The sequence below is a fragment of the Pantherophis guttatus genome, chromosome 2 (assembly GCF_059756535.1).
Source record: "Pantherophis guttatus breed Tessera chromosome 2, ASM5975653v1, whole genome shotgun sequence".
Taxonomy (NCBI): Eukaryota; Metazoa; Chordata; class Lepidosauria; order Squamata; family Colubridae; genus Pantherophis; species Pantherophis guttatus.
The window spans coordinates 147,636,053-147,754,031 of NC_142064.1; the positions used below are offsets into that span (position 1 = coordinate 147,636,053).

Consider the following 117,979-nt stretch of genomic DNA (forward strand, 5'->3'; position numbering starts at 1 on the left):
AAGAACACTGTTTAGATGTACCTTTTTAAATTAAGAATTTGACAGATCAATACATCCCATGTTCTTAAATAGCAAAGGTATTTCATACAGACTGTATTTTTATTACATTCCCCAAAAGTTGAAAAAATGTGTCCCTGAAACATTGATAGAAAATAAAGCCTTATAGGCTACTATGAATTTAATAATTTCTACCCAGAGGCAAATCATGTTTTTAAAGCCAAAGTTCATTGCAAGGTAAAGATGGCAGAGATATCAAAATATATTTTCATCGTTACCTTCTTTAAGATGCTAACAAGATATGGAACAAGCCCGTGATCCACAACCTTCTGGATCTGATCCTGGCGGCCAGCAGTTATGTTAGACATAGTCCATGCAGCTTCTTTCTGGATGTTGTTTTTGGGGTGAATAAGCAGACTTGGGAAGACAACTAGTGCTCCAGCATCTATTACACTTTGAGTTTGCTCATCAGTCCCCGTTACAATGTTTCCTATAGCTCTTAACGATGGAGTCTGGAAAAGAGGTTTAAGATACTGAACAAGAGGAAGCCTTGGGCTGCATATAAAATAAATCTGCGGATAAATCACGTGTTGAAAGTTGAGGATTTTGTGGGGTCACTTTACGAACTGTCCAGGACAGTATGTGGCTCATGGACATGCTTGGTCTACAGAATATGGAAGAAAACTTAGCAATACCTCAATATTTACATGCAGGCTTGCCTGCCCCTCCAGAAAAGTTCTTAATGTAATATACTATAACTGTTTAACCAACTGTTAAAAGCTGCCTAAATCTTTTACTTCATCACAACCATAAAATGCAACAGCAACATTAGAGGATGATTGTATACCCACTGTAAAAATGTAAAAAAAAATTGACTAAAAAAATCTTATTATACAGTAGAGGACACCTTTGTGGAATTCACATATCTATTCAATTCCATGGCTATTCAAATCAGTGTTGACTCCTGACAACTGCCTGAACACGTCCCTGCAGTTTTCTTGGCAAGCTATCAAAGTGACTGGTCCAAATTCAGCCAGTTAGCTTTGTGCCTAAGGCAGGAGTAGAACTTGGTAATATGAAAAATCAGTATGTCCAAATAGAAAATTAAAAGGACATTTCAATAATTTCTGTCAAAGAAAGAGGTATAGCCATTTCAAGATAACACTACATTCACCCAAAAGAACTTACAATTTAAGCAACATGAATATACTGAAACAATTTCTAAACCAAAGAATATTAAAAGTATGCTTCTCAAGAAGTTGAGATTACTACACTTGAGTTGGGAACTGCATCTTCCATATGAAGAATTTCAGTACTTCATAACCTTCCCTAATTTATCTTACCATTATTGGAACTTCTCCACAGGCTAGCAGTTTCACCAATTGTGGCACTAGGCCAGTTTTGACCACTACTTCAATTCTATCATTTGACCCATCAGTCAAATAAGAAATAGCCCAGCATGTGTCTGCCAAAACTTCATGGTCATGGTAATGCAGTAGGCGAACTAAAGTGGGCAGAATCTGTTCAACAGCTTCAATGGGTGGTGCAGGGTTCTTGTTACGGCAGAGGTTTGACAAAGTCCAAGTTATGTTACGCAAGTAGCCAATCTGGAAAAAAAAACATGGTTATGATTAAATAGTGCTGAAATTGTTTTTCACATTTAAGATTTTAGCTGAGAATTCACACTTACAGATATAGAAGAGAGATCAGGAACAGCAAGCAGAGCCAAAAGTGGGTCGAGTGCACCATATTTAATAACTAAGTCTCTATAAGCAGAACCATCACCTGAAGGCAGAAATAAAGAGTGTCAAATGCTAAGACCAAGAGGTCATATGGAATTACTGCTAATTCAGGGCAGGAATACCACCATGACAAACTGACTTGATTACAATCCAAGCATTATAAAAATAACTGCCATAGAAAACTATTCAAGAAGAGGAAACAAGGAAGCCTGTTGATAACAACATTAAAACCCTTGGTAAACTAGCCACTATGGACCAGAAGCCAAAGAACATTGCAGTCACATATGTTAGTCATTGAATACCATCATGTGGAAATGATTTCAACAGTAGCATTGCGGAGCTGTAAAAAAAAAAAATCTTGAAATGTGTAGCATTGAAATGTACATAATTTTACATAATTTCTACCTAAGCACCATAATGAAGATTTTAAGGTCAAGGGCATATTTAACAAACTCCCATATATTAAGTGATATCCCCTCAGCCCTCAACATTTAATGTTAGGAATTCTAGAAAAGGCTCTGAAATAGCTACAAGTTCCATATAATACGGCGCAATCAGCTCTTAATGTTGAAATGCTGGCATAGGATTGTACTTGGAAAAAGTTATGTACCTATGCACTATACAAATATGAAAAAAAATCTTGCATTTCAAATGAAACACATCAGCTTTTTTGCATACCGTTACTTACAAGAAACACATCAGCTTTACCAACTTACCTGCAATATTCCCCAAAGCCCATACAGCTTGCTCACTAATGTGAGTATGAGGAGAAGCCAGTAGAGATATAAAGGCAGGAATTGCTCCACCCTCTACTACAGCTTTTGTCTGGTCTGATGTGCCGGAAGCAATATTGGTCAGTGCCCAAGCAGCTTCAAACTGAATAGGGCTGCAGTTTGCTTTTCCCAAAAAGGACACAAATTTTGGTATCAAGCCAGCTCTAATAATCTGGTCTATAGGGGGCTGCTTTTCTCGGGATAGCAGTTTCCTATGTGTAAGAGAAATAAATTTAGCTTTCCTATCTATATTTTAGAGGGAACATTTACATTTCCATGACAACAGTTGTTAGTCATATTTTATTTTGGAAAGTTGGTCACTACAGTTTCAGTTAGACACAGAACAATGAAATATTCCTTTTGCTGCAAAGCATTGTATATAAAATGCAAAATCTCTGAGTTTAGTGGCAATAAACATGGATGAGGTTTAGTTTTTGGTACTCATATAGCAAGTCCAAAGTTTTCTAGCAATTACTAATAGACTAAATGAAATATACTATTACTTTTACAGTACCTTGCATATTCCTAACTAATGCTTTATTTTGTACCAACATCTTGTACCAAGAGAATTAGGTTGCCGATTTGTATTCTAAAGGTTTTAGATATTCCCATTACTCTCATCTAACCATCATATATCAATTGAGCTCATATCCTGCACAAAGCCACAATTTTCTGGATTGTACACTGCATTGCCAAAACTAAACAAAAATAGATTTTGGTTAACCCATTAAGTAAGAAAAATATGCTTTCTTACTGTGCTAAAAACTGTATCAAGTTCTTAGCTTCTTGTCCTAAATATTACTATGAAACCTCAGATTACAATTTTTCAGCTCTTATCTGCAGTTTGTTTCATGCAGAATATAATGCATATTGACACTTACCTGGCAGCCTGAGTAGCCTGCAGTTGAAATTCTAAATTAGTATTGTTAATGCCTTTAACAATTTCTTCAACAGACCAGTGAACAGCAACCTACAAGCAACATTTCAAACAACTACATTAAGTTTAACAATTACAGTATTCTTGGAAAATAACTTCACCAGCACTACACCATTACATACACAAACCTTAATTTTACAGTTTCCTTTACTAAGATAGAACAAAAGACGCTTCCTTTTGACATTCCAATGTTCAAACTTATTTTGTTCACAGAAGTCAAATTAAAGTAGATCAAAAATGTGTTGTTATATTTTACAATGTAGCTTGTAAGACCTACAACTCAATGATAGTGAACAGAAAGCCTCAGGTTGAATCTCTGCCCCCCCCCCCCCTTTACTGGGAAACTAGACTGGGAAAAATATCTGTCCAAAACCAGTACAGCTTAAAGTAGACAACTAAAGGCAAATCTTCAGAAGGCTTATAAAATAGGCACTTACCTGATTGCCCCGATTTTCTTGCAGAGGTGAAGTGGCATCATCTGGAAAAGTGCCTACATTTCGCCTTTTAAGCATTTGGTCATCTTTTTTAGCTTTTCTCAGTTCTACATTGACTTCCACCCGTCGTCGCCTCATTTCCTAGTGAACACATACATTGAAAAGCTGAGCTACGGCTTTAAAAATACAAGCAGTTGTATCCCTAGTTGACAGTTACTCACATTGGAATCTTTGCCCTTGTTCTTGAATCTGTTCAGGCGGGCAGCCATTGCCCCAGCATTCTCATTGGTAGACATGGTGACTGTTATACAGATATGTCTTTAAACCTACAAAAAGACCCAGTAGTTAAAATTAAGATATTACCCTTTAACGATATTGACTGCAGAACTGTAATTGGCATCCATTCGTAAATTACCTACAGCTGGCAAACGCCGGATAAGATGCAGTTTACGGCCTAAGAGGCAGCTCTGTTTCAAGCATATTTTATTCAAACATTGACTTAAATGGTATTTAAATTTAAACTTTCCCTAGGGCTTCAAGTTTGCGAACGTTTAAGATACACACAAGCTGACTTGGTTTCAAACTTTACGCCTCTGAATTAAGGGGATTAGAGTCTACAGTAGGGCTCTCAAAGCATTTTAATTTCTCTTCGGAAGGAAATGAGCTCAACCAACCTCTGAACTTACTGCTTTTACTCTGGACATCTACTTAAGGCCCGCGGTCAATCTTGCGGAAAGTCCATTGAAATTGCGAAGAGACAATTTTTAGGGCATTACACGCAACGCCGTTGTTATCCTCACATCCCCTCCCCAAACACACCACTCACTCACTGGCAGCGGTCACAAGACGCCCCCCCCCTCAATTTAACCGCAATTTATTTGTACACCCTTCGCGCGTTGGGCGAACTCGGTTCTCATCAATTTTAACAGTCCAGCGTGTCGCGCGAGCCCAGAAAAGTGAGCCAACTGAGTTAAAACCTCGGCTAAATGAACCAACTCAGGCGAACGAAAAAGCGCCCTGGCTGTTTCCCTAGCTAGGAAATGAAGCTTTCGTGAAACAACGTTACAAATACGAACGAGCGGCGGCAGAGAGAAGGAAGGAAGGTGACCGGAACCGGTCTGGAAAAGTATTTCATTAACATCCCCCCTCCCCCAGGCTTTTGAACCGACGTTTCCCCGCTTTCTGACCCTCTAAACCTGCCTCACCCCCCCACCGTCTTACGTCTCAGCGCACCCTTCGCTCCTGCAGACCCGGCGCGGCTCAGCCACTTACCCGACAGCGCCCCAACACGTTGCGCCGAACTGCTGGAGCTGCGGAGCTCCCACTCTCGTTTCCTCCCCCCCCGCCTCCTCGAGGTGTGATTTAAACTTCTTGGGGCCTCCCGCTCTCATTGGCCAATTCGAGTCCAAGCAAACTTCTCATTGGCCAGTTTGAAAAAATATAAAACGCTCAAGCTCTCGCGTTCCTGAGAGAAAGAGAGGGGGGGGTGAGGGAGTCTCTCGTAAGTCCGAGATCTCGCGATCGTTATGTGCAACGCCCACGCGCGAGGCCCGCGGAACTACATTTCCCAGCGTAAAAGGGGCGGCGGTTTGCGGAGCAAACGTTACGAAACGAACCCCGCGTGGGGTAGAATTGACCGTTATGTCGTCAGCTTGGTTACCGGGGATTCTTAATTGTTTATATGGTCACATACAGCATTTTTTTCAAGTGGTGACACTATGGATAGCCGGTTAGCGGTAAACGCTTTCCAGACGGCCAGTAAATCAGTTTCAGGCCGGCAAACCTTTGAGAAGGAGTTAGAACGCGGCCAGCCTTCGAATCCGCTGAAAGGGTAGCGAGATGAGGGGGCGTGAGCTGGTAGAACACGAGGCTAACCGAGGCGGGAAGGGGCGTGGCCAATTTTTTAGTGACGGGGAAACGAAAACAGGAGGAAAAGGACAGACGTGGGTGGGCGGAGTCATGCGTGGTCGGGAGGGGCCCTTAGAACGCGGCTCTCACAGCTCTTTTTCGAGTGACCCAGTGGCCTAATGGATAAGGCATCAGCCTCCGGAGCTGGGGATTGTGGGTTCGAGTCCCATCTGGGTCGTTCGTAGCTCTTGTTTTGCAGCGTGATTAAAATTTATGAAGACGTTTCCTGAGCTTGATGATGGGTGTTTCTTAGGCTTTGTTAGTCGCTTTGGTTCTTCATTCTCACCATCAATCTGGAACGGAATAAAACAAACCCTGGCCGTGCATCTCTTGACACGACGGATGGGAGATAGGGCGCGAGCAAGGCTAGTGAAGCATTCAAACTACCTCAGGAAACTCTCTGGGTTTCCTCTGCTTCAAAACGGTTGTTACGCGTCAGATGCACCCCGGGGATCTTTTCCAAGCTGTGCTTGGGTGACTGGAAGTAATCTTGGGCTCCCTTGAAAACGTTTTGTTTGTTTTGTATATGCTGATAACACAAAGTAAAGGGGGGGAAAATTTGCCAGCTTTTTGTAAACCTGTAGGATTTGATTGTAAAGCAAGTGACAGCACAGAAATGGCTTCAAAAATACCAATCATTAGAAGTTGAGAGATTCACATCTTAGCCATTCGGGGGGTAGGGGTGGGGGGGGTTTATTTTTTAAAGTGTGTATGTAGAACTGGATATGTTCTCCAGAGACAACATGCTGGCAGACTAGAATCTAACAGTTTTGATCTGTAAATCTCCAGTTTCCTCAATTCTGAGGCAACATTTCCTCAATTTAAAACAGAACATAAAATAATAGAGTTGGGAAGGAGTTTAGAGGTCTTTTAATCCAATCCCCTGCTTGAGCAGGAGACCCTATACCAGGTATGGCTAACCTTTTTGCCGTCACGTGCCAAAAGCGGGGGGAGTGCAGGGGGTCACGCATGCGCGTGCCCACACCCATAATACAATGCGCCTCGCCCCCCCCCACGCAAGTGAACACGACCCTCCTGCACTCTCCCCACTTTTGGCACGCAATGACACAGTGGGCCCGGTAGGCCCGTTTTTCACCCTCCCCAGGCTCCAGAGGCTTTCTTGGAGCCTGGGGAGGGCGAAAACAGCCTCCCCCCACCCAGGCCATCCAGAGGCTGGAAATGGCCTGTTTGCTGACTTCCAGTGGGACAGGAAGGCCTGAAAATCAGCTATGTGCGCTGGAGCTGAGCTAGGACAACGCTTGCGTGCCCACCGATATGTGCCATAGGTTCGTCATCGCAACCCTATACCATTTCAGACAAAAGCTTGTCCGGTGATGGAGCACCCACAACTTCTGAAGGCAAGCTATTCCATTGGTTGATTGCTTTCACCATTAGGAAATCTCTCCTTAGTTCTACGTTGCTTCTCTCCTTGGTTAGTTTCCATCCATTGTTTCTTGTCTTGCCTTTTGGTGCTTTGGAAAATATGTATCAAAGCACAACTCTTTTCTCCTGCCAATGCTCCTTATTTCATTCATAATTGTTTAAAAGGTGCTTTTGGTTCATTTGTTTCTGTGCTTATACTTGTGTCTTGAGGATCACTGATTGATAAAAAGATACAAAACCAATAAATAAATTCCCCTTGACTTATAAAGGTGCTAGAAAGAAATGTTACCAAGATATTTCTGAGCCAGGAATAAAATACACAGGCAGTTGCATTAAGACAATCTCTTCATTCTTAGGCATGTATTCACAGTTAATAATTGGTGCTGAGGGAGATATGTAACTATACTAGAAGTTGACTTTATGTATCACATCTGAGATCTTCCAAATGACGTTGGACACCAACTCTTGCCAATTTTAGTAAACAGGACCAATAGTGAGGGATGACTGAAGTCAGAGTCAAAAAGTATATTGAAGTTGTGTATAAGTTATCTTTGCCTTAAATGTAGCAGACAAAGAACTATCTACTTTCATAAGAATTGTCCTAATTGTTGTAAATACATGCTGATAATCAACCATCCAGATTTTGATAACATAACCATGGGTATGCTGCAATGGTCATAAGTGGGAGAACTGGTTGTAAGTCACTTTTTTCAGTGCAGTTGTAACTTTGAACGGTCACTAAACAGATGGCTGTAAATCAAGGACTTCCTGTATACAGTTCAACACATGCTATTTTCAAGGAAAATACATCTCAGAATGTATCCCAATGTTTCCAGTGAAGACACTATATTAAAAACCCTGTCATTGTTGAAGGCATTGAAAAATCTGGTAGGAGATATCTCTGAAAAGATAATCGAAGGTGTCACAGGTTGTCTATTAGTATTATAAAATTGAGAAGTGCAATTTAGGACATTAAATCCACCCTATACTTTCTGCAAGAGTCCAAATTAAACCATTACGATTGGCTTTTTAGAGTCTATTTCAGGGGTGGGCAATTATGGCCGCTTTACAACCTATGGACTTCAACTCTGACCAAGGTCCCCCCCAAATAACACAATCTATTCCTATGACACCGCTCTTTTTCATATGCTTCCCATAATTCTATGAAGTGAGAGTGATTTTTATTCTTGCATTATTTTCTTTTTTTGGTTTTATTTTCCCCCCACCTCTTTTCAAATATTTTTTATCTCCTATCATTTTTCATTCTTAGCTGGTGTTTTTTAATTCCCACCCTCCCCCCCAAAATCTTGGCTCTAATTTTCTTTTATTATTACTGGCATTTAATGTACTGTAAGATTTGTTTAAATATTCATTTTGATTTGATCCATTTTATAGTTGTTTAATAGCCTTTCTGATTGCTCCTATATTTCTGATACTATATGGATTTACTTTAAATTTATTTCCTGATGCTTTTTTTCTTTTCATTTTGATTTTTATTTAGTTAGAACTCATTCTGTTTCCATCATTTTTCCCCATTCAGTCTTGTTCTAGTAACTCAGCTATTTTTACTTTTACATTTTTTTTATCATTTGCTCATTATTCATGTTACGTTTGCTATTATTCCACAGCTCTAACACTTTCCTTTCTCAGATCCAAATTTAAAAAGATTGGTGGGTTGCAGAGCTGAACCAATGCCACAGTTTATCTTTTTGCTGTTGCATTAGCTTTTATTAATAATATATAATGGTACCTTGGTACTCATCATTAATTAGCTCCGTGAGGCACAATGAGTACTAAAAATGATAAGTCCCAAACAAATTTTCCCCATAAGGAATAATATAGGGAGTCACAAGGCAGCTGACACTGACAGCTAGCTTGTCCATTCAGTACCAAACAAACGATGAGTACTGAGACAAAATTTTCACATCAAAATGTGTTGAGTACCAAATTTGAGTTTCAAAGCAGTTGAATACCAACCTATCACTGTATCTCAAAGTCAAAAGAATTACACATTAAACGTGCCATTTTTAATCATGTATACTTACGAGCCTGCACTATGTGGAATATGTCAGTGATCCAATCAGTGTAGGATTCAATAATGTGACTTTCAGCCAGTGGTGGGATTCAACCCACTTAACCGGCTTGCTGAAAATGTGAGTGTGCGCGCATGCGTGCGTGCACAGCTTCCGCACATGCACAGCTTCCGCCATATGGCAAGGGTCAACCGAGCAGTCTTTTGGGGCCTGCTCCGCTTCATGTCTGCTCTCCGGGGCAGCGGCTGCTTCTCTCTGCTGTTGCTGTTGCTCTTGCTGGGAGAGAGAGCGTCTCATGCAATTTAGCAGCTGTGAACTGCCGCTTTCCTCTAAGTCCCATCTGGAAAGCGCGCAGCACAGAGAAGCAGCAGCCATCTTGAATGGATGGGACTTAGAGGAAAGTGGCAGATCGAACCGGCTGAATCCCATCTCTGCTTTCAGCAAAGTTGTGATTTATCAAGACACAGGTTTTCTCTCTCTCTCTCTCCTGCAAATCATGAACATGTTTTGGATTGCTAGAAACAAGAACTAATAAAACTGTTATTTATATTGTTTCTCCCCTTGGAATTTTAGGAAGATCATTTGCTACATAAACAAATATTTGCAGCCTTTTCCTTCTCCACATTCTTTTCTTCCCTATGGAACAGCTGCCTTCTGTCATATCACCCTCCATTTACCTCTCACTTATGAGGAGTGTGACTTCACCTAAGAAATTACATACATACACCCAGCCCAGATCGGAGTACTTTGGCTGGAGTTTTAGTTTGAATGGAAGATATACTGAGTGATTGTATCTCCAGGGAGTCTTTCATCATTACTGCAAGAGACATTGAAAACTCTGACTTGTTGGTAATATTACAGTCAATTAATCAACAACTCTTGGAATATGCTGCTAAAGGGGATCTTTTAGAAAGGAGATATACTGTAGTAAGAAACGTTTAAAAAGCAAGTACCTAGAGCCAGACATGACTGGACAAGGGAAACCTTTAGCCTTTTTAAAAGAGCAAATTATATGATGAGATTAAACCTAAGAAGAGTTAGAGAAGCAAAAATGAAACTAAACAAAAGTATTGGTGACCGATCAAGTATTGGACGAGATCCTAGATCAAACATCCTAGGGAAAAGAAATTGTCTGAATCAGAATCAGAATTAGAATCAAAATAGAGCTGGAAGGGATCTTGGAGATCTAGACCCAGCCCCCTGCTCAAGCAGAAGACCCTATACAATTTCAGACAAATGGCTGTCCGGTCTCTTCTTAAAAACCTCCAGTGATGAAGCACCCACAAAGTCTGAAGGCAAGCTGTTTCACTGGTTAATTGTTCTCACTATCAGGAAGTTTCTCCTTAATTCCAGGTTGCTTCTCTGCTTGATTAGTTTCCATCCATTGTTTCTTGTTTATTTAAGAATTTTTGTAATTGACCAAAACATTTTGAACTCTGAAGGTTATTATATAACTTCAGTTCTTAATCAGAAATTGTTGCAGAAGGCAAACCATCCTGTGTTATCTTGAGGTAAGATGAGCAGCTTATAAATTAAACAAACACAAACAAACAAACGCCTTTAGAGTGCTAATGACCGGATTCAAAGAATGTAAATCCTTGTATTCCCCATCATTCAATCAAACTGAAGAAGTTTCTTGGATGAGAAGCAAAGTATTTTCAAGGAAAAAAACCAAGAAAGTCCAGTTGCCTTTTGAAAAGCATTTTTGGGACTGCTTGTCTTCCATAATTACACTTGCAAATCATTTGCATTTTCAGTTATCTGAGTAGTAGTATCAGTATAGCACAGGTTATTAATCTTTCTCCAGTTTTAAAACCACACAGATCATTTCCAAGCACAATCTTCTTCAATAATATATTCAGCATTAAGGTTGAACAAATGAGGAGAACATGCAGCCTTGTCTCATTCATCTGCTGACCTAGATCTAGTCAGTTTCAGCCGATTTCATCTGGCCTAGGTTTCCTGTCCTATGTATACTTCTTTTATGAGGATGAGAGCAGTAAGATGTTCCGGAACTCCCATTTTCCTAAATTCCCCAGTTTGGCATCTCTAGCCAATGGAGTATGTACAAATTATTGTTTACAATTTCCTCATTGCATTACAATCACACCTGCATCTCTCTTTGCTTATTTACTTGGTGCCAGAATGGCGAGACTGATTGAGGATTTAAATTGAGGGTGGGGATGGAAGAGAGTGGATGACAGATTGATTATGCAGTTGTAATTTACATGTGAAGTCAAAGGATCAACCTCTTATCAATTAATAATTGTGTTTAAAACTGTAGTATTGTTAAGACCCTTTGTGATTTCCTGAAACCTTTTAATGTGAGTTCAGCAACCTCTTACTCAATTTTGGAATTAATGTGTCCCCCCCCCCCCAAACCACTAACTTTGAAGCCTGAGGGGTGTCCTAGAAGGATGAAATGCTTTAATATTACTCTGTCCTTGTTATGAGTCCTAATGCCAAATTTGTGTTCATTCTTTTGTGCAACATTTGTCCAACAGATTCCAAAGAGTCTTTTCTGGAAGATGACGGCATGAATCATATTAGAGGAAGAGCATATTAAAACAACTCTAAACTTCTGTGTTTGCTTGTTGGGGCCTGTGATGTTGATGTAGATAGAGAGGCAAAGTAATCATCCGGGTGATTACCATTCAGGGTGTGGTTTCCATTTTAACATTATTATCCAAGTTGTACCTCAAAGCCACTTGGTTATCACTAGATTGTACCTCAAAGCCACTCTCTTGCTGCCAAAATATGATCTGCCTTTAGCCTCAGTGATTGACTAATAGCAGGGGTGTCTAACCTTAGCCACTTTAAGACCTGTGGACTTCAACTCCCAGAATTCCCCAGCCAGCCATTCTGGGAGTTGAAGCCTACAAATCATAAAGTTGCCAAGGTTGGACACCTCTGGACTATAGAAAGCGCTGTCCAGTTTTTCCTTGGAAGATCAAAGCTGGAGGGGCTACTGGGTCAGACACTAAACACTAAATTAAACACAAATTAAAATTATCCCCTAGAGATGATAAATGTTTTTCCCAACCATAGCTTATGAGATGAGGATCAGATCATTGTATATAGCAACAGTTGACTGGGAAAATCACATTTTCAAACCTGTATTTAACACAAAGGCTTAATCTACTGTAAAGTAGCCATGCTTAAAGCCAGGTAGCTATTCCAGATGTTATTTTCTGAAGTCCAATCATCTACTTTGAGCAGAAGTTCAGTATATAATTTTGCTATAACATCTATTGCACAAATTTGTCTGCAATTAGAGGATTTATATTTGTCCCGTTTTGATATAGGGGCCCATTATCCATAAAAAAATGGTTAATTAAATTAAAGTTACCTATCAAGTTATCTGCTTCAGGGGTGTAACTGGAGGCTATGGGTTGGCATTTGTAAGTACACTATGTATAAACACAGGAGAAATCAATTCTTTTCAAATCATAGAACATATCCCCCCCCCCCCCCCAAAGTTTTACTTCTCACATAAATTACTTCAAGCTTGTTAGCAGCAAATAGAAAGACAAAAACCCAGGTACATAGTTAAAAAAAGCATCAGACACTAAGATCACCTGTATGTGAATAATATTTAGGATAACATGCATGATGATAAAAGAGAATCAGTGTAGTGATTAGGGCATAAGGCTGAAAACTGGGAGACTGTGAGTTCCAGGAAAAACTCTAAAAAGGCTCTGATACACAGGATTCTGATTGTTATGAAGGTCCCTTCCAACAGTCATTCTCAGACTTATTCTATGTTTTCGGAAACATATGAACCAAAACATAGATAGGGGATTTCAGGTAGAGGAAGAATGTATCTGATTGTAAAAAATTATCTTTTTGATTCCAAGGAAAAGACCAAAGATGAAGAAGAGCTGCAGCCTCTTTCCAGGTTGCTGCAGTTCATCTACTGCATTGGGGAAGGCCACTCAAAGACTTGGGAAATGTGGGCAGAGAGAATTCAGAAACCTAAAACGTAGCTTACTCAAGTGCTACCACCTATTTGTACAAATTTTAAAATCATTACTCATTAGTTGGGAACCAGTGTAGTAGTTAAGGTATTGACTGGAAACTGGGAGACCCTAAGGTCCATCTTTGGCATGAAGCTATCTTGGTGACTTTGGGCCAGTCAATCTCTCAGTCCGATTAAGGACATAAGGACAAACCACTTCTGAAATCTTGCCAAGAAAACTGAATAACAGAACTGGAAGGGACCTAGTCCAACTCCTGGTCAGGTAGGAAACTATATACCATTTCAGACAAATGTTGTCCAATTTCTTCTTTAAAACTTCCAGTGTTGGGGCATTCACAATTTCTGGAGGCAAATTGTTCCACTGATTGTTCTAGCAGTCAGAAAGTTCCTCCTTAGTTCTAGGTTGCTTCTCTCTTTTATTAGTTTCCACCCATTGCTTCTTGTGCTGCCCTCAGGTGCTTTGGAGAATAGCTTGACTCTCTCTTCTTTGTGGCAGCCCCTGAGATATTGGAACACTGCGATCTCTCACCTAGTCCTTCTTTTCATTAAACTAGACATACCCAATTCCAGCAACTGTTCTTTATATGTTTAAGCCTGCAGTCCCCTAATCAACTGCAGGGAGTTGTCCAGGCAGTCATAAAAAATCAAGACTACTTTGAAAGCTCCCTCTCCCCCTCTCTCTCCCTCCTCCCCCTCTCTCTTACACACACACACACACACACACACACACTGCACAATGACAATATATATATAAAACTAGAAACCTAACCTCATCACAACTCAAGTAGACCATAGAAGGCAGTTATGATTGGTTCCAATATGACTCTTTGCCACAGATTACAAGGGACTCTGTGCCTACATTGTTAGGCCTGAGAGTTGCCAACTGTGAGAACAATGCAAAACAGAACTCCTATAGCTCCTTAAATCTAAATTAAAGTAAGGTCAAACAAAGGAACAGAAAACATATAGACTAAACCTCACAGTTAAAAATTATGATCTTTTATAGTAGCAAGAAAGTAAAAATACTGAGAAGCAAAGGCAAAGGTGGCCAGTTGGCATCAAATTAAACCAAGAAGAAACAACTACTGAATCGATTACAGAGTTATATCCCCTATCATGGTTACCTGGAATTTGAACAAGTCTTATTTCATAAGGAGAGATTAGGTCTGAGACAAGCAGGAAATATTTTCTTGTTTGGCAACAAGTGTCAACTTAGCATCAAGTAGCTAAGATCAAGAATTTCCTCAGGATGAAGTAGCAGAGTTTGATGGTTGTTACTCTAGTTGAGTTGACTTCTCAGGTTTATTCAATAACTCTAGTTACAGGGATTTTTATAAACATTGTTGAATAGCGGGGAAAGGGTCAAAATCCTCCCCAGCTCAAGTTCTGTCTCTAGTCTGCCTCAAGACATCCTCTTTAAATTCCAAGTCTACATTCACTGTAGGTCCTTCAGTAAATAAACTGTTGTTTCTCATGATTACCTAGATTATCAAGGTAATTGATCTGTTATGCATCACTGTCAGCTACTGTAGTTTTTTTGTTTTGTTTCATTTTGTTTGCTTCCTGCAAAGTATTGGTTCCCAGTTATAGACTACCTCTAAACATGGAGACCCATTTTACTGTCACATCTTCTCGTAGTTTATAATATAACTTAACTTCCTCCATTAATTTGATCATCTTTTAAAGCCTGGAGTTCCTGGGGCTTTCCTTTCATCTCTCTCCTTCCCACACAAATTAAAACAAAGTATGTTCAGTCTGAACTCATCTTTATACACTTCCTTCTTTAGAGAAGTTTGTCTTTTTCTTCTTTATCTTCTTTGACCATCCCCCACCCCAAGTGTCCAACAATATTACATTAATCTTTATTAAGCAGAGTTCAGAGTTGTTGTTTCTCTTAACCTTTTATCAAATAAAGTCAACGTTATTTCCAAGGTCTAAAATCCATCAGCATGTCTTTTTAGACATGCTGATTAGAATTATTCTGGAAATTTTCCTTCTAAGCCTTTTCTCTTTAAAGTCCAATATCCCAGTCCTTTAATAAATTATTTTTTGCTTTTACATTATACAGTTCCTTGAGTATCTCATTCCCCGCATTTTATTAACTGCTCATCAGGAAGTAAACTGATTTCATATGTGGTTTGGAGGAAAGCCTTGGTTTGAAGTCATCCTTAATATAGCAGGCTTCTTACTAAGCAGCAAAATCCAAAGTTTGATAGTTTCATATTAATTGTCTATCATGTAATTGCAGGGATTAAGAACATATTTTTTAATAACCTAAAAGTATGAAGTTGGAGCAAAACAATCTGTACCAACCTCTCCTGCAAAAGCAGAAATTTATGTGTTTATTTATTTACTTTATTTACTGTCCTTTTTACTTAATTAATTAAATTTTATTTATTGTTGCTTTGCATGTATACTGAGAACTTCTGCACCAGAGACAAATTTGTTGTATGTCTAATCACATTTGGCAGAATAAATCTTGTTCTATTCTATTCTATTCTATTCTATTCTATTCTATTCTATTCTATTCTATTCTATTCTATTCTATTCTATTCTATTCTATTCCATTCCATTCCATTCCATTCCATTCCATTCCATTCCATTCCATTCCATTCCATTCCATTCTGCCTCCAGTTTGGCAGTTCGAGTCTCACTCAAGGTTGATTCAGCCTTCCATCCTTCTGAGGTTGGTAAAATATGGACCCATATTGTTGGGGGCAATATGCTGACTCTAAACCGCGTAGAGAGGGCTGTAAAGCACTGTGAAGTGGTATATAAGTCTAAGTGTTATTGCTATTCTCCACCATTCTGTCAGAACTGAAGAAGCTTCTTGGATGAGAATCAAAACATCTTCAAGGAAAAACAAAGTCCAGTTGCCTTTTGAAAAAGCACCTTTAGTACAAACTGAATCTAATAATCGCATATTGCATATCCCTAGTTGTTTGGGTAAAGCTTAAATAGGTTTAACACTTAACATTTTAGTTTTAAATGCTTTTTGCAGAACAGTAATAAACATTCACCACTTAATTTTCTCTCCATATTTCTCTAGAGTATAAAAAAATATTGGGGGGGGGGAGGAGAGAAGGATAGGAATATCTCATCCAAAAGAGGAACCTTGAAAAGGATATAGGGAAGCAGTTCAGCAAGTTCTTCTAGTTCTCAATCTTTTTCTAAATACTGTTTAGTGCTGAGATGTTTATTTTGATCATCTTGGTTTAGCAATAATGAGCAAAGTGTTGGAAAGACACCTTGTGGAGATGGTTGAATAATAATACGAATAGCTGCTGGGCTTATATTCTGAGCGTGCAAAAAATACACAATTGCTGACCGTCCACTAAAATACAGTTAGCCCTCGACTTACAACAATTCTTTTAGTGAACATTGAAAAAAAAGTGACTTATGACCATTTTTCACACTTACAACCATTGTAGCATTTCCATTGTCAGAAGACAAGAATGTGGGCACTAGGGCAATTGACTCATATTTATGACACTTACAGTGTCCCGGGTCATGTGATCAAAGTCAAGGTGGATGGCAGATTTGTGACTAAATTTGTGACTAACATAACAACTGCAGTGATTCACTTAACAACCATGGCAAAAAAGGTCATAAAATGGGGCTTAACAAATGTCTCACTTAGCAACAGAAATTTTGGGCTCAATTGTGGTGCTAAGTATTTGTTTTGGAAATATTTCCTGTTATTAGAAGATCATGGGCTAGAGATAATCGTAGTGAAAGTGGTATTTTCATACCATATAGCATTTTGACATAATGGCAGAGAACTGGAGTAAACTCATGGGTATGTTCCCAGTACCCATTTTTCCCCAAGGTAGACTGCCACAAAATAGGACGTTTTAATCAAAAAAGCACGTATCCTTTGTGCAATCAAACTCGGGAAGAAAGGCGGCGCTGAGGCTGAGCGGCTTTGCAGCCGAGCGGTCCGACGTCCACCCGGTCGGAACAACCTGCTTGATTTTTAGGCGGTGCGATTGCGGGTGGGTGGGGGGAGGGAGGCATTTAAACCGGAGCCACTGAAATCGGGGTAGCGTCCCTTTCCGGACTAGCCGAAAGTTAAGAAATAGCTTGGGGAAGAGTTGAAAGGTGACAGCGAGGGTGGCCGGGACTTGCAGCCCAATTTGGTCTCCTGGGCTCTCGTCAAGGACCGAGTCCCGTTTTCCCAAAGGACGCCTCTCATTAGCATGGGGGCGGGGGCGGCTGGCGGAGAGGGCCAAAACTGAGAGAGGGAGAGAGGGAGAAAAAGAGAGAAAGGGAGAAAGAAAAGAGGGAAAGGAGAGAGAGTGGAAGAAAGGGAAAGAGAGGGAGACAGAGAGGGAGGGCGGGACAGGGAGAGACACGCACACACAGAGGAGAAGGAGGGCAAGAGGGAGGTGGAGAGAGAAAAAAAAAAGAAACGGGGAGAAATTAAGGAGAGATAGAGGAAGGGAAAGAGAGAGACAGAGAGAGATTGGTTGACTGCCTCTCCTTTGCAATGACACCCGAAGCTGCCTGGCTCCTGTGCTTCGCCATGGCCTCCTCCTCTTCCTCCTCCTCGCTCCCCTCCTCCGGGGTAGCAGGTAAGTCTGCCCCAGGCTCAGGTGGGACGGAGAGGTCCAGCCGAGGCAGCCCCTCCCCTCCCGCCCCGCCGCCAAATTTGCCCTCAGAGGCGCCGCCGCCTTTTCTCCGGGCTGGGGCAGCGCTTCTCTTCAGAGCCCCCGAGAAGGGCTGCTGGGCTCCTCCGCCCTCTGGACGCTTTGCCCGAGGACGAAAGAGCGGCGGGTTGACGGGCGGGCGAACGCGGGTTTCTTTCTTTCTTTTTTTTCCCCCTCGTCGCTTCCACCCTCTCCCCAAAAGCTGCTTCCCGTCCTTGCCTCATGCAGCTTCGAAACCTCATATTTTCCTTGGAGGGTGAGGGTGGGGTGAGGGGTTCCCCGTCTTTCCCGGAGCTGTTCCCGCACACACACACACCCCACGAGCGCGTTTTCGGGGTGCGCTCGGCTAGCGGAGGGCTGACCCTCGGGAAACCCGGGTGGGTTGCAAGAAGTCGGGAGGCGGCAGGTGGGAACGAGAAAAAGACGGGCAGGATGAGGTTAGGCGCCCATTCTGCCGTTCCCTGGGACTGGAGTCCCTTCGGATGAGAAGGAGAACCTGGATTGGGAAGTGGGGGGGGGGGGGGACGACGACAGAACTTGATTTTCCCTGCAGTAAATGGGGGGAAAAGAAGGAAATTTAAAAAAAAATTTTTTTTTTTTCCTTTTGGAGTCTGCCTGGACAAGTCCCTGAAGTTTCCTTAGTGAGGTTTTTCGGTAGCAGTTTGCCATTGCCTCCTTCCTAGGGCTGAGAGAAAGTGGCTGGCCCAAAGTCACCCGCTGTTTTACTGCCTAAAGCAGAACTAGAACTCACGTGCCCCTGGTTTCTAGTCTGGTGTCTTAACTGCTGTCAAAAGGAACATTTTTTCCTTTTAGTTGCTCTGTAGAAGGGAAGTGAGTGGAAGAGGCAGGTCGCATCCCTCTGCGAGGGAGACCGGTGGTTCTTAAATATGATAATGAATAAAAAAACCCTGAATAAACAAGATTCTACATTACATTACTGCTGTGTAAATTGATGTGACTTTTGAAAAAAAAAATGGTGATGTTCTGTTGTGAAAGAGTGTGGAGGGTAATGTTAATCTCTCCTGCATTTGATGAAAGTTGCAATCCTAGGCAATGCCAGACTGAACTCTATTGAATTTGACTAGGCCTGTTTCTGAATAAACATGCCCTGAACTCAGATGCCAGTCACTTAAATTCATTTTGTGACATTATTCTTAACCACCCAGATTCCTGACCCCCTCCATTTAATAATAAACTAAGCAATCCTGCGCGAGCTGCACTGCGTCCCAGAGGTCTTCCGTGTGCGCTTCAAGGTTTTGGTTACCACCTTTAGAGTGCTCCATGGCTTAGGACCTGGTTATCTACGGGACCGCTTGCTGCCACCAGTAGCCTCCCACCAGCTGGTACGCTCTCAATAGAGAGGGGCTTCTCCAGGTGCCGTCGGCCAAACAATGTTGACTGGCGGCCCCCAGGGGAGAGCCTTCTGTGTGGGGGCACCTACTATCTGGAATGAGTTCCCCCCGGAGATACGGAGGATCCCGGATCTGCGCACCTTCTGCCGTGCTCTCAAGACCTTTTTATTTCATCAGGCTGGCCTGGCCTAACTTTCCCTTTTTCCCTTTTAAAATGTAAATTTTAATCTGTTCTTAATTATTGGGGTGTTTTAAATCTGTCTTGGGCCAAATTGTTTAATTTAGTTTTATTTTGCTTTTAAATTTTGTATTTATGTGTTTTATCTTGTGGCTGTTCACCGCCCTGAGTCCTTCGGGAGTAGGGTGGTATATAAATCAAATAAAACCAAAAACCAAAACCAATGATTTAAGCAGCCCTAATCTAAAACAGTGTAAATCAGGCTATATTTTTTTCTCTCTTGCCCAGAAGTAATTAACTAAAACAAATTAGGCAGTGAGTAGGTAATTAATTATCCATGAAATATCTGGGGGTATTTTTATTATTCTACTCCTTTATTCTGGCTTTTTCCCAACCATTTCATGACATGACTCATTTTTTTCTTTGTCAACCATCCAGCAATCTAAATTAAGTTGAAGGTTTGTGTCTGGTGGCTGAACTGTACCTTAAACCCAGAAATCTCCTAATTTCTATGTCCTAAATCTTACAGAACATTGCTTGATTTTTTTTCAGTCCAGCTGTGTATTTCATGAAAGTCAACCAACCCTGTGAGAGAAACTCATGCTGTTCTGATTGTTTCTGATTCATACACCACAACACGCTTTGCAGACATAAAATATAAACTAATACATCTTGTGCTATAAATGGGGCAACGGATAGTGCATACATAAGAACCTTCTCTTACACAATATTAACATAAATAAATCAGTATTTGATGAAAACCTAATCTTTCATCTCTCCCTTCAAATTTGGTGATCACGGCGATCATCTCAGGCACAGCAGAAATGAAGGGCTTAGTTGATCAAAGCAGAATAATGTTGATGGGGTGGAGAGATGAACAGAAAGGAACATGTTGAGGTGGAAAAGCTGCCTGCAGCACTGAACTTTCCACATCTTCACATTAATCTTCCTTCACTTCACGGCAATGTTCTGCTTTCACAGGCGAGACCGGGCAATCTTTGTTTGCACCAGCTGTTCTCATGGGAAAGAGACAAATACATGATGAAGTCAACAGACAGGAGACTTGGGAAGTGGACTTGAACCAACCATCAGAATCAGCCATAGGAACCCCGAACCAACCATGTAAGGTTTGTTTGCGTATATGTTTATATATATTTTTAGAATCAAAAATTCTATTTGCTTACAAACTGCATCCCAGGTGGGAAAGAAAAGTTGGAATGACTACAGTGAGGCAACCACCATTTGTTCTTCTGCCTGGGAAAATCTCAGCTTCAATGTACTGAACCACTTGGTTAAATAAATTGATGTGTACAAAATGAAACTGGTAGTCATAATAATAATTTTTTGCTTTGTCAACCATATTTTATGATTATCCTCTTTCCCATGCTTGTTGCAAATAAATAAGGTAGTCTGCTACAACAAGGATTTTTTTTAAAAAAAACAACCCAAGTTGAAGAAGTTTGTAATTCATCTAATTTGCTTAGGATAGCTATGTGAAAGTAGACAAATTTCAAGACATTAATTTAAATTTTATTTACAAATTAAATAGGAAAAAATAAACCTATGGATGGTAGTTTTAGAAACTGATAATCCTGCTGCATATTCCATAAGTTCAGGTTCATTAGCGGTACAATCTTAAACATTCTTGCTTTAGATGTCACACCCGTAAGTATGCCATCTGAATAAACATGATCCAAGGTAGATCCAAGGTCTTTTGGAGAGTATTTGAACAACTGTTTTTGCCTTTAAGTCTAAATAATTATCCATCACCCATGCAAAGCTGGTGACAGGCCTTAAATAACGCAAATGACATTGTCAACAAACCTCCACAAAGCTTCCCATGGATGGGAAAATTAAACATCATGTTTGTCAGATACATTTAAACAATGAGACCAGGATATGATGTGAACCTTGCTCCCCGGATGCTCCCTGGACATCCAGTTTTCTTTTTTTAGAAACAATTTTGTTTATAAATTGTGTTTTTAATTTGTAACACAAACAGGGAAAAAATGTTAGATCTTCATGCTCCTGTGTGACCACTGCAGGGCTGCCTCCCTCCCCCTTTTAAATAAACTTTGTGCAAATGAAGCCTTAGCTGAAAGATGCCAGAACATTCCTTGTGGTACACCTTTAACGTTTGGCATATCTAGGAGGGCAACTCCCAGATCTGTGCTTGCTCTACATCAGGGGTGTCAAACTCAAGGCCCGCAGGCCAGATCCAGCCAGCGGGCTGCTTAGATCTGGCCCACAGGGCCACCCTGGAAACAGCGAATGACCGGCCTGTGGTGCCTCTGCCAGCCAAAACGGAGCTCGGGAGGCTGCGATGGCCTCCTGCAGCCCCCTGCCAGTGAAAATGGAGCTCGGGTGGGCCCTGTTTTTGCTGGCAGAGGGTTGCAGGAGGCCATTGCAGCCTCCTGAGCTCCGTTTTCGCTGGCAGAGTGCTTGGGCCACCACAGGCACCCCCGACACAAGTGACGTCGAGCCCATCTGGCCCCCAAGGCCAAACACAACCCTGATGCGGCCCTCAATGTAATTGAGTTTGACACCCCTGCTCTACATCTACAGTCTTCCTCAAGGAAATCTGCCCTCCATATTTGTTGCACAACTCTCAATCCTCCCAGACAGGAATGATCAAGGTGGCCGATGAGACTGTATGTTGTTTACTGGAGTATTGTCTTTTGCAGTTCTTTGGTTCTGAGATTTCACTCTGACATTAATGGCTAAGACTAAGAATGGTTTTGGAAATGTAGCAATGTCACAAAGTCAAGCCAGCCCTAGCCCTTGTTGAGAGGTTGCTACAGTGCGTGACCGCTCAGAACGGCTATTTCAAGTATCTCAATGTGCTGTGCAAGGAAGACAAAGGAGAGGCAGGATAGGAAAGGGCCAATTCTGGCAAATACCGGACCATCCAGATAGTTCAGAAGCACAAAAGCCACACAATACTTACTTTGTGTAAATATATTGCCTGTCCCAATTCAAAGGCTTTGCAATTAGTAAATAAAAGGACAAGTGATTCTCACATTTAAAATCCTTCCCCCATTGCTCCCCTGTCCAACCCACTTCCCACAAACATAGCCTTTACTTCCAAAGTTTCTTACTAAGATTGTCTTTCCAAGGAAGAGTTCATTGGGGAAGGCCCATAATTTTGGTATGTTTTCAGAACTCACATGACAGACCATTGTTCTCATCACATCTCATCTCATCTCAGAGAGCACCAAGGACCCCTCAGTGGTCCCATCCTTTAAAAATCTCTCTTTTGCTCTTGTGTGTGTGTGTGTGTGTGTGTGTGTGTGTGTGTGTGTGTGTGTGTTGGAATACAGGGATACTACACCATGCTGGAAAATCAATGAAGACATTCAACAAGGATGTTTATGGGTCTGGGGGTGTCACTCCTTCCCAGAACAAGTCTCTCCGAGGTAGCAGCATTAGCTACATTGAGACAGCTGAGCACACGAAGGACCAGTTCTTACCTCGAGATGAGTGGAATCCTTTGGAAGTGAAAGCATTAAACACACTCCAGCTACTCTTGGATAGAAGGAAAAATGTGAAAAAATCAGTGGAGAATCAGACAGGCTTAAGGAAGCAGTCCTTTCAGGATGCCAAAGGCCTTCCTTCCCTTAGTCGTGAGGAGGCATCTCTCTCTACCACTTACTTGAGTCAAAGGAACCAAATCAGCAGAAACCGGCTCCTCTTGGACTCTGCCAACAGCATTTCTACTTACTTCCATCCACCTGGATATCCCCACTGCCAAGGCAGACTTCTAGCGGAAGCATCTATGTTGAAAAACACAGGGTCAAATGTTGGTCAACGCTCTGGTGACTTGAATCACTTCAACCGGCCTGGGAAGAAAAACCCTTACCACAAATTCCATGGTTTTTTCCGAAATATCACTAAACCCTATTGGTTCACAAACCGACAGACTCCGAGCTTACTGAAAGACTTCAGCACCTTTAAGATTGGTAAGCAATTTGATGGCACGTAATCAATCAAAAATGCATAGGTAGTCCTCAATTTACAACAGTTCCTTTAGTGACTGTTCAAAGGTATAATGTCACTGAATAAAATGAGTTATGACTATTTTTCTCAGTTACGACCTTTGCAGCATCCATGGTCATGTGCTCAACATTCGGATGCTTGGCAACTGATTCATATTTATGATGGGGGTCACGTGATCACCGTTTGTGACCTTCTGACAAGCAAAGTCAATGGGGAAGCCAGATTCACTTAACAAACAGGTTACTAACTTAATTACTTCAGTGATTCACTTAACAACTGTGGCAAGGAAGGTTGTAAAATGGGACAAAACTCACTTAACAAATGTCTCACTTGACAACAGAAATTTTGGGCTCAATTGTGGTTGTAGGATGAGGACCACCAGCATTCCAGATCCTTCAGCACTGCATATTTATATATTTATAATTTTAAACTTTTGCACTCAACAAATTACTTTTATATTTTTTCTATTCTTTAAAAATAATGTTTTTTCCCCCTCTTTATCACCTGTGAGATTGGGTTACCTCCTGGAGGGAAGGGGAGAGGCCGGGATAGTTCTGGTCACAAACTCAGATGATATACAGCCAAGAAGCAGTGCTGTAGCAAAACTATTTAATTTGTACCCTTTTAAATCATTAGAAAATCAGCACAGTTTGAGTACCCTCTACATACTGGATGTTAGGAGGGAACCGGCTGGGAAGCTGACACGTTAAGCATTCCCATGGAAGATAGGAGTAGTGCCAGGAATTACAGAACTGCTATCCCAGGACAGAAAGCAAGATTAAATTGTGAAGATCCTGAAGGTTTTGGGGAGAGGACTCTTGAGATCTTCACCTACCATCCAAGAACTCAGCTTTGCTCACTATGGTAATTGGGCAAGAGGAATACTTGTAGGCAATTATTTGATCATTAGCATTGAGACAGTACCAATCACAGTGGTTTTAGATCAAACTGACTAGGTGGCTCAGTGGCTAAGACACTGATCTTGTCAATCAGAAAGGTCAACAGTTCAAATCCCTAGTACAGGTCTCCTGCTTGAGCAGGGGGTTGGACTAGATGACCTCCAAAGGTCCCTTCCAACTCTGTTACTATTTGAATGTTTTCTGATCTGAAAACCAATTGCAAATTTTAATCATCTGTCAACCTCCTATCAGAGTTTCCCTAAAATACTTGATTTTAGGGACTTTTGACTCAGAAATAAGAGGCATACAATAGTCTTTGACTTGCAAACATAACCGATCTTGGAATTTCCATTGTAAGCCATGATGGTTTTAAGTTAAGGCACCCACATGATCAGACCCAATTTTATGACTTTTTTTGTAGCGGTCATTAATCAATATATTCTTATGGACATTTTTCTGGAGACAAGTGGTTAAAAAGGCCAGAAATCAACAGAAAAGGTAAATCATAGTCATGTGATCATGGAACATTGCAACAAACCATAAAGGTGACCCAGCTGCCAAGAGCATGAAATGTGGTCATGTGACCACGGGGGGGGGCATACAGCCATGGGAATTCCAGAACCAGATTGTAAATACTTTTAGGGGGGGTCTCCATTGTAAATTCGATTGCTAAGTGACTGGTCATTAACTAGGGACTACTTTTGTAAGTTGCAGCTCTCTGATAAGCTAACACAGTGATGGCGAATCTTTTAGACACTGAGTGCCCAAACTGTGTATGTCCAAACTGAAAGGTGCATGCGCAGCAGAGACCTAAAGATCAGCTGGCCGGCGGGAGTTAGGGCATCCCAACACTGGCAGCGCGGCAAGAGGTAAGATCTCTTTCTTTCATGAGCTTCTGTTTTGTAGTTTGCAGGGAAACAGAAACTTATGAAAGAAACGCCATGGAGATCTGACCTGCGGTGATGGAGTGCGTGCCAGCAGAGAGGGCTCTGCTTACCACCTCTGGCATACATGCCATAGATTTGCCATCACAGAGCTAAGGTATAGTTATTTTATACTAAAAGCTTGATGATCTCTGAAACATATTAGAAGTAATTAAAAGCCGTCAAAGATCAGTTTATCCATGTATTTCATTGCTTGATTATTGAAATTATTAAGTTGGATCCTTCTCTGTTCGCATTCCTCCCTACTCATTTCTGTTCATTTTGATTTTATTATAGATGTTGACAATCTAGAGGTATGTTTGACTGGTTGCAAGAGGGAACGTGAGGAACTAGAGGCTTACTGTAGCAGTGAATTTGGTAAGAACATCCTGTTAACTGGTGGGCATAGTTTATGCACTCACGTTACTTGTAAATATAATTTCTTTTCCAAGCTTTTTCCGCAATTGTTTCATAGAACTACCAAATAAAATTATCTCAGTAGGCCAGAGAGAAGCATTTCTTCCCTTCCCTTCAAAATCGGGATAGAGATAACATCCAATTTAACTGTACTAGTGTTTTAGACTGCTATTAAATTCAGTTGGATTAAATGCTTCAGGCTTCCTATTGCTAGCGTAGCTTTATTGTGAACCAGAATCAAAATATACATGAGAAAACTAGGAAGAAGCAACAATACATCTTACAGTGCTTAAAATATCTTGTCTGTTGGAGCATGCTCTTAACCAAATGCTGAGGACATTTCCTTTTCCACATTCTCACAGTACTTAATGCAGTGGTGGGGTGCAACTGCTTCTGTGACCATGCTTTTTGCGCCTGCACGCGCTTAATGCGCTTGTGCGCAGCATTCAAAATACAGCAATTTGAAGCTCAGCTGCTTACCTTCTAAGGCAGCCGTGGTAAGTAGAACAGCGGAGGTGTGGAAATCAGCTGTGCCATGTGAATCAGCTGAGCCAGAAAGAAGGAAATATAGGATAGGACAGGGGCCAGTGGGCGGGGCCAGTTGATGGTCGGAACTACCGGTTTGCTAGAACGGGTCCGAACTGGCAGCAGCCCACCACTGACTTAATGGCATTTTAACAATATTGCATGCACACTGAAAGCAGTTTATATACTGCAATGCTTTTTTAGAAACAGCCTTCCTTCATTGTAAAATTAAGGGCAGCATCCCACTTAATTTTCCACTCTTTTCTTTATAAAAAGTGGTGAATGGAATTGTTCATGATATTGCCATGATATACAAAGGAACGTATTTGGTGACCATGCTAGTGAACAACAATGGACTCTACAAGACAAATCGGCTGTTCCTGAACCCTGATGGCTACTTCTTTCGAGCTCAAATGCTTGTTTTGGATGCCCTGAATTGTAGCAAACACTGTCCAGACTTTCAACTCGGTAAATAAAGAAAGCCTTTTCTCCTAATCTCTATCGTTCCCCCCCCCCTCCCTCTCTCTTTCCTATCTCTACATCTATCATATATCCATCCATCTCCCCCCTCTCTCTTTTCTCTCTCTCTCTCTCTCTCAACAGATCTATCTATCTATCTATCTATCTATCTATCTATCTATCTATCTATCTATCTATCGTCTATCTATCTATCATCTGTCTGTCTACCTAGCTATCTTTCTAGCTATCATCTATCATCATCTATCTTTATCATCTATCATCTATATCTATCTATCATTTCCTATCATCCATTCAATCTAGCATCTCTCTGTCTGTCTCTCCCTATCTATCTTGTATGCCACCCAACTCTCAATGTCTCTTTAGAAGCTCTGTAAAGGTCAAGTACAAGAGGCCAAGCATATCACCAAGGGCAATGTATAGTATTCCACATAGTAAGTACCACAAATGGGAAGGCCTTTTCTGTAATTCTCATCCCCCTCAAATCACATTGAATTGGGAACTTAAGCACTTGTTCTCTAGATCAGTGTTTCTCAACCTTCACAACTTAAGGATATATGGACTTCAATTGCCCAAACTCCCCAGCCAAACAATCTTCCCAAGTTTGACACAACCTAGCTCAGGGCCCATCAGGAAGAATGGGAGGGCAGGAGGAAGGAAGGAAGGAAGGAAGGAAGGAAGGAAGGAAGGAAGGAAGGAAGGAAGGAAGGAAGGAAAGAAGGAAGGAAGGATCATTAGAATATGCAGTGTCTACATGCAACTGGTCAGTAAACAGACAAATCCTTTTCTTGTAGGCTTGTCATGTAAGAAACAATGCAAAAGGAAAAGAGGATGGAGGTTGAGGGGGAAAAACATCCTTGTTATTCATGAATCTGGGTCAAAGAAGAACAAATAAACTGCTCTTCTCTTCTCTTTCTGTTCTACTGGAAGCCTTAACATCTTTAATTGGTAGCAAGTAAGGGAAAGGGACTCTCAGAGATGCACCGAAACCAAACTAGACTCAGTGGCAGGGAGGTACAATAAATCTTTCTAGAAACTGTCCAAAAAAGGGCTACAATCAAGATAGCCAACTCTCCTTCATCCAATGGAATCTGCTGCATTTGGAGTATACTAACAAGCCGTGTAATTAATGGGAAATGACAGGCCTAGTATGGAGATGAAGTCCCTTATGGAAATGTCCCATTGTCCTCAGTGATTATGCAGATTATGCAGCCTGGTTTTATAATATGGCCCTGAGAAGTTCAGAATGAAGAGTTATGTTGTTTACCTTAGTTCCTACCATTAGGATTGAAGGGGGAAAATGTTGCAGAGAGAGAGATTGGAGGATACTACTTCCTACGGGCAAGAGTCTTAAATCGGAAATGGGTGACCTTATTCTCCTTGGAGATAATCATGTTCCAGAGACGCTTCTCAGATGTAGCTTTTCTTATTTTGCAGGTGGCAGGTACATTGTGATGGGTCACCTCTATCACCGAAGAAGGCAACTGCCTACGGTTCTGCAAGAGCATGTGAGAGGCCGTCTGCGGCCCGGAGATGGGCTGCTTTGCAGAGGCAACAGCTACATGAAGAGGTTCAACAGAAGGCGGGATCAAAAGGTTCAAGGGGCAGCTCGGTCCAAGTGTGGATGAGAAGGCAACTCAACCATCACTTTCTTTGGCTCTGAAAGCAGTTTTAGAGTAACAGGTGGATAAAAAATGTTCTCTGGTTTTGCTACAGGCCGATAACACGTTTGGTCTGAAAAATCGCTTGCTTTTGCTATTAAAAGAAGGAACTGGAGTCTGCTTCAGCCTCTTAATTTTGTCACCCAATTATCAAGGCATGATATTTACTCCCTGTAATTAATCTCTATTAACTGATCTGCTTGGTCAGATCAAAGTCAACCAGCCATCCATCAAATGCTTTTCCAGGTACCTTTAGGGATTCTCTTCTGTATACATCATGATTATTAGCTCCTAGCTAATAATTCTATTCCACATCATCAACACAGGTGGTTCTCGTCGTATGACTGTAATTGACTTTAGGAATTACAGTTATACGTCATGACAATCATGAGTCATCAGGTGACTCAGTTTTACCTTTTTTTGGAACGGTTATTAAGCAAATGCCACAGTCCTTAAGCGAACGGATTGTCTACTTTGGGACTTTTGTGTTGGAAACCAGAAGTAAATGCCGATTTCTGGCAAAACTATCATAAATCACGGTCACATGACCGCAGGGCACTACACATAGCTGTAAATGTGGGCCGGTTGCTGAGCACACAAAACACAGACATGTGATTGTGAGGGGGGAGCTGATGTTGGAACTTTGAAACCAGGTTGCAAGTCCCTGTTCACCGGTGTATCGTCACTTCAAACGGCCACTAAGCCAATATTATCTGTAGTTCTGCATTCATTTCTAAAGTTTAAATTGTGGCTCTTACAACTGAAAAAAAAAAAAGTGATATAAACTAAATATGTAAAGTGTTATCAAATGGTTGGTCAGTTTTATTAATGAGTTCATAAATGCTACTGCTAATATAGAAATAAAATATTCAAACATTTTGAGAGATATTTATATAAGTGATGTGAATTCAAATGTAAATGCTATATGACAGGAATATGTCAGTGATGTAATAAGTGTTAATACTTCTAGAAATAATTACAATATTGTATCAGAATTGTAAAATCTAGGAGGAGGAAAAGTGAATGGGTTGGAAAAATGCAGACACCAATGATAATGAGCAAGTGAATTTTGGGCTGGAATAATTTAGGATGAAAGTACTTGGTTTAATAATCTAAAGGTACAGTCATTAGCATTCTCTGTTATTATAACATTTTTTACCCAGCCAGCTGTGACTGGAATAATTTAGGAGCTTTTAACACAGTATAAGCAAAACTTTAATAAATGCTTCTTCACTTCAGATATCAGGATTTCAAACAGGTTCATATATTTCTAACAGAAGCAGGAAATATTAAATCCATGATGTATTATGTCAGTGCTGAAACTTTCCCAACATGTCTTCAATGAAAGCTCTTTATTATCACAAAATAAGATTTCCTGGCAGCAGCCTGTAAGTGGGAGGAAGAAGGGAAGTAGCTTGTGTTCAATTTATCTTCACATTCATTTCCTTATTTTGCTTTCTGTATTTAACAGATACATTTACCGTAGGCATGTGTCTGTGTGATGCCAGAGTCTTTCATTACAAGCTTTTCTTTGAAACAGGAAATGTACAGCACCAGTTTTGAAAATAGCGTAGTTGTAACAATATGGTACCTGTATTAAATTATGCTAACAACCAATGTATGAAGTTTTTAAAACTATTGGATGTCAATCACATGAAAGCTTTGATTCACAGGTTTCACTTGCATGTCACTTTGGTGTCCAGAATTAAAATCACCTCTGTTAAATGTGATGAAGCACAGTGTGTTTATTACATGACTGTAAAGCTTTCCCATGGATTCATAAATATGTTCCATAGATAACAAAGGTCCAGAGTCTAATTTTCTATTTCCCAAAATCTATGCCATGCCAGCCATGTGATGCTGAATTTCTAGCAAAAAGGAAGTCAGAATCCATAGAAATTAGGGATCTCAGCTCATGGGCTTTAAGACAATTAGTAACATTTATGTACTGTAGTGCTTAAGAATGTTCTAAAAGCACTTCACAATAATGATCTAATTCAAATGGAGCAATCAGTTTCCTGTTGCATACCTGAATCACCTACAAATACAGGCAACTACTTGTAAAAGCGTCTAATCTCTCACAACGGAAAGGAAAATTTGTTTAAGCTTTGCTGCAACCCGAGTCCTAAGCATATATCAACTCTAGTTTACAAAGTGAGAACTCTGCGCAATTTATCAATATTATTCTCCTACTGCAGATTGTGTATATGCTTGAGACTGACAGTGATTTCCTTACATCAATTTCCTCAGTGTCTCCACACAGTCCTCTCAATGAATTTTACAAAATTTATGTGTGAAAAAAATCTGTTTAATACTGGGCTGTAAGAGGTAGATAATTTCTCACTGTTCCAGAATCATAGATTGAGACTTAGTTTATTAATAAAAGACTGGCAAAAGCAACCTTTCTATCTGAGGAGAAGAAAAGTTAAGGCTTAGCAAGGAATTCTTTTAGGTCTTTTGGGATTCAACATTTTTTACTACCGGTTCTGAGGGCATGGCTTGGTGGGCGTGGCAGGGGAAGGATACTGTAAAATCTCCATTCCCACCCCACTCCAGGGAAAGGTTCCTGCAAAATCCCCATTTCCTCCCAATCAGCTGGGATTCAGGAGGCAGAGAATAGATGGGGCGGGGCCTGTCAGAGGTGGTATTTACCAGTTCTCCGAACTACTCAAAATTTTCGCTACCAGTTCTCCAGAACTAGTCAGAACCTGCTGAATATCACTTCTGGTCTAGGGAAATGCTGTTCTTTTTCTCAAGTTACAAGCAGTGGATTCCTTAATATAATACGGTACTGTTTTGCATACTTTTAAAGCATCAGAAATGTAAAAAGTTGCCTCAAGTCTTTTACACTGTGGTATAAACACATTTCGTTTTCTCTACCTTTTGAATCCTGTTAAATGTTTTTAAAAGGAAATGATGATTTTGTATATAACAAGAGCTACTGTTTTCTTTGGCGATGTAATTCCATGTTTCGTGGCATTGAAGTCTACAGCATTTGTGTATTCACAAATGCTGTATTGGAGTATACAAATTTGTATATTAACATGGGTTAGATCTCTTCTGAGTATTTAAAAATTTGGAAATAGTTTTCAATTCAGTTTTCAGTAGTTGAAACTAGTTCACTTTGGGTGCAGCTTTGCATTATGTTTTTTCACCAGCAGTCCCTACAAATGGCTGGGTGGATACTATATTGTAGGGATCCCCAACCCCTGGGCCGTGACCCCTTACTGGGCCATGGCCTGTTTGGAACTGGGCCGTCTGAGTAGCTGGCTGGCGTGTGTGTGCACGCAACTCAACTTGCATGAATGGCTGGCTGATGCGCATATGCGCAGCTTGACTTGGGCAAGTGGCAGGCCAGTTCCCTTCCCCCTCGGCCAGATGGCCAAGCCATAAAGGTTGGGGACTGCTGCCTTAAGTCATAAAAAACTTTATAAAAAACAGCAATGATTCTACCTCAAGGCAACTGCTGATTTATAATCTCCCCATACTAAGCTATTGTATAAAAATGCTCCTCATCTCTAGCCTAGACATTTCAGGATAACTGACTCAGTGGCATCAAAAGCCACATTCCAGCAAGTGTAACAAATTTGCATAAAAGCAGTGGAGGCCAATTCTGTTCCATGTTCAGACCTGAATCCAGAAAATGGATCACGTAGGTCATGGGTCCCCAACCCCCAGTCCGTGGACCAGCACCAGTCTGTGGCATGCCAGTTACAGGTCTGCACACACAAGCGAAGCCCCATTTGTGGGATGCAGGTAGCATGCAAAACCACCTCCCGGTCCATGGAAAAATCTTTCTCCGTGGAACTGGTCCCTGGTGCCCAAAAGGTTGGGGGCCACTGATCTAGGTCACTGATTTTCTCCAAGGTGGTTTGCTTCACCCACTTTTGCCAATAGAAGTACAATAATTTGTAAAATCTCCCAGTCCAAAGAGTTTGCTTCTTGCCTTGGCTGCTTCTGCTAGTGTAGCCAGCTAAATATGGAAACTAGGAATTGTTTAGCTTATTATCCAGGCTGGTTATTTCCAAAAGCAGATTTGTAGACCAACGACACTTTAAAGGATGTGATAAGCCAAGACTGCGATTTTAGTCATTGTGTGAAAGAATCCATCCCTGATTTAAATAGAAGGAAAATGAGAGCAAATAGATTGCATACACTATCATGTGGTTTGTTTTCAGTATAAAAGGATTCTAGAAACTCAGAGAATATTATTTTCTGTTAAAATGAGTAGCAATCATTAATAAAACATTGGAAAAATTTCAACAAAGCTGTTTATGTATTTCTGAGAGAGAATAAACTATTGTGTATCTAAAAGCATGTCACACCTTAAATAATTTGCTGGATAAAATGCTTTCCAATTTAATGGTTTTAATTTAATCCAAAAATTAAAATAAAGGGATTATTTATATGTCCAGTTCAAGCATCCAGAGCACAGCAATTCAGAAAGCTTTCTTACCTTATCCAGTTTAAACTCAACATTTTGCCAATAGCGGTACAAATATTTTGCAGCTGTTCAAGACAGTACAATTCCAACTTACGTCTTATTACAAAAACAAAGCAGTAAATGAGTATTTGGAAGTTTGTAGCTGTAACACCAAATATTTCCATTTGACTGAGGAACTGTGAATAAAAATTGAGCTCATTTGGTTCTTGACACTTGATACCCAGTGAGTGATTTTAATGAGGCATGAAGTGATCAGAAAAAAAGTATTCTGCACATTGTTTCATTTAAAAACTGAGTAAAGTATAATTTCTTTATTCCTTTTACAGAAGTGGTATTTAAAATGTACACACATTACACTGGCTCATAAATAAAGTTTTTCAAAAAACTAAAAATTACCATAGTTGGTACAGCTAAGAATTGTCTTCATATATTACAAAGCAGTAGGAAAAATGATGAGGCTTGGTAAAAAGTGTATGAAAGTAGCATTTTCCTCATTCATAATTAATATGAAAAACTTCAAAGAATTTCTGCACAGTATGGCAATGCCAAGCGCTACATATTTTATTCTAAACAAACGATGTTTCATTAGGAACTCCACCAAATCTGAGGTCCAACATTATTTTATTTGTCTAAGATGAAATGTCCTATTATGTACAAAAAGAGTCACTTTTCAATTTGTCACAATCTGTTAAAAACAATGATCTATTGCCTATAAGTAGGAAAGTTCTCATCATGGTTTTTCAAGGTCAGCCATAAGTATGAGTAATAAAGAAATACGATGAAGAGACAGTATTTGTAGGATTAAATTTGGAAAAGTCCTTTTTTTATAAACATAATGCATACAATATGTAGCATCTCTTTGAAAAAAGTCCTAAGACAATATACCCTAACACACAAATACTCTTCTTCCTACTGTCTAAGAAACATAAATGGATGGTCTCACAATGAACATTAACTTCCTTTCGAATTCATATGGGTTAAATGATAGCATCTATGTACAAAAGCAGAAGCTTTCTTAGAGAAAATTAACCTTATATTATCTGTACACCTGAGCCTGTACTTATAAGAAAAGTGTGAACGACAGCAATGTCTAATAAAATTAACAGAAAAGATTTTTGCATAGCAGGGTGAGGTTAAACTCAAGGGAAGCTTATCCATAATCAGATAAATTCCAGATCATTGAAGGGCAAAAATTCTGAATTAGTGCAAAATCTAGTTAAAATAGGTGTAATAGTCAGAAACCAACTGCTGCTGAAGAAGACTTTTATTATAGTCGATTAAAAACAAATAGAATCACACTTTTGGGGCCGCTTTGTCCCTCCTTTCCCTTTCCCACATTTCCCTTCTGTACTCTGAGGATCTTACACATAAGAACAAACCTCACAAACATGTTAGTGAACATTCAAACAACACCTACATATGTGGAGAGAACAATGATCTCCATTTATTTGTTTCATATACATCCATGTTTTGAATTTTTTTTTAATACAAAAAGAAAAAAAAAAGTTAGAATCTGACAAATGTTTACAAACAAGATACCTTCAAATAGATTTTACTCAGATCAGTCCGTTGCAGAGTAAATGATATTCTACTGTTTATATTCAAGGCAACAAAGTCTGTAGTCCATGACCACTTCGCCCAACTTTAATGCAAGCTTAATTGGTTTCCTCTACCGCGAACGATAAACTCAATGTTGATTCCCAGTTGGTTTGTGCACATGTGTACATAGCAGCTCCTTTCATAGAAAGAAAAGACATCTAGAGGTCATCTTGTACTTTTACCTACAGGAATCATGGTAAGATACAGAATGGGTAACATACAACCAGGGCTGGATTTATAAGGGGTGGGGGGTGGGGGGATGGGGAGAAATAATCAGCTGACAAATGAGGGCAGCAATAAAAAAGCGTCCTTTTGCAACAATAAATAAATACAGTCTAAAGTTCTCTGTGTGGAATTTATAAACCAGCTTCTTCACTGAAGAACAGATGGGGCATTTCCATGGAGTCAGAACGTCACCCCATTTTACGGTTATCTTGTTTTCTCTTGCTTGTTTTCTTTCCTGTCCTTCAGCAAAATGTTTCCCTATTTCTGCCATAACAGCACAATTCGATCTTGACAAGAAAACGATGCTGCTGATTTTCATTTTTTCGTCCTTTGGACAAAATTAGCCAAGAATATAAATCTGATGTGACTGATAAAAACACAGTTTACATCAAGACTTGTCAGGATACCCTGACTAAAAACCTCTGGCTCCCAATTAAAAAAAAAAAAAAAATTCAGGCAACCAGATTCTTGCGGTTTGTGGTACAATAACACGTAGAACTTTAAGAAGCTGTCGACTGTAGTTTGTTGTTATGAGACCTACAGGATGCAGAAAAGGGAACAAGTAAGCAAAATCTTCATCGTAGCAGGCACTCAAATCCAACTACTCAGTGGGGAATGCACCCAATTTGCTGCTCCCTTTTCCAACTTTTATAAACCAACAACAAGTTACAAAGCAAGGCTTTTTCCACCTTCACAGAGGCAGATCTGAACTCACACAATATGCAGCTCTAACATCTGAAAACATCCTGTAATGCTCTGAGGGATGCACAGATAAAGAGCAGGCATGCAAATAACTTTGTTTGGGGAAGAGGATAATGTTTATTGTTGGTGGAAGAGCATTTATGGTAATCAATCATTCTCCTTCAGAAAAGTTTGCTTTAAGGATATAATTGGTAACACCTTGGCTTTATTACTATTATTGGACTTTCAAATGTCTGACCATCTTCAAATGACTGATCATCTTCTACCATGGCTTTCGTAAGTATTGCTTCTGCATTAATAGTCTAAATTTTTTTTTTTTTTAGAAAAGGTAAGGTATGACAGGTTATAGTCATTCCATTCTGAGTCTCGCTAAAAGTTCATCTAAAGCTATCAGTTATCTGCAAATGAAGAATGCAGGGACCATCATGTAGTAGAAGTTGCAGCCAAGCAATCTAATGTTGATAAGAAAGCAAAGATGAGAAAAGAATAAATGATAATCTACTGTCAGTTCAGCTGCAATCTTCTCTTTGTATGATTCCTACTCTGGTTCTCACTGGAATCGTTTATTTCCACAGAGGAAATGTTAAGAAGCATGGTCAGATGTTATAGCAACACTTGGTGTGTGTGTGTGTGTGTGTGTGTGTGTGTGTGTGTGTGTGTGTGTGTGTATGTGCGTGCTGCTTTGCTAGCAGATGTTCCCAATCTTTAAACAAAACAACTCTGCCTCCAATCCCATATAACCACTGTAAGGGAGAAAAGAGATATAAATGTCACTGAAACTGACTTTCCTTCACTAGGAATGTGTCTCAAACAGCCCTGGGCATTTTACGGCCTGTAGGCCACATCTGATCTTTTGGCTGTCCATGTCTGGCCCATGTGAAATTAATTGGAAATTAGAAATCAAATGTAAATAAGTGTATGCCAGGCATGGAATACAACGTCATTGCTTTTGTTTTGAAGGTGACTGCTGTCGTCCTCCCCCCCACCTCCGCCAAAACATTTCCGTATGTACATGCGGGCCTATGCACCTTTACATGAATAGTTGATTCAGCCCTCCACAACAGTCTGAGTTTCTCATGTGACCCCTTGGGGGAATGAATTGCTCACCCCGGTCTACAATTTGATCACTCAGAAGAACCGAAGGACAGGATTAAGTTCAAGCCAAATATTTGAACTCTACTTATGATAATATTTAAACAAATACTTAGGTATATCCCCAACATGAATGGATTAAAAAAACAAACAAACCCTATACCAATCTTTAAATGTTCGTCTGCCTCACTTCTAATTTAGACTGCAATTCTTTTACTAGGGCATGAGTATTATTGAATCAACAAGCTTAGGGCTGCATTCCTCAGATCTGCTAGAAATCTTTAGGGACTAAAGCATTATACATATTTAGATGCTGACTATTTCAAAACTCAGTTTTATTCTATGTGCTTTATTTTCTTTATACTTTATACTTTACCCAGTTTGTTATTTAAACAAAAAGACCTTGATTATTTCACAAAATTGTATTTTTATTGGACTAATTAGTAGTCATTTGCCTCATTCTAGTATACGGAGAGAATCAGACATACTGCAAAAAATAGAAAGGTACGTCCTAGTGATAAAGTGTATTTCATACCCACAAAAAATCACATTACATGGAAAAGCTACTTACCTGCTTGCTTTGAATCCTTTTAGTTTCTGTACAAAGAATGACTCAAGAACCTCTGCACACTGATAAAAAGGAGAATCACTAGGATTGTAGTAACGACAATTATCAAATATTTTGGTCATGTCGGCCACAAATTCCGTCACCTTTTTGTAGTAACGCTTCAGTATTCTTTCCTCCATGGTGGAAAGATCTTCAAAACAAACAAAGGTTATTCAAAAACAAAGCTCAAAAACTTGCAGCATAACAGTCCAAACCTGCAGAAATATGTCAGAAAAGAAACTGACGTTTGACTAGAATGCCAGTCACGTATACAGAATATGTATTTAGGGCATTATGTGAAATCATTGAGCAGGCAGCAAGAAATGCTCCTTATCGAAGATTACTAGATCAAAGGCAAGACAGGTTACTGGGCATTAATCCCTAGTTACAAAGATGCACTTTTGAAAATGCTGTTTGAAGAGGGCACGCTTGAAACTTATACAGATGCATCTCCACTGGAGTTCGGTTGGCTTTTATACTCTGAACTCTCTGGTTCGGGGTTTCCTTGTTGTTTAATTACCCCGAGTAATTAGTGCATGTAAACATGCTTAATTTCTCTTGAGCACTCATTATTTCAGTTCAGAACTAACCTTCAATTAGTTGCAGCACAAAGAATACAGTGTAATCAAGGACCCCAGTTGGTAACTACCGGTCACAGTAATAGGCGGGCTTGTATAGGAAGTGTCTGAGTTACTGTTCCTTGACTCTGAAACATTTTGTGCACTTCTCATTAAACGGTGGCAAAATTGAACAATAACTAAAAATGTAAGGCGTTAGTAGCACTAACACACCCTTTATACTCACAAATGTATTTAAACTCCAGATGTTATAGCGCTGCTAAAAATAAGGACAAGCAGATTTGGTAATTTAGTTAGAAAGCCCTCATAATGGTTTACATAGGAATACAGGGCACAGATTAAAATACTGTAACCCAAGAAAGAAAAGGCTGGAAGTGGGCCACGCATTTTGTTTACATTGACTTTATCTGTAGGAGAAGGGGAAATGGACAATAAAAAATCTCCCTGGATTATCACTATGAGATTCCCTCATTGCAAAGATTTATTGTGCACTTGAGCATTTAAATTCTGTCTTTATGCACCGCAACCTTCTCGCTGACTGACCCTGACTGACATTTAATTGTTTCAGCTTTCGCTCTGGATATAACCAAATAACTCAGTTTGCTAAATTCTATTTTTTTAGACTGTTGATACCCATAATTGAAGCTGTTTACGGGAAATAATGGAGAAATACAAAAATTTATTTTGGCTGCAGCTGGGGAGCAATACTCTTCTCACCACAACTTAAAATAGAGGCAAAAACAGGAATTCTCATCTTTGGCTTAACTGAGAATCTAGAAGATGCATTTCTAGGCAGTGGAAGCAAGAATTCTAGATCTTCAACAGCAATCTAGATTCCCAGAAACTGTCAAGCCATCAATTTACAAACTAATTGCTTTATTGTTCATTTAGCCCCTCACCCATCCTAAAAGGAGTATCCTATTCCACTGAATAAGAGAATTGCTTCTAGTACTTTCTATCAGTGAAGAACTATGAACTACCTTATTAAAAGAAACATCTCATGATATATAATTTCAAGTGGTGTCTACAACTTCAAAAAGAAGTATTATTGTCAGATCTGTAAACAGATTCACAATCCAATGGTAAGATAAGCAAAAGTGGGAGGGCTGAGAACAAGCTAAATACAAGGCTTAAAGCCTTTAAGTCAGGAAGAAGGAAAAGAAAAAGAAAAACAGAGAGAGAAAAGAAGAGGAAATAGATTAGAGTAATAGGAACAAAAAAAAAAAAAGGATTTTAAAGAAAAAGATAAGCAATGGGGTTACAGTGAACAGCAGAACAAGCAGGAAAACAGAATATAGCCACACAGTGTACTGTTAAATGAATCTCACTGAAATTAACCAACAGCAAATTTATTCAGAAAACCCAAGCTTAGGTGAAGAAGGGTCCCTTAAATAGCAACAAAACTGAATACACCCTTCCACTGCAAGATCCTTACCCCTGTGAACATTTTCTGGGCATTCTCATTCATCAACATCACAAGAATCAGTTACTTATGGAGAACAGTTATCAAATGTTCCAGTCTTGCGTGTCACTCAAAAATCAAAGAATATTTTTGCAGGCTTGTTCATTACATTTTCTGATTCTTTTGTGCTTATTTTGTAAGTATCATTATTGTATATATCACGCACAATTTTATTTGTTTTTATGTATATTATAATGTGATGTGGCAGCTTGTAACCAGGAAGGACCACAGGAATTAAAAAATGTGCAAATAATATCCTGCCCTAATCATAAGGAAATTATTAGGCTGGCCTGGCCTAACCTCCTTTTTAATTGTTAATTTTAAATTTGTTTTAAAACAATAGGGGTGTTTTAAATTGTTTGGGCCAAATTATTTAATGTGCTTTTACATTGTTTTTAAATTTTGTATTATGTGTGTTTTATCTTTTGGATGTTCACCGCCCTGAGTCCTTCGGGAGTAGGGCGGTATATAAATTCAAAATAAAGTAAAGTAAAAAATTATAGCTTCAATCCAATGCATGTTTATTTCTAAATTCTAGTGAACTTCTAAGCATTCAGCTGAATCTTGTTTTGGATTTAATCCACTGTAGGTTAAACAAACCGTGGCCAACTAACTTATGGAAGAAATAAAGCATATGAAAATCATATACATACAGGATGCTCTGGAATTCACTCACCCATAGGTTCTTTGATAACACCATAATAATCTGGAGCATCATTAGGATCTACTGGTTCTAAGAATGGCCAAGCCATCTTGTGAGCCTATTAGGAAAAAGATACATCATCCATTAATATGAGAAGCTTGCTTTCACATCAACTCTATTGCTGCAATACACTGGGAAAAGCGGGGAGGGAATCGCTTGTAGAAATCTGTCCTACTGCTCCATGCAAACTGAACAGACAGAGCTGTTGATTTCAATTGAGGTTCAATTTACAAAGGTCTTGCTCAGCAGTTTTCATTTCACTGGCTGAACTAAGTCAGCTCCACCTTCCCAAAGATGTATCGTAATGCTTTTTGTAATGCAGTGAATCCCCTTGATTTACTAGACCGTAATTCAACAGACCTCAGATGCAATGGACAAAATTCCATTTGCATTGAATGGACTTTGAATCTAGTGGACACATATTCCTGTGAAACTGAGGGCTTAGAGCAGGGTGGGCAACTATGGCCTTTTATGACCTGTGGACTTCAACTCCCAGAATTCCTGAGCCCGCATGGCTGGCTCAGGAATTCTGGGAATTGAAATCCATAGATCATAAAGGGACCATAATTGCCCATCCCTGGCTTAGAGTCTATTGGTACATTAATTAAACAATATTCTCTAACGTAAGTTTCAGCCTTACCTGTAATGAACGTAGCACTCTCCTTAGCCCTTCATAATCTTTGTCAGTCAAAGGACTAAGAACTGTCATGGCATCTTCAGTTGACTGACACTGTGGACAGACATACTCATCAATGAGATCTGCCTCACTTTGTAAAATACCAACGCAGCGCCCATGATACCAATTCTGACATCGGTCACAGCCAATGTAAAATCTGCAAGATCCCAAAGAAAATGGTTAACACCTTTAATTCCACATTATAACTTTTCCTTGGTTAACAAATCTAAAAAGATGAGGATTCTTGCCTCACGTTCACACTTAAAATTTTGAAACCCAATTGGAAGCACAGCTTTATCAACCATGCTTAGTATCTCAAACAACTGAAACTTCTTAGCGCTGAAAGGAACAAAAGTCATAAACTGTGTTTTACAAACAAGATTATGAGATATTCTCATTTCTTTTGGATCAACGTTTTGTAAAAGGTACCATTTATACATTGGTAGACTATCTGTAGAAAATTGACATTCAGAGTCCTGCAGCATAATATGACTGGGGCACTAATAGCACTTATATACCGATTTTGAAATTATAATCATAACTTCAGCCTAAACTAAAATTAATATGAATTTAAATAAATTACAAATTCCTAGCAGGTAAGGAAGGCATTTTATGGAAACTTGCTCAATAAATCAATAAAAAATAGTCTGCTTTGAAGAATTACAAGTATTACTGACAATACTAGAAACCTCCCTTTCCCCCGAGTGTCACATATTACAATTTACTGTTATTTTAGAGATGTTTAAAATCATGTCACTAGATACAACAGATGTTGAACAATATATCTTTTTTGTTCAAGAAACACATTACCAAACTCAGAGCAGTTTGCTACCTAAATATTAAATAAGAGGTTCTTGTCAGAACTCACTGTGACTCATCATAAGGTGTTCTGCAGATACAGTACAATTCCTCACTGCTGCCCTCTTGTGCCCGTTTACACTCATTACAGATGTACACATCCATTTTCTTAGCCTCCTTTTCTGTGATGCCAACACATTCTCCATGATACCAGTTAGTACAAAGATCACAGCCAATATAGAACCTAAAAGTATTTACAATGAAAATGACAATGTAATTGTCATTTCAAATGGCAAGGCACTTGCTAACCTGACTCTCTTTTTCTGAATTAAATTTCCCTAACCACATTAATCTACTCTTCCCAACCTAACATAGAATGAAAACTTGCCGGGCCCTACTTTAATACAGTTCTTCATATTTTTGCAAAACAACAACAACAACAACAACAACAACAAAAAGTACTGAAATCTGAAAAAATGTGAATGTCTCAACTATGAATGCAGAACGACGTGGCCAAAGAAAAAGATCTATATTTTCAAAACTCTTGCTAAAAAAACATGAAGCACATTGATCATTCTTAAATTTTGAAAACATAGGTCTCAATGTAAAAAAATAATAATAAGCAAAGTACAGATACAACTAGAAGTTACAGATACACTTTAAAAAAAGCAGCATGCATACCAGCCATATGTAAAACACATATTGGTATAACATGACATGAAGGAAAATGGGACATGTAAATGTATGTTTTCTTCAAAACTACCTGAAATTTCTCTCAAATTAAAAAAGAAAATTAGGGCAGGCCATTTATTCAAAAATAACTATTTTTAGAAAACTTTGTGTCAGGTAAAAAAACAAACAAACAAGTAGGCAACCTCATCCTTGTGTACTTACAAACCTCCACTTGACAGTATTCACGTTCAAAATATTATAACAGAATAAGGAAAAAGGCCATTGTTTATAAGAACCTCTGGCTTGAAACAGAGGGGAAATGGTTTTATGTCATGCAAATGAGCTCTAACTCTAAAAGGATCCTTCCCTTTGTTTATTGCCCCTTCCTCACGCCCTTCTTTTCTTCTTTCAGTGATTCAAGTGTGATGCTAGTGCTGCCTACCATATTTGCTGGCTCAGATATATTGTCTACCTCAAACTTCTGGGGAGGGAACAGTATGGAAGAAAGGAACACAAGTTCCATCATACCAGTTTCATTTGTGTATCTCTATGCAGGCAGTCCTCAACTTACAGATGTAATTGAGTCCAGAACCACGTGAATGTGCCCGATTTTACATTTATTCAGTTTTTTGCGGCAATCATAAAACAAACACTACAGTCATTAAGTGATGGGTGTTTTTTTGTCAGAAACCCGAAGTAAATTCAGCAAAAAAAAAAAAAAAAAAAAGCATTATAAATTGTGATCACAGGACCATAGGAAGCCGAAATGGCCGTAATTGCAGACCCATTGCTAAGCGCCCAAAATGTGACATGACTGTGGGACAGCCCCCACTCCCTCACCATCATAACTTTGAATTCGGGTCATAAGTATCTTATTTTTGTCTGTCATAACTTTGGTCGCTAAGTGTCCACTTGTAAAGTTCAGTTGGAATATCCTTAACACCACCCCTACTGCATAATCTCCCTTTGCATACTACATTATGTTATCCTGCTATTTAAGCATCAGGCTGCTACATAGTACTCTGTGGGCCTACCACCCTGATCTCCACTCCTGAGAAAACAGAAAACTTTCCTGCAATATGCCAGCAAACATATTTGCGATGGCTTCTGCTCTAAATTAAGAATGAAATAACTTTTTCTTAGAAACTGCTCCAAAAATTACCCCAACCATCCCTTTTCTTCTGCCTATCTTCCACTGCAGTCCTAATGATTATTTACTAAATCTAAGCAAATAGCTTTGATATAAGTATGCCAAAGAAACATACAGCATATTATGGCTGGGACCTAAACTACCGTGAGTAAATCCAGTTGATAGCACTGTCCCCCTAAACTCCTTCCTGTCTTTCTCCAGGATCTCCTCCTTCTCAGGACCACTGTGTGGGAAAGTCACACTGTGGGGAGTGCAGTTCTGCTTAAACTGCCTACTTTATTTCTATTAATACCTGGGTGCTCCATAATCAAGACCCTTCTCCTAGGCTTAAAAGTCAACGAGATTCACTCTTAGATGTTATCTTTACCCAGGATTTTAAGGGTAGAGACAATGCAGCATAAAAATATGTACAGAAGGCAGTCTGAATCAATGATGAGCATAGTTCAACAGAAGGAAAGCAATGGCCTTATTGAATCTTAACTATTTTTAATCTATAAATTATCTGATCTTCCAATAAGCTCTCACAATAGATTCAGCATGGGGAAAAAAATCTTTCTGAATTGAAAAGCAACTATTATTGATTAGAATAATTTTTATATATGTATTTTATTTAAAAATTACTGTAATCAACATACATGTGCGCGCACACACATTCACACACACTAATACTATTAGGGCTTAACTTCTAGGAAAAAAGTACTGACTCACTCATTCTGCTCAATGCACTTAGATAATTTTGTTTCCTTTAGATACTACAGTATAGAGTTCAAGAAATGACTGTAGTAAATACAGACATTTTGAAAGAGAGGTGTTTTTAGGTTTATTCACATTCTCTCAGAAAATGTTACTTTTATACAATAGACAGACTTGAGACTCAGGCCGAGTAGTGGGTTTCAATTTTGGCCGCTACCAATTCGCTCATGGGTGTGCACGCGTTTGCGACGCTTCTGCGCATAAGCAGAGACGTCCGGGTGGATGGGCGGAGCCTCCCACCCCTGCCGCTACTGGTTCACCGATTCGGGGCGAACCAGTAGCAACCCACCACTGCTCAGGCCTCCTATTAATATTGCACTTAACCATGTAAGTTTAAAAATTTAAAGTTCTAGTACTGATTTGACAAAGAATGCTAGATAAACAACAAGAAATCCAGGACATGTTTATAAAAACTTCTGCTATACCATTATGGTTAAGATGCCAACTTTTTAGTTAAATCAATTCTGTGAGTGGAACAATTAGGTCTCTTGCTGGATTTCTCGAATATTACTTGCCCTTTTAAAATTATCCAGATATCCAGATCAAAAGCTTATTTCTGACCTGTTAAATTATATTAGTTATGGCATCTTGATGTTTTAATTACCATATTTTTCAGACCATAAGACGCACCTAGCTTTTGGGGAGGAAAACAAGAAAAAAAAATATTCCTCTGCCTCTGTGCAATTTGCCTCCTTGCAGCAAACAGCCTGGTTAGCTTCAGCACAGCTTGATTTAGCAAGAGCAGCTGATTGGCGGTTGGATCTGCCTCCCAGAATACCGCCTATCAGCTGTTCCAGGCTGTGGGGATCGCTGCTGCTGCCTATTGCCACCTCCGCAGGCCCCATTTTCGGCCTCCGCGGGCCCTATTTTTGGCCTGTACCAGGCGGTGGGGATAGGTGTGGTGGTGATGATCCCTGCCACCTAGAATGGGCTGAAAATGAGGCTCGCGGAGGCCAAAAATGGGGCACACAGAGGTGGTGATAGGTGGTAGCGGCAATGGGCGGCAACGGTGGTGATGGGTGGTGATGATCCCCGCAGCCTGGAACAGGCGGTATTCCAGAAAGCAGATCCAACCGCCAATCAGCTGCTCATGCTAAATCAGGCTGTGCTGAAGCTTACCAGGCTGTTTGCTGCAAGGCGGCAAATTGTTGGGAGGCAGAGGCCGAAGGGTGGGGGCTGGCGGATGGTGGGGCTTCGGCAGCATTCGCTGTATAAGATGCACAGATATTTCCACCCACTTTTTTTTTGGGGGGGGGAGGGGAGAAGTGTGTCTTAGACACCGAAAAATACGGTACATAAATGTATTTTTCATTTTTATTACTAAATAATATTTTAAAGACCTGACCTTTCCATTTCCCATAAAATAAAATAAAATAAAATAAAATAAAATTCATCACAGGTGGCACATGTAGCTATATCAGTGGGCATGCCATCTCAGCTCTGGCGCGCATGTGTGCGCCAGCCAGCTGATTTTTGGGCCTTCTGGGCCCATCAGAAATAGGGAAACAGGCTGTTTCCTGCCTCCGGAGGGCCTGGGGTGGCATGGGGAAGGCCCGTTTTTCTTTCTTACCTGGCTCCAGATCCTCTCTATGCATCTGTGGAGGGTGAAAACAGCCTTTCCCACTCCCTCGGAGGCCCTCTGGAGGCTTGAAAGGGCCCATTTCCCAACTCCCGGTGGGACAGGAAGTGATGTTTTTTGCTGTCCCCAGCCTCCAGAGACTTCTAGAGAGGCTCTGGAGGCTGGGGACAGCAAAAAAAAAAAAAAATCACTTCCTGTCCCACCGGGAGTTGGAAAATGGGCTCTTTCAGGCCTGTGGAGGGCCTCCGAGGGAGTGGGAAAGGCTGTTTTTGCCCTTCCCAGATGCATAGAGAGGATCTGGAGCCAGGTAAGAAAGAAAAATGGGCCTACCAGGCCATCACATGCCACGAGCGGGGTGGTGGGGGGTTGTGTGCGCAGGGCAGGGCACATAGAATTATGAGTGTGGGCACACACACGTCCGAACCTCCTCCAACCCCCCCTCTCCTGGCACGTGATGGCAAAAAGGTTAGCCATCATTGATCTAGGATATCAGTACTTGGGAGCTCTACAGAAACTGTACTGTAACACATTCATCCTCCAGTTACTCTATAATCTACCTATCTGGCAAATTCAGAATATAAAATATGTATCCTGGCATTTAAAAAGTCCCCTCCCCACCAGACATTACATATATACCCCATAAATATATTTAGAAATGTTCTGGAGCCCGCCCAAGAAAACTAATCTATAATCCATGGCTTCTGAACGAGAAGGGGGTTGAGACAAAGTAAAGAATGTGCAATGTGAGACAAGATCATACAATGGAAACATGCAAGTAAGATATGAATCACAAAAGCCTGCTTTGAAAAAAAAATACAATCGAGAACTAATATTTTTAGTCCTTTCTCAGCGAATTACCCAACAAAACGGTATCTAACATTTCGCTCCATTTCCATCCCTCCAGCCCAGCTACTAACAACTAAAGGCTAAAGCTAAACTAAAAACCCTTTGAGCGCTTAAGATTCCTTACTCACTTGGACTCATCGTAAGGCGTCTTGCAGATGCAGTAAAGCTTCGTATCCTTCTTGGTTTCCTTTGAGGTAGTAGAAATCATTTTCTTTTTCTTGGATTTTGAAGAGGCAGACTCCTTCTCTTCCTCTCGCTTTCTTTTGTGGGATGAAATATAGGATGTGCCTGAAGCAGTGGAGGGAACACTGGAACTGGGAGGTGGTAGAGGTGGTGGAGGCGGCGGGGGTGGAGGCGGCGGTGGAGGTGGTGGGGGAGACAGTGCTGCAGCAGCTGCCGCAGCTGCTGCAGCAGCCTGGGCCTTTTCTTTTTCTCTCTTAATTTTACTTAGATCCTTCTTTAGTTCTTCCTAAAGAAAAACAGAAGCACAAAAGTAACCCACATAGATACTTATCTTACAATGTCAAGGGCTATCAAACGTTTACAGAAAAGCCACAAGAGGGAGCCATAAGTCCGTGATATTGCTGACTCTGCTTAAGAATACTTTTAGTTCTATTAAACTCCGTGAAATATGTCGACAAGAAAGAAGACTCAGACACTCTCAGGAGTATTTATTAAAATTGCAAGAACAGATTCAAAATGTCGGGTCAAAGCTGGAAAACAAAATTGATGCGCTTGTAAGGGAGCGCCAGAAAGAAATTAAAGATCTGAAAGGAGATCTGAAACAGGTAAAAACCAGAGTAGATACTATGGAGCATGGGCTGGAGAAGACTAATACTATGTATAAGGTGGAGCTAGTGGAGATCACTGATTTGGAAGCTCAGATTAAAGAATTTCAATTAAGATTTCATGGAATACCTGAACAACCAGGAGAAGATATCGATCAAAGATGTAAAGGCCTTGGCTCAGTTAAACTAATAAAGGGGAAGGAGAGTTAGATTCGGATATGGATAAGACTTATAGAATAAACTCCAGATTTGCTACCACGAGAAAGTTACTAAGGGATGTTCTAGTTCACTTCACAAGAAAAATAACAAGGGATCAGGTTCTGGATTGCCATATTAAGTATAGGTTGAAAATGGATAATACAGATATTATTGTTTTGAAGGAAATTCCTGTTAGAATTTTGAGAAAATGGAAATCTTATGCTTTTCTTACTGATATCCTGAAGCAGAGAAAAATCTTATTTCACTGGGATAGACTAGAAGGGGTGATACTTACCTACCATGAGCAAAGATTTAGGCTGAATTCCATAGAGAAAGCTAAGGACTTTTTAATCAGATATAAGATAATCCCTGACACATGTGGAAAAACAGATATAGAAAAGAAGTTAGTGACTGACCAAGATCAAAAACAAGTTGTTGTGTAAGATCCTAAAGTTGGCATTGAAAAGGTTTAAATTGGATAAAAAATGCTATGGATTTGGTTTTATTAAAAATGAATTGGAACTTTCAATATGTGGCAATGATGACCATATTATTGCTAATATTTATAAAATGTAATTGAAACTGAACTTAGAAAATGAACATGCAAAACATTATATGATCCAGTGGGCAAGGAATTTTGGATATAATGTGATGCTTGAACAATGGGAAAATATGTGGACGAAGAGTTTAAAATTTACACAAAATTATAATTTAAAAGAGAATTTTTATAAGATGATGTATCGTTGGTATTTAACACCAGATAAGCTAAGATGTATAAAGGTATGTCAAATTAATGTTGGAGGTGTAAAAATAAAGAAGGAACTTTTTACCATCTATGGTGGACATGTGATAAAGCAAAAACATTTTGGAGTGTGATTCACACACTAATTCAGGATTTCAGAAAATCCTGAAAACGGAGATAGAAATGAAACGAGAACTTTTCCTTTTGGGACTAATGGAAAAAGAACTGGAGAAAAAAATTGGAATTTTGTTAATATATATATATATATATATATATTGACAGCAGCAAGACTATTGTATGTGCAAAAATGGAAAGCCGTTTGGAAGAATGGATGCAGAAGTTGATGGAGTTGACTGAAATGGCAAAACTGACTACTCTGATTAAAGAAAAGAACATTAAGTACCTTTGTTTCCACATGGAAACCGCTTCTGAATTTTGTGCTTGATGTGGAAAAGAATGTAACTTTGACTTTGGGTTTTAATACATTAGATTGATGGATCTTTATAGAAATGACTTGTTCATATTATTATGGAAAAACAAAAAGCTATGATTTGATGTTAATGCCCTATTCTACTGCAATAGAGAGAGTTGGAAGTCAATTCTTTTTTCTTTTTCTTTTCCCTACCTTTCCTCACTTCTCTTTCCCCTTTCCCTTCCCCTCTCATTGCTCTTTTATTTACTTTTGTATTTTGCATTTTATAATATTTTATAACTTAATTAAAAATGTTTGATAAACTTCTACAGAAAAGCAAGTATTTGTGTAGGGTTAGCAACTAGTCATTTCTGCAAAACACATAAGCTTTCTTGCTGTGAGCTTCTCAGATTTCTTCCACCCAAGACAACCTTGGCACTGAGCTCGTTACAGGAGAACAAGCTATCAAAAACATCTACAGCATTAGCAATAAACCGATTCTGGCTTAATTGTGTGCACAATAAATATTTATGCCGTTCAAAAAAATATTAGAGGCAAATTTATTAATACTGCATGCCAAATTCAAGTAGACGATTTTGTATGAATCCAGCTTTTGTTTCTGTACCTTAAAGGAACAGTAACTACAAAAGGTTTTAACTACAAGACAAAGGAAGCTCTGAAAAGACATTATCCCAAATCCGAGCATTTGTCCCACTGCCATTCAATAACTACTAAAAAGGAAGAAAATAACATCATAGGATATCAGCACTGTTGCTAATACATTAATTCCCCAGTCGCTGGAAGCAACAACATCTGATTCCTACCCTGGGCCACCAAGCATTTCTTAAACTTTTTTTCTCTCTCAGGACCCCTTTCCACTTTTTAAAAATTATAAAGAACAGTCAAAAAGATTGTTTGTATGGGTTATACCGTATTTATCAATATTTACATTAAATGGACACGCTTCCTGTCTCTACTGCTTCTCACAACTGTTTTGATGCGATTTTAATACTGTATTATTTTACAACATGAGCTAGCACATAATTAATGACAATTTTGTTTCTAATAGTGTTAGAAAGAATACTGCTTCTTGCACTCCATGTTCCACCCATGCCTTTGAAAGAAAGATTTGCACACACTATTAGTGGTTCCCTCCTGCCCAACACTGGGCTGCCTGACAGCTGTATCTCACCTCTCACTCTGTGCTGGTAACACAAACCATATCCTTCATCTCCTGTTCTCTGTCCACGCTGATAAGTCCAAATGCAGGCATACACACAATGCTTGCCTGACTCTTGCTCTTTGGGCTGCTGGCAACTTGGCACACATAACTGTTTGTGCAGAGCATCGTGGCCCCTCCCACAATTCCATGAAACCTAGGCATTCTGAAGCCCATCCCTCCCCTTTGAATCCAAAACACTGCATAGTTTAATATTAACAACCCATTAGCAACCTAGAATTAAAAATAACTTCAAAGATGACCAATAACCATCAAAATCAGGTGAACCATCTGTCTCACCAGTCACCTTCAAATTGAAGCCCAGGAAAATTTAGTAAACTACACACTTAGGCATATGGGATGGGGAGGGGAGGGCCTAAATATGCTGTTTTGTGGAAATGGACGTAAGTTGAAAACGGCTAACTCTTTACTTTTTGCCTGTGGACACAAAATATTAAATCAAAATATTGTGTCACGTCTCCGAGCATGATTAAGAATGACGATTTTACCTGCACTTCAATTTGCAGATCTTTGTCCAAAAGTGCTCTTTTCTTCAATATTTCAGCTTTCAGCTGTTCCTTATGTTTGAAGAGTAGAGCAGAGAGTTTTGAAGCATTCTGTTTACTGCGCTTTTGTTCCACACTCTCTTCCCGTTTTCGTTTCTTAGCTGCCTGCTTTTCTTCTTTATCTATTTTATCCAGAATATATTTCATGACTTGGTTGCACACGATCATTCTGATGAAGAAATACAAAGAATATAATTAAATAGTAATAATACGGGGTGGGGTGGGGGGGAAATTGGCAACTAAATGTTATGCACCATAATAATTATACCCCAAACTGAGTAATTCTCAACTGGGAATAGTAGCTTTTTTTACTAAAAGGTAGTGCTTCTGAGCTTGCCCACAGTACATCATTACATGCCAATCTGTACATCCTACAATATTAAGAAGGTAAAGAAATATTTTTATTGCTGGATCAAGTCAATGGTTAGATCCGTTGCACCTGATAACACACATTTTATTACGGACTCTGTGGGTGACCAAGTCAGAAGCATCAACTAGCAAGTTTGATCTAGTTCTTGTAAACCAATTACATTTTGTTTGGAGAAGCAGAGAATGGGAAAAGGATACATCAGACGTATGTACTATTCCTGATTTATCAGTGGTTGCCTTACCAGTTAGATAACTGCTCATTCTCCCTTTCTTAGTTTTATATTTTCATATTGTATAGTTGCTGACTTTTGCTGCTCCTGCTCCTCCTACTTCAGCAAATAGCAATTTAATTGCAATTCAATTCAGTTATTACTCCACCATGTAACACAGGGGTGTCAAACTCAAGGCTCGCGGGCTGGATCCGGCCTGCGGGGTGCTTAAATCCGGCCCGCAGGGCCTGCCTGGAAATATCAAAGGACCGGCCTGCGGTGCCTCTGCCGGCCAAAATAGGCTGCGTGTGGCACCTCTGCAGCCTGTTTTCAGCCCCCAGCAGCACTGTGTTGGCCAAAAACGGGCTGTGTGCAGGCCCCACAAGTGCTGCTGGAGGCCAGGGAGGCCGAAAATGGTTTGCGCAGGAGCCTTGGGAAGCCTCCACGCCACCTGTTTTCGGCCAGCAGAGTGCTGCTGGAGGCCAATGAGGGGAAAAATGCATGGCTTCCCCACACCGCGCCCCGTATGGGCGGGCAGGGTCTGCAGGAGTTGTCTGTCCCGTCTCCCCCCCCCGCTCCCTGCACCCCACTCCGCCAGCCCACAGAGAACTACAATGCTGATCTGATCCTTGAAGAAATTCAGTTTGACACACCTGATGTAACACAAAGGAGCCATGGATTGGAACAAAATAAGCCTAATATCCAAGCCTGCACCAAACACGCAAATGTGATTTAACTATTGCAACAAGCACCCATTTTGTAATAACCTCATCTGGCATTCTGGGAAATGTAGTTCAAAGGCAGCTGGAATTGGAAAGGACAAGCTTCCTTGGGATATGGTCTTCAATCTTTCTACTGATATCATTCCAGAAGGCCTAGTTATTTTTCAAGAAGAAGCAGTTACACAGTCTCTGCCCATCATAGGGATGGATCATGGAAATTTGCAAATAGACAAGACTGCCTCATCCCAGGTGAGAATACAGGAAGTTGCTGTAGGCAGGTCCACCACAAGAACAATGCTTAAGTAGCATAGTGTTGTGGCCCGTCAGCGGCCAGGGGAGCGGTGGCAGACTCAGACAGTGAGGAGATTGGGGAGGAACATGGGCCAGTCTGGGGAAGGCTCAGATGAGTGCTCTGTGTCGGAGGCAGAGATGGGGCCAGGGCCGTCTGACAGCTGTCAGCTGCCTTTGGAGCTGGACATCAGTGGGGCAGAAGAACAGCTGGAGCCTGTTCCCAGTGTGCGCATGCACAGCTGCCAGGAGAAGGGAACAGCTAAGGAACAAGGGCCAACTCAGGAGTAAAGCCACAGGTGGATGGTGAATGATCCTTCCCAGAGGGAATAAAGAGGAGCGAAAGGAGAGTGGAGTTTGCAGGAGACAATTAGTTCACTTAATTTATTTATTTATTTATTTGTTTGTTTAAATTTCTATACCGCCCTTCTCCAATGTAGGACTCAGGGCGGTGAACAGCCAAAGTAAAAACAAGACATACATACAAAACATACAAAATCTAAAAAACTGTTTAAAAATAATTAAATATTTTGGCCGTAATTAAAACCATTCCAATTTAAAGTCAGTTTAAAATTTGACTCAAGCCAGCCCAGCTAGTTGAAATAAATGGGTTTTCAGGGCCCGACGAAAAATCCGGAGGTCTGTTATTGTACGTAACTCTGGGGGGAGGTTGTTCCAGAGGGTGGGCGCCGCCACAGAGAAGGCTCTCCCCCTGGGGGTCGCCAGCCGACATTGTCTGGCGGACGGCACCCTGAGGAGGCCCACTCTGTGTGAGCGTACTGGCCGGTGGGAGGCTATTGGTGGCAGAAGGCGGTCTCGTAAGTACCCCGGACCTAAGCCATGGAGCGCTTTAAAGGTGGTCACCAACACCTTGAAGCGCACCCGGAAGACCACCGGGAGCCAGTGCAGCTCGCGCAGGAGAGGTGTCACGTGGGAGCGCCTCGTCGCCCCCATAATCCCCCGCGCGGCCGCGTTCTGGACCAGCTGGAGCCTCCGGGTGCACCCCAGGGGGAGCCCCATGTAGAGAGCGTTGCAGTAGTCCAGGCGGGAAGTGACGAGTGCCTGAGTGACTGTGCGTAGGGAGTCCCGATCTAGAAAGGGGCGCAACTGGCGTATCAGGCGAACCTGATAAAAAGCCCCCCTGGCCACGGCCGTCAAATGATCTTCTAAAGACAGCCGTGCGTCCAGGAGGACGCCCAAGTTGCGAGCCCTCTCCGTGGGGGCGAGTGATTCACCCCCAATAGCCAGCGATGGCATCAGCTGGCTATATCGGGACGCCGGAAGCCACAGCCACTCGGTCTTGGAGGGGTTGAGTTGGAGCCTGTTTCTCCCCATCCAGGCCCGCACGGCCTCCAGGCACTGGGACATCACTTTAAGGGCATCATTGGGGTGGCCTGGGGTGGAGATGTACAGCTGGGTGTCATCAGCGTACTGATGGAACTCCACCCCAAAGCCACGGATGATCTCACCCAGCGGCTTTACATAAATGTTGAACAGAAGGGGCGAGAGGACCGACCCTTGTGGCACCCCACAAGCAAGGTGCCTCGGGGTCGACCGCTGCCCCCGTCAACACAGATTGCGACCGGTCAGAGAGGTAGGAGGAGAACCACCGCAAAACGGTGCCTCCCACCCCCAACCCCGCCAACCGGTGCAACATGATACCATAGTCGATGGTATCAAAAGCCGCTGAGAGGTCTAACAGGACCAGGATAGAGGAGCAACCCCTATCCCGGGCCCTCCAGAGATCATCCACCAATGCGACCAATGCCGTTTCCGTGCTGTGCCCAGGCCGGAAGCCGGACTGGAGCGGGTCTAGATAGACAGCTTCATCCAGGTACCGGGGAAGCTGTTGCGCCACCACACTCTCAACAACCTTCGCAACAAAGCGAAGGTTGGAGACTGGACGATAGTTAGCCAAAACAGCCGGATCCAGAGAGGGCTTCTTGAGGAGGGGCCTCACCACCGCTTCTTTCAAAGCGGCCGGCAGGACCCCCTCACCCAAAGAAGCGTTAACAATCTTCTGGAGCCAGCCTCGTGTCACCTCCCGGGAAGCCAGTACCAACCAGGAGGGACACGGGTCCAATAAACATGTGGTCGCGTTCAGCCGTCCCAGGACCCTGTCCATGTCCTCAGGAGCCACAGGATCGAACTCCCCCCAGATAACACTCTCAAGACCTGCCTCAGTCATCCCGTCCGGACATACCCAGTCAGAGGCCAGCCCTTCCCGAATCTGAGCGATTTTGTCATACAGATACTGCACAAAATCCTCAGCTCGACCCTGCAAGGGGTCATCCCAAACTTCCAGATGGAGGAGGGAGCGGGTCACCCTAAACAGGGCGGCTGGGCGATTATCTGATGACGCGATAAGGGCGGCAAAATAGCTAGTTTTCGCCGCTTTTATCGCCACTAGGTAGGTCTTAATATGAGACCTCACCAGTGTTCGGTCAGATTCGGAGCGGCTGGTCCTCCAACTACTCTCCAGGCGTCTTTTCCGGCGCTTCATCTCCCTAAGCTCCTCGGAAAACCAAGGAGCTAGGTGAGTTCGGTGCCGGGTCAGAGGCCGCAAAGGCACGACTCGGTCCAAGGCCCCGGCAGCCGCACTATCCCAGGCGGCCACCAGGTCTTCAGCCGAGTCATGAGCCAGAATCTCAGGAAATGGCCCTAGCTCCATCTGGAACCTATCAGGGTCCATCAGGCGCCTGGGGCGGAACCACCTGGTCGGTCCCGCCTCCCTGCGGCAGGGTGCAGCGGTTAGAAAGTCCAGTCGAAGGAGCGAGTGGTCAGACCATGACAAGGGTTCGATGGCTATATCCCCTATATCAAGGCCACTCAACCACTGACCAGAGACAAAAACTAAGTCCAGAGTGTGTCCCCCTGTGTGAGTGGGGTCATGAATTAACTGAGTAAGGTCCATGGCCGTCATGGAAGCCATGAACTCTCGAGCCACCTCAGACGTTTCACCGATAGATGGCAGGTTGAAATCCCCCATGATGGCAAGTCTGGGGGTGTCCACCGCCACCTTGGCTATAACGTTAAGGAGCTCGGGCAGGGCCGTTGCCACGTGGCAGGGAGCCAGGTACGTGACCAACAAGCCCATCTGTACTCCACGACCCCACTTCACAAAGAGGGACTCACATCCGGCTATCTGTGGAACAGTGGTCTCCCTTGGATCCAGACCTTCCTTTATAATAACCGCCACCCCCCCGCCCCTGCCCTGAGCCCTCGGCTGATGAAATGCACGGAAGCCTGGTGGGCATATATCCACGAGGGGGACTCCCCCCTCCTGGCCCAACCAGGTCTCCGTAATGCCCGCCAGGTCCGCCTCCCCCTCCTGAATAAGATCGTGAATGAGCGGGGCTTTATTAACAACGGACCTGGCGTTGCACAACATCAGCCGGAGGCTCTGGCCCTGAGAATCTGGACAACCTGGGGAACAAGAAAAGCATTGGGGACCGGAGTGCGCAATCGCTCTAAGATAGCGAGTGCGCATTCCCCGCACATGATATGGTCCCCAGCTTCCGCCATATCTGCCCCTCCCACTCACTGTGCTGATGGAACAGCCCTCTTCAAATCGAACTCCAACCCCCTCCCCGACCTCTGGTTCTACGTCCCTAATGTCGCAGCCCTTCGCTAAGGCTGGTCTTGAACCCGGTGGATTTCCTCCAGAACCCACCCTAATCCCCCCCGAACCCCTTAAAATTTTTGTTAAAAACCCACTAAAAAACCCACTTAAAAAACCCCTCAAACTCTTCTTAGCCGCATGCCATCTCTCGGGGCTCCAACGCCCGTCATCAAGATAGGCCCTCGATAACGAAGAGGGCCAGACCTGCGAGAGGGGGGAATCTCGCAGGGCACGAAGGTCATTCACCGAGTATATCAAACATCAAAGGGAGGTGATAGTCCATGGCCAATAGCCAGGGGCCAATTTGATGTTATCACAGTCAGAAGGAGTGAAATGCCAGGCTTCAATAGAGTTCCAATGGAGCATGTGAGACCTCAGTGCCCTCTCACGGCAATGGCGGGAGTAAAATGCTGTTTCGATCCGGCAGAGGGTGACCCAGCCCCCCTCTCACGGCGGCTGGTCAACCACGATCGTCCAAAAAGCCGGAATTGAGACAGCAGCTATAGACCCACTCCACCAAGACTTGAATCCCCAGATGTAAACCTCCATTCAACGGAGGGGAAGAATGGGATCAGGTCAGTCCACATAGTCCAGACAGGCTCAAACAGCGGAGATCATAACCGTCATTACCTCCGGGGAGGTCAAGATGGCACCTAGACCCGGAGATGATTGTTCAGCAGGCATACACAGCATGGCATCACCACATTCAGGGGGATGGGGGTGAAAAAGGAGAGCAGAGGCAACAAACGCCATAGGGGGAGAACCCCTCAGTCATAGTCCAGCTCTCCCCAACCCCTCCCAGATCTTCCTTGCGACCATGCTGCTTGCCTCGCCCAGCCTCGCCCAGCCTCCATAAACCCTCATGGAGGCCTCTGGGACGACCAAGGGGCCAAACAACGCCCTACGGTCACCCAGGAGATCCAGCACAGCAAGCGAGCAACTGCCAACCTCTCCAACACTCCCACGCACCAAACTGTGGCAGCTTCTTCCTTGTCCCGGCAGCCGCCATTTCCACGCCGCCAGCATCGCCGCCGCCGCTGCAAGCCTCCCCGCCCTCACCTCGCCCCCCCCTCTGCCCCTAGTACATGTCCAGGGCGGATTGGGCTGGCAAGGATCCCGGCGAGGGTGCTGCATCGCCGCCACCGCCGCGGCGCTGACGCCGTCATCCTGGCTCTGCTGCCTTCGCAAGGAAAGTCTGCTGCCGCCCCTCCTCCTTCGGGCCGCTCTCGCCGTCCTACGGTCTCCGCGAGCCTCAAGGACACTCTCAGAAGCCGGAGACCCCTCAACGGAGAGCCCTGACACTCCTCCAGCTGGGCCAGGGCTGCAACGATCGAAATTCAGCCCTCCAAAGGCCCCCTGGAGCCAGACCCCCCAGGATCACCGGGATCACCGGGAAGTCGCCATCTTGCGCATGCGCAGAAGAGAATTGGTTCGTGACTCTCAGAGACTTCTTGCCAAGTTTTGAAGATATCGGCCTGGCAGCTCTCCAAGCCAGATAAGGTCTGTGACTGTAAATTCTCCCTTGGAAGACTTTGCTGGATGTGAATGAGAGGAATTCACAGTAACTTAATAAAAAGGGTTTTTTGTCGGGACAAGGAGTCTGCTTCATGCTCTTGGGAAGCTTAGGTCAGAACACATAAGGAACTGTCAGTTCTTAGCCTGTCCCATAAGCCTTGGTACCCAGGAGCCTTTGATAAGAAGGAGCCTTAGATATAACTTAGTTCATTTACAGAGCTGCCAAGCTAGGTCTCAGTGATGACCCCGCACACCTATCCAGATAGTCCAAATGTGGTATCTCCTGTGCCACTTTTTACATCTTACGTGCATCTATATCTGTGCATTCTTATATTAGCAATCTCACAATCATGTGGCTGGTTGGGAGTCGTGACAGGTAATAAGTAGAACTTGTATCGCTTAATTTTGGGTAACACATCTGCTTTATGGAATAGAATTCTGACATTGGGAGACACGGAAAAACGTTTCTCCTTTTCATTTATCTCTTAAAAATATAGGTTTAGATCTTTTTTTGTTTTTTTAATTTGATTTATATGCCGCCCTTCTCCGGAGACTCAGGGCGGCTTACAATGCGCTAAGCAATCTTTGAAACCATATGACAACACATTTAATGGAAAAGGATGAGAAGGAAACGTTACTATTCCCTATGGCAGTAGCTTGCACTCTAAAAACGTCTCCAAATAATAGGGAGGAATGTCTGCAATATGAAGGTTATTGAGTGAGAGAGAGTCAGTCCTTCAGTCATACAGAGCTGGAGGGAAAAATAAATGCAAATAATAACCACATTGTTCTTCTTTTAGGGAATGTTTCTGCTCGTATCAGAAGAGCCCCTTCCATTTCCATTTAGTGTATGAGGATTCCACTTATTGTGGGAGTTATTATAATTGGTGTTGCACTATCACATATTGCAGTGCAGCAGGAAACACTGGAAGACCTTTACAATTAATACCTGGTTAATTACAATTTGCCTTACCGTTGATTCTCTTCACGCTCAGCAGGAGTTAATGTCTTTTTCTGTTTTAAGTGCTCTATCACAGCATTGTGTTTCATTACCACCTTGAAGACGGGGGGAAAAGTCAACAGATGAAAACGTTAGAGAGCAAGAAATAACTCTTACAACCTACAAGTAACTCAAAATCTAAGCACCGAAGAGATTAAATTGAAGGTGGCCTTTAATTGCCACCTTAATTGCCATTGCAATTTGGACAAAAGGTATTCACTTGCCTTCCTCTGAAGCAAACCTAAAGAGTTCCCAAAAGGAGGAAGAAACAGGAAAGGTGGAAATACCAGCTGCAGAGAAAACGTAGGGAAAGGAGGACCAAGGCTGGGAGTATAATACCCCTCACATATACATATCCTTGCTTGGGAAGTGAAACAATTAAAAAAAAAAACCTATCAAAGAAAGGAATCTAAATAGACAGAAATGAGAAGACTTCTATAAGGAACACTATCTTAAAGACGGGAAAAAAAATCAGTCTAGCATTAAGAGTTTAGGAGAAACATTGGACCTAGGACCTAGTCCACCATCATGTTTAATGTTTCAGATCTCTCTCACTATTTACCTTCCTCCAAAATGTCCTTTCTCTACTTTCCAATATAACAATCAGAAATTGACCATGCCTTGTAAGATAATTATCATTAAAATTTCTGCTCCTTATTAGATACTTGTCATATTCCTTTCCTTCCATAGATTTTTCAAATTTCAAGAATATCCCAAAGAAAATGAAGAAAAAACAGGAAGGGGTTCAGAAGTAAGGTAACATTGATGTCCTAGACCTAGAGCTTGGGATGAGATGGGAGAAGAATTTCTCCCACAGAAGACTACAGACTGGGGCATCCAACTTTGGCAATTTTAAGACTTATGGACTTCAATTCCCAGAATTCCATGCTGGCTGGGGAATTCTGGCAATTGAAGTCCATGAATCTTAAAGTTGTCAACGTTGGACACCCCTGCCATAGATGTTTGATGGACTGTTCCCTGCTTCCTGGAGCAAAGGTGGGAAACAACCTATGCAAGGATTCTTCCTTCTGAAGTAGGAGAAGTTAGATCATTTATGTGATATATTTTGTAACTGAAAATATTTTAGATATTTGGCAACAGTCTTATCATACCTAGGATTCTTTTTCTCGAAATATATTCTTAATATTCTACAGTTGAAGAAAGTAAGAAAAATGACTCTTACTGCAATCTGCAAGTCCAAAATTCTAAAGGCTAATCACAGATGAATTCTGAGCACTCTTGGTTAATTGAAGCTTTTTTTCCAATTCTACTGTTTAATTTAGGACTGAGGAGAGCTTTCTGTTGCTGTTATTATTCAATATTTTGAAAAAGTTATGTTAAAGAGATTTAGATTGAACATCTCTTACTTTGACAAGGAGAAAATAAAAGGTCACCAAGGATTTAATCCTCAAAAGCTCAATGATTTCTCCTTATCATACTTAAACCAAAGATGAAGCAAAATTTAGAATAACCCCCCCCCCAAAAAAAAAAAAAAAAAAACACCAAACAAACCCACCACCCTCATTCGTTTCTTTTATAACATTCTCAGTCAATCAAAGCTAATTCTCCCGTTTTTAAAAGTTAATTTCAGGGGTGAAGGAAGGATTCACTTTGGTTCTAGTAAATGTAGCGATATGCCAACTGAGAAATAAAGTTTTGCTTTCCCTTTACCTGTTTTTGGATAATATCGCTCTGATTAGAAGCCTGAAGGGAGTGTTCCCGTTTTATTTCAATATGGTGCTGTTTTTTCTTCTGCTGTTGCTCTCTGAGCTGCTGTACCCTCTGCAGTTGCTCTTGGACACTGGCTTGAACAGTTACTACGTTCTGGATCTGGTGGGTTTGCACCGCGCTGGCCTGCTGAATCTGAATTGGTAACTGGAGCTTAATCTGCTGAGGCAGGCCACTCTGCTGAGCTTGAATCTGGGCCACCATATGGGACGGGAGCTGGGAAAACACTTGGACTTGCTGCTGAAGCTGCGGCACAGTAATAACCTTGGTCTGGGGGGGCTGAATCTGCAGCTGAGGGCGTGGAGGCGATACCATGACTTGGTTGACAGTCGAAGCAGGTGACAGAGTTGGGACCTGGGATTGCTGGGTCTGGATCTGTACGGATGGATGTGGTTGGATCTGAACCTGCTGTGGGGCCACAGTCTGTACCTGAGTTGGCTGGATCGTCTGTCCTTTGGGTGGGGTCTGCAGATGCATAACTGGCTGGGCTTGGTTCTGTACTGGAGCTAAAGGCGGCCCTTGTGCAAGGCTCTGGGGTGGGGGCTGAGCCACAGCTGGAGTTATGGTCGATTGTGTTCTGGGTGGCTGTGCTTCAGAGGTGACTGCTGGACTTGGAAGTGAAGGTGGAACCTGAGCTTCAGGGGAGGGGTGGGTTTCAACTGGACCTGACGCCTGCCCGGTCTGGGTCTGAGCCGGCATCACAGTCTGAACTGAACTGCTTGGAGGCTGAGCTGAGAGTGGAGTAGGGGCAGGCTTGGGCTCTGCAGGTGGAAGTGCTGGCGTTGGCTGTGTTTGAGTCTGTGCAAGAGATGTTTGCTTCTGTTCTCCTGCAGCTGGAGAGACAAAAGCAAGACTCATTTTCACAGCTGCAAAGAACAGCTCCTCTGCCCTAAAAGCATTCATTACCCAATACCCAGTGATCTGAAGCCTGAACCTTGTGGTTTTTTAAAAATTATAATTTAGTTTTATAAAAACCTCCCGACTTAGCAGACATTCTGGGTTGTGTACTATTAAAATCCCTAAAAACAGAGAAAATAACATGACATAAAGTCACAGTGGAAACAATGTACAAAAACCAAGGGACACCACACACCAAACGGCACAACACCAGTCTATCCCAGAAGAGACAGAAGCCAAGTGTCTAAAGATTAAACAGGCACCACAAGAGGGAAAGGATCCTTTTTAGATTTCATCAGATGACCTTAGAGAGGACATGAAACATGCCTACTGTGTTGAACTTGGACAGCCAAAAATGGTGAAGGCAGGCAGTCTCCCAGATAGTCAAACCCTAGGCTATGAATGACATTATAGCTGATAACCAACACCTTGAATTGCATCCAGGAGCTTACTGGTAACTAGCACAGTTTGCATGGGTATTAGTTGGGTGTATCAAAGTGTGCCGATAGCTGCTTGCACCACTGCATTCTGGATCAGTTACAGCTTGCAAGTGATCTTCAAGGACAGCAGGCAGAACCTCCTGGTCTCTGAGGATAAATTAGCACCATATAGATTCATCCATGTATTACCACCCCACCCCCAAGAGGCTTTAACCAGCCACGAGGGACATGGATCTAACAAACAAGTGGCCAGATCAACAATCATAAGGTTCCTGTCATATTAATAAACAGGAGAGGTGATATCACTGAATCCTAAGGCAGTCCACAAATCAGGGGCCTTGGATCAGACTTTTCCAGAGTTATTAACATCAACTGGAACCAGCCATGGAGAAAGGAAGAAAACCACGAACTCTTCCTGCACCATATACAGCCTGGTCTTAGTTTCTCAACATATTTCCCTATGCTTCTCACTTCTTGGATAATAATATCTGCCCTATGTCAGTTGTCCTTCCCAGTCTCTATCTTTTGTCCTCTAAAGACCCCAGAAAATCTTTAGCAACCTATCAACCTCCTTCAGACATCATTCATCACAGTCACCTCCCCTGCTGCTTCTCAGCAGGTTCAGGGCGGCCAGGTTCTCACACACTTAGCAGGTCAACTGCAAGGATCAGGTGAATCCAACCAAGCTTCTGCCACTCCAATTCTCACCATGACACCACAAGCCATCTGCTTGTTAAGAGACCAGTCTGCTTCATCTGCAAGCCTTCATGTCACACAATATCTCCCATTCAGTTGTGCCACACTCTTTTGGGTAGGCCCTCAAAACTTACTGCTATGAGCTGAGACTCACCTCTTGAACCCAGGGGGAACTGCACTGAATGAAGCCAAGATCGCATACACAAAGGCCTATTCCGCTTCCACTAGAAAGTGGTCAAATCGTTTCTCCCACTCCTCCACAGGGCAACGTCCCATTCTTCTTCTACTCATATCTGAAACCTTCACTCCCCCAACCAGAATGCAATCTAGCACTGCAACCCAAAGTCCACCCAAGTGCTTCCAAAACAAAAACAGCAACAGCAGCAAAAGTTAATTATACTTCTGCCCAACTGTTATCCAACTTTCTCCCAATCATCACCTTGGGGAAAAAAAACCCTAAACATTTTAAAGCTTGTATCAAAATGCTGAATTTTCCTTTTTTGGGGGTAAGTGTTATGCATAAAAAGTATACCTGATATTGAAGTGGAAACTGTTGTGGAAGTGGTGCTGGCTGCTGTAGCTACTGTAGCTAATGGGGTGAACAGAAAGCGCTGAATGGTACCATTTGGCATAGCGGCTTGCATCAGTTGCTGACCTGGACCTGGGATTACCGTCACACCTTGTGGGATCAACTGCAATTGCCCAGTTGTCTGACCCTGACCCTGAATTACTACAGTTAATCCCTGACTGCCACCCTAAGAGGAAGATAAGACAAAAAATGACAAAGTAAAAGTTATTAATGTCAGTAAAAAAGCCAAGGCTGCTTTATGTTCTGAACTGCAACCCCATAAGAGTCAATATGGACACTGCAATCTGCACTGTCTGCAATATAGATGTTTTCTAAAAGAAGAAAATTTCCTACCAATAGTCATAGCATAAACCTGTGAAAATTTAAAACCGAAAGGAGAAACTTTGATATCATGATGTGAATCTCTTTATAACATCTCACAACTTACGTTTCAAGCACCCAAATACACTGAAGAAATGCATACAGTATTCAAAAAGCAGAGAATTGAAACTAAAGATGATGAAAAATATCTCTAAAATGAGGATAACATTTATAAGCACTCCGTAGTTTCACTTTATAATAAAATTTACCACTTGAAAAGAGCTATAGTCTTTTTTTCTGAATACACGGTTCATTCTAAAGAGCTGGGCAACAACAATTCCCCAAACCCCATTTTGCAGCTTCTGGAGATTCTGAAACCGTGCTGCTGAAATTCAGTGGTCTATCACTGAATGCTGAGTTCTCTCTGCCTGAGGCACTCCCTGATAAAGGTATCTTTTTTGATGTACTTATTGTGATCTTTTGCTCACTACAGGAGTCCCATTCTCTCAAATCATGACTGGTTACCTGTCCTTGTGTGAGCTGTGTGAGCTGCGCCATGGTAAGCTTCACCTGTCCCTGTTGAGGCCGAGGAGGATGTGGTGGCGTGGCTTGTGGCTGCAGGTGCTGTGAAGGTATTCCTGCAGTTGCTGACACCTTTTGGCTGGCAGAAACTGTAGTAGGACTAGACACAGCTGTTGACACAGGCTGACCTCTGATGATCTGGGTGACCACTTGTTGTGTTTGGCCTGTATTAACATATCACAGGATTTTACAATCCTTTGGCCAGTAACTCTTATTAAAAAATTAACCCACCCAATCATTTAAAAAACAGCATTTTTTTCTTCAATAGTAAGATCCATTAACCAGAAAAATCAACAGTACACTGTTTAACAGAATCAGAGCTGGTTTCTTCAAAGGGCTGAAAATAGTTTATATTGTCACACAGTTAATAATATTCTGATGATTTTTTAACGTACTGAATGCAATTGTTTATAGTACAGAATGTACAGAAATGTTCAATTTATTCTGACGCTCTGAGGTGAGTTGGGAATTGTGTATCTCAAACAGATCTTCCAATGCTGCAAGGCAAATGTTTTTGAAACAGTAGAGACTTTTAATAACCTTTTGTGATTGATGTTAACTATTCAAAAAAGAACAAAGATTGTACTAGCATGAGTTCTTTGTCTGAGCCTAAGCATCAGTTTTGATCCCGTTTGATTCAAATGGTAAAAAGGAACTATGTATTTCAAAATGCAAGCGGCCATTTAACTTTTAGTTCTGATAAGAGTGATTGAACCTAAAGCTCTTAAGTGTTATCAATTATTTAAATACAAATCCTTCAACCTGGACACGTTTGAATAAGTGGGAATGATACAGAAGAAAATTCAAAATGGAGAAACAAACCACAACCTGCACACACTGGAAATTATTAAAAAAAAATAACCTACTGGTTGGAATAACACCTTGCTGTACTACTACAGGTGTTCGGATGATGGTCTTTCCTAGAGCTGACTGCTGAAGAGGTGCTCTTATGACCGTCATTCCAGGCCGAAGAGGTGTCCCAGGCATTACCTGTACAAGTTACAAACAAACTGTTCAACTTTTTCTTATCCTGCAAAGAACAGCAGATATGCCAAAAGTAACTTATATAGATTTAAAAAACAAAGCTATGAAAATAAAATACTCCTCACGGAAGCCACAAGAAAGCTTTTTAAAAATCAAATTACATTTTTTTTGTATTTAAACCTCTCCTCTTGTTCATACCCTAACACGTTTTTTTGCATATAGCTTCATTCAACAGCAGCAGTAACTGCAGCATCTCTTCCCAAAATGACAGCCAGTTTATGATTAAAAAAATGCAAATGACATATTCTCAGGACATTTCATATCTGAATAAAGCAATCTAGCCCAGATATCCTGACACAGTAACATCTGAATCATATGTCACCCAGAACTGCCAGTCAGTATTGCCCCTGGTCAACTGAAGCAACCAAAAAGACAGGATTTCAATGTATTTACAGTACTAATTAAAAGATAAAAACTGAAAATCATCCCAAAGTCACTCAAACAGGTCCTGTATTATCCTAATAGAAGAAAGAGTGAAACTTACTTGTGAAGCACTTGTTGTACAAACAGTCCCTGTATTATTTGGCCTAATAGTTACAGTTGCTGTCCTTGGCTGGAATGAAGTAAATGTTTGTTGGTTTGCTCCAGTAGTTGATGGAATGATGCCCAACACTTTTTGCTGCACCTGAACTACGCCTATTGGGAGAGCAATGTATTTATTAATTTAAAAGCGCTGCCAAGTCACAAGATAACACACATATTGTTTAAAATGTTACTCTGATGATTTTTTTAAAAAAATATTCCAACTTAAAAAAAAATCATATCACAAATGACAAAGATTAGACTTGTGAATTAAATAACATTTTGGCTGAACAGGTCTATCCTGCATTCGTAATGTTGAATACAGTGAATACAAACATTTAATAGTTTTTTTTTTTGGGGGGGGGGTTATGCCATCAACCACAGTGTCCTTCTGGACAGGCTTTAGGGGTTTGGGAGTGGGAGGCACTGTGTTACAACCTCTGTGGCCAGTTCTAGTCTGTGTTGCAGAAGAGGAGAGGTCGAGACTGAAGGTCCCTGCAACTTGAGATGCCCCAGGGTCCTCATCTCTCTTTTTTAACATCTATATTAAACTGCTAAGGGAGGTCATCAGTGTGGTGTGTGGTGTCATCAGTATGCTGATGATACCCAGTTATATATCTCGACCCCTAGCTGGACAAGAAATGCTACAATGGTATCAACTCGCAAAGCATCCCTGCTGATCAAGTGCTTGGAGGCTGCAAGAGTCTGGATGGGGAGGAACCAGCTTTGACTCAAACCTAGCAAGACGGAACGACTTTTGGGTTTTTGGCTCTCTAGGCCCAGATGACATTTAATCTCTGACTCTATATGAGGTGGCATACCCCCCGCCCGCCGGACTGAGTTGGTTATGCAATTTGTATCTCTTAGACTCATGGCTTCTACTTGAGGATCAGGTGGCAGCCATTGGAGGGGTGGTGTCATTTGCATCTGCTGTGCTAACTGTGCCCTTCCCTGGCCTGGGAGCCTTTCCTCACAGACAGGTCACTCATTGTAATGGACCATGAGGATGAGGGAGAAAGGTTGCCTAGGGAACAATCAGACAAATGGGGGAGGAGCCCATAGTCACTTAACAGTCATAAAAAGATACTCAGGAAGGACCTGACTTAACTGATCAGACATTTAAAAGTGGTGGTAGGAATTTTTCCTTGCAAGATTCTGTTAATGCAGCCTTACAATAAAGTAGATTTAGCTCACCTAATCGTGTTTCCTGCCTGATTTTCCTGAGAGAGCTGACACCCATGTCTTGGTCACTTCCTGCTTTGGATTACTGAAACACCCTTTATATGGAGCTGACTACCTTGAAGACTACACAACTAGTCCAGAATGCAGCGGTAGCACAGTGATGGATGTCTCTAGGTTTATCCTTTTAATACCTCTGTTGTGCAAACTGCACTGGCTTCCAGTTTCCTTCCAGATGCAATTCAATGTTAAGGCTCTAAATGGCACAGGGTCAAGTTACAACAAATAACATAATAATGGAGTTGGAAGGGATCTTGGAGGTCTTCTAGTCCAACCCTGTGCTCAAGCAGGTGACCCTATACCATTCCAGACAAGTGGCTGTCCAATCTCTTCTTAAAAACCTCCAGTGACGGAGCACCCACAACTTCTGCAGTTACTTGCAGGAGCCCTCTTCCTAAGGGCAACTACCCATCCTACCAATTCAGATAAGGTGGGCACACTCCTAGTCTCTTCCCTTAAACATTGCCACCTTGTGGGACCAGGAAGTGTGCCTTTTCATAACCCCTGCCCTATGAATTGCCTTCTCCTTGAAGTTCAGCAGGCCTCTACCTCCTAGCTTTCCAAAAAGCATTGAAGACCTGGTCTTAACCCCAAGTGGTAGGACAGGGTGAGATGGATGAGAGGATTTAACCGAGAGACTGTATTTTGGAAGTTCTGCTTTAGTACCAGGTTTTAAAATTTTATGGTATTAGAAATATGTGTATTACGTTGTTTTATTATTGATGCTGTTTTAATTGTGATGGGGAGGCAGAGTTTGACATGACATAAATGTTACAAATAAATAATGTTACAAACAAATAAATAAATAAATAATAGACAATAGTTAAACTTGATTTCATTCATGTTTAAAGATAATAAAAATTAAATATAGTGAACGTGATTATTTTCCAGTAGTACATGTAATAATAAACCCCTTGTCAGATTAAAAAAAATTACAATTTGGGCCTTTATTCTGTTACTGGCTTCCTTTAATGTCTACCATGGATACTGGCACTGATTTTAAACACTATGTTTCTCACTTCAGACTGTGAAAGACAACTGCATGGGAATTTATAGATGCCAATGTGAACAAATGCCAGTCAGAGAAATTAAAGAAGAGATTATGAACAAATCCCAAGTAACCTTCTCTAAAGAAGGTCATAGATAATTTACTAGGAAACCCCCAATTAAAAAAAAAAAGAATTTAGTTTTTCATGACATTTTCCTACCTCCTTGAGTAGCTGGCACATTAACAGCAACTATTTTGCTATTTGCAGGAAGAGGCAGCTTTGTAATCACTTTGCCCGCCATGGTTACTGGACTGCTGGCAATCTGGAAAGTCTGACCACTGCTAGATATGGTGGTTGCTGATGTAGCAGCCGTGCTGGTGGCTAATAAACCAGAAATTGGGGCCAAAAACAAACAAACAAAAAATCCCAATGTATATGTGTAGATTTCTTTTGACACTTAACTCACATCAATAAATCAATCAATAGCAACAATATTTCTATTTTACTCTTCTGCCCAGATGACATCATTCTGCATTCACCTGGACTTTTAAACACACAGCCTTCATTAAAGAAAGGCTAAAGAATCTTTTTTTAATTAGAGTTGGAGGGCAAGACTAAGTTTTATAAAACTATGGATATGGTAATGCATAAAAACATTTTCAATATTTATTACAACTTTTAAGTTTATTTAAATACCAATTCTTCGGGGTGTGGAAGTCGTTGGAACAAGCTCCTTGCTCTAAGACCTTGTGGCAAGTCAAAACTGATATATAAATTAACAGCTAGTTGCTACTTACGAACTCAAAAGAAGATAGCTTTCCCTCAAATAATTTTCTCCACGAATGGAGGGTCATCCTGTATTTTTCCAGAATTCAATAACAGAGGAAGATATAATTGAAAGCAGGGATTGATATGCTGGCCTAGAGTTGGAGAACTTGCCTCACAATCAGGAGGCTGTGAGTTTGATCCTGGGTAGAGGCAGATATTTCTGTCTCCGGGCACACTGAGAATATATCTGCTGAAAAAAAACTCTGCATTGACGACAGGAAGGGCATCCGGCCAGTAAACACTCAGCGCCATTCAGTTGCCCAGACTCCATCCCACAAAGGGATTATGGGGTCGTTAAAAGATGATGATATAATTGAAAGCAGGCAACTATTGCAGGAGGAGAAAATAACTGAACTGGTGACAGCCACTTTGATGTGTGTAGTGGTTAAGGTACTGGACTAGAAATCAGGAGACTGTGAGTTCTAGTCCCAGTTTAGTCACGAAAGCTGGCTGGGCGACTTTAGGCCAGTCACTCTCTCTCAGCCCAACCCATCTAATTGGGTGGTTATTTGGGGAATACAGGAGGAGGAAGGGGTATTAGCTATGTTTGCCAGCTTGGCAACATAGGGAGGTAATAAAGGAAGATAAAGCATGAGAAAAGGTGAAAGTGTCACCTTACTTCAAGGGAATGACACATGCGCATCATCCCTACCCTCCTTTTGTTCTCTGCCATATGCAGAAGATGAGTCTGCAAGGCGGGCGTCTCTATCCATTCTCTATCCCTATAGAATCTCCATTACAGACTTTCACCCTTAACACAGGTTGGAAGGAGGAGAGAATGCGATGCCCGATGCCTTGTAACAGGACCCACTGAAGTCAGTGGGGCTTACGACACAGAATCAGCATACACAACATTCCTTGTGGTTTGTTGTCCAGCACAAAGAATATATTTCCTTGTTGCAAAAAAGAAGGGGGAAAATCCTCAATATCCCAAGGATTTGTTTCCATGGTTTATATCCCAATTTAATGGAAGAAACTACTAGGCTGATCACAAACACTCTCAGCATCCCTACCTTGAATTAAAACCATCACACAGATAGCATTCATAGTTACGTTTGCCGAGTTCAGAATTCTACTAAGAATCTCCTTCCTTTTAAGAATGTGTACAGGTAGTCCTCAACAATCATTCATTTAATGGCCAAAGTTACAACGGCACTGAAAAAAAGTGACTTATGTCCGTTTTCACACTTATGACTGTTGCAGTAGGTCCGTGACCACGTGACTTCAGGCACTTGGCAACTGGCATGCATTTATGACAATTGCACTGTCCCGGAGTCATGTAATCTTGCCAGTTGGCTTCCGACAAGCAAAATCAGTGGGAGAAGCCTGATTCACTTAATGACCACATGACTGATTTAACAAGTGAGTCTCAGCTTGATCCAACAAAGGCAATAATCTCTTATAAGCAGTATACAAATATATTATGCTGACAAAATGCACTGCCATCATACACGATTGCGGAATCTGTTTTTGGAAGAACAGTCTAATTAGGTTTAATAATCCCAGGACGCAGCCTGCACCAGTCACACAATCGTCTTCAAGGCAGTTAGCGTGATGGTTCTGCTTTTCAGCTGACATCTCCAGGAGAAGCTGTCCGTAAGGAACTTTCTGAGCTGTACTGTTCAGGTGATGGCAATGCCAGGTTATGCAAACAGCAACTCCGTAAAACTATCTCTTAGGTGTAGCCCCCTCAGTAGCTCCCTGTAATTCCAAAAACCATAGCTGGCACCCCTGGTATAAGTAAGCTCCAATATTGTAAATAAAAACTTGTTACTACAGAGCCAAGTTAAGACAACCCATGGAGAGTATATTTTAACTAATCATTTACCTGTTGAAGGCTGGCCTTGTTTAACCCAGGTAGCAAAAGTCTGGTGGAAATTCTTGTTTTGCTGGAATGTTACTGTAGCTGGAGATCCCATTTTGGTGGCCAGCACTACTTTGGCTCCACTGGGCATGGAGCGTGGTAATGGGCCTACTACAACTTTCTGAGGAGTGGAGACTGTTGTCACAGCACTGCTAGTTGTAGTAGCTGTAGCAGTTCCACACACGACAGGCACCTGCTTCTGTTGTTCCAGACGCTTCTAAGAGAGTTAAACATCATGATATCACAAAGAACAGCTTCCATTCATCCATGCAACTGTATTATAATTCTTATCCCAAAATACAAAGGTGGATAACATTTGTAATTAAGAGATGTACAGGGAAGAGGGACAAAAAAAAGCAAGATCATATCATGCATGTGGGCAAAATGTAGTGGGTTTTGTTTTTTTGGAGGGGAGGGGGTGTATTTTTCTATTTTGGCAATCATACCAGACATAGTCCCAAGAATAAGAAAAAGTAGATTTGAGATCTGGCCTAGAAGTTGCCCATCCCTTATATAGACCAGGAAAACTAAGGCTTAATTTCATTTATATTTTTTGGAACCAAGCACTATTATCAACATTGTTAACTCTCAAGACTTTTTTTTCTGCTATGTTTTCAAAATGGACTGTGATGTATGTATGTGTGTGTGCATGGATATGGATGTGGATAGATAACAACTTTGACAGACTCAGTCCTCCAATCTGAACAGACGAGTACTACCATGCCTGGCTGCTGTCTCCACCACTATGGAGAAATGTGTGTGCGTGCACGTATGGCTGTATATTTATTTTCTTTCCAGAGTAGGCATTAGAATTTCATTTTTTAATGTGTACCAGTGTGTTCACACAAAAAAAGTGACAATAAAGGTTATCAAAAACAGCTGGACAATTATGTAAATATGCAAATACAACTGTGTAATAAATGTGCAAAAGATAAGCTCACTCACATCATTCTTCAGGACATGCCACTAATTTGAGAAAAAATATTTTATAAAGTAAAGCCAGCTATAATGGACACATTGCCATTACAAATTTTCAAACTACTATTAGAATACAAAAACTGTTATCCACCGAAGTCCTGAGCATATGAAACCTGCTATATTGTAATATAGCAGCTAAGAAACTGACATACAAATAATATCCCTAGAACTCCTCCTTAGATTGGTAGCATTTCTGTAACTTGGCACTTTGAAACTCTAATTTTTGTAGCACTGCTTTAGGATGGCATTCATGAAAAGCAATACATATTTCTGTAAGTTAATTAATTCTGGCCTGCCTGAGATCATAGAGTCGTGGTTTTTGTCAAAGGATCCCCAAACCTTTAAAGCAAATGTTCAGCAGCAGTCAAGAGTTGTTCAAGTTGGGAGTTCCTGGCCAATATTTGAGAAGCTTTTCATACAATTCCTGCTTCTCTTCGAAGCTCTTGTATCCAATTCCCCACTCACCACTTGTAAGAAAAAGCACTGGCACCAATTTTTTGGTAGCTTTCTAAGAAAGAATGTGTGAGGAAAGAGAAGCTATCAGATGACTTTTGAGAGTCTATATCTGGGGCCCTCTTTTGCATGGACTGGCAGCATCCAGCTCAATTGGCACTTTTTACTTGAGAGAATTCCTCCACAGAACATCCAATTCACCAGATTCCACAACATGGCAGCTTGGATCCAACCCATTGTAATATGCAGTACTTGGAACACTCTGTGAAGTCTTTTATTATGACGATGAAAATAAAATTTTTAAGTATTCAATCAGGGGTGTTTTTCTTAAGTAACACAAGTCCGATTCTTTAAAAAAATCCTCTTATTTGATACTACATTTTTTAAAGACAACAGGGCCTGCAGTTATTATGTAAGATTTTAATTGGGCAATATTATTTTATAGCATACTGCAGGCACTTTGGATAAAGCTGCAATTCTAGGTAACTGAGATGACAGAGACTTTATCTTCAACAACTATTTGTAAGTCGCCTAGAATCGCTGTGAGTGAGTAGTTGGCTATATAAATTTTCTAAATAAACATATGGATCTGGAAGAAGTTAACACAATCCTCTGTGCTATTAATCTAGTGGATCGGACCCCTTCACTATTAGGCTAGAGAAAACTGCCACCGAGATTACAGAAGGGAGAGTTTAGTAAATGGTGAACACCTCCAGGAGGGAAAGGCATTCCCTTCTCAGTAGGAAAAACATGGTACGCTTCCGCTTAAAGAAGCCATCACTTGATCTTTACAGAACATTTCTGAGAATATGCGTACAGCTGCAGTGACTTCTGAAATGAAATGGGTTCTCTGAATCTCTTTCAGACAGGATTCAGGCCCAGATATGGAGCAGAAATAGCTCATCCCTGTCTGTATGGGATGAAGTTGCATCAATAAACAAACAATAGCCCTGATCCCAACTGGACAAGAGAAGTAGCAAAGCTCGTGACCTGGTGTCTACGTAGATATGGATAGGAAAAAACGGTTTTAGACTCCACCCTAGCAAAATGTAGTGGCTGTGTATTAGGAAGCTAACAATACAGAAATTAGTTCTCAATGGAGGTTGTGCTACCCCAGACAGAGTTAACTTGCAGTCTGAGGGGTTTTCGGGATCCCCCCAGTAGTAGATAATAGCCAGGACTTTTGCACAATTGTATTTGATGCATCAACTCTGGTTGTTCTTGAATAAGGAGGCATAGTGCCTATTCAGTCCTGCCCTTGTCATCATCTACCTAGATTATTGCAAAGATTCCTAGATAGGTTGCCCACCTGTCCATCCAGTATGATCTGGAAGAGAAGGCTCCTAAAGTCTCTTCTCCAAGGGAATTAAGTGGCATACAAGTTATAGGAAGATTATGAATCAATTTTGTAAATAAAGGTTTCTGAAAATCTGATATATATTTTTCTGTGTGTATATGTATGCAAGGATATCCATACTATTGAGTGGTTTCTGACAGCTGAAATCTTTTATTAATATGAATATAGTTCTAATTTGTGTTGCTATACTGTAATATTTAACTAAAAGTTGGTATGAAATAGCATGTCTGCTAGAGATGTAAGGACTGAACACTTTCTAGAGTGTTTAAAAGAACTGGTTTTTTATGTCCTTGTCAATAAAGCACACGAAAAGAGGGTGTTCTAATTAATCATTTTTCTCCCATTTTGCTTTTGCTATTATTGCTTATTTTGTTCATGAATGCAAAATCCAGCAACAAGTGTGCTGTTTCATTTTATATTAATACATAGCCTGATTTGGGTGAACGTTTCACTTGGAAAAGCAAAATGGACATAACACAAAGAACCAATGACATGTAAGAGGAAAAGCAACTGTTAAAAAGAAATTTAGGAAAATGACAGAGTTAATTACCAGACAGATGTCAGCCTTGGGTGCATGTTTCATTCACAGCAGATTAATTCTGTATCAAAGGTTATATAAATATATCTAACAACCCCATTTCCATTCCAACATGGAAGTGTTTCTGATTGCATATTTGGTAGAACGCCAAAAGTTACATTCACCAGACCCTGCCAAATTAGATATTCTGTCAACATCAACCTTAATAGCTTTGCAACAAAAATTTGGAGAGGCATACAACCCTGTGGAAAAGCTTCCACATGAAGTGTAATGTAAGCAAGTACAACAAATGTCAAAAATCTGAAGTACCAATTTATATTCCCACTATGGCGTTTCATATAGTTTTACTCATAAGAACATAAGAAAATGTTCAAGGAAGACACACTTCCATGCTAATTTGCTAATTGTACATAAATGAAAACTTTTTACAGGTGGGACTTCTAAAAGGCTACCCCACCTGTTGGGCAGCCAATCGTTGCTGTTTGAGTTGAGCCTCCATTTGAGCCTTGAACTCCTCTGCCTTCTTCTGTTCACTAACCTTAGCCTGTTGTTCAACTGCCTGGGCCTTTTCCTTCTCCACCCTGCAAAAGAGAAGTATAGAAAATACCGAGTATTATCAAGGAATTACAATTTTTATATCAAGAGAACTAATTTCCAAGCTATTAGTACAGTGCATCTTAAGTTCCTTAAATTTTCAAATGTCAACAGATCTTATCTTATAAATTATTTTTCCTTTTGAAATATTTTATGAATGCCCTTAAACCTGGTCCTCTGCAAATCTAGAGGAAACTTGGATCTAATGAAAATTTCCTGCTGGGAGAAAAAAGGGAATGTCTCATTACATTTTCCTTATGTAGCTCCGGGTTGCTCTTCCTATGCCATTCCCATGACAAGAAAATTGGAGAATTCCATTCATATCCTTTATAACCAACTGCTGACCACCTCTGAATCTAATTCAAGACATTGCCTGCAATATCTGATTTGCCTGCTGCATTGGTTGAACTATCTTAATGTCCAGATGACAAAGTTTACCTAGATGAAACAATGGATGATATATCTTTAGTAAGTGAAGTAGGGGTTTAAAGCTTAAAACTAGCTCGGAAGAAAGGTGTCCAAACTGAGACGGGGAAGGTAGCCCAATGCATCAATTCTGATTAGCACCAGATAATACTGTTATTGTGGTAGGACTTATGGAACTCATTGTATGACAAATATGAAAGGACTTTATTGCCTTATGTTAAAATAAGCCCGGCAACTCCTAAAAGAAGCACAAGGAAATGAAGGCAAAGAAAGTCATAGGATATAAAGCTACAAAATGCTATTGTTACTTATTTATTAAATTTATAATGCTGTCCATTCCATTAATAAGGCAAATTTTGATCTAATGATGAGATAAATGAAAGGGTAGGGATACTGAAATTTGGCAAGTTTCCACCTTTCAAAATTTTATTTTCTTGAGTACAATCAAGTTTTAAAAAAAGAAAACCTGGAAAAACTAAACAAGATTTTGGACCCGAGTAGAATTACCACAAAGCTGGGGAAAGAAAGCATATACAAAAGAAATTAACTATGCAAAAGAATGAATAGAAATGAAGAAATAGGAAACAAAAGTGACTGTAGAGTTTTATTAACTAGAATCAGTTTATAGTCTCAACAGCTATTTTTTTTTAACATTACATTCATGGAAATGAAGAAACAATGGTTATCAAGTGAAGTGTACTTTTTTCCTGTTTGTATTTCCTGAACTGCACTTACAGTTCTGTGATTTTTCTGAAGTTTCACTTTGTTAAACCAACTGGCATAACTCAAATGCATTCAAATATTTACCTCATTATAGCTAGAACAGGTTTCAGTTATCACCTTACCTTTCAGAAAATGCTTTTATCTCCCATAATTCCAACTCCTCCTCTGCCACCCAGGTTTCAATGATGACTGGTCCTGTTTGTTTTGGTGTTTCTGGCCTTTTGGGCCTCAAAGCACTCGATCTAAGACCCTTCCTCTGAGGGGTTGGCGTTTCTGACAAAAAAGGAGACATCAATCAATTCTCAGTTAAATATCAGTATGAACATAGGTCATGTTCGTCCAGCTAGGTTATTGGTGTATTTTATTCACATGTTTACCTTTGGGGGCCTCTGGAACACCAATAGGACAAATAATTTTCCGTATGCAGTACTCTGATCGAATCCCATATGGTCCAACATCTCTCCGTTTGATTATTTCAGTTGTTGTAATTTCCATTTCTGATGTTTCTAGAAATATATTTGAACATTCATTCACCCATGTAAAAAGACATTACCACAAATGTTAGCTGAAATTCTGGAGTTTTGGTTTAAAAACTGTACATATAGTTTGTTTTAGCATATATGCAGAACCCTGCCCTCCCTCCAAAAAAAACCCTCTACTAGTACTTCATATTTAACCTCCATTATTGATTTTAAAAAGTTTAAATCAATTGTGCAGTATATCAGGATGCTCTTTAAAATTTTGTAACTTCAAGCTTAAGTTACTGATTAGGTGAACCTCGTAATGAAAGTGAAATGAAGTACAGAAATGTGACTAATATTACTGGATTTTACGTGTAGTCCGCAATTTACAACCATTCGTTTAGTGATCAAAGTTGCAACAGCACTGAAAAAAGTGATTTATGACCGTTTTTCACACTTACGACTGTTACAGCATCCCCATGATCACATGATCAAAATTTGGGCCCTTGGCAATGTATTTATGAGAGTTGTACTGTCCCGGGATCATGTGATCACCATTTGCAACCTTCCCAGCAGGCTTCCAACAAGCAAAGTCAATGGGGGAAACCGGATTCACTTAACGACCAAATGATTTGTTAACTCGTTAATGAATTACAGTGAATCACTTAACTGTGGCAAAAGGGTCATAAAATGAGACACAAATCATTTAATAAATGCCTTAGCAAGAGAAATTTTGGGTCAATTGTGGTTGTAAGTCTTACATTTATTTGATGAAAATAGTTGCATATTTTGAGCATCTTTAAGATAATATGCAGAATAGCTATAATTTTAATAATATTATCCTGTTTTCCCAAAACTAAGACTTCCCCTGATAATAAGCCCAATAGGGCTTTTGAATGCATGCATTAAAATAAGTCTCCCCCTGAAAATAAACCCTCCCCGAAAATATTTAAACCCAGAGCTGGAAATCAGGTAAGACGGCAAGAAGAGCCCCATGCTCCATGCGCCCTAAAATAATAAGACCTCCCCAACAATAAGGTCAAGTGCTTATTTCGGGGTTCAAAAAAATATAAGACAGGGTGTTATTTTCGGGAAAACACAGTAATTATTTAAAAATAATAATTAAAGAGTAACAGAACAGACAAAAAAGAAAAGTCTACTGCAATTTCTAACTGCCAAAGATTAAAATGAATGAGAAACAGAAATGTCTTTTCTACCAGGCCAGAAAATGAGTAATTCATTGACTAATTCAGAACTCTGCCTTCTATGGCCCTTGAACCAACTTTAAAAAACTTTTGTAAAGCAAATAGTTGAGATTTGCGTCAGAAGGAATCTATAGTAGCTTGCTGCATTTGGAGGGAAGAAAACATCTGCACAGAACTAGAGAAAAGCCTTTTAATATTGTCATGCCCAAACAAATTCTGATCTGGAAAAGTTCACTGACAATGATCAAGACTCAATCCCAACTCCATGATATTCTCCCTCAGTATCTTCTTGAAAATGTTAAGTAGTGCAGGTTTATCAATTAAATGTCTAATGTATTAGACATGAATCCACATTAAGCAGTATTCTCTTACAAGCAGTCTCTACATGTTACGCTTAATTAATTAAATATTTATGCCACCCATCTCCCCTACAAGAGGGCAGCTTACAAGTTAAAATAAGTAAAAAATAATTAAATTATTAAAAAAATTAAATTATTAAAAAACTATACAGAATAAAATATTATTAAAACTCTACTAAAACCAAAACTAATAGAGTTTTAACTAGTTTTGCACTGTTTTTTACACTGTTTTCTTTTTAAAAAGTTATTCTGAGGATCGGTTTTTAAACTGATTTGTTTAAAATTGGTTGTGTATACTGAAACTCTGGAAATCGACAAAGATGCTTATGGTATTTCTGACTCTAACAAAAAGTTATCTTTCAGTTCCAAGATACTGGCTCAATCACATATCCTGGGCCCCAGGCTTCACCACAAAACCAGGTCTTTAGGGCCTTACAGAAAACCAGTAGGGACATAACATGTCTAATCTCCAGGAAATGATGTTATGCTGAACTCCTAATATTGATGGAATACTGAAAGAGTGAAAGACTTAATAAAAATGAGCCTGACCAGCTAAAAGTCAAATTACAGATTATATTTGTATTCAGATATAAAGTCCTAATAAGCAATGTTCTATGGAAATGAGTATCAAGAACTTGGCGATTCTTCCCTTCTGTTTGCCCAGCAACAAAGACCACTCTTAAATCTGTTAAACCAGTATTATAATATTCCAACAGACAAGATGCAGCTCTCTACAAACCAACAGTGCAAACCAGTTTACAGTTTTAGTTTATAGGAAGTATTTTAACCAGTTTCCCCAATTTAGATATCACAGAAAACCCATGGTTAAATGAACTGTGTTGTCTTTTATGCTTGAGTTTGGTTTCTAATACCAGGGAATGGTTTTCTCTCAAACCAATGTCAGCATGCTTTGAATTTTCTGTTCAACAGAATTCAGGTATAATGCAATACTAGAGTGCGTCAGTGGTCGGCATTTCTGGGTATCTTCTTTTTAATAAATATCTTCCTATTTAAACAACAACAATATCCAATTTTCTTGCTATATAAATTCTTTTAGTCTGTGTTTAGTAGTGTGACCAGTTTCCTGTTACATGGACTGAAATTAGTTTCAGTTTCATTCACATACATCCAAGTGTGACATACTGGGTGGGAATAAACCCAAAACAGAATTTCATAATAATAATTGATTTCAGAGTTCTAGTTCCCATAATATATTACGCATTTTGAAAAACTCTTTTAATTATCCAGATTTCTGAAAGTCAACTCTACCTGTCCGTGTAGTTCCTCCTCCTGGTGGAGGTTTGGCAGCCATGTCATCCCACTTTAGGCATGCCCAGAGTAACCTCAACATGAGGCTTACCCCTGCCAAAGATTTTACAGTCTGAAGTCGGTACCTGGAAAAAAACCAAAAAGAAATTCATTGGCTGGCCACCTTCAATATACTAAAAGAAACAGCTTAAATGCCATAGATCTTCTGAGATAAAATTAATGTTTTCTTTTCATCATAGTTAAAAATGGATCATAGTTAAAAATGGAGTGTACTTTCACATATAGAAACATACATAGTACTAGCAGTGATTACAGACAATCTTTGACTTACAACCATTCGTTTTAGAGACCATTTGATGCTACATTTGCACTGCAAAAAGTGATGTATGACCATTTTTCACTTTTATGACCGTTGCAGCATCCCCATGGTCATATGATCAAAATTTGGAAGCTCAGCAACTGGCTCATATTTATAATAGCTGCAGCGTCCTGGGGTCATGTGATACCTTTTGTGCCCTTTGACAAACAAAGTCAATGGGGAAACCAGATTCATTTTACAGCCATGTTACTCACTTAACAACTGCAATGATTTCCTTAACAACGGTGGCAAGAAAGGTTGTAAAATAGGGTGAAACTCACTTAATTGTCTCACTTAGTAATATAAATTTTGGGCTCAATTGTTGTTTTAAGTTGAAGACTAGCTGTATATAGATCTATGCAATCACATGTTGAATTCTGCTCATTTAAATGCCAAGTTACAGAATATTTCTAGAATGGCGGATCAACTAATTATAGCTTTACAGTCTTAAATATTTACTGGAAACAAATTAATATGGTATTAGATGTTTTTGTCATGGCTTTGATAAGCTGACCAAAGAAGGTAAGTTATGAAAAAAGCATTATTTTGCAATGGCAATTTGAAAATTATTTTCTCATGATTTCAAATTGGTATGCTCTAAATAATACTAGTGGCATGTATTAGAACTGTGATTATTTTGAAAGCTCTCAAGCTCTTGGTTGCTGTTAAAATGAGGTTTATCAAGCAAAACCCCGTTTAATAACACAAAGCAAACTTATTACAAAAAGCATTTGTCTAACCATAACAATTCTGTAGCCCTCCCCGGTCTCATTCCACTATACCCCAGCCACAGGACTAATCATGAAAGGAATAGGAATAATTCTGTACCATAGCTCAGAACTGGAGATCAGAGTTTTTCACCCATCCTTTTGGATAATCTTAAAATAAGACTATTTTTGCAGTGTTCAGTTCTTTAGGCTGCATTCATTTTAAGAGGCTCAAGTTAAAAAGAATGGGATTCATGGATATTTCTACTGTCTAGTTTTTGGTCTCAGTGAGTACTTTTCAGCATATTTAAACTTTACAGTGCATACCCTCTGCAAATTCTCCTGTTTCGTCATCACTCCACATATCAGATATTTGCATTAGGTACAAGATTCCCTACCCCAATACTGTTCCATATCCTGATCGAGAAGCAGCTAATAAATCTTTCTTTCTAAATATACCTACAAGGAATATTATCCTCCTGTTAAGAACAGGTCCAGTATCTTAGGGACAAAATAATAAGCAATTAAAGATTTTTAAGTGATGACAATTAAAATACTGGATTATAATATATTCACAAACACATGCACAACAAAATCTTCTCCCACTCAGTGGGAGATTTTATAATTTATAATTTTTAAACATTGTTATAACAGTGTACCTCCAAGTGATACCAAAAGTTGGTCTTGGGGATGGGTAAGGCCAGATGTCCAAAGCAGGTTTAGCGGTATAGTTGAAACAAGGAACTTCTCTAATCCCTCCTTTTCTTGCCAGTTTCTTCAAGTCGTCACTGGGTAAAACAAATATGCTCTTTTTGCTGCTTTTAGTAACAAACTTTCTATAAGACGGCAATGCTGTTCCAGAACGAGTTTTTTTAGGCCTTGAAAATTTCATTAGTTTCACTTTGTCCCTTGTGGAATATTCCTTGCTGACTGTCATAGAAGTCACCAATGTTCCACTCGGGGTTGTCAAGGAATCAGTCACTGTCGTCGTAACCACGGTTTTACTATGCTCTTTTACAGAAATAACATCGGTTGTGGGAGCGGTAAGCTTTGTTACAGTGGTGGTGGTGGTGGTGGTTACAGTGGATACGGAACAATTTTCAGCTGATGACACCACATGCTCTTTATCCTCCTTGACTGCTGAAAGCTCTGACACTTTATAAACGGTTTTTGATTCTGTAGAAATGGTAGACATGGTGGTCACTTCTGTCACAACCGCTTTCACTGCACTCTCTCCATTGATGTTTTTAACTCTGTGTGTCTGCAGTCCATTCTGATCAGCAAAGTCGTTACTCAAACTAGATTCTTCGCATGAAATTACAGGCGAGAGGGCAGCCTTCTTAATACACGATGACTCAATTTCCATGCCTTCTGTTTCACTACTTATACTGTTCTCGTTACAGGAATGGACAGCTGTGAGGGATGCATCATCAACCGGACTAGATCTTTCAGAAGAACACGGCTTCCTTCCACTGTCTTGAGTAGACGGAGATGTATCCTCCTGAGGTAAAACACCGCCTCTAGGATCACAGTCGGGATCCACCGAACTCCGTACAGAAAACTCATTGTCTGAATGTCTTCTCTCATCCACCTCTTCCACAGCGATATCTCCATTCATAAATGGTTTTACAGATTCATTAGAGGGAAATGATTTACCTAGCAGATTGTTTTTATTAATATTATTGACTTTAGAGTCAAGGTTACTCTCAGCTTCTCTTTTTAAGCTTTCTTCATTTGGTAGGTCTTTAAAATCAGCATCTTTTCCATTCATCTGATATGTTGCCGACTTTCCTCCATCCATCTGGACATCGTGTTCTCCATTTTTGTTGTTGTTTTTATCAGCAATGCTTTTAATCTGATCAATGCATTTGCTTATGGAAGTTGGAGGATCACACTTTGCCTGCTGTAGCTTTTCACCATTTGTTTCAGCAATTTTAGAGTGTGTAATTTCATCAATGATGTTTTCTCCTATCGTGTTAGGAATCTGGGCTTCAAATGCCTTCTCTGAAATAAGCTCAGTACGTAATGATTTTAGGCCTTCCAGGGCTTGTTTGGGATTTAATGCAATCTTTGGTTCAGATGCATCTTCATTGCTTTTCGGTAGACTCGCATTTGTGTTATTTGCTGCATGATCATCCTCTAAATTACAAGCTTCTACAGAATCAGAGCCCCGTTTTTCAGTTTTTAAGGTTTCATTTCCTTTCTTAATGAAAGATGCAGTCTCTTTTTCACAGTTCTGTTCAATTCCCTCTGGCTGCATATGATGTTCACAATTAGGCCCTGTGATTTCCTCTGAACTTTTTTCATTGTCCCCTAACACACTGCATTTAGTTGATTCTTTATTGTCTATTGCTTGAGAATGTTCCATGGTTGAATTACCCTCCTCCTTACTCAGCACTTTATTTTTTTCCGCATCCACTGGTTCAGAAGCACTTCCATGAGCATTTGCTGCTATCAAACATTGAGAATCTGAGCACTGACCTGAAATGAGATCGGATTCTTCATCTAAAAGTCTATTCAAGCAAGACAAGGATTGGACTGATTCACTGGTTTTATTGAAGTGGAGGTTGTTAGGTGACAAACAGTCTTTAACAGGATCTTCAGATTGCTTTGTACCTGAATCATGGGCTCTCTTTTCATCTGTTTCTGCCTTAGCTAATGGTAGGTCATCTGTATTCCTTTGTGGACTCAGAGATTTACAATCTGAGGAATTGGAAGCAGCTTTAAGCTTAATTCTTTCCAACCGCTGCTTTTCCTCTAGTGTAAACTGTTTTACTCTTCTTTCAAGTAGTCCATCTAATTTTGATGTTTTCACTTTCCTTTTGTAACATGTCCTTAAGTGAAAACCTTCACTAACGTTTATTAAATCTGCACTGATGGGAGTTTCTTCACATTTGGGGAAAGTATCCATTTTTACTTCATCTACTTCCATAGGTTCTTCCTTGATGTCTTTATCATTTTCACAGATTCCTTTTTCATCTATAAAAAAATGTTTAATCAGTAGGACACTTTATTAATTAACACATATACTGACAAACCCAAGTCCCCAACCAGGGCAGCTTCCAATTATACAACGTACTCCCATCATTATGTAAAACAGGGGTGGGGAACGATGGCCCATTTACGACCTATGGCTGACTCAGGAATTCTGGGAGTCGAAGTCCACAGGTCGTAAAGGGGCCATTGTTCCTCATCCCTGATGTACAGCATCAATAACATTATTGATTAACAATAGCATTTAGCACTTATATATTGCTTCACAGGGCTTTTAAAACCCTCTCTAAGCAGTTTACAGAGTTAGCATATTGCCTCCAACAATCCGAGTCCTCATTTTACCAACCTCGGAAGGATGGGAAGCTGAGTCAACCTTGAGCCTGGTGAGAACCAAACTGCCAAACTGCAGGCACCCAGCAGTCAGCAGAAGTAGCCTGCAGTGCTACATTCTAACCACTGCACCACCACGGCTCATAGTTGAACTATGTAGAGATCCTGGAAGTCAAAAATCCCCATTTGGAATGAATTCAGACTGAGGAAGGCTAATCTAAATTGTGACTAATTACATATTCTTTTGCAACAATATATTCAGGCATAAGGAATTAATAAAGCACTGTTTCTACCACGAGAAATTATTTTTAGACTGTCTTCAAGTAAAAGTTGCACACATAAAAATTTCGCTCAACCATGGAAGGTTAGATGTTTATTAAAATGGATAAAAGTGCTTATTACCTTCCTTCGCTTGATCTGATTTTTCAAAATGTCCATCAATTTCAGCTTTTTCTTCATTTAGTTCATTTTCTTCCTTGGTTTGACTTTTCTTTGTGGTCTCAGATTGTTGAGTTTCTTTTTGGTCCTTTTTATGTGGTTCATGGAAGCTCTTTATTCTATCTTTCAAAGAACAGTGCTCTACTTTTACTTTTGCTGGATTTTTCCTTTTATCCAATTCGTGCTGTTGTTCTGTGATAGCAGCATTGTTCTTTGCTGATAAAGAAATATGCAGATACTCATATGATTTTGGTCACTTTGTCACTATAAGCCTCTCACACAGGCATATACTTTCAAAAGACTTACTCCAAGCCTAGTACTATATTCAGAAAAAGGACTACTGCAATTACAGTAGTGCACTATTTTTCCCCCTGAAATGCAATTTTGTTCAATAGAAATGTTACTGACTATGAAATTGTACAGGATCATAAGATCCAACAAGATCTTAATAGAGGAAATTGACTAAATCCGACCACCAAAAGTATTAAAAGCAATTGTCTATTACCACATAATAAAAACAGATAGTTATTTCTGTATCAATAATAACAATTAGAAAATGACACTGTTATAACAAGCTTAACAATTTTGTTTGCAAAAAGATTCTGATCTTGTAGAAGCTCTCACTAGGACAGGGGTGTCAAACTTGCATCATCACGGCGTTGTCATGTGACGTCTCGTGACTTTCCTCCTTTGCTAAAACGGGGGTGGACGTGGCTAATGTAGGATGCATCTGGTCTGTGGGCTGCGAGTTTGACACCCCTGCACTAGGAAAACAGAGGGGATTTTGACCCTTTTCCTTCTGCTGCAGTACTTTCTTTCCTACCATACCAAAAGGCCCCCTAACCTTCCAGAACAGATTTTCTGATCACATCAAAAAGGGGGAGGGGGGGGAATCAATAAAAATGATTATATAGAGTCTGCTCTATATAGCTTTGAATTTATTACACTGGGGTTTAGGATATATTACTAAAACCACATATTTTCTCTTTAATTACAAAATTTAATATAGTTAAATGGACTAGCTGTAGAAATTTGGTATGAACCCAAATTACAGTAGTTTGCTTCTTCCATTATTTAGAAAATTAAGACACATGTGAATAATTAGCAACTTTTTTTTACAACAAAACCATATTTAATTGATAGAAATATGAAGAGTATTTTACAGATGTATATTTTTCTCCTGAAATGCTTGCTGTAACTAGAAAGAAATTAAAATAGTACAATGTTGTTTGAAAATACAGTGAAAACTGGTGTTTGATGTTTTAAACCTCACTTCATATTTCAAAATCATACTGTTTCCCCGAAAATAAGACCCTGTCTTATATTTTTTTGAACCCTAAAATAAGCGCTTGGCCTTATTGCCATGCACTCAAATGCCCGATTGGGCTTATTATCAGGGGATGTCTTATTTGGGGGGAAACAGGGTAGCTATATTTTTTAAGACACCCAGAGTCTGTTGGATTGGTCAATTATAATAAAATTAATGAAATAATAAAAATGATAATGATGATTTCCAGCACTTACCAAGTAGTAACTTTCTATAACTGACATTAGTATTTCCAGGTAATCTGGGTACAAATCTATGAACATGTGTTTTACTAATCCATATCCATCCACCATATCCTGTTACTCTATATTCTTCTCCTTTTTGTTTCCAGACCTATGAAAAAGTTGAAATACATTTTAATTTTTATATAAATTTGCAGCCTTACCACACATAAAATATTGCTTTAAAATAAAGCTTAAATTTTCTTTTCTTTTTTTTTTTAGAAGTTAACGCTTTATACATTCAAGTTCTAAACAACCTTTTGCTTGGCAATTTATTTTTTACAATGAAAAGTCGCATAGCACTTCAGAAATAATTGGTTAGGAGTGCACATGCTCCCCAGAGCAAACTGCCTCTGCCTAAAACAGAAATCCAATATAACTTATTATTCAGGTTTCTTTAGAGCATAAAAAACAGCTAGCTTTAGAAAAAATTAATAAAACTGTCTTATGTCTACTCTATGAATTCAGCTAATGCTGAAACTGAAAGTTTATCTAAGGTCTGGTGCGAATACATATGCCTTAGTTAACAGCCATTCTTCACTGCCAGAGGTTGGTATATCAGGAGCAGCCATCTGACTTGAAAAAAGCAGACGAGTAATCTTGAATTCTGATTTCTCTAGTTTCCTTGGAAGTTCAAACAATGCTTAGGTTCTCAACTCTGATTAATTCAAGCGGTAACTGGCAAGATATTTAAAACTGAACGTTTGTCTTCTCCTTATTACCTTGCTAAAAGGATTGACCAAGAATATTTTCTTCTAAATTACTGTGATCGTTAGCACTGAATACTGTTTCAGTGGTAACCATACATCTATCCCTCGTTTAGCTTGATTATCTAGGTTAGCAACCATCTGCAAATATGACAGCATATAATAGTAATTAAAAATTCATTTCCAGCCAATGCACACATTTATAACCAAATTTCATCTGCCTGACAACAATGCATGCCTGAGTAAGACTGGCATACCGCACAAGAGAATTTTATCTGAATGAGACTGCAGCAACCAGTGGTCTTTGTAGTCTCTGTCTGTTGTCTGTCTGACTGTGTCCTTCCCTCCCTCTCTCTATCACATGTCCCATTAGTTATGATTCAGCTTAATCTTCTGTCTCTGGAACATAACAGAGACACTAAACGAGAAGTGTGTCTATGGTATTATATGAACTGCATTCAAGAAGGCAATAAATACAGTCTATGTATTAGTTTTAAAAAATCAGCTAATAATTTATTACAAAGAAATCTGAAGCAGTTTTCAAATCCTAGGTCTGGAATTAAACTAAAATAAAAGCTGAAACAAAAACAACATTAAAAGCAGCATTATATATGGTAGGGAAAATTAATAACCAATATATAAAGAGGATTTAAGAAAAACATGCCACCATGTTGGAGTCTGGTATATTACAGGGGCTAATCACAACAATGTAAGTCTTAATTAATAAGTCACAAATCACACATATACATGGACACCGGGCTTAAAAAATCAAGTTTACAATTATACAAACCAAGGAAATGGCAATAGAATATAGTATATATCAATAGACTATACTGCTAGGATAGGAACTCCTGTTCTGGACTAATCGATCTGGAAGAGGAACTGTGAGCAGGCCTGTTAACGATAGTGAATTGGGTACTTTTTCCACTATTTTCATTCTTTTGAACTCATACAGAGTAGGAAAATGTGTGGCTCTCTGGCTATTCCGGAATTATAATTTCCAGTATTCCTCAATATTGACAGTGTTGCTAAAATACAGCAAAGTCTGGAGATTTAGTTATCTACCTCTATGTTACCTTTCAGTTTTTCAGTAACTGGCTCCACTGTCAATCTGCCCATACCCTTTAGACACTATTTTTTAACATTCAAATGGAATCTGTCGTTGAAATCCATTCTTCTACATATACAGACCTGTAGAAGGACAGATCTTGATGTTCTTTAGAAACTATTTCAGGCATCTGCTACTATCATATCGCCTTTCTTCTTTCTCAAGAAGAAAAAATCTAATTTCTTCAATCTCTCTTCACAAGATTTTTCTTTATCTTGGATCATTTTTATTGTCCTTCTTTGAATTTGCTTCCGTTTACCTGAATTTTTTTATTACTGTTTGATTTCCAGGACTAGATAAAATAGTTAAGGAAAATGTCTGAGTATGCGGTATAAATATTACTTCACATGATTTGGAATGTTTACAATTATACAAACCAAGGGAACGGCAATAGAATATAGATGCAACATTTTATTGATGCAACATTTGCCTCTCGGGGAGTCACTTCACATTTGTTTTCGGTTGTCAGTTTTGTCCACTGGGCCTTATTTTTTGTTTCTTTGATTCACTTCATTATAAACAGCTGCATCATTTGTCAACTCTTGTTGTGGTGTCACCTTTCTTTGATCTAAGAAACCTATGCCCTCTCTTTTCAACTGGGTATGCTGACTCATTGCACCCATTTTCCAATTTTTAAAATTTAGGGTTGCAAATCTGAGATTCTGCACATCTCAGGCAAAAATTCAGACAAGCCTTAGGGCATGGGTCCTCAAACTACGGCCCGCAGACCGCATGTGGCCCACGGAACCAATTAATCCGGCCCGCGGAGTACCACGAGGTTGCCCTGCCCACATCACCCCACCCACCCTTCAGCAGAGCGCAGGACTTGCAGGCTGGAACCAAAAGGTAAGCTCAACAATTTTAGCCTGCGGAATGCTTGTGGAGGTGTGTGTGTGTGTGGGGGGGGGGTTAGAAGAGGCAAAAAACAGGCAAAAACGACCCATTTTTCACCTGCACCATCTCCACAAGATAGATAGATAGATAGATAGATAGATAGATAGATAGATAGATAGATAGAGAAAGAGAAAAGAGGGAGAGAGAGACAGAAAGAGAAGAAGGAGGGAGGGAGAAAAGGAAAGATAGGGAAAGAGAAAGAAAAAGAATGAAAGAGAGAAAGGGGGGAGAGAGTGAAAGAGAGGGGGGAGAGAGAGGGAGAGAGAAAGAAAGAGACAGACAGAGAGACAGAAAGAGAGAGGGAGAGAGAAAGGGAGAGAGAAGGAGAGAGACAAAGAGACAGAAAGAGAGAGGGAGAGAGAATGAGAGAAAGGGAGAGAGAGAGAGAAAGGGAGACAGACAGAGAGAAAGGGAGAGAGTGGGAGAGAGACAAAGAAAGAGAGAGACAGACAGAGGGAGAAAAAGAGAGAGAAAAAAGAAAAAGAGAGGGAGAGAAAGAAGGAAAGAGAGAGAGAGAGAGAGAGAGAGAGAGAGAGAGAGAGAGAGAGAGAGAGAGATTTCTCAAGCTCCTTGGGGCTGAGAGGAATTGCAGCAAAACTGAGTTTCTGAAGTGGACCACTAACCTCCTAAACAACTGAAAAAATGATCTAGTAAAAAGAAAATGCAACCAAAAGAGCAACATGCAAACAAAAGCAAATAAAACACCCCCAGGAGCAAAACAAATTAAAGTTTAATTTGTGTGCATTGTTCAATGGACTGTTAAATTGGCCCACCTAGTCACATGACCACCTAGCCACGCCCTCCCAGCCGATCCAGCCCCCCAACAGTTTGAGGGACTCTGAATTGGCCCTGTTTAAAAACGGTAAGAGTTCTACTTTTTCATGTAAAAGTCACCCACGATGGTTAACAATCAGCTTTCAGGTCACACACCTTGCAAATACCAGTGGTTTGGGATATGATCCTTTTCCTCATCACACATGAATGCACGGTCTGTCAGAACTGCCTGTTTTTCCCTATTCCCACAAAACTCAGAGTGTATCTGTTTTCACAAGCTTTGCAAAAGGGTTCTTGAAAGTAAAAGGGGAGCAATTTTATTCCATAATTTACTTTTCCCTCTTGCTCAGATTCTGGTTGTTAGAATTTCCACGTGCTAAGTCAAAAGTCAGCGCGTTTTAATTCTGTGATCTTCTCAGATAACTATTTAACAACCATCTACGTACCATGCTTACCAGAGTAAGAGAGAAAAAGATCACACACACTCTTTTGGGGATATAGGTTTGCCATTCCCAGCTGGACTCCTTAAGAAATTGACCTCCACTCAGAATTCACTGGGGGAGAAGAAAAAGGGTCCATCTAAGAATTTCCCTTAATTAACTCTAACCACATTCAATATCAAATATGTTTGGTGATCAAATGAGCAAGATTACATCCCTAATGGAATGAGATCTGATTACAGCTGCACTCCAAATTCATTCAGGTCCCTTCTTTTTTATTGTATTACTGCAATTATTTCAACTCTCATTCCATTAATATTCACAGCCTTTTAAATTTACTCAAAAAGTAGCAATCTGCTAAAATAAGTTAGTTTAAAAAAAAAGAGAGAGAATAATGTTATGTATAAATAATACCTGGTGTTTGATGGGAAAGGTATATTTCACCCAAGTTGCTTGTTGCATGGTTTCTTCTTCCTCTTGTTTTCTCTCCTTTTTTTTCGCCTTCTCTTTTTCTTCCCTTTCAATCGCTGTCATTCTGCGTAACCTAATCGTAAGATACACGTAAGAGCATTTAAGGTATGAAGCTGGCCTAGCATTGCATTGTCAAGTACTCTGGGAGAGATCATCAGAACTGCTTTTATACACACTCAAATATGTTACCTGGTGTGACCCAAGGACTCCCTCCAAATGGGCAGCATAACAACTGGTTTAATTGCGCATTCCAATATAGCCAGAGCCAATGCAAATTCTCTAGGTTTGCTGCACATCTGGACAGCTTTGATCCAATTCGATCTGTGATTGGACAAAAATATGAAACACAGTAAGTAGGTTGTGTTCACTAGGCTATCTTCAACAGCAAAACAAAAACAATAAAATAGAAAGCAACAGCCACACTGATGCAAAAAAAGCCAACAACCTTGAAGTGATGGTATAATTTAACCCTATCTTCAACCTCAATCCTGGGTCTATTGGCGTATATCTATAGTATGATAAAATATAAAATCTGATGTTATTTTCATTCAATTCCCTTCTTAATGTCCCCCCCACTTCCCCTTTGTAATGTCTTTTCTGTATCTGTTCTCGTCTTTACAATAGAAGCAACTACCTATTATTTTTATGTTTATCTTATTTTTACTCCTTTGTTTTTTCTTTATTTCTCTAGTGTTGAATGTTCAATCGAAAGCTCCTCAATTCTGGGGTGTTTTCCCATAATTTAATGCTCCTATGCCCAATATACTGATGAAAATCATAGGTGTCTTTACCTGTGTGAAGCCCAGTTGGGATGGAGGAATGAGGAGGGGATGTTATTCTCTAGCTGAATTATTGTTAATCTCAGTGTAGATATTGTGAGAACTTTTGACCCATGGACAGAACCATTCCATTTGAACTCTCCGGCAGGACTTAGACAAAACTTGTGAGAAAGGTGACGTCTTTTGTCATGGTCTTCTCGGTGTTGATGTTTATTCAGAGCAAAAGAATTGGTAGCATATTGATTATGATAGACACGATACTTCCCTTCTTGACCCAGTTTAAAATAATTGCTGATGCCTGCTTTCATTACTATTTCCTTCTTGGTATTCATTCGGGAAATTTCCCCTTGAGAATTAACCACAAGCACCTTATTGAAGTCAAAACAAAACAAACAAAAACAACAAAACTTAAGAACGTTTTTTTTTAAAAAAAAAAAACCTTAAATCTCAAAATTTTAAACAAGAGGCAAAATTCTACAACCTTTAGAAACTACTATGTTAAGAATAAGCAATAATGTTTACTATGGCATGTATTTGACTATATAGGGTTTGCCTCATATAATAGTTAAGTCTCCTACATACCATGGTAGATATTGCTTTTAAACCAAAAATTAGTTTCTATACACTTAACTCTATTGCCAGATTTACCATTATCTCTTTTGAAAGGGATGTTCTGTTTTTCTTTTTCTTTTATTTCTCTATTATTTGTAACACTTAAAAGTCTTTCTGGGATTCAACAATGCAAGTATAGCGGTAATAAATAAACACATGAACAAACCTCAATTATAAGCTAGGCTTGCTTTCCATTAACATTTTTGATCAAAAGAACATTAGCATGATTCACGATCTCTGATAGCAGGACAGAATTTTTGAATTTCAGAACAAAGAAACTGAAAGCACATGTTTAGGAAAATAAGTACCATTCGAGATTCAGAAGCATAGAAATATAATAATAATAATAATAATAATACACATGTATATACATATGTGCATAGCTATTGATGCCTTCATTGCTGGCATTTCCATGCATATTTGTTTCTGGTTTTGTCTGTAACTCTTATTTTGCCACTTCAATGAATCAGAACACTTTTAATTTTTCAACACTAACACAAACCTCTTTGCCTTCTTTAAAAAGCTTATTTGCTTCATGTGCTGCAGCAGCAACCTGCTGACTTTTCAGCTGACTGAGTTTGCTATCTGGATTTCGTAACCTAGTGACCATTCGCGTTGAACCTGGAGTGCCTATTCCACTGTTTGGAGAGTCACTTCTCTCACCATTAGATTTATCGCCTATCGGGGGAAAAAAAAGCTTAAATAGGAATATACAAGTAAGGCAAATGAGCATAGCCAGTTTACACTAAAAATTAGCACCCAGTACATTCTTGTGATTATTAAGCATTATTTGTACCTAGATCCTCTGAGTTCTGAGAACCTCCTTCAGTGGTTTCCACTTCATCAGAATTCTTTACAGATTCACTCTGCAGAGAATTTGGTTCATTGCTACTGCTGTTTTCTGGGTCTGACAAAAGTGCTTCAGCAGATAAATCAATGTTCAGATTAGGAATTGTTTTAGTTGTTTCATCTACCAAAAAAAAAACCCAAAAGTCAATTTAGGTACATAGTATTCACCTGAAGAACACTTCCAATACAGAACATTAACATGTGTAATCAGAAAGCTACACAATTCTCGTAATTATACGTGATAGATAAATATCTATATTATTTTAGACTGGAACTGGGTGGGGGTGGGTGGATGGATGAGAAAAGTTATAAGGGAAGAAAACTGCCCTCTCATAATGTACTTAATATTAATTAGGGTTTATTTCAAGAAACCATGTTGACAAACCACCATCTGTCATAATATTAAATATAGTTAAGAGGTGGTTATGAAACTGGAGGAATTTGGGCACTTTGTGATTAATAATCTTTCCCACTAGGAAGTTTTAATCCACAATGCTTATTAGCACAAGATAGCAAGATTTTGGATTTTATAATCCAAAGCATGTCATTTATATTTTATTATAAATACCAGCATTAAACAATCAGTATCACTAAGCTATCAATTAGTATAACTAGCAAATATAGTAATGTGAAAGATGTTCATTAAACATATTTAACCAATGTTTATTAATTTTGCACCAGCGTTTATATAAACTCAATTTGTGCTGTTGATTCAACTAAAGACACAAAAAACAAAACTATCTATGTACCTGAAATATCCTTAAGAACTTCTGATGCTATGTTTTTGTCTGCCTTATTATCATCAGAAATTTCTGAATCACATCCTACTGTGTTCTTCCCTTCAGAAGCATCAGCCTCTTCTGCAGAAACATTTGTGATGCTGCTTCCAGGAAGTGATAGTCCAGAATTGTTTTCATCACATGCATCTGATGATTCTATAGGAAACACATGATAAAAGTTCATAAGCATTTTTAATATTGATTTACCAATCCTTTTTTTTTAATTTATATCCCATTTTTATTATTTTTCTAAATAACTCAAGGGTGGTGAACAATGTTAATTGAACTTGAACTGAAAATAAATTCATAAAAATCTGCTAGTATCACCTGTCCTGAATAGCATCACTGGAAAATTACACCTGATTCTTCAGTGAAAAAATAGCTGTATCGATTATAAAATTTAAAATGTTTAAAATGTATCAGCATTTCTACTGAAAGAAATACATTGACTAAGCAGGTATATCACTATTACCTTCCTTTCCTCCTTTTTCAGAACTTTCTTCTGCTACTATTTCCTTGTTGACCTCCATCTGTTGGTTTGAAAGTTCTTCTTTTCCATTCTCAGTATCTGTGCACTCTTTATTTTCAACCGTAGCTTTTTCTTCATCAGCAACTGAGCTTCTGTCCTCTAATAGTTCCCCTTTTCTGATTCTGACTGCTTCCATAATTTCTTCTAAAGCAAACATGGGGGTAGAAGATGAATCAAGGCCAACTTTTTCAAGTATAAGAGTACCGTCGATATGTTCTAGTTTTGTAATGCACCATGACACCCTTTCAAGACAGGGAAGTATATATATGGCAGATCTATACATGAAAATGAGCTGAGTACAACTGACAGTTGGTAATTATGCAGCATTGTACACATCATTAATTTTTTCTACCTTTTTTTTAATGGGGTGGCTTTTTCAGAAATGTCAGTTCCAGTCACATGGTGTCTCAAATTTATAATTGCAATAGTTTACAAGCGAAATTCTGATCCCTATTATGGTCGTAACTCAAGGAATACCTGTAATTTTATATATTTATGCATCAATAACAGATACAGAATATCTGAAGAAGAAATAAGAGTTGTATGCTAACATTCAAAAAATAACTAATGCAAATACAAAAAGAATATAATGTGGGAGATTTCAACTGGAACACTGGAGACAAAGAAGTGGAAACTGTCAGCGGATTTATTTTAGGAGGAAAGAATGAGGCAGGTGACCACTTGATGCACTTCTGTCAAGAAAACCAGCTGAGGATCACCACTATATGGTTTATTTAGTCAAAATGGACACCTCCAAGTAGATGATACTGCAGCCAAAAGTATCACATCTTATGCAGCCAAAGAGAGAAACAGAGATCTCTCTCATTAAAAGTAGGCTGCTGCAAACCGTGCCTTTAATCATGGATGACTTGTATCAAAATTGGTCTCAAATTCACCTTGAAACTATACATGAACACTCAGGAAATATGATTTCGTTTCATTTCTATAAGCAATTAAGGTTGAAGTAAGAAACAAATTTGACTTAACTTTGTGGAAAAACCACTACAGAGATTATGGGAAGGAAGAAAGAAAAAAACTTCATCAATGAAACACCCCAGGAGCATATCCAATCCAACCTCCCCCTGCAACATGAAGGCAAATTGTTTTCAGAGGAAAATAATTTAAATTGCTGAACAGAGTAGGAAAGCTAAAACCATTGGTAAAAGAGATAAAGCAAGATAGCTAAATAAACGATTTTAATATAAAGCTAGAAAAAGAAACCGAAGAAAATTACCGGAATAAGCTTTCCATAGAAATGGACGATAGAAATGAAAAAGGACATACCAGAGATCTTTATGTCTTAATAAAGAAAATCCAGACACTATTCACTCTACATAGAGGAACAAAGAGGCAGAGATGGGAAGGAAGTGAAAAATCAGAATCAAATGAAAAATAGATGGAAGGAACAGACTGAGGAATTGTATATGACTACTAATGTTCTTTAACAAACAGAACTTTGAAGCAGAGCCCAGTGTACTGGAAGATGAGGATAATATAGACACTGAAACGTCTGTCAAAAATGAAAATGCCTGGAATTGATGGCATTGGTATTATCATGTCCACAGCAGTAACTGCAAAACTATGTCAAAAAAGTAGAATATCAGTAAATGGCTGAAAGACTGGAAAACGTCAGTGTTCATCCCAATCCCCAAAATGGGTGACATATGAGCCTGCTCCAAGCAATGCATAAAAGTCCTGATATTAGATGTTGTGGAAAATCATATAACCGGGTCCCATCATGCAAAAAGGGATTCCGGTGATTTAGAGGCATTTGAGATCACACTGCAAATGTTCAATAGTACATGGATATTCTAAAAGGAAGCATATCTGTAGTTAATCAACTACTGTAAAGCCTTTGATGGTATCGAATGTAGAGATATTCTGTAAACTGGTTGTAGACTGGAAAAAGTGTGCAGTATGTTCAATTGCCATTTCTTATGCAATTTATACATAGAAATGATTTTAAGGAACATAAACAAATCAGAAACTGGAATATCAATTGGCAGCATAACCCTGCCAACCTTGTTAGCCTTTCATAGGGCCCTAAAACCTGGGTATCTTCTCTAATATATATAAGGAAATCTCTATCCTAACTGAAAATTAGATGGGATGGTGGGGTTAAATCAGTGGTTCCCAACGTGGGGCCTATGCCCCACCGGGAGGGGGGGAGAAAGCAATTTGATTTTTAATGGGGGCAATTTGGAACCTTATTTAAACCCAGTTAATGACCTTTTAGGCTTCCTCTGCGTGAGTAGTTCACTTTTTCAATAGTAAGAATTATATGTCACCGGGGGGGGGGGGGGATCAGGATTTTAGAGATGTTCAGGTGGGGCATGGCCAAAAAAAGATTGGGAACCACTGGGTTAACTGAACCTTCAGCTAAGAGTTTCCCCAAGAGGGAAGATAATTAATTTAATCCACTCCATTCCCAGTGTTTATTCACTGTAATATTTGAAAAACATCAGAACTAAATAAGGGCCCCTGAACTACAAAAAAATCTGGTTCAAACAAATAAAAACAAATCTATTAAAGAAATACACTGTCAGGTCAAAATAGATTGGTAATTGCAAAGCAGAATCCAGACAGATACCTGTTATAGTTGTTAGGCTATATACAGCTAGTAACCTAACAATTTGCAGAAAAATCCACTCTAAGACGACTTCACACAGTCGAAGGTAATTATTATTACTGTGTTTCTCCAAAAATAAGAGCTGGTCTTATAATTTTTTTTGCCACCAAAAAAGGCACTAGGTCTTCTTTTCGGGGTGATGTGTTCCACTGACTCATCTCACTTGTGCATGTCACCCACGGCCTCCTTTTCGCTGTCAGAGGCCTTCAGGAACTTCTGCAGCTGGCAAGGCTTTCCTGAAAGCCTCTGCAGCTGATAACAGATCTCCGTATCGATCCGGAGCTCTGTTATCGACTGCAGAGGCATTCAGGAAAGCCTTGCCAGCCGCAGAAGAAGTGGGCCGGCAAGGTATGTGCGAGGCCTGGCTGCAACTGTCTGAAGGTAAGTAGTACAGCAGCTCCAGCCCCCATTCCCACCCTAGCTTAATTTTTACCCATGCGCATTGCCCAACCCCATGCACCCCAGAGAGGGTGGGGTCTTGATTACCCCTTATTTTGGGGGTAGGGCTTATATTAGAGTGCATGTATAAAAATCAACTTAGGGCTTACTTTCGGGATCGGTCTTTTTTTCGGGGAAACATGGTAGGAAATACAAATGTTCACCATTCTAACTCACTAACATTTTTAAAAATAAAACAATACATTAGTTTGAAAAACTAAGTTAACCAATGGCTAGAAATATGACACCAGAGTCATTCTTTAAATGGCACATTACAATAATCAGTATCCAAATGCGAAAGGAAGACCAACCAAAAGATGCTTTGAAGAACCCCATCACCAAGATCACCTAAAAAAGTTATAGGTGGTCCTCAACTTATGATCATTCGTTCAGTGACTGTTCAGAGTAACAACAATGCTGAATGGACTTACGACCATTCCCTGAAGTTATGACCACTGCAGTGTTTCCTCTCCATTACCACAGTCATATGATTGCAATCCGGACATATGGCAATCTATTTGCATGTACAGCTGGTTGCCAAGTGCCTTGCAATCATGTGATCACCATCTGCAATCTTTCCCTGCCAGCTTCCCCAGAGAGATAATGGCCATTATTAATATGAGGTTGCATACATTCTCCATTGAATAATAATGCCAACATGTATATCATGCCTATGTCACAGGAAGATTTCCCCCCCCCCAACTATTTTCATTCAGAGTATTCTGCATTTACAAAACCAAAACATTACTATGCACTTTGGTTGTATTCAGCAAGATGCAATTAGCTGTCATTTTGTTCACTTCATTCCATGAATGTGGAAATAAGCTAAGAGCAGGGGTGCTTAAATATGGCCTGCAGGGCCAGCCTGGAAATAGCAAAGGACTAGCCCACGGTGCCTCTGGCAGCCAAAATGGGGTGCCCACCCCGTGCCCCATTTTCGGCCTGGATGGCCTCCTGCAGCACTCTGCTGGCCAAAATGGAGAAGCTGGTGGAGGAGGCGGTCCAGGCCAAAAATGGAGTGCGGGGGGACTGTGCATGGCCCCCCGCATGTTGCTGCAGGAGGCATCTGTCCCATCCTCCTCCCTGCCCCCCGGCCAGTCTGCAGAGAACTAGAATGCTGATCCGGGCCTCGAAGAAATCCAGTTTGACACCCCTGAGCTAGAGAGACACAATAAACTAGTTTCCTATGTTTTATCTCTAAAACAATGGTTCAACAGATTGCAAATAGACCTGGCTTGCTTAAAAGTTTTAACTATATTTCCTGTTTGTGCATAATGGAAAACTATGATTAATTGTGGCTTCTTGGTTTTTCATCTATAGACTATAAGGGGAAAAAAAGCAGAAAAAGGAGTATACTCAGACAAATGCCTTTCTAGTGTATCACATCTTATTAGGATCTGATTGTTTAAAATATAATCATTAACCTGTAATATATATTCAGCAGAGATACAATGAATTACATCTTAATTATCTGTCTTGGTTTTCAAAAAATTGGGGGTTTTGGAATCAAGAAAACATGAATCCCTATTTGAAGGAGACATATGATAGCCCCAAGTCAGGACCCTGGTAACAGAATGATTATTAAAGGAACATTCTATTAAAGGAACAATCCTTTTGTGAGCTACAGGTGATTTCATCATATACAAGTCTATTTTTGTCGTCCCTCAAAAATTCTACAATGGCAATTAGATTTAATGGAATCTTCTCAAATTGATTCCATTGTCATTAAAAGCTGCTATTAGAAAACTATCTTTTCCAAATATAAACCAAACAGAATTTGGCCTTCATTTTAACAAATAATGTCCCTTTTCTTTCTCTCTCAAACAAATGGACTAATAGTCACCAAATACTTAAGCAACATTTATTGCATGTCTAATTCATTCTGCAGATGAAATCGTTTGCTTTAGCTAGTTCATTGCAAGTTTCTTACCTTAGGTGTATTTGCACACTTTTTTGAGTATTCTGGGATCCAACAATTATTAGGCTTTGCAAATAAATACTGCTTTCTCGAATATTTCAAGGACCCACTTTCCAATTGGCTGTGCCTTTTTATCCTACCCTTTTGCATTAATACCTTTCTCACAATTCCATTTTTTTGGAATATGAGTCACACGATCAAAATGTATTTATCAGTAATTAAAAAGGTAAGATTAATTGGTTCTTACCATTTGCTGCTGAGAGAAAAGACTTGTTGCTGCCCCGTGCTTTATTAGTAAGGTCTTCTGTTATATCCATGTGCCGATGAATTTCTTCATGCATTTCTTCCAGAGTTTTGCAGATATCAGCTTCCCAGTAATCTTTGTCTAGGCATTCAGTTAATTCTGCCAGCTGGACTTTTGTGCTATAGTACCAGATTCTCTTATGTTTTTCACATTCTGAATCTTCTTCTCTGTGACAGTATGAGAATAATTGTTTATGAGATATGAGGAATGAATGAAGAAATGAATGAAATACAGACACACAGACAGAGACAGATATGTGTGTGTGTGTGTGTGTGTGTGTGTGTGTGTGTATGTGTATGTGTATGTGTATGTATGTATAGAGGGAGGGAGGGAGGGAGGGAGGGAGAGAGAGAGAGAGAGAGAGAGAGAGGGAGAGAAGGAAAACATTAAAAATTATCCAATTGCTAAGAATTGTGTTTCCCTATTCATGTCAACATAGCAATGAACAAAAATAACAAAGGTATTCCAAACAGCATTATGTACAAATTAGTATCTGGGTATAGATGAGGTTACTTCAATTACAGTGTAATACAGTAGTCCTTGACTTACAACAGTTTGTTTAGTGACCGTTCAAAGTTACAATGGCCCTGAAAAAAGTGACTTATAATAATTTTTCACGCTTGTGACCATTGCAGCATCCACATGGTCACGTGAGTTACATTCAGATACTTGACAACTGGTTCATATTTACAACAGTTGCAGTGTCCTGGGTCATGTGATCCACTTTTGCGACCTTCTGACAAGCAAAGTCAATGGGGAAGCCAGATTCCTTTAACAACGGTGTTACTAATTTAACAACTGCAGTGATTTACTTAACAAATGTGGCAAGAAAAGTTGTAAAATGGGACATAACTCACTTAACTAATTTCTCACTAAGCGACATAAATTCTGAGCTCAATTGTGGTTGTAAGTCAAGGATTTTCTGTATTCTGTTCTTTTACAGACATTTTCAAAATATACCTAATAATATTGTGCAGAGAATAAAAGAGCAAAAGGGCAAAGAAGATTCTTAGAATCAAAATGAAATGGAACCATCACTCTTATGTAAAACTAGGCAACCTCTGATCCCTTGAGTTATTGTTTCAGAGATATTTCCTTACCAGATTCCTCAATGCCTTCAACTATGGCCGAGCTTCCTTCATATACTTCCTTCACTGGAAAAGTTCCCCAAAATTCAAGGAGATATTCAGAAATGTATTTGCCATGAAATAGTTCATGTCGAACAGTATAACAGTTTCAAATATCAAGAGCTGACCACAGTAATATGTCATAAAATATTTTCTGATAATGTTTATGCCCTAAAATGTTTTATAAAATTTGCCACATTTCAATTCCATCAGAGTCAGTTTTGGATGCGTTCTGTAAGTTAGCCCATTTAAAAATATCTTGATTGAAAAAGTTTTGCCCTGTGATGCACTGTTTTGCCCAGTTAAAGTTACGGAACTGAGGTTTTATATAGATAGATGTGAATAAAGGAGTATATCTGTATATTTCAGGGTTGAGATGAGGGGTCCTTGGTTTTCTCTGAGCTTTGTTGTTTTCCCATGGACATTTCATTACCCAAACTAGGTAATATCATCAATGCTAGTGGCAAGGACCTCTTATATAAAGATAAATACCAAATTCATTCTGTTGCGTGGTGGTAAAATTACTTACACCATGCATACTCAAACTTTAATTGGGAGAAAAATAGTATAACTGTTCTGACCTAGGCTTCCCCAAAAAGCACGAAGCAGAATCCTGGTCCTGACAAAACCTCTTTTATTAAACAAACAGTGAATTCCTCTCATTCATCTTCAGCAAAGTCTTTCAAGGGAGAATTTACAGTCACAGACCTTATCTGGCTTGGAGAGCTGCCAGACTGATATCTTCAAAACTTGGCAGAGTCTCAGAGAGTCACAAACCAATTAGGTGAACTAATTGTCTCCTGCAAACTCCTCCCCTTTCGCTCCTCTTTTATTCCCTCTGGGAGGGGCCATTCATCGTCCACCTGTGGCCTTACTCCCAAATCGACCCTTGTTCTTTAGCTGTTCCCTTCTTTTGGCAACTCTGCGCATGCGCATACTGGGAATAGGCTCCAGCTGTTCATCTGCCTCACTGATGTCTGACTCTGAATGCAGCTGATAACTGGTGTCCGGCCCTGGCCCCCTCTCTGCCTCCAACGCAGAGCCTTCATCACAGCCTTCCCCAGACTCCAGGACTGGCCCATTTTCCTCCCTAACCTCCTCACTGTCCAAATCTGCCGCCAGCTCTGCTGGCGGCCACAATAACTGATCCAGTCCCTTCTCTAACTTGGGAAAGGACAGGTCCTTATCTCTAATGTCATGCTAACTTTGGAAGCACTCTGAAACAATAAGAAACTCTCTCAATCTGTGCTGGGAAAGGTACTATGAACATAATAAGGACATGGCTTGATACATGTCATATCAATTAGTTTAGCCACAGAAATGCAAGATAAACTAAAAATAATGTGGTGGTAAAACTGTGGTCCTGCTTACTTCCCAGTTTTGTGGAAAAAAATGAGTTTCAGTATTTCTTCACTGACTTTCTCCTGCTATGAAATGTGGAAGCTTTCAAAATTACCGAATTCCTTTTACTTCAATTCTCTTATAAGAATGTACAACGTATGTATGCACAATATATACGTTTGAATAATCTGTTTAGCTTTATTTATTTTTGATTTTTTTGTAGATATGAGCAGTGCAAACTTAAGTAAATGTGATATACTGGTTGTATAGGAAATCTTTTCCCCTCTTCTCAATAGATCTGATTTGTATAAATTCATATCATTAAAATAAACAATGCATTAAGTCTAATTTTATAATCTGCAAAGGGAAGTTATTTTTTTTAAGCAAGAGGCCTATACAATTAATCTGACATGATACTATGGGTGATTTTTTTTTTTAAAAAATACTAATTTTGTTTCTCCAAATCTGATCTTTTAACAGAGACTCAAATTTCCAAGTTACCGTATTTTTCGCTCCAAAGAATGCACTCCCCCTCGCCCCAAAAGTGGGTAGAAATATCTGCATCTTATGGAGCAAAAAATATGGGCCATGGCAGCGGGGTCCTTTTACAGTGCTGAACCCTGCCTCTTCTGTCTTTGTCATTGCTCGTTTTCCTAGGTGCGTCTTATGCTCAGGTGTGTCTTATAGTGCGAAAAATACGGTAGTTTATGAGAAGGAAATTTTAACAGGGATTCTATTTTAAGAAACAAAGCAAAATGTATGCAGTCCCTTTGCAACAATATATCAGATACGATAAAATTATCCCAGGGACTTTTGCCCAAGGTTCTTGTGAATAAAGCTCCATACATACGGGCACAATACTTATACTACCGTGTTTCCCTGAAAATAAGAATCTGTCTTATATTTTTTGAACCCTGAAATAAGCGCTTGGTCTTATTGCCATGCACTCAAAAGCCCAATTGGGCTTATTATCAGGGGATGTCTTATTTTGGGGAAAACAGGATAGGACAACCTTTCCCAACCTTTGTGCCCTCCAGATGTATGGGTTTCAATTCTCAGAGCAATCCAGCAAACATATAGCTGAGAATTCTGGGAGTCTAGTTCAGTGATTTACAGCTCATCAGGATTGAAAGAAAATACAGTAGAAAAAAAGTGGCATGCAATTTTAGGCTTTTCCTCTACTCGATTTTCATTTTTATCAATAAATAAGAGAGTCTCTGAAATGGGACAACTTCTTTTACTTAAATCTCTGCACCAGATTTGGTTCAGCATAGTGACAGCTGTAGGCTATAGCAGAAAGAAGGAAGGGGAATGCTTTTCAATATTATTTGTTGCAGCTCTTTACTTCTTTAACAGAGAGGCTGTAATATTCAGTGTCAAATGTTAAAAAGTGTGCTTCCTTAGTGCCATAGTACCCTAATGATGATGTTTTCTTATTTTCCTTCGGTTTTCCTTTCCCCAATAAACTCACTTATGTGTCTATACATTTTCAATGGTTGATTTTATAAAGGAATTTCTCGCTAAACCAATGCCTGCATGTAAGACCATATGGTTAAAGAGCTTGCTTATTTCAAGATCAATATAAAGTTTTTACAATCTATCACCCTGGCTGTTGAGCAGACAGCCTAATGTATTTTTCTCCCATGTATCTTTCAATGTATCACTGCCCAGAGTTAATTTTTGTGAGATGGGTGGCCATATAAATTTGATAAATACATGAAATAAAATTTTATTTTAACTTTGTTTTGAATAAAATAATAAAATAAAAAAAATAAAATCTTATTTTCTATTTTGACAGAGCTGAACTAAAGGGAATAGTCTTGAATAGAAAGACTAAGAACTCTATCATATGGACAAACTAGGCAGGTGTCAAGACATTTAGCCTGACTGGTCACAGATTATGAATTGTCTTTGATTGGAACTGTTGAACAAAGTGGTTTTTAACAGGTGTCCATAACAGTCTTGTCTTTCCATTGATTTATATAAAATTTTAACTATTTTGGCTGCTTTAATTCCAGTTCATAACATACATCCCAGCATGGAATTTACTTTTTAACAGCAATTACACATTAGTTGATATTTATACAGAATACAAAACAATAGAGTTGAAAGGGAGGACTTCTAGTTTAGAAATAACTGTCCAATCTCTTCTTAAAAACCTCCAGTGATGGAGCACCCACAACTTCTGGAGGCAACCCTAGTTCAAGGGTTCATTCCACTGATTAATTGTTCTCACTGACAGGAAACAAGTTCTTTAGGTTCTAGGTTGGATCCCTCTTAAGCTTCCATCTGTTGTGTCTTATCTAGCCCTCAGATGCTTTGGAGAATAGGTTGACCCCCTCCTCTCTGTGACCCCTCAAATATTGAAAAACTGTTATGACATCCTTAGTCCTTTTTTTCATTAGACCACACATACAGAGTTCCCACAACTGTTTATTGTATAGTTTAGCCTCCAGTATACCGTATATCCAGTATGGTTTAATTCTCTAATCACCTTTGTTGCTTTTCTCTGCATTCTTTCTAGAGTCTCAACATCTTTTTTATACCGTGGTGATCAAAACTGGACACGTATTCCAAGTATGGTGCTACCAGTACAGCATAAAGTAGTACTAACACGTCACATGATCTTGATACTATGCTTCTGTTAATGCAGCATAGGACTGCATTGGGTGTTTTTGGTCGCTGTGGCATACTGCTGGCTCATTTTTGTCATCTAGGATTATTAATGTCACTGCCATTAATATAGGTATCATGCTAATCTGTACCTGAATACTGTTCAATTTTCTGTTATACAACCTTTAATCCCTTTTTATTATGTGAATCTTATATCAACATACAGACATTGAGTTTTAACTAATATACCTGCTGCTTTTGCAATGAAGTTCTACAGGAAACAAAAAATGACACTGATATTTAAGCCTAATGTTTGTATCTTTTAAAGTTAAGGCATACTGAGAAATTTCCTTCACAATATGGAAAAAGGCGATAGAGGTTTTTCTCTTTATAATATTTGAATTAAGTTATTTTCAGGATTGAATAAAGGGCGTTGTTTAAACAACATGTAGTTTACACAATGAATATGCTATTAGAAGATGTGATAGCCACCAATTTAAACAGTTTAGAAGGGGACTGAATAAGGTTGATTTAGTTTATAAAATCTCCTTAAAATAGTGATGCAAAAAAGGTGGCTTGGGGATGCATAGAGCTTATCAACCTTCTTTTGTTGACACTTTGTTAAGAGGAAAATAGCTTTAAGTCTTTCATGGTGTAAAACATCCATTTTTATCCTTTAAGCCTAGTATGGCCTTCAAGTCAGCACGTCAACCTTACACATTAGCTTTCACTGAACATACACATAAAGACACATATTATTTTAGGCATGCATCCAGCTCTGTAAATTACAGTTCTGAAGATGAATGATACCATCACATGAAATGCACACATGTAACTATTTTAAAGTTACATCAATTTACTTTGTTTTTTGTGAGTTACATTTTGTACCAAACCAAACTTTTGGAAACATACATTTTAATATTCATTTAAAATTTTATTTGACCACCAAATTCAATTAATGTACTCCAACAATAAAATAATAATAAAATATATTAAATTGTCTTCCAACAAGGGTGACATGAAAGCAGTGTTCCAATATTTGAGGGGCTGCCACAAAGGAGAGGGAGTCAACCTATTCTCCAAAGCTCCTGAAGGCAAGACAAGAAACAATGGATGGAAATTAATCAAGGGGAGAAGCCAGCTAGAACTAAGGAGAAATTTTCTGACAATGACAACGATTTCTACAAAAATAGGTGGAGTGCTGGCTACAATCTTCTAAATATGGTAAGGAAGTAGCAGTGAGACAAAAATGGTAGCACTTAAAGTATATTCTGAGGTCCCCTGAGGGTCTAACAAACTCTATGAGGGTTTTGCCAAACCAAAATTAGTTGCTCGATATTGAAGATATTTTCAAAAATATAAAACAGCATCACTCTTCTCATTATTTTCTGATTGTTAAAAAATATAGTTTTTCATTTATGTTAATATCTAAGGGGTTCAATATTATTGTTACATGACTCAATAAATTAAATATTCTAAAAATGCATCAATGTTAATTATTAATGTGTTAAATATTGATATATATAAAGCACACACACAAACACACCCACTTTCAGGGTCCTGCATAATTTCTAAAAGAAGAGGCCTGGCAGCAAAAAGTTTAAGAAACATTGCATTAGACTAAGAAACCGCTAGACTGGCTAAGCTCTTCTCTCCAGAAGATGAAGGAAGACCAGGCAGACATACCTGCAGTATTTGTGAAGAAAGAAACCTGGTTTTTTATGAGGAAGCTGCCTCTTAACTAATCCAACAGCCTGCGCGCTTTTTCTGCTCTGTTATCACACAACTGCTAATGCTTAATAGATTTTCCAAGCAAAACTTTTCACAAGAAGAAGAGGTGATTAGGTGGCTCAGTGGCTCAGACACTGACTTGTCGATCAGAAAGGTCGGCAGTTCGAATCCCTAGTACAGGTCTCCTGTGTGAGCAGTGGGTTGGACTAGATGACCTCCAAGATCCCTTCCAACTCTGTTACAGTTAAAGGTATGGTTTGTCAAGAATATCAGATCAGTCTTCAAGGAACCTAACTTCTTCATGCCAAACTAGTGAACACTTGGAAGCAAGAACTGACAATAGTTGAAAAAACTTCAGTTTAAGAAGAATATATTCAATAGGGATTTTCTTATTTCGATGAATTTGGCTTAGCATTCTACACGAACATAATCAGTGATGAAAGTGTAAATTGCAGACAAAAAATACAAAGGTATATGGCTTTCTCTCTTCACAAACAACACCATGTTTGATATTAGTTCATTTGGTTTAAATACTCTCTTTTGGCGACAGAAATATTGACCACCATTTTAGTTACAAATAAAACATAATAAAAAATAGAAACTAAAATATCGACAATATGTTATGAAATTAATCACTGATTAAAAGAAATTAAACGCATTAATACTGAACTTGATCATTTCAATTCTGTTAAGAACCCAGAGCCACCAGAATCATAATTAAGTATATCAGGCTGTTAAAGATCCCCATATCTTCTCAAGATGTACTTTAGATTTGTATCAGTGCTTTGTTTGACTTCTGTGAAGGTTGGCAGACAATACTAAAATATAATGTAGTTTGTTTTTGGACAAGCAAAATGATAACATGACCTATTACGGCTTTGCAATATGTCTAAACCAGATCACTTTGGTTTGTCTAATAAATCATAATGTAGTATTATGTATGATTAGACCAATGATTCATTGTAATGTCAACAGTTGATTCTTCTGCAATGGCCTGTTTTTTGGAGTCTTTGGAAGCAAATTATATCTTACTATTTTTTAATCTGGAACATCCTTATGCCTAATGCAGCACAAAACCTATTTCTTTTTGTCACAACAGCCCTGTGAAGTAGACTGGGCTGAGAGAAAATAGGTGGCCCAGAATAATCCAGTGTGTTTCCATGGATGAATGAGGGGTCTCCTTGTTCTGATTCCAACACGTCAACCACTATACCATGCTGGCTGTCAAATAGAAAGATGTGTCTGTGGTTATTCAAAGCCCTCATTTCAAGCTTCTAACAGACCTCCACAAAAAATAAAACTGAACTCCAGGTTCATCATCATCGTTGTCATCCTCGTTATCATTTTCTAATTGCTTGCTGCATTTTAAATTATATGAATTTGTTATCTGCGTTTTCATATAAAAACTGCAAGTAAAATGAGAAACGTTAAACTGCCACTTTGAAGAAACAAGTAAAATAGCCATTTCAGAGACACGGGATATAAATAATACTATAAATTGCTTTCTTAAATTTAAAAAAACCTTAAATTAAAAAAAAGAGCACCACTAACACAAAAAGGAAAAAGCAACCAATTTTTCTAAGCTCAGATATCAAGTTTTAAAACTGAAAAATAAGCATCTGGCATTTTTCAGCTACAATTACCACAATCCCCCCCCCAACCCCCCAATAATATGGGGATTTTGTTTAATCTTATAAGAACATATAATATATGAAGCCTGGAACCAAAGTTAAAAAAATTAAAATATATCAATCAAATGCCTTTTATTAAAAAGGTGTATAATATTGATATGGCTATAATATGTACTTACACAACAATCCTCCTGTTCAGGAACCAGTATTTCCGCCTGTTTCTATCATATCCAATAGGTTCATGTCGAATGTATGGTTTGTTTTTTTGGATTTCAGCAATACAGTCTGTTACACCAGGCACCTTGTGTGCTACACAAACTTCACACTGCCATTCATCCTCTGGGACCTCTTCAAGAGGCGGTTTCACACACTCTAAGTGGTAGACAGCTGAGCAAGTTTCACAGCAAAGCAAGTCCCCCAGTTTGTGACAAACTCTACAATGGTCGTCATATTGTATCACACCTTCTGACATTAATTCCTCCCGTGCAATGTTTGTTGTCAGAAACTGATCCACTAAAAACTGCAGAACTTGAATTTTATTTTTAACTGGTCCATAAGGGTAGTCCTCTGCCTCTTGAAAAGGAAGAACATGATGATACTCCTTGTCACTCTCACAGTATACCCGCAAAACCTCTGGCCAAGTCATCCCATCTATAAAATATAATGTGGAATTAACGCTATCTTTGAGGTCAGCAGGTCCAAAGGTAGTATTGGAAGTGTCCTCTTCACGTAAAACTGCTTTTAAAAGCACTATGTGCATCTCAGCCATCAGGGTACACTGTTCTTGGCTTACGAGAGCAGCACAGAAGTCTTCAAAACGAAAAGGGGACAAGCGTAAAACAGTGCCAAAGTTCCGCAGTACCTCATATATGGCAATAACATTCATGATATGCTCATTAGGCACCATTAAGTCCTCTGAGGATTTGGGCAAGTCAAGAGAAGGGATGTCTTTTTCTTCCAGGATTGGAGAACGGGGTCGATGTATTCTCTGTCGCCTTCTACCTATAAATGAACAGTAAAGAAGTAAGAATGTGAGAATAGTAAGCAAAAGCAGAAATATCGCCAGTGACAATCTTGACTGAATTTTCACTTGTTACAATGGTATCTGTAGCAATAGCACTTAGACTTTGACTTACAGCAGTTCATTTAGTGACTGTTCAAAGTTACAACAGTGCTGAAAAAAGTGACTCACAACTGTTTTTCACAGTTACGACCTTTGAAGCATCCCTATGTGATCAAGCTTCAGATGCTTAGCAACTGGTTCGTATTCCAAGGTCATGCAATCCCCTTTTGCAACCTTCTGACAAGCAGAGAAGCTAGATTCAGTTAACAACCAGGTTACTAATTTATCAACTGCAGTGATTGCACTTAACCACTGTGGCAAGGAAGGTCGTAAAATGGGGCAAAACTCATTTAATAAATGCCTCACTTTACAACAGAAATTTTGAGCTCAATTATGGTCGTAAGTCGAGGACTACCTGTATCTAAATCAACAGCTATTTAATCAAACTTTATGAGCAGGCAAAACATTTCTGCTTTTGGTGGTTTATTCTCTGCAAAAAAGTTTCATGATATAATTAGCTAAGAAACAGCTGCTTCATTCTAGAATTCTAAAAAAACCTATCTGGAAAATAATGCAATTCAATTAATAAATTAATTCAGGAACCAGACAAATATGAAATGTTCATATTCTAAGGGGAACGTCTACAGACTAGACAAAGCTTACTATGTAAAATCAAATATATTAATAAAAGCATGCAAACAGTATTTTTATTGATACCTCTGCTCTTGCTAATTTGATCTTTTTCAGAAGTAAAGAAACTTCTTGGATGAGAAGCAAAACCTCTTCCAGGAAAAACAACGTCCAGTTTCCTTTTGAAAAAGCACCTTTGGGACAACCATGACCTGAATGATTGAGAATCTCCATAGACATTTACCTATGCACTATATACAAGGAAGTTTGCCCTATAATTTGCAAATTACTGATCCACAGTTGGATTTAAGGATTCTCATTCAAAATCAGAGAATTGTCATGCAACATTTGTTCTCCCTTTTGAAGGCTCCTTCAGAGAAGAAAAAAATGTAATCTCCGTGTTCAAAAATGCTAGTTAAGACTAATGAGATTTAGACATCTCAATCTTCATTCTAGATCTATATATTCCCAAAGCATATGAACAGATATACAATCCTGTATAAGTGATCCCACATTCAAATAAAGGTAGGACTGAGCTAGACTCTTTTTATTTTTTGCAGATCCCTCTCTTAAGGTTGCACAGTAGTTCAAATGAAGGGAGAAAGGGTGAAATAAACAATGGTTCGGCAGAGGACAGCCTCAAGCTGCTGCCTGCTCTTTTACCAGCAATTGCCTGTTGGATTTGGGGACGAAGGTACTTGCCACTTCTTCTCTTTCTCTTTCATGTGAGATTGGAGAATGGAGGAACTTTTTGCTGGTCTACTGTTGTTTCACAACTGTGACAATTTACAGGCGTAGAGATTTCAAATCCCAGTGGAATGTCGAATTCTATATTAAACCTTAGTTTGTGGACTCTGAGGAGTTGAAGTCCACAGACCTAGAAGTGGCCAAGTTTGGGAAAGCTAAATAGTTGCATAACAAAGGGAAAATGGACAAAGATTGCTACTTCCCTTTGTCTCACCTGAATGGTGCGCTCATTCCAACTCTGGAGATGATTGTTGTAGTTGGTAAATCACTATCTAAGATTGAATAAATTTTCTAGTTCAACGTTAGCCAATTCAACCAATAATGGTTAAACAAATCATGATTCGGGATGAGGGAGTCTACTCTTCTAAATAAGAAAACTGGCTACATTATTTATTTTGCTACTCTTCACAGCAAAACACTAATAGCACACAGTTAACCCTTTCTAAATTGCTTGACAAATAAGAAAATTAATCTGTTGGGATTACTGCAATTTGCACTCAAATCTCCATCCCCAATAAAGATATTTACTGCAATCACATTCTCTCCCCACCATCCCCCGTAAAAAATCCTAACATAGAACACCATAATAGTGCTTGGAAGCCTTTAGGAAAGGGAGTGTGGGTTTCATAATGAATGCAACGGCTAAACTGCACGTCTAAATATATTTATGGTTGTCATCTAGGCTGTTGTAAGTGTGCATTAAAGGAAGAATCCACAGGCTCGTGATAACTACATATTATGCTCCAGTAAATGTTGATCTGAACCAGAGGTGAGTTTGGAGAAAAATTATGCAACATTCTGAATGAATACAATCCAGAAGAAAAATGTATTTTTCTAGGTAACATGAATGAATTGGTGGGAACAAGACAAATGATTACAAAAAATAAATAAATGACAGGACCATTCAAGGAATAAGAACGGATGAGACTAGTGATATAGCTCTTTAAAAAAAGTTATCTGTTTCATTTGCAAAGTTTAAGTTCAAGTCTACTCATATGTATGTATGTACATATGGATAGTCCTCAAGACAAGACAATAATTGGGACTGGAATTTCCGTCAATGATGCAGTTGTAAAGTATATATCATGCAACCACATCACTTAGCATAGTCAATCCTCATTACGGTTGTTAGCCGAATTGTTAGGCAAAGGCCCATGCCGACCCAAACCATTCCTAGCTTGGTTGCTCCCAGCCTGAGCCTCAATAAGATAAGGGACTGCTTCCTCTTCAACCTGCCCCCCCCCCCCCAAATCTCTGTACTTCTGGCTGCCCCGTACAGTGGCACTCTTCAGTGGCAGTGCTGGAGCTGAAGTAGACCGTCTGGGGCCTACTATCCTTGAGGCCTCTACTTCAGCCCCTGTGTTGCCACTACTACTGAAGAATGCTGGCTTGCAGGGTGGCTAGAAAGGCAAAGGTAGGAGGAGGAAGGTGGTTGGGGGAAGCTGAAGTGTCCCTGTGGTTGCAAATATGGGTAGGCTGCCAAGTGCCCAAATTTTGATCATGCAACCGGGGTGTGTGTGTGTGCTGCAAGAGTCATAACTTTGACGACTGAGCGTAAATACCATTCATTCAGCACAGTCTTAACTGTGAGTTGTTGAACAAATTTGTTGTTAAGCAAGGACTTCCTGTATATCCAATGGAACTCAAGTCTAAAACCATGACCCATTTGATTATGTTGAAAGACAAAGAGAAATATGAAAGACTAAAATGTGATGACAGGTTTTGAATGTTGAACAGGCCAATTTTTGGTAGCGTCAAGGGGTGCTCTTGGGAAAAATTGACATGGAAAGAAAAATGTTAAAGAAATGAGAATGAAAACAGAATAACTGCAGAAAGAAAAAGTACAATCCTATATGAAAAGATACTGGGACATAAATTAATCTCCTAATTAATTTAGTTTTAAGTGGATGTTAGATAAAAAGTAATAAATGGAAAGTGGGTAAATAGTCATAAATGCTGTAAGAATATCAACAAACTGCATGGCTGCAAGTGTAGACTATAAGTGAAGAAATGATTAAATGCATATGTAGTTTGCTTACAGAGTGGCAGTTGCTTGACAATTGGAAAATACCTGATATAAAACAAAAGGTAGCAAGAGTAAAAATAAATATTAAGGTGGTTTAGTTTCGGAAGGTGTCAAAATGTTGAATGAAAAGGTATGAAATATGAGACTGAAAAAAAATTGAGCTGTACAAGGTAGTTTTCTGCAGAACAAGGGGTTATGTACCAAGTTTTTGCTCTTCAGCAGGTGATTTAAAAATATGTGCATGCATTGAGAAAGATTATGTTAAACATATTAATTTAGAGAATGCACTGATGTTTCTCAATCTTTTTATCCTGGAGGAACCCTTGACATAATTTTCAGGTCTCAGGAACGCCTACATAAAAATGGCAAAAAAACAAAAACACACACAAAAAAAAACCCCCTACAAACACAATACAATTCACTTTTAAGTTACCCAATCCTTGTTTTACAATGGCACTTAACAGCAAAGCAGCATGCCAGCACTTAAGAAACAGTATATAAAAATCCTCACAACTGCAAGCATTAGCACTGCAAGGTGTACAAACAAAAGAACAAACTTTAATTATGATCTCTCATAGAACGCCATGTATGTGCGAAAACAATACATTGCTTAGTAAATAGTTCAATGTTAAACTGTAAGTAAGACAAGGCAGTGTGGTGTCTACTTGATTATTTATGGTAACTACGGATAAATGCACAAGGAATAGCTGTCTGTCCAAAGAAAGAAAACGGCTATATATAAGACTGTACTTTGGCTAAGTGAGAGCTGGGTATATTAGGAGAAACCAAAATTAACTACAGTCTAAATGGGATATTTTGGGTACTTAATAAGTGATTGTTGCTCACTTTTTCAAGGAGATGACATGTGAATGGATGCAAACTGGATGTTAAAAATGTGACTGGTATGAAAAAAGTTTATTTAAAGTGATTTGGTCATATAGAGAGAAAAAGGCTCAAATTGCAAAATACTGTAAATATATTAAATGAAAGAATCAAGAGGAAGGTGAAGACACAGAAAGCTGCAAAGAGATGGAGCTGAAAATCACCAAATGAAAGAGGCAAGAACTCTGAAGAACAAAAGGCAACCTATGAAGCAGTTGTTAGGCGCAGAGGAAGCAAGGATGGTTTGTAAGAATAGAAAGATATGGAGGCGTAAATTAGTTTTAGCTGTTTTCTTTTCTTTGCCTGATCTCATGCCTTTAATTTCTTTGAGCAATTATTTCTTACTCCTTTTCTACTGGCCACATAATGCTGCTCACCTCAGTAGAAAACAGCATAATGGGTACAAGTGTAGATGTACAATGTAAAAATAGAATAAGTAACCTAAATAATAAATAGCAAAAAACAGTTACTTATGTTAATTACTTTGAGATAGACTAGAATTGTAACCTTTAGAATTTTTTTAAAATGCAAAACTATTTTTTTAACTAGTGGTGCTAAGAAAAGGAAGAGATGAGAAAACTTCTTTTATTCACTCATTAACTTTGAGACATGTACATATGGAGAAAAGACTGTTTCTTATATTCTGGAAATTAGATGTATTATAAAGCCTAAATGGACTAAAGACTAAAAAAATATTAAGTCTGGATATCAGAGCTACTGGAAGTATAGAAAAGAATATTAGCTATCTCTAGCAAAAAGGAGGTCAAAGTTAGAAATTTTTTAAAAATCAACAAATCTAAAGTACCATATTTTTCAGACTATAAGACACACTTTTTTCCCTCTTAAAAAAGAGGGTGAAAATTTGGGTGCATCTTATACCCAGAATGTAGTTTTTTGTAGCTTTTTTGTAGCTTTTTTTCAGCCCTAACAAGGCACTAGTGAGTAAAGCGAAGCGATCTGGTTTGCCTGCTTTTCTCATTGCTTCTCTCTCCAAAGATCAGTTGTGCTTTAGAAGCTGTTTTTTATCCCCAAGCAGGGGATAAAAAACCAGCAGACTAATGTGCAGAAGCTGACCAGACTAAGGACACTAGCCAGATGAATACCTGGTATTCCCCCTCCCCCATTTTCCTCCCCAAAAACTAAGCTGCATCTTATACTCCGATGAGTCTTATACTCCGAAAAATACAAGGAGAACCCCATCAGGAGTTGGGGTGGGAAGCTTCTATATTCAGAGTAAGCAGAAGCTTCTGTATTATCTTGAGCCCCTTGCAAACATGTTAGTGCTGCAAATAAGTGGTTCTTCACCTTTCAGTTTACCACAACTAAAACTTCCTCTAGAAATAAACTTCCTTGATATACCATACAAAGTAATATTATTCAGCTTCTATTTTACCATATGCCTCAAGGATATCATAAGCTTTATTCAATGCTTTCCTGAAGACTTTCACATCTTTCCCATTATTTTTATTTAAACATTTTGTATAGTTCCCCTTTGTAAAATACAAGTGTGGGCGGCTCACGATAAAAACCCACAACTAACCAACACCTGGTACCTCAGTCATCCCCTTGGGTTTCCCCAACCCAAAATACCCTCACTCTGCCTCAGTGTCAGAGTAAAAAGCCATGTCTTCCTGGCCTTTCTCAAGCACAATTTACAGATTAGGTTTAATTAAGAGAATCTCAAAATTCTGTGATACCTTGACTCCCTAAAATGACTATATGACTTCCTTCCTAACAAAACTTATAACACCAGCAATTAGTTTCATATCAAAGGGATTACTTAACTCAGGGGTGAGCAACTATGGCCCTTTATGACCTGTGGACTTCAACTCCCAGAATTTCTGAGCCAAGTCCACAGATTGTAAAAGGGCCATAGTGGCCCACCCTTGCCTTCACCTATTCCTCCTCTCGATAATCAAATCCTGTCAAAACTGATCTCACTGATGTCTTAATCCAAGCAAAGCAAACTAAATTCTGAGAGGGTCCTGTTTGTACTTACAAACTTTTTTAGGACAACTGTGGCCCACATTCTTTTAGGGACTCTGGGCTGATGGTTTTATATGGCAGGCTAACCTCTGATGTAGGGAATGGTACATAGAAGGTCACAATTCTTATTTTTATTGCTCCTGTTTAAGAATCCACACAAAATTAGAGGCAATGGGTAAAATCAAGGCATGCTGAAGACCAAACAAAGTCTAGATTAGATCTCCTGTGATTAAAACACCAAACATCCAGTATACAAAAAGGGAAGTGTAAGAGGAGCTATTGATTGTATGATGGTTTTTAGTAGTCAACACATCCTTTTCTAGATGGTCACAGAGCAGGCACTTAACCTATCCTACACTTTTGCTCTGTGTTATTTTTAATATGATTCATATATAGTCTTCTGAGTTTTCTTTTTTCCTCTTTCACAACCTAAAATTCCTAAAAGGTTTGAGATGTTTCTTTATGATCATGACCAAGAGCAGAACAGCACCTCTAATCCACAATTATCTCAAATGCTAACGAAGAATACTATGGTCAATGATATCAAAAGTCATTGAATTGAGAGTACTACCACAACCATAGATATGTCTCTCTTGGTAAAAGATAAAGTTTATTAGGACACTCAAGAGCTACTCCATATCACATATGGGTTATAATACTTTTAAGACGAAAGATTGGTATGATCTGAAGAGAAACCAAAATATGGGCCATAATACTCAAGTTTCTTCTAAAAGGTCCTCTGGAATTACAGTATTACTTCTCTAAATACGAAATAAAGGATACAAATCTATGATTATTAAAATTAGTTTGGTCCAAAGATGACTTTTCAATAAAACTGATAGGGAATTGTTGCTTCTTGTGCACCATCCCAAAAATGACATCTTTTATTAATTTTCTACATCAATGGCTTCAAGTTATCAAACTCCTTTCCTTAGAAATCTGCTAAGCCTTTATTAAGCTTTTTACACTCCTTCACAGTGGATTGTTAGGCTGTACATCAACATCTAGATGAAGAGAAGGGAAGCTCCCTACCCCTATTCCATCAGTGAAAATGGCTACTGCTGATGGAACCAAGGCATGGGATTTCACCATTCATGCTTTATACTTACTTCCAAAGAGTAGTGGGAAGGACACTTTTGTACAAGTGATAATTGAAAGAAAAATACTGACCCACAAGATATGGCACAATTAGGAAACTGAGGAAGAGATATGAATAATTATCATATGCTTATTGCTTTAAATTAGGGATATGCAAAATTCAGCAATTCAGGAAGCAAACATTCCAGAGTACTCCTGAGAATTTTGAACCCTATCCAGACAATGCTAAATCTCTGCTGTGTGAAATATGCCAGTTTCGGGACTATATCGGGAAGTAAATTCCTTGAACTAGAAGTTGTGAGATATGATGGCCATGATGTTCTATGTCTGGATTGCAAAAATTTGCACATTTCTATGCTAAATTATACATTAACTAGATTTGACCAAAAACAAAGGCAGAACAAAAATCTATTAAGTAAAAAAAACATACGGCTCAAAATAAAAGTATTTTTTAGAAATATTTTGTTCTTTAGCATTTTAAGAAAACTTTAAAAAAAACTGCATATAAAGCTACAGTAATACTGCATATATGTGAACAATACAGGACAACAGGTAGAAATAAAATTTGCAAACTAGCACACTGCTGTGGTCAATGAGACTTTGGTCAGGCACATTCATTATAAAGTACCAAACTTTATTATCACTGATAGTTAAGTAAAACAATAAGAAAACATGGTAAAATATATCTATAAAATAAAATTGGCTACTCTCTCTGTTATTAGTCACTGAGAATCAGCCAGTATACAAGCTTGATACATTATTATATTGACAAGAATCTTTACTTTTTAATCTTTAAAAATAATCTTACATACAATAATGTCTATAGTCACAAAATTAGTGTTATACATGCTAAAGTTCATTCAAAATCATAAGTGCATATAATTAAAAATGCATTCCATGTTGTGAGCATGGGTAAACAGCTTTGTTATTTGCTTTCCTGGAGAAATTTGTCTCCTTGGACAAATTTAATTCAAGCATCCTAGTTAAACACTGAATTGTATAAAATATTTCCTGTGGCACTGAGGAATCAAAACAAAGAGAGATCAATAAACACTGAGCTGGTAAAAACATTATATGGATAAACAAAGCTTTATACTTTTCTATGCAATCTATTCTGACCTGTGAAGCGAAGAAAGTTTGCTTTATAAAAATTGGAAAAAATAGCTTAATTTATTTGGAGGGAGGGCAATATGGTATTCTTCAAATGTACATAATTCACTTACTCCCCAATCAGCAAAATTCTACTTGTGATTTATAAGAATTGTAATCTAATCTAAATGAAGGATGTTAGGCTGGAAAAGACTCATTTAGTCTTTTAGTCATTCAGAAGACCCCAAATGTATCTACTGTACCTTATCGTTGTACCTATACATTAATACCTAGAACTATTAAAAAATCCTTGACATGATATGGTATAAATGTCCATTTAATCACAACCCCAATAAACTGTATTTTGGCAAATCACATATTGCTTCCCTTGAACTAAAATATTTTACTTTCAATTTATCTAGTTATGTTAATTTAGAAGTAGAAACAAAAATTACCAAACAGAACAAATTAAGTCCATGCAATCTCACCTAATAACATTTTGCTTGAACACAATATTTACTCAGAAGTTCAATGGAACTTAATTTAAGACACACTTAAAGTGTAGCACTGTGTCAAACAATGCTTTATATAATGTGCACTCTATTAATACTTATTGGAAATAAAATATAACCAATATTATAATTTAAATTATGTAAGCATATAATATGGTTATATTAAGAGCGGAAAGTGAGCTCTAACAATTATCAGTTTAGCAAAACCACAGTACAGAAAAGGCCAAACAAGCAACAGTTTCAGTGCCCTTAACCAGTTTTACAGCACAGAGCTATTAAAATTAAAAACAGCAGCTGACATCCAAAAAGAAGATGCCCATTTTAATTTGAAGCACAGAAACAGGCTTGCACACTACATTTACATCACACACTCCCCGCCCAATTAACATTCAGGATACAACGCATCTGCCTTGTTGTAGGAGACTCTACAACTCACCTGGACTGTCTGCCGAGAGCAGAGCCCCTTCGTCCCTTTCCAAACCGACGTAGAGAAATCCTCCTACGCCAATATTTACTTACAAACGCCACCTTTCCCCAAGTACAACAGGATGAGCTCCCCCACCCCTTTCCTCTGTTTCCTTTGCAGCTCTGGCATTGTTGCATTTCAGGCATCCGCCGCCCTGTTCTTTTTTTTTCCTCACCTCCTCGAAAAAGTCCCTTCCGAGTCTCTCTTTCTCCGCCGTCTGCATGGTCTGCATGCAGTCGCCCCCCTTTTTACCCCCGCCGCGCTCCCTCACTTCGGGCGCCCCAACCAGCCCCTCGCCCCAAGCCCGGTGCCGGACCAGCGGAGCGACGCCCCTCTCCCCCGCAAAGGACCGACCCCCCCCAACACCCCCCCTCCCTTGCCGGCCCCCCTCTCTCTCTACCTGGGGTACTGCTGTAGGTGCTGTGGCTCCTGAAGCTGCTCTCAGTGCAATAGCTGGCATCATCCTCGTCCTCCATCTCTTCGGGGTAATCGGAATCGTCGTCGTCGTCCATGACCGCCTCCTCTTCCTCGGAGTCTGGCTTCTCCTCCGCCTCGCCGTCTTCCTCCTCCTCCTCGTCGGACCCCACGCTCTCCTCTTCCTCCTCCTCGTCACTCTCATGATCGTCGTACACTACTTTGCCGCCGCCGCCACCGCCGCTCCTCCTGGACGAGGCGGCCGCCCTGCTTTGGCTGCTGCTGCTGCTCCGGCTGCCTCCGCCTCCTCCTCCCCCCGCCGCCGCCGCTCCAGCCCTACCCCGGCCCCTACCGCTACTGCCTCCCCCACCAGGGGTGCTGCTGCTGCCGCCGCCTCCCTTCCTCCTGCCGCCCCCCCTGGAGGAGGAGGAGGAGGAGGCGGCGGCGGCGGAGGCCTGGCCAGCTCCGGACCCCCTCGACCTGGGCCCCGCAGCCCCAGCCGCCTGGGCCGAAGCCGCCCACCTGCCCCGGCTGCTGCCCCGCAATCGGGACCTCAGACCCCCAATGGGGCCCGGCGGGGCGGGAGGAGCCGGGGTGCTCACCCGAGCGGGGGCCGCCGGAGGTTGCTGATGTTTGGGCGGCCTGCCTCGCCGGCCCCGCATCGCTGGGCGCTAGCCGAGGGGAGGGGGGGGAGAAGAAGCGAGGGGGCGAGGGCACTCGGGTCCGGCGGGAGGCTGCCGGGAGCCTCCTCCCCGCGGTCGGAGCTCTGGGGGGGAGGGAGGGGGCGCCACCGACTTGCGAGGGCCGAAGGCTCAATTCGAATCGCCGGCGTCCCGCTCCGGATCGCCACCGGCCGCCATCTTGTTTCTTCGTCTCTGCCTCGGATCGCTCCGCTCTGACTGGGGGAAGCGGCGGCGGCGGCAGGCCCAGAGCGCCTCACGTGACCGGCTTTCTAGGCCGGCCTTCGCCGCCGAGGGGCGCCCGAGAGCTATCTACGACTACGGCGGCGGCTACCCTCGCTCGGCTTCCCAGCCATTTTCGATGTGGAGCGAGCACCGGTTTCAGCTTCACTTCCATCCTCTCAGGAAGCATCCCGCCTCACAAATCACCCCTGACACCTGTTAGCCCTCCGTAAGG

At 39.8% G+C, this 117,979-nt stretch overlaps 3 protein-coding genes and 1 non-coding gene across 11 annotated transcripts in view; 2 read left to right on the forward strand and 2 right to left on the reverse strand.

Annotated features, from left to right (window-relative positions):
- The window catches only part of KPNA2 (karyopherin subunit alpha 2), a 7,882-nt gene extending 2,123 nt beyond the window's left edge, over positions 1 to 5,759 (reverse strand). The window contains exons 1-8 of one of the 3 annotated variants that reach the window (XM_034412625.3): positions 5,156 to 5,759; positions 4,105 to 4,209; positions 3,887 to 4,024; positions 3,394 to 3,482; positions 2,456 to 2,724; positions 1,688 to 1,782; positions 1,341 to 1,604; positions 276 to 509 (exon numbers count right to left, since the gene is read on the reverse strand). In XM_034412625.3, coding sequence (XP_034268516.2) covers positions 276 to 509; positions 1,341 to 1,604; positions 1,688 to 1,782; positions 2,456 to 2,724; positions 3,394 to 3,482; positions 3,887 to 4,024; positions 4,105 to 4,179 — 1,164 coding nt within the window. In that variant the 5' untranslated portion in view covers positions 4,180 to 4,209; positions 5,156 to 5,759. Of the gene's footprint in view, positions 1 to 275; positions 510 to 1,340; positions 1,605 to 1,687; positions 1,783 to 2,455; positions 2,725 to 3,393; positions 3,483 to 3,886; positions 4,025 to 4,104; positions 4,210 to 5,104 lie in introns of all 3 variants that reach the window. The other 2 variants (XM_034412627.2, XM_034412626.3) reach the window with 2 other exon arrangements.
- Positions 5,760 to 5,896: 137 nt separating this feature from the next.
- On the forward strand, positions 5,897 to 5,969 carry TRNAR-CCG (transfer RNA arginine (anticodon CCG)). Its single transcript has one exon. It is a non-coding gene; the product is annotated as a tRNA-Arg (tRNA).
- Positions 5,970 to 17,205: 11,236 nt separating this feature from the next.
- On the forward strand, positions 17,206 to 29,993 carry C2H17orf58 (chromosome 2 C17orf58 homolog). Its single transcript, XM_034412628.3, has 6 exons — positions 17,206 to 17,760; positions 20,347 to 20,487; positions 22,686 to 23,324; positions 25,481 to 25,561; positions 26,402 to 26,593; positions 28,040 to 29,993. Exons 1-6 carry the CDS (start codon positions 17,676 to 17,678, stop codon positions 28,228 to 28,230), a joined length of 1,329 nt encoding a protein of 442 aa, XP_034268519.2. The 5' UTR covers positions 17,206 to 17,675; the 3' UTR covers positions 28,231 to 29,993.
- Positions 29,994 to 32,990: 2,997 nt separating this feature from the next.
- Positions 32,991 to 117,739, reverse strand: BPTF (bromodomain PHD finger transcription factor). 6 transcript variants are annotated; one of them, XM_034412631.3, is made up of 32 exons: positions 116,829 to 117,739; positions 106,109 to 106,931; positions 97,430 to 97,653; positions 92,141 to 92,341; positions 91,639 to 91,824; positions 90,837 to 91,010; positions 90,543 to 90,718; positions 89,441 to 89,796; positions 88,839 to 88,970; positions 88,593 to 88,722; positions 84,232 to 84,367; positions 82,672 to 82,923; positions 79,605 to 81,924; positions 77,881 to 78,005; positions 74,964 to 75,092; positions 74,709 to 74,859; positions 73,382 to 73,424; positions 69,482 to 69,734; positions 67,045 to 67,206; positions 64,560 to 64,711; positions 63,898 to 64,021; positions 62,975 to 63,195; positions 62,093 to 62,315; positions 59,471 to 60,360; positions 57,773 to 57,855; positions 50,018 to 50,243; positions 46,278 to 46,618; positions 41,220 to 41,393; positions 40,316 to 40,508; positions 39,649 to 39,733; positions 36,897 to 37,083; positions 32,991 to 35,068 (listed from the first exon to the last, which is right to left on the reverse strand). In XM_034412631.3, the coding sequence occupies exons 1-32, from the start codon at positions 117,502 to 117,504 to the stop codon at positions 35,032 to 35,034; spliced, it is 9,585 nt and encodes a 3,194-aa protein (XP_034268522.2). In that variant the 5' UTR covers positions 117,505 to 117,739; the 3' UTR covers positions 32,991 to 35,031. The 6 variants fall into 6 exon arrangements, with proteins under 6 accessions (XP_034268522.2, XP_034268521.2, XP_034268525.2 ...); XM_034412630.3 differs by having other exon boundaries at positions 73,301 to 73,424; XM_034412634.3 differs by lacking the exon at positions 67,045 to 67,206.
- Positions 117,740 to 117,979: the final 240 nt, after the last annotated feature.

Bases quoted from the DNA above. Each gene is read 5' to 3' on its own strand.
- C2H17orf58 (XM_034412628.3), top strand. From the start codon at position 17,676: ATGACACCCGAAGCTGCCTGGCTCCTGTGCTTCGCCATGGCCTCCTCC. The intron at 17,761-20,346 runs GTAAGTCTGCCC...CTGCTTTCACAG, and splicing joins CCCCTCCTCCGGGGTAGCAG to GCGAGACCGGGCAATCTTTG. The intron at 26,594-28,039 runs GTAAATAAAGAA...CTTATTTTGCAG, and splicing joins CTGTCCAGACTTTCAACTCG to GTGGCAGGTACATTGTGATG.
- BPTF (XM_034412630.3), bottom strand. From the start codon at position 117,504: ATGCGGGGCCGGCGAGGCAGGCCGCCCAAACATCAGCAACCTCCGGCG. The intron at 57,856-59,470 runs GTAAAGGGAAAG...CCCGTCTTCAAG, and splicing joins GCGATATTATCCAAAAACAG to GTGGTAATGAAACACAATGC. The intron at 40,509-41,219 runs GTGAGTTCTGAC...GGGATCTTGCAG, and splicing joins ACACCTTATGATGAGTCACA to ATTTTACATTGGCTGTGACC.